This window comes from Salmo trutta, chromosome 1 (genome assembly GCF_901001165.1).
Source record: "Salmo trutta chromosome 1, fSalTru1.1, whole genome shotgun sequence".
In the NCBI taxonomy this organism is placed as follows: Eukaryota; Metazoa; Chordata; class Actinopteri; order Salmoniformes; family Salmonidae; genus Salmo; species Salmo trutta.
Genome location: NC_042957.1, coordinates 53684916 through 53826579, shown reverse-complemented (window position 1 = coordinate 53826579; position 141664 = coordinate 53684916). Strand labels below are relative to the sequence as shown.

General features: G+C 43.4%; 10 protein-coding genes and 1 long non-coding RNA gene across 19 annotated transcripts; 5 read left to right on the top strand and 6 right to left on the bottom strand.

The window, feature by feature from the left end:
- Positions 1–17162: 17162 nt before the first annotated feature.
- On the bottom strand, positions 17163–26286 carry mei1 (meiotic double-stranded break formation protein 1). Its single transcript, XM_029763131.1, has 17 exons — positions 26041–26286; positions 25800–25955; positions 25472–25595; positions 25248–25298; positions 24803–24876; positions 24013–24118; positions 20323–20526; positions 20025–20194; positions 19764–19878; positions 19563–19679; positions 19360–19459; positions 18247–18381; positions 18026–18134; positions 17830–17921; positions 17580–17727; positions 17377–17488; positions 17163–17227 (listed from the first exon to the last, which is right to left on the bottom strand). The coding sequence occupies exons 2-17, from the start codon at positions 25947–25949 to the stop codon at positions 17163–17165; spliced, it is 1872 nt and encodes a 623-aa protein (XP_029618991.1). The 5' UTR covers positions 25950–25955; positions 26041–26286.
- LOC115200218 (ankyrin repeat and fibronectin type-III domain-containing protein 1) lies at positions 19751–37529 on the top strand. Of its 4 annotated transcripts, none has more exons than XM_029763116.1 (18): positions 19751–19766; positions 29278–29651; positions 29862–30117; positions 30430–30630; positions 30773–30886; positions 30999–31096; positions 31274–31364; positions 31579–31686; positions 31919–32018; positions 32274–32403; positions 32516–32635; positions 32836–33057; positions 33162–33328; positions 33575–33740; positions 33946–34108; positions 35147–35313; positions 35419–35617; positions 35820–37529. In XM_029763116.1, the coding sequence occupies exons 2-18, from the start codon at positions 29490–29492 to the stop codon at positions 36584–36586; spliced, it is 3231 nt and encodes a 1076-aa protein (XP_029618976.1). In that variant the 5' UTR covers positions 19751–19766; positions 29278–29489; the 3' UTR covers positions 36587–37529. The 4 variants fall into 4 exon arrangements, with proteins under 4 accessions (XP_029618976.1, XP_029618952.1, XP_029618959.1 ...); XM_029763092.1 differs by lacking the exon at positions 19751–19766 and adding an exon at positions 27218–27420; XM_029763099.1 differs by lacking the exon at positions 19751–19766 and adding an exon at positions 27230–27271.
- Positions 37530–38730: 1201 nt separating this feature from the next.
- Positions 38731–41555, top strand: LOC115200241 (GTPase IMAP family member 7-like). The gene is made up of 2 exons (XM_029763144.1): positions 38731–39018; positions 39334–41555. Exons 1-2 carry the CDS (start codon positions 38958–38960, stop codon positions 40371–40373), a joined length of 1101 nt encoding a protein of 366 aa, XP_029619004.1. The 5' UTR covers positions 38731–38957; the 3' UTR covers positions 40374–41555.
- Positions 41556–42026: 471 nt separating this feature from the next.
- LOC115200263 (ER lumen protein-retaining receptor 3) lies at positions 42027–45049 on the bottom strand. The gene is made up of 5 exons (XM_029763184.1): positions 44659–45049; positions 43809–43909; positions 43559–43717; positions 42631–42883; positions 42027–42532 (listed from the first exon to the last, which is right to left on the bottom strand). Exons 1-5 carry the CDS (start codon positions 44747–44749, stop codon positions 42489–42491), a joined length of 648 nt encoding a protein of 215 aa, XP_029619044.1. The 5' UTR covers positions 44750–45049; the 3' UTR covers positions 42027–42488.
- Positions 45050–51784: 6735 nt separating this feature from the next.
- Positions 51785–62846, top strand: LOC115200194 (inward rectifier potassium channel 4-like). Its single transcript, XM_029763042.1, has 3 exons — positions 51785–52210; positions 58193–58362; positions 59745–62846. The coding sequence occupies exons 2-3, from the start codon at positions 58325–58327 to the stop codon at positions 61324–61326; spliced, it is 1620 nt and encodes a 539-aa protein (XP_029618902.1). The 5' UTR covers positions 51785–52210; positions 58193–58324; the 3' UTR covers positions 61327–62846.
- Positions 62847–69215: 6369 nt separating this feature from the next.
- On the bottom strand, positions 69216–83893 carry LOC115200213 (uncharacterized). Of its 2 annotated transcripts, none has more exons than XR_003879493.1 (2): positions 83807–83893; positions 69216–71037 (listed from the first exon to the last, which is right to left on the bottom strand). It is a non-coding gene; the product is annotated as an uncharacterized LOC115200213 (long non-coding RNA). The 2 variants fall into 2 exon arrangements; XR_003879492.1 differs by lacking the exon at positions 83807–83893 and adding an exon at positions 76545–77526.
- Positions 78895–87277, top strand: LOC115200198 (transcription factor Sox-10). Its single transcript, XM_029763056.1, has 4 exons — positions 78895–79081; positions 83426–84283; positions 86061–86326; positions 86448–87277. The coding sequence occupies exons 2-4, from the start codon at positions 83841–83843 to the stop codon at positions 87227–87229; spliced, it is 1491 nt and encodes a 496-aa protein (XP_029618916.1). The 5' UTR covers positions 78895–79081; positions 83426–83840; the 3' UTR covers positions 87230–87277.
- Positions 87278–91680: 4403 nt separating this feature from the next.
- On the bottom strand, positions 91681–94418 carry LOC115200205 (DNA-directed RNA polymerases I, II, and III subunit RPABC2). Its single transcript, XM_029763069.1, has 5 exons — positions 94259–94418; positions 93884–93953; positions 93462–93592; positions 92616–92687; positions 91681–92487 (listed from the first exon to the last, which is right to left on the bottom strand). Exons 1-5 carry the CDS (start codon positions 94276–94278, stop codon positions 92397–92399), a joined length of 384 nt encoding a protein of 127 aa, XP_029618929.1. The 5' UTR covers positions 94279–94418; the 3' UTR covers positions 91681–92396.
- Positions 94419–94881: 463 nt separating this feature from the next.
- On the bottom strand, positions 94882–102212 carry LOC115200163 (MICAL-like protein 1). 4 transcript variants are annotated; one of them, XM_029762989.1, is made up of 16 exons: positions 101640–102212; positions 99986–100034; positions 99705–99846; positions 99496–99590; positions 99218–99342; positions 98995–99110; positions 98563–98880; positions 98338–98380; positions 97099–98245; positions 96683–96784; positions 96462–96588; positions 96232–96322; positions 96009–96082; positions 95742–95856; positions 95588–95631; positions 94882–95425 (listed from the first exon to the last, which is right to left on the bottom strand). In XM_029762989.1, exons 1-16 carry the CDS (start codon positions 101780–101782, stop codon positions 95301–95303), a joined length of 2856 nt encoding a protein of 951 aa, XP_029618849.1. In that variant the 5' UTR covers positions 101783–102212; the 3' UTR covers positions 94882–95300. The 4 variants fall into 4 exon arrangements, 3 of the variants coding, with proteins under 3 accessions (XP_029618849.1, XP_029618832.1, XP_029618841.1); XM_029762972.1 differs by having other exon boundaries at positions 98563–99110; XM_029762981.1 differs by having other exon boundaries at positions 96683–96781; positions 98563–99110.
- Positions 102213–102331: 119 nt separating this feature from the next.
- On the top strand, positions 102332–108432 carry LOC115200182 (ADP-ribosylation factor-binding protein GGA1). Its single transcript, XM_029763007.1, has 17 exons — positions 102332–102601; positions 103215–103299; positions 103916–103991; positions 104129–104227; positions 104319–104442; positions 104538–104635; positions 104779–104859; positions 105208–105345; positions 105493–105574; positions 105738–105851; positions 105993–106133; positions 106231–106304; positions 106460–106650; positions 106940–107145; positions 107235–107404; positions 107489–107599; positions 107721–108432. The coding sequence occupies exons 1-17, from the start codon at positions 102436–102438 to the stop codon at positions 107829–107831; spliced, it is 2067 nt and encodes a 688-aa protein (XP_029618867.1). The 5' UTR covers positions 102332–102435; the 3' UTR covers positions 107832–108432.
- A 347-nt stretch (positions 108433–108779) lies between these two features.
- LOC115200185 (probable ATP-dependent RNA helicase DDX17) lies at positions 108780–126446 on the bottom strand. Of its 2 annotated transcripts, none has more exons than XM_029763021.1 (13): positions 125986–126446; positions 122850–123006; positions 122450–122546; positions 122136–122269; positions 121495–121560; positions 121223–121364; positions 120926–121086; positions 114471–114643; positions 114204–114314; positions 113994–114055; positions 113808–113867; positions 110526–110753; positions 108780–110324 (listed from the first exon to the last, which is right to left on the bottom strand). In XM_029763021.1, the coding sequence occupies exons 1-13, from the start codon at positions 126039–126041 to the stop codon at positions 109837–109839; spliced, it is 1935 nt and encodes a 644-aa protein (XP_029618881.1). In that variant the 5' UTR covers positions 126042–126446; the 3' UTR covers positions 108780–109836. The 2 variants fall into 2 exon arrangements, with proteins under 2 accessions (XP_029618881.1, XP_029618891.1); XM_029763031.1 differs by lacking the exon at positions 125986–126446 and adding an exon at positions 125461–125483.
- Positions 126447–141664: the final 15218 nt, after the last annotated feature.

Genomic DNA, 141664 nt, shown 5'->3' with positions numbered 1-141664 from the left:
CAGTCTTACCAGTGTGAGTGTGGCTGGTGCAGTCTTAACCAGTGTGAGTGTGGCTGGGGTGCAGTCTTACCAGTGTGAGTGTGGCTGGGTGCAGTCTTACCAGTGTGAGTGTGGCTGGGTGCAGTCTTACCAGTGTGAGTGTGGCTGGGTGCAGTCTTACCAGTGTGAGTGTGGCTGGGTGCAGTCTTACCAGTGTGAGTGTGGCTGGGTGCAGTCTTACCAGTGTGAGTGTGGCTGGGTGCAGTCTTACCAGTGTGAGTGTGGCTGGGTGCAGTCTTACCAGTGTGAGTGTGGCTGGGTGCAGTCTTACCAGTGTGAGTAGTGTGAGTGTGGCTGGGTGCAGTCTTACCAGTGTGAGTAGTGTGAGTGTGGCTGGGTGCAGTCTTACCAGTGTGAGTAGTGTGAGTGTGGCTGGGTGCAGTCTTACCAGTGTGAGTAGTGTGAGTGTGGCTGGGTGCAGCAGGCAGCTCTCTCCAGAGTTGAGCAGAGAGTAGAGCAGGAAGCGACTCCAGGGCTGACACACCACATGCTGGGCTGGTGAAAGAGGGGGAAAAGACAGGTCAGGATGATGGTGAGGCATGAATACACTGACATACACAGTGGTCAGATAACGCAGATGCTACGCTACAGGACTGTTTTGCTAGCACAGACTGGAATATGTTCCGGAATTCATCCAATGGCATTGAGGAGTATACCATCTCAGTCATCAACTTCATCAATAAGTGCATCGACGACGTCGTCCCCACAGTGACCGTACGTACTTGAGGTCGACCGATTAATCGGAATGGCCGATTAATTAGGGCCGATTTCAAGTTTTCATAACAATCGGTAATCAGTATTTTTGGACACCGATTTGCCAATTTTTTTGTTACACCTTTATTTAACTAGGCAAGTCAGTTAAGAACACATTCTTATTTTCAATGATGGCCTAGGAGCGGTGGGTTAACTGCCTTGTTCAGGGGCAGAACGACAGATTTTTACCTTGTCAGCTCGGGGATTCAATCTTGCAACCTTACGGTTAACTAGTCCAACGCTCTAACCACCTGCTTTACATTGCACTCCACGAGGAGCCTGCCTGTTACGCGAATGCAGTAAGAAGCCAAGGTAAGTTGCTAGCTAGTATTAAACTTATCTTAGAAAAAACAATCAATCAATCAATCATAATCACTAGTTAACTACACATGGTTGATGATATTACTAGTTTATCTAGCCTGTCCTGCGTTGCATATAATCGATGCGGTGCGCATTCGCGAAAAAGGACTGTCATTGCTCCAACATGTACCTAACCATAAACATCAATGTCTTTCTTAAAATCAATACACAAGTATATATTTTTAAACCTGCATATTTAGTTAATATTGCCTGCTAACATGAATTTCTTTTAACTAGGGAAAATGTGTCACCTCTTGCAACAGAGTCAGGGTATATGCAGCAGTTTGGGCCGCCTGGCTCGTTGCGAACTGTGAAGACTATTTCTTCCTAACAAAGACAGCCAACTTTGCCAAACGGGGGATGATTTAACAAAAGCGCATTTGCGAAAAAAGCACAATCGTTGCACGACTGTACCTATCTATAAACATCAATGCCTTTCTTAAAATCAATACACAGAAGTATATATTTTTAAACCTGCATATTTAGCTAAAAGAAATCCAGGTTAGCAGGCAATATTAACCAAGTAACATTGTGTCACTTCTCTTGCATTCATTGCACGCAGAGTCAGGGTATATGCAACAGTTTGGGCCGCCTGGCTCGTTGCGAACTAATTTGCCAGAATTTTACGTAATTATGACATAACATTGAAGGTTGTGCAATGTAACAGGAATATTTAGACTTAGGGATGCCACCCGTTACATAAAATACGGAACGGTTCCGTATTTCACTGAAAGAAAAAAACGTTGTTTTCGAGATGAGTTTCCTGATTCGACCATATTAATGACCTAAGGCTCATATTTCTGTGTGTTTATTATATTATAATTAAGTCTATGATTTGATAGAGCAGTCTGACTGAGCGGTGGTAGGCACCAGCAGGCTCGTAAGCATTCATTCAAACAGCACTTTTGTGCGTTTTGCCAGCAGCTCTTCGCAATGCTTCAAGCATTGCGCTGTTTATGACTTCAAGCCTATCAACTCCCAAGATTAGGCTGGTGTAACCGATGTGAAATGGCTAGCTAGTTAGCGGGGTGAACGCTAATAACGTTTCAAACGTCACTCGCTCTGAGACTTGGAGTAGTTGTTCCCCTTGCTCTGCATGGGTAACGCTGCTTCGAGGGTGGCTGTTGTCGATGTGTTCCTGGTTTGAGCCCAGGTAGGAGCGAGGAGAGGGACGGAAGCTATACTGTTACACTGGCAATACTAAAGTGCCTATAAGAACATCCAATAGTCAAAGGTATATGAAATACAAATCATATAGAGAGAAATAGTCCTATAATTCCTATAATAACTACAGACTAAAACTTCTTACCTGGGAATATTGAAGACTCATGTTAAAAGGAACCACCAGCTTTCATATGTTCTCATGTTCTGAGCAAGGAACTTAAACGTTAGCTTTCTTACATGGCACATATTGCACTTTTACTTTCTTCTCCAACACTGTTTTTGTATTATTTAAACCAAATTGAACATGTTTCATTATTTATTTGAGGCCAAATAGATTTTATTTATGTATTATATTAAGTTAAAATAAGTGTTCATTCAGTATTATTGTAATTATTACAAAAAAAAGTGTATATATATATATATAATTATTTAAATTCGGCCGATTAATCGGTATCGGGGTTTTTGGGCCCACAATAATCGGCATTGGGAAAAAAATCATAATCGGTTGACCTCTAGTACGTACATATCCCAACCAGAAGCCATGGATTACAGGTAACATCCGCATCGAGCTAAAGGCTAGAGCTGCCGCGTTCAAGGAGCGGGACACTAATCCGGACGCTTATAAGAAATCCCGCTATGCCCTCAGACGAACCATCAAACAAGCAAAGTGTCAATACAGGATTAAGATTGAATCCTACTACACCAGCGCTGACGCTCGTCGGATGTGGCAGGGCTTGAAAACTATTACGGACTATAAAGGGAAACCCAGACGCGAGCTGCCCAGTGACGCGAACCTAGCAGAGGAGTAAATGCCTTTTATGCTCTCTTCGAGGCAAGCAACACTGAAGCATGTACAAGAGCACCAGCTGTTCTGGACGACTGTGTGATAACGCTCTCGGTAGCCAATGTGAGCAAGACCTTTAAACAGGTCAACATTCACAAAGCCGCAGAGCCAGACGGTTTACCAGGACATGTACTCAGAGCATGCGCGGACCAACTGGCAAGTGTCTTCACTGACATTTTCAACCTCTCCCTGACCGAGTCAGTAATAGCTGCATGTTTCAAGCAGACCACTATAGTCCCTGTGTCCAAGGAAGCGAAGGTAACCTGCCTAAATGATTACCGCCCCGTAGCACTCACGTCAGTAGCCATGAAGTGCTTTGAAAGGCTGGTCATGGCTCACATCAACAGCATCCTCCTGGATACCCTTGACCCACTCCAATTTGCATACCGCCCCAACAGATCCACAGATGACACACAATCTCAATCGCACTCCACACTGCTCTTTCCCATCTGGACAAAAGGAAAACCTATGTGAGAATGCTGTTCATTGACTACAGCTCAGCGTTCAACACCATAGTGCCTATGAAGCTCATCACTAAGCTAAGGACCCTGGGACTAAACACCTCCCTCTGCAACTGGATCCTGGACTTCCAGACGGGCTGCCCCCAGGTGGTAAGGGTAGGCAACAACATGTCTGCCACGCTGATCCTCAACACTGGGGCCCCTCAAGGGTGTGTACTTAGTACCCTCCTGTACTCCCTGTTTACCCATGACTGTGTGGCCAAACACGACTCCAACACCATCATTAAATTTGCTGACGACACAACAGTGGTAGGCCTGATCCCAGACAACGATGAGAAAACCTATAGGGAGGTGGTCAGAACTGGCCGTTTGGTGCCACATCGACGGGGCTATAGTGGAGTGGGTCGCGAGTTTTAAGTTCCTTGGTGTCCACATCACCAATGAACTATCATGGTCCAAACACACCAAGATAGTCGTGAAGAGGGCACAACAAAACCTTTTCCCCCTCAGGAGACTGAAAAGATTTGGCACTGGTCCCCAGATCCTCAAAAAGTTCTACAGCTGCACCATCGAGAGCATCCTGACCTGTTATCACCGCCTGGTATAGCAACTGCTCGGCATCTGACCGTAAGGCGCTACAGAGGGTAGTATGTACAACCCAGTACATCACTGGGGCATGCTTCCTGCCATCCAGGACCTATATAATAGGCGGTGTCAGAGGAAAGCCCATAAAATTGTCTGCTACTGCACGGCAAGTGGTACTGGAGCGCCTAGTCTAGGATCAAAAGGCTCCTTATGGCTTGGGGCTGGAAGCTATTAAGACTGCTGAACAATGAATCAAATGGCCACCGGACTATTTACATTGACACCCCCCCCCCATTTGTTTTGTACACTGCTGCTACTCGCTGTTTATTATCTATGCATAGTCACTTCACCCCACCTACATGTACAAATTACCTCTACTAACCTGTACCCCCGCACACTGACTAGGTACCGGTACCCACTGTATATAGCCTCGTTATTGTTATTTTATTGTGTTACTTTTTATAATTTTTTACTTTAGTTTATTTGGTAAATATTTTCTTAACTCTTCTTGTACTGCACTGCTGGTTAATGGCTTGTAAGCAAGCATTTCACGGTAAGGTCTACACTTGTTGTATTCGGTGCATGTGACAAATAAAGTTTGATTTGATCTGATTTGAGACATGAAAAGACAACCAGACACTGGCCATACAATGACAAAATCACCAGCACACACTGTGGCAAAACTCTAGATCACCTTTACTCCACACACCTTCCTCACCCTCCCATTGGCAAATCAGACCATAACTCTATCCTCCTACAAGCAAAAACTCAAACAGGAAGTACCAGTGACAGACTCAATACGGAAGTGATCTGATGATGCGTATGCTAAGCTTCAGGACTGTTGTTTCGCTAGCACAGACTGGAATAGGTCCCGGGATTCATCCGCTAACATTCAGGAGTTTACCACTTCAGTCACCGGCTTCATTAATAAGTGCATCGATGACGTTGTCCCAACAGTGACCATACATATGTACATAACCCAACCAGAAGCCATAGATTACAGGCAACACCCACACTGTGCTAAAGGCAAGAGCTGCTGCTTTTCAAGGAGCGGGTCACTAATCTGGACGCTTATAAGAAATCACGCTGCGACTGCCAACGAGCCATCAAACAGGCAAAGTGTCAATAAAGGACTAAGATGGAATCTTACGCCGGCTCTGACGCTCATTGGATTTGGCAGGGCGTACAAACTTTCACGGATTACAAAGGGAAACCCAGCCACGAGATGCCCAACGACGCGAGCCTACCAGACAACCTAAATGCTTTCGATGCTCGCTTCGAGGCAAGCAACACTTAACCATGCATGACAGCGCCAGCTGTTCCGGGCGACTGTGTGATCTTGTTCTCCGTAGCCGATGTAAGACCTTTAAACAGGTTAACATTCGCAAGGCCACGGGGCCAGACGGAATACCAGGATGTGTACTCAGAGCATGTGCTGACCATCTAGCAAGTGTCTTCACTGACATTTTCAACCTATCCTTGACCCGGTCTGAAATACCAACTTGTTTGAAGCAGACCACCATAGTCCCGGTCCCCAAGAACGGCAAGGTAACCTGCCTAAATAACTATCGCCCCGTAGCACTAAGATATATAGCCAAAATATATAGCCATGTATCACATCAACACCATCATCCCAGACACCCTGAACCCACAGATGATGCAAACTCTATTGCACTCTACACTGCCCTCACCAACCAGGACAAAATTAATACATATATAAGAATGATGTTCAATGACTACAGCTCAGCAATCAACACCATCGACCAAATAAACAAATAATCACCAAGCTCAGGACCCTGGGACTGAACACCTCCCTCTGCAACTGGATCCCGGACTTCCTGACAGGCGGTGAGGGTAGGCAACAACAGATCCGCCTACGCTGATAGGACTGATCACCGACAACTATGAGAAAGCCTATAGGGAGGAGGTCAGAGACCTGGCTGTGTGGTGCCAGGGCAACAACCTTTCACTCAAAGTCAGCGACACAAAGGAGCTGATCGTGGACTACAGGAAATGGAGGGGCGAGCACGCCCCCATCCACATCAATGGGTCTGTAGTGTAGCTGGTCGAGAGCTTCAAGTTCCTCTGTGTCCACATCACCAAGGAATTAACATGGTAAACACACACCCACACAGTTGTGAAGAGGGCACGACATCGCCTCTTCCCCTCAGGAGGCTGAATAGATTTGGCATGGGCACTGAAATCCTCCAAAAGTTCAACAGCTGCACCTTTGAAAGCATCTTGAGTGACTGCATCACCGCTTGGTATGGCAACAGCAAGGCACCCGACCGCAAGGCGCTACAGAGGGTGGTGAGTACGGCCCAGTACATCACTGGGGCCGAGCTCCCTGACATCCAGGACCTCTATACAAGGCGGAGTCAGAGGAAGACTCCAGCAACCCAAGCCATAGACTGTTCTCTCTGTTCTATCTACTACCGCTCGGCAAGCGGTATCAGTGCACAGCTTTTAACCCCAAGCCACAAGGCTGCTAGATAGCTAATCAAATGGATACCCGGGTATACCTGCATTGAACTTTTTTTAAACTAAATCTCACAAACACTGGACTCTACCCACACCCCAACACACACTACATATGCTCACACACACAACGTGCGCATACAGGCATTCTGACGCCCCACACACACACCACATACGTTGCTGCTACTGTCTATCCTGTTGCCTCGTCACTTTAACCGTTACCTATATGTACATAGCTACCTCAATTACCTCGTAGCCCTGCACATCGACTCGGTTGTGGTACTCCCTGTGTGTATATATAAATAAGAGAGAAAAAGAAAGAGAGAGAGAAAGAGAGAAAGAGAGAGAGAGAGAGAGAGAGAGAGAGAGAGAGAAAGAGAGAAAGAGAGAGAGAGAGAGAGAGAGAGAGAGAGAGTGTGTAGGGGGGTTTGCGCTCATGCTAGAATGGAAGGCGGCCGGTGCGTGAAAGAGAAAACATCTGTAGAGTTCAAAAAGTACTTACACTCAAATCATAAAAAGGAGTAACCCAAGGAGGCTGAGATGCAAAAATAATATCATTCATTTAATCCATGCTCGAAAGAATACAAAAAGTGAAAGGTGCTATATAAAAAGGAATGGAGCGTTCCATTTTTTACATTTTATATAGCACCTTGCACTTTCACACAGATTGTAACGATGTACAGTAGCTATGCAGTCAATCAGCGATACTGGACACAGAAACCAGGCTAACCTTCCAAAGAATGCTGACTAAATCAGTTTGAGCTCTACAACTAACCACAATACCAATTATCTTTTTCTGTACAAAAATTCTAAATACTGTACCACATAGCAGTTATGTATATATTGTGGCTTAATTCCTCATTCAACTGTAAGATGTAAATATTGTGTTTTTTGTTGTTCCTGGAGGCTGTTGCTATAGTGATAACCAAAAGATACCCATGTTGTTATTTTTTACTCGTTATTGTTATTCATTATTCACTGTGTATTTATTCCGTGTGTCACCATTTCTATTGTTACCTTTAACTCTGCATTGTTGGAAAAGGACCCGTAAGGAAACATTTCACTGTTAGTCTACACCTGTTGATTTGATTTGTCTGAGTCAGGTACCTGTAGATGGGCTTCTCCTCTGCAGAAACCGCAGCAGAGACCCCAGGCAGTTCACTGACACACTGAGCAACAGCTCCTGCTTCTGCAAGAGGCGGAGGACAGAAAGACATTTAGCAAGATGGAGGGATGAATAGAAGAGGGAGAGAGAAGATATTAAGCCAAACAGAGGGATGGAGAAAAGAGAGAACCAGATAAATAGAGAGAAAGAGAGAGTGAGGGATTATTTAATAATGCATTATCCCTCCCACTCCACAGCCGCCCCTACTGAGGCAGTGACTAGTGATTAGTGGGCCTAAACAGTGACGTAGGGCAGATGGCTATAGAGGAGGTCCACAGAGAGTTCCAGTCTTATCCTGGAAGCCAGTGCAGCCTCACATCATCGGCTTAGCGCACCACAGCGCAGTGGACCGAGGAGCTACGCTCTACAGAGCAGCCACTGATATGGAACTACTGCCTTGACTGATACAGCGTGGTATTATTCAACACCAAATTGGTTATATAGGAAGAGGGACACATGAAGTGCATTCTTCACTATACATACACAGCATAGACTAAATGATGCTACAGAGACAGAGACGGGAGGAGTTGAAGATGCTTCATGTAGAGTTACTGTGAGCTCTGACCCAGTCATTAAGTGATGACAGTAATGATACCCAGTATTTATGAAGTGCGTTTGTCCCCATAACACTGCCATTAACACCAGTGTACTATACATAGACTATAAAAGGCTGCACTGTAGAGAAAGAGAAACAGAGGGTAGAAAGGAAGGACACATTTGAGTGCTTTACATCAGCCTTGTCGAACAACAATTGAAACATTGAATCAATGGAAAATGTAGGAATATAAACAGTATGGGGAAGAACTCTGGGGTGTTAACAGCTCTGTAGTGTGTGTGTGTGTGTGTGTGTGTGAGTATGTATGGTGTGTCTGACCTGCAGCAGGAGGCCGTAGAGAGCGGTGATGAGGCAGTGGGCCCCATAGGATCCCAGCGGGTGCAGAGAGCTGTCTGTGTCCCCCAGGGGCCTCTGTCCTGCCCCGGGGCCAACACTCACACACAGCATTGGAGACTCCAGGTCAACATCTAGAACAGCCTGCAGCAGCCTCAGGGAACTAGCTGTGGAGTGGAAGGCGAGGGAGGAGAGGCAGAATGAGGGTAGACAGAGGAACGAGAGGATGTGGAGGGGGAAGGGGTGGGATTCAAGGAGATTTGGAGTGAGGCGAGGGAGAACGTGGGCAGAGAAGAGAGGGGAGAGGTTGAAAGAGGATTGGCAGGAGATGGGGAGGAACGAGAAGACGACCAGAGAGAAAGAGTGTGGGTGGTAAGAGAGAGGAAGGGAGAGACAGGATTACAGGTCAGTGGGAGATCTGATTAAACACACTGAAGCACAGGCCGGGAGCTGGTGGCCATTTGCAGAACCCTTTTGTCAAACACTCATGTACACTGAGATATTAGACCCCTCTAAGGGAGAGAAGAGACAATTAGCGATAGCAGAAAGAGAGAGGGAGAGCGAGAGAGAAAACAGAGGGAGGAGCCGGCAGCAGAGGAGAGACCGTAGATCACCCTGACAGCACACTCATACTACAGGGAGACAGATTCAGAACCAGCTGGACATTTCTATCCCAACTCCTCTGTTGGAGGAAGGACACATAACGGAATTAAACCCTGTGTTAACAATTCTGCTTTGCTCTGCTTAGTGTGGCGGAGCGTTGTTACCCAGTAAGAGGCTGCCTGTCTTCCTCTTCCCAAAGACCAGGGTCTGCACCGTGCTGCCCACGTTCAACCTGATGCTTCTATGGACCTTGGGATACAGAAAGGGAAGAAAATGACAAGACATGATAAGGCAACAACCATAGAACTAGGAATGGAATTGAACAGGATCTCTATGTCAACAACACACTGTCCTACAGTACAAGAGAAATGTATTGTCTAACATCAAGGTCTCAGATACATTCTTCTGCTTTGAGTGCTGTATTCAATGTGTGTGTTCCACTGTCAGCTGTAGAGGACAGTGTGTCTCCCCTGGTAAGTCCCCTGCTCCTGTCCTCACTCGAGTGTGTTTTGTACTACATTGTGTAGCCTGTGTAAAGGTCTTCATAAGGGTTAGCGTGACAGAACAACCTGAGCTGAATGAGTGTGCTGCAGGGTGACGAGAGAGGACAGGAGCAGTTGAGAGCAGCACAGCAGGGCAGACGTAGGAGAGAGGGAAGAGGAGAGGTCCAGCGTAGCCTGCAGTTGATCCATCAGCCCGGCGTTACACAGCAGCATGGACACAGCTGGGGAGGAAAAAGACAAAAAGAGATCACACTCAAGATATTATCCAATATATAAAACATACTACCAATTTAATGTGTGAGTGTGTTGTGTGCCCTTGTGAATGGCACTGACTGGTTCTGTACAAGTGTGTGTCTCTCTTACAGGCCAGACGGCACAACCCAATCTGTGTCTCTGGGGGACTGTGTGTGTGAAAGAGAGAGGCAGGTGGCAGCGTGTATGAAGGCTGCACGCTGTGCTGCACTTAATGAGAAGGACAGGGTGGCAGACTGAGTTTGTCACCTCTGTCAGTGCAGTGAGGGGGGGACAGGCGCAGACAGCAGTACAGGTAGCTGAAGGCTGGCAGCAGACACTCCGTGTTGGAGGCTTGCAGTTTCCCTGCCAGGTTACTCACTGGAACGTGCCCATAATAAGACAGGAGACAAAATAAGACATCAGACAGAATACAAGATCATAACGTCTATAGTCAGAAGAAAGCCGACATGTTATTGATACTTAAATACTACTTTCATCTACAAATTCAGATTATGCTTATGTCATATGCTTTGTTGATGTGAGCAAAAACCCTAAGGCATTTAAATATCGATTGAACTGATACTGAATGTAGAGAGTGAGTACAGCGTGAGTACAGCGTGAGTACAGCGAAAACTAGTGGAGAAGTTATGACGTCGGACCAAAGCTATAGATCTGAGTGAATTATGCACGGCTGACTCCTTTTGACCCTGTGACCTCACCGTGGTAGAGCAGTTTGAAGTGGATGCCGTCCATCTCATTCTCAGTGGAGCAACTGGTCTGCATCAGGCACAGCAACCTCAGGACCAGAGGGAGAGAGCCCACGGCTAGAGAGATTGGGAGAGGGATAAGGGGGAGAAATAATTAACGAGAGAGAGATGAAAGAGCAAGAAAGAGGCCAAAACACTCATTTCCATACTCCCCTGCCTGCATTTTATTTACATTAGATAGTCACCCTACAGCATTATAGGTTAATATAAAGTATATAAACTCAGCAAAAAGAGAAACGTCCCTTTTTCAGTACCCTGTCTTTGAAAGATAATTCGTAAAAGTCCAAATCACTTCACAGCTCTTCATTGTAAAGGGTTTAAACACTGTTTCCCATGCTTCTTCAATGAACCATAAACAATTAATGAACATGCACCTGTGGAACAGTCGTTAAGACACTAACAGCTTTGAGACGGTAGGCAATTAAGGTCACAGTCATGACAACTTAGGACACTAAAGAGGCCTATCTACTGACTCTGAAAAACACCAAAAGAAAGATGCCCAGGGTCCCTGCTCATCTGCGTGAACGTGCCTTAGGCATGCTGCAAGGAGGAATGAGGACTACAGATGTGGCCAGGGCAATAAATTGCAATGTCCGTACTGTGAGACGCCTAAGACAGCGCTATAGGGAGACAGGACAGACAGCCGATCGTCTCAACGCTGTGCGTTACAGGGAAGACATCCTCCTCCCTGATGTGGTACCCTTCCTGCAGGCTCATCCTGACATGACCCTCCAGCATGAAAATGCCACCAGCCATACTGCTCGTTCTGTGCGTGATTTCCTGCAAGACAGGAATGTCAGTGTTCTGCCATGGCCAGCGAAGAGCCCGGATCTCAATTCCATTGAGCACGTCTGGGACCTGTTGGATCGGAGGGTGAGGGCTAGGCCCATTCCCCCCAGAAATGTCTGGGAACTTGCAGGTGCCTTGGTGGAAGAGTGGGGTAACATCTCACAGCAAGAACTGACAAATCTGGTGCAGTCCATGAGGAGGAGATGAACTGCAGTACTTAATGCAGCTGGTGGCCACACCAGATACTGACTGTTACTTTTGATTTAGACCCCCCTTTGTTCAGGGACACATTATTCCATTTCTGTTAGTCACATGTCTGTGGAACTTGTTCAGTTTATGTCTCAGTTGTTGAATCTTATGTTCATACAAATATTTACACATGTTAAGTTTGCTGAAAATAAACGCAGTTGACAGTGAGAGGACGTTTCTTTTTTGCTGAGTTTATTAATGCAAATGATATGGTGCAGCGTATTATAGTGGGACAGCTGATGGTAACTAGTTAGTTCAACCCCCCAGAGTGGACACAGTTGTGGTGTGCCCTTGCGCTACAGCAATTAACCTACACAACCTCAATAGGTATCCATCCGCCGGAATGGATGGCAGGAGAGTGTATGTATGCAGTGTAACCCAGCCTTGATAAAAGCTGTCTGGGACACTGTTGGGGGGTGGATGTGATGTCACTTTCGGCTGTTTGTGGAGCTGCTCTAGTTAAAGTCTCTCTGCCTGCTCCTATAGAAGAGGAACGTCAAAGCACATTTTCTTCTATTTGGACTTGATATCACGCCACAGAGTGAAGCCGCTTGTCACGCCCTGGCCATAGAGAGGGTTTTATTCTCTATTTTGGTTAGGCCAGGGTGTGACTAGGGTGGGCATTCTATGTCCTTTTTTCTATGTTTGGTATTTCTTTGTTTTGGCCTGGTATGGCTCTCAATCAGGGACAGCTGTACATCGTTGTCGCTGATTGGGAGCCATACTTAGGTGGCCTGTTTTCCTTTGGGTTTTGTGGGTGGTTAATTTCTGTTTTGTATTACTTACCTGACAGAACTGTTTGGCTGTCGTTATTGGTTTTTTTGTTTCAGTGTTCAGATCAAATAAATACATGATGAGCACTAACCACGCTGCGCCTTGGTCTACTCCTTCAGACGGCCGTTACACCGCTTTGTTCTCCCTGCAACTACACTGAACAAAAAATATCAACTGCAACATGTAAAGTGTTGATCCCATGTTTCATGAGCTGAATTTTTATTTATTTTTTATCCCAGAAATGGTCCATACACAGAAAAAGCTTATTATTCTCAAATGTGTTTACATCCGTGTTAGTGAGCATTTTTCCTTTTCCAAAATAATCCATCCACCTGAGAGGTGTGGCATATCAAGAAGCTGATTAAACAGCATGATCATTACACAGGTGCACCTTGTGCTGTGGACAGTAGAAGGTTACTTTTAAATGTGTTGTTTGTCACACAACACAATGCAACAGATGTCTCAAGTTTTGAGGGAGCTTGAAATTGGCATGCTGACTGCAGGAATGTCCACCAGAGCTGTTGCCAGACAATTGAATGTTCCTTTCTCTACATCGTTTTAAAGAATTTGGCAGTACGTCCAAATGGCTTCACAACCGCAGACCACATGTAACGACGCCAGCCCAGGACCTCCACATCCGGCTTCTCCACCTGCGGGATTGTCTGTGACCAGCCACACGGACAGCTGATGAAACTGAGGAGTATTTCTGTCTGTAATAAAGTCCTTTTGTGGAGACAGTCTGATTGGCTGGTCCTGGCTCCCCAGTGGGTGGGCATATGCCCTCCCAGGCCCACCCATGGCTGCGCCCCTGCCCAGTCATGTGAAATCCATAGATTAGGGCCTAATTAATTTATTTAAATTGACTGATTTCCCTATATGAATTGTTACTCAGTAAAATCGTTTAATGTTGCATTTATATTTTTGTTCAGTATACATGGATCTTCTTTACCAACTGTATTTGTAACATGAGGATATATGGCTATTTATATAGATAGACTATATATATAAATAATGGTATACTCTCGTTTTTCTCCTCACCTCCTGTGCCCTGGCTGCTCTCCAGGCCCAGTCTCTGGAGCAGCTGTAGCAGAGTGGGTCTGAGTAGGGTACACAGGCTGGCCTTACAGCCCCGCCGGCCCTGCAGGAAACTCCCCAGCACCTCTACAGCACGTTCTGCCAGGGGAGCCTCCCTGGTACACACCATGCCCTACAGACAGAGAGGCAGGGGTTCATGCAGAGAGCTAGGGTTGGCAAAGAAACAGGCTTGTGCCCAGTCTCTGGACAGTACATGGGGTCTCCCTCCCTCACCAGCAAGTTCAGTATGACAGTGGGGCTCTTCTCCAGCAGAGTCAGCAGGGCTGTGTTGTCTGGATCCTGGTTCTGCTCTGACGGGCCCTCTGTCTTCTTACTGTTTGTGTCTGACTGCGGTGTGGCCTGAGCACGGTGGGACAACCACAGCTCCAGGACCTGGGGCCCAAAGTGCTCGGCCAGCTCTGGGTAGCGGAAGAGGAAGTGTAGGAGTGGAGGGTGGTGGGTGTAGAGGGAGGCGAAACTGGGGCTGGAGGACAGGGCCTTGCTGATGCAGTTTAGAGGAGCCTGGACAGGAGAGAGGGGGGATGGGGACGACAGAGGACTAAAGAATGTTACTCATTAAATGTTTGACTCCCTGTACCTGCTTCTCGACTCCAACATCGGTCCTTACACTTAGTAATATTTCCTGCATCATATCCCCCCACGATACTTTCCCCCCATTTCTACCCCCATGGACTTGAAAACCCCCCATAAATGAAATTAACCCCCCTAAAATGTTTTCATCCCTATTTAGCTTTTGCGCTATGGTTAGGCTAGGCAGTAGGCTTGTATTTGGTGTGATGGTCTGTGAGGTGAAAACATTTTATTTGCTTTGTGATTTGTCAAAAACAGTAAACGGCTTGTCAAGTCATGTGCTCCGGTTCTTGTATATACTGTAACAAGTACATTGACGATTTGTAATATGCTGAAAAGTGGCTAAACTAAGTTCATATTTTTCAGGCAATGAGCGCAGCTATCTTTGACTTTGTTTATTTGCGTCTTATAGTGAATGGCATTCTGGGATTAGGGAGTTTTTGCCAAGTCAAACATAAAAAACATGGCTGCCATCATAAAGAATTGAGCTGCTGTTAGCTTAGCTGACACACATTTCTTTTCTAAAACAACATTACACTAGTCTCTCGTGCTCACCAGAGATGTGGTACATCAGCACAACCTGTCATTTAGACTGGTTTATGGAATGAGTTTGGCTGTGGATGTGTTCCGTGTGATGCTTGGATGACGAAGTTCGCATTCATCTTTCACAATAAAAATGTCAAATTGAGGAATAAAGTTTAAGACGTTTCTTTTTCCGTCAGTACCATAAAATATTTAGATGCTGTTCAGACAACAATGCTGTTTAGACGAGTTTGTTGCGTCATACGTCCTGTTGCTACTGTTCCAATCACATCTTTGAGATCGTACGCTGCAGGGACCACTCATCAACGTGTACGTGTACGTGTCAAAGGGAAGGACTAGAGTTGTGTTAGCACTGTTGTGGACATAAAAGGGAAAACTCTCTCTCTTTCGGTATCATTAATACCCAGCTTTTAAAAAGAAAGGTATATATCCTTGATGTAACTCCATAACCGAGTTTCAAGAATGAAGAGTGTTAGTTGGAGCCTTTCGCACCAAAGTGGAATTCTATTGTATTGACTACAACTTCAGTTAAATACTCCAAGAAATGAACAACCCTTCTGCAATTTATTACAATGTTGTTAGAGCGCCAGCAGCCCACTATTATCATGGTATTGAAATGAGTTGACTTACCCAGTCCAGGTCGGGGCTCTTGTCCTGTGTAACAGACAGCAGGTAGAGGGCAGACCTGAGCACACAGGGAGGCAGGGCCGAGTCTCCCTGCTCCTGCACCGAGCACAGCAGAGTCACCACACAGGAGAACACTGTGGAGTCAGGGAGCAGCCTGGTACACACACACACACACACACACACACACACACTTTTATGGTTAACGTGCACACACACAACGATTGATGGTGCGGTGATAGGTACAGGAAGTGTATTGTACACACACACACTGAGTGTACAAAACATTATGAACACCTTCCTAATATTGGGTTGCACCCTTTTTTCAGAACAGCCCTAATTAGTCGGGGCATGAACTCTACAAGGTGTTGAAAGCGTTCCACAAGGATGTTGGCACATGTTGTCTCCAATGCTTCCCACAGTTGTATCAAGTTGGCTGGATGTCCTTTGGGTGGTGGACCATCCTTGACAAACACGGGAAACTGTTGAGCATGAAAAACCCAGCAGCATTGCAGTTCTTGACACATTCAAACCAGGGCGCCTGGCACCTACTACCATACCCCGTTCAAAGGCACTTAAATATTTTGTCTTGCCCCTTGAACCTCTGAATGGCACACATACAAAGCAGTGCCGTGTCGTTAATAACCATACAACTGTGCCAGTGTCCCCAAGTACCTGTCTCCATGCTGCAGGGCCAGGTGCAGCAATGTGAGCAGACAATACTGAGTGGCCCTTGGGCCGGCAGGGTCACATTGGGGCCCTGGGGACTCACACAGCAGAGAGGGCCACTCACACACACGACAACACAGAGAGGGCAGGCTGGACCTCAACACAGCCTCTATCTCCTCACAGTCTGGGAACACAGAGAGAGAGAGAGACACTGACACCAGCTCTCAGTAGACCTGTTCATTACTGAATTGTATCACAGTCACAAACAGGACATCCACACCACACATTACCTTGCTTAACAGAGTCCAAAAGGCCTTCTCCACAGACTAAGTGCTACAAAGTGCTTCACTGTGACATGAAACCTTAATGCTACTGTGTTTTTTGTGGCTAATGTGTTGTGTCAGTACCTTGTGGGAGGATGCTGGCTGCAGGGTCTGGTTGGGACAGTAGAGACACACTGAGCCTCTGCAGAAAACCACAGCAGACTGCATTCAGAGCTAGGTTTCTACCGTGAGATGAGAAAGAGCGAGTGAGTGTGAAAGAAAGAGAGAGGGACAACTAACAAAGGTAGATGTTATCTTCTATACAATATATCTAATAATAGTATCAAACCTACTCCTGTGTGCATTAAATGTTCTGACTTAGCATTTCAATTGAGTTTAAAAAAATATCCAAATGCACTTAGGACTCAGTTTCATTACAGCTCATAGGGGAGAGTTACAGTTAGTGAACCTCAAGCACAACCACACAGCCAGCCTGGCCTGTGAGCTTCCTCTTCTTCTGCACACAGACAGACAAGACTGATAGACGGATGAGAGAAGAGCTTTCATGGCCAGACTGAAACAAAATGACGTGAAAGAAGCTTCTGTGTGTCAACTCTCACGTTCCTGGGCACTTTTACTGGGTCCACCCAATAACAAGTCCACACTATAACAGCGCCATTAGCAATGACCTGTCTGGGGGGGTGATAGTGGTCTGTGTGTGTGTGTCCTCAGGTTCTCCTGTTACCTGTTTCCTGCACAGAGGACAGCTTTGTGCTCCAGAACAAGCCTGAAGAAACCAGAGGATGCTGGAAAGAAGAGAGGAAGAAGAATGGAGGAAGAGGTGGATGAGTCAGAGGTATGGTGGGGGAACAGAGATATGGGTCATTTTACCTGGGGGTGAGAAAAACAATGATGGAAAGAAATTATCCCCCTACCCTCGGACAACATGCCTCACCTAGTTTGGCAGCGAAGAGGGGCATGAGGGAGGGTAGAAGGGAGAACTGGTACGACAGGATGGAGAGGAAGTGCTGGAGCACCTGGGCGCTGGGGGTGAGCTCACAATGCCTCTACACACACACACACACAAACACACGTGTGTGAGTGTGTACGTGTATACACATGGTGCATGAACGTGTGTGTGCTGGGGGCGGGGCTCACTGTGACGGTGGGGATGCAAACAGTGTCACAGCAGTGTAGCAGACACAGACACAGGGACTCCAGCGGGTCCTGACCCTGAACCTGCTTGGATGGAGCTGTGAACACATTCTCCTTCAGGCCAGGCTCAGACGAACACTGCTCCACTAACCTGGAACACACAGACACACAAACAAACATTAAACACACTGAAAATAGGGGGGAGGGTAAATGTTATTCTGTGACTGCAACAATTGCATTCTGCCTCACTGACCTGCAGGCAGCATGGAAACAGACCAGGGCCTGGAGTAGAAACCCTCCCTCTCTCGAGGCCTGGCTGCTGGGCTCAGCTCCTCTGAGGCTCACCTGGAAGAGAGTGAGCAGGAACACAGTCAAGAAACCTTTCCAATGATTCCTGAAGTGGAGTTGTCCCCTTGCTGACACACAAAGGTGGACAGAGACTGACTCACTCGGCACCGCGAGGAGGCAGGTAAGGGCAGCTCAGTGCACCGAGCAATAATGTCTTCCACCAGCTTCTCCAGCTCTTTGTACTGTACTGGGCTGGACTGGTGGTTCACCCTACAGACACACAGTAGAGAGAGGGAAATCAACATGTCTCTTTAGCTCATGTTTGTGGAGCTCACAGCCTGCGTCAGTCAGTCAGTCAGTCAGTCAGTGTGTGTGTGTGTACCTGAGGAGGGCGGTGGCAGCGTGGGCAGCCTGTGTTGCCACCTGCAGACAGGGGGAGCAGACTCCAGAGAGCACTGCCTCTGCCACAGCCACAAACCCTGGAGCGCTGGGGAACAGACGTACCCCCGCAGGCTGCCTGGAGAGAGACACAGATAATAAACAGCTGTGACCCGTCTCTGTCACAACGCTCCACAGTGTTCTGATGTCAGCCACATGGCACCATTAGAGATGTGGTCAGACAGCCCAGAGGAACCTGGAAGATCCTCGAAACAACCCACGGCTGTAGGCCGTCATTGTAAATAACAATTTGTTTTTAACTGACTTGCCAAGTTAAATAAAAATGTATTCAAAAATACAAGATGCTGTGAATGAGGTCAAATTACCCCTCTCTCTCTCACGGCTTTCTCTCGTGCTTGTTCAGCACTGAAACCAGTCTTGTCACTTTCACTGAACGTAAAGGACAACTTGCAATACATTCACAAAATGTCAAATAGACCAGCTGTTATGTACGAGGTAGACAGACCTGATGCCTCACCTCGCTACTGTTATGTACGAGGTAGACAGACCCGATGCCTCACCTCTCTACTGTTATGTACGAGGTAGACAGACCCGATGCCTCACCTCTCTACTGTTATGTACGAGGTAGACAGACCCGATGCCTCACCTCTCTACTGTTATGTACGAGGTAGACAGACCCGATGCCTCACCTCTCTACTGTTATGTACGAGGTAGACAGACCCCATGCCTCACCTCTCTACTGTTATGTACGAGGTAGACAGACCCGATGCCTCACCTCTCTACTGTTATGTACGAGGTAGACAGACCCCATGCCTCACCTCTCTACTGTTATGTACGAGGTAGACAGACCCCATGCCTCACCTCTCTACTGTTATGTACGAGGTAGACAGACCCCATGCCTCACCTCTCTACTGTTATGTACGAGGTAGACAGACCCGATGCCTCACCTCTCTACTGTTATGTACGAGGTAGACAGACCCGATGCCTCACCTCTCTACTGTTATGTACGAGGTAGACAGACCCGATGCCTCACCTCTCTACTGTTATGTACGAGGTAGACAGACCCGATGCCTCACCTCTCTACTGTATGCCTCACCTCTCCAGTATCTCTGTGAGCAGCAGCAGGCCCTGTCTCTGCACCTCCACGTTAGTCAGCCTCAGGGCCTCCTTCAGACTGCGTACCAGAGACTCAATACCTGACACACACACACACAGTGACTTTTACGTCTTGCTCAGTAATCCTAGGATGCTATACTGTGATTGTGTGTGTGTGTGTGTGCGTGTCCTCTTTTCTCTCACCGTAGACAGAGTGACACTGAGAGAAGAAGAGCGGGTCCTCAGTGAGCAGCAGCAGACAGCTGTAGACGGACCACAGCAACACCTCACTGCCACTGTTCAGACGCTCAAACAGAAACTCTGGGAGAGAGAGAATGCTGAGACACAGGAGAGAAAGACACACTAACAGAGAGGCATCTCAGACGCTCAAACAAGTTCTCTCACCAGGTACGTCTGCCTGGATGAAGGAAGCACAGTACTGGCTGGGGGAGTGGACCAGGATATCAGCCATACACTGAGCACTGGCCACCTGCAATGTCTCATCCCCACACAGCAACAGCTACAACACACACGTTAGTCGTCATGACAATGTCTTCAAACACTGCTGTTTTATAGACACTCAATGCAATCAGTCAAAGATAGCAGCAGTAGAGAGAGTAAAAGCTCTCACATTTTAACAAAAAATGGTGGTAGATTGGTGAAAACCTTTTTGAGTATGAGTGGCAGTGGGCAGCGCTCCAGGGAGAGCTGGGTGCTGGACTGGGCCTCTTGGTCCTGGTCCAGGCTCTGATCCAGATCAGACCGGATCTGCTCACAGGGGCTGTTCATCAGCACAGACACCACCTCACCCAGCTTCAGCAGCTGCTTCAGGAAGCCTGACGCACAAACAGAAAACACACCATATTCACTGATTCATACTAAATGGTAGGTTACATGCACATATGATACTACCCCTTATTATATGGTAATAAGCACCGTCCCCCTACAATATGATGGTTCTCACCCAGGCAGTTGATGGTGAGCTGAGAGGAGCAGGCGTGGGCCAGGGTCTGCATCAGCAGCACACACACCCTGTCTCTGAAGGGGGAGGGCAGGGACTGGGCCGCTCCCCCCGCCCCCCACACCCTCTGCCACACGTAGAAGACCGAGGCTTTCAGAGCCTCGTCTGGGTAGAGCAGAGTGGAGCACAACCGCTCCAACAGGGGCACTGGAGCGAGAGGGGAGCGAGGAGGGGAGAGAGGAAGAGAATGAAAAGGGGAGGTGGGGGGGGAGAGGAAATGAGATAGACACACACTAAGGCAGAGACAGACAGAACATAAGGGCGATGGGTGAGAAAACAAACGGTGAACAAAGCAGGAACTAAACCCCAGCTACACTCTTGGCTGAGAGTAGCGGTGAACAGACAGTTGTGTGTATAAAGCATGGCAGGCTGATACTACACACCAGACTCAGTCAGACACCCTGTTGAATTGAGTTTGTTTAACTTTGACGCAGCCAGCCTGAGAGTTAGAGGCCCGTCAGACTCCAGAAGCAGCCAGCCAGGAGAGACTCCCGGCTCCAACCAGGTCCGGTTACACCACAATACAAAACGGCAGGAGAGAAAGGAGGGAGAACACATCTGCCTGTGCATTTCAACACTATGCAAAGTAATGTAAAGGAAAATAATGAGGTCAATTCGACATTAGATGATTAAAAACAAGCGGTGGCTAATATTTGTGAGTTGAGTTCTCTGTACTGAATAGTTTCTCCCCCTCTACTGTACTCTCCCTCTGTATTCAGGGCCTCAGTGCCTGTGTATCAGCTGGGAGGCGTGAGCTCGCTGACAGGCAGGCACCGTCAATAGCGGCAGTCCACATGGACTCATGACACAGCGCTGCTTAGACAAAATAGTAAAACACTGATGATGTCCAGTCCACACACACAAAACTATTACGGAGAGGCTGCGGTTCCGGATTTTCTGGAACCCGAAAGTTCCGTGGCTAAATATAAAGACCTTCATGTCGGAAGTTTACATACACCTTAGCCAAACACATTTAACTCAGTTTTTCACAATTCTTGACATTTAATCCTAGTAAAAATTCCCTGTCTTAGGTCAGTTAGGATCACCACTTTATTTTAAGAATGTGAAATGTCAGAATAATAGTAGAGAGAATGATTTATTTCAGCTTTTATTTATTTCATCACATTCCCAGTGGGTCAGAAATGTACATCCACTCAGTTAGTTTTTGGTAGCATTGCCTTTAAATTGTTTAACTTGGATCAAACATTTTGGGTAGCCTTCCACAAGCTTCCCACAATAAGTTGGGTGAATTTTGGCCCATTCCTCCTGACAGAGCTGGTGTAACTGAGTCAGGTTTGTAGGCCTCCTTGCTCGCACACGCTTTTTCAGTTCAGCCCACAACTTTTCTATGGGATTGAGGTCAGGGCCTTGTGATGGCCACTCCAATACCTTGACAGTGATGTCCTTAAGCCATTTTTCCACAACTTTGGAAGTATGCTTGGGGTCATTGTCCATTTGGAAGGCCCATTTGCGACCAAGCTTTAACTTCCTGACTGATGTCTTGAGATGTTGCTTCAATATATCCACATAATTTTCTTTCCTCATGATGCCATCTATTTTGTGAAGTGCACCAGTCCCTCCTGCAGCAAAGCACCCCCACAACATGATGCTGCCACCCCCGTGCTTCACGGTTGGGATGGTGTTCTTCGGCTTGCAAGCATCCCCCTTTTCCCCCAAACATAATGATGGTCATTATGGCCAAACAGTTCTATTTTTGTTTCATCAGACCAGAGGACATTTCTCCAAAAAGTACGATCTTTGTCCCCATGTGCAGTTACAAACTGTAGTCTGGCTTTTTTAATGGCGGTTTTGGAGCAGTTGCTTCTTCCTTGCTGAGTGGCCTTTCAGGTTATATCTATATAGTACTCGTGTTACTGTGGATATAGATACTTTTGCACCTGTTTCCTCCAGCATCTTCACAAGGTCTGCTATTGTTCTGGGATTGATTTGCACTTCGCGCACCAAAGTACGTTCATCTCTAGGAGACAGAATGCGTCTCCTTCCTGAGCGGTATGACGGCTGCGTGGTCCTACGGTGTTTATACTTGCGTACTATTGTTTGTACAGATGAACGCGGTGCCTTCAGGCGTTTGGAAATTGCTCCCAAGGATGAACCAGACTTGTGGAGGTCTACAATTTTTTTTCTGAGGTCTTGGCTGATTTCTTTTGATTTTCCCATGATGACTCCAACCTAAGTGTATGTAAACTTCTGACTTCAACTGTATGTAGCTGCTGCCCACTCTGCTACCTATGTAGCTGTTGCTCAGTGCTCCGCTCACTGCCGCTCCCCCCTCCTTGATTGGCTGCTGCTCAGTGTTCCACTGCTGCTTCCCCCGCCCCCTTGATCTCCAATGAATGTTGTACACAAAAGTCATGGTCGACATGTTACAACTATTGCATTCCATACCCCAGTAGGTTATTAAGCATAAGAGCAAATTCATTTAATTGTTTCAGGATAAGAATTAGGCTACATACAGCTATTTACATGTTGCACAAAAAATACATGATCAACATGTTTGTACAAACTTGGTGTCTGTTCTCACAGTATTGCAAACATAAGCATCCGGGGCACTAGGCGATGCAAAATGAACTCGCCCATTTTCAGACTCTGGTTACCGGTCGGTCGGCAGCCTAGATCGTTCAGGTGCCCAGACGTGGAACAGCTGTAGGTAGCTTACTCATGCCGTGATCACTGAGAGACTAAATAGCAGTTATAGGGCCTTGTGTGTAGTTAAAATGCAGATTGTTTTTTGCCCCAATGCAAAACTCAAGTGGGGAGCTATACATGCAGCTATATAGGCAGCATATCAAATACAAGCAAGACACAGACACGCAGTCGTCCAATTAATGTTCCATTTTCATCATTATTGCAAACATTGGCTATAGCAGGAGGCAGACAGCAGTAGGCAGACAGCAGGAGGCAGACAGCAGGAGGCAGACAGCAGGAGGCAGACAGCAGGAGGCAGACAGCAGGAGGCAGACAGGCAGTTAAAGTAGTAGTGTTGTTTTTCAGCAACTCTGGCTGGTGGCTTCGATATGGCAGCAACTATAAAGATTAGCCTACATCATCACACAAAACGCAGACTGCTCCAATGCGATGTGTGGGGACTGCGTCCTGCTAGTGCAGCTGCGTGGTTTTTATTTCAGCTATTCAAAAACACGAGGCAGCGAGATCGGCTACATCTTGTTTCATAGGGTGAGTACAGAGAAACGTGAAGGGAGGTGGAGCGTGAGCAGCAGCTATGTAGAAAACGTGTGTGTAAAAAAACGTGCAGATCCTGATCTTTGATAAAGAGGTTTCCAGAGGGCCGGTGCAGGGGGTGAAAACTCAGTATTCGTAGCCACGGCCAAACTATAAAACCAGTACACGCAAATTCGCAATAACACACTCAGCTCACCACCAAACAGGCTAAAACCTCTCAATAATATGCCAGCACCACCTGACCTAAGTTAAGATACAAATGACTAATGGACCAAGTACCTGGTCATTACACAGGTAATGGTGGTAAAATCAATATGGCAGAGAACGCATTGAGGGTGAACGAAGGTAAACACTCAACTGGTAGCACAAAGGAGATGAGTATTTTAATGTGAGCTTAGTGAGAGATGGTGGTGGTGTGGTACACTGTCTCACCATGGCTGGAGGCCAGGCTCTGTGGCAGGGAAGGAACAGCATCTACCAGCTTCCCCAAGAAGGTGAAGGTGGGCAGGAAACCCCTCACACTGGACTGGTCACACAGCTAGACATGGGACAGAGAGGAGGCTCTACAATCATTTTCACACACTTTTGTGTCTAAATTCATACCAACCAAATCAATCTATTCCTAGAGTACAGCATGACTTCATTCCTGTCAGTCTGTCAATGACAGCTAGTCCACAACCCTTCCATTCCCACCAGTAACACAGGTGCACCAACTTCTTTATTCCATCGTGTGAATCTAATCAAGTTTCATCCTAGTAGTGTGAGAGGACTTGTCCACACCTCAGCCCGCTGTTATCATACCCAGTCAACCCTACAGACAGCCCTACCACCTGCTGCTTACACTAGACTTTCCACTGTATCCCAAGGTGACACAACAACACAAACTACAGAGCCAACCTTTCAATTGTTTACCAAACAAGCTGGCTTTACCCAACTGATGTTGGATTGTGTGTGTGTGGAGGGGGGGGGGGGGGGTCTAGTAGTAGACCCAGTCATCTGCTGGGGTAAAGGAGTGTTGGACTGAGAGAAACATGTTAATATTAACAGACAAAGCCAATAAAGTGATGACCAAAACAGTGGAAAATCCAAGTCTATCGACAAGCTTAGTGTCAAACAATAGGTAGGCATGAGATTCTATCTGGCATTTATTCCTGGCTCTTTGTTTCTGAGTGAATTTGGAACAGAGAGGCGGTGATAGACCTGTATGTGTGATATTACTCACTTGTGTGTGTATCTCATCCAAGATGTAGCGCACATACTGTTCACTCTGTAACTCCAAGAGCAGCTGAACCAGCACTGAACCAAGACACAGAGACTTATAGCATTATTCATGGAGCTCAATTGACACGGTTTTGAAAACTTGCAAATTGTGCATTTCACACTTTACCCTGGCACAGTGCGCACAGTGATTTTGTTAGTGCTTCAATACAGTGGTCCTGTGGGGTTCCATAACCAGCAACACTAACAATTCTGCTGAGGCACTCAACAACCCATATCTCTCTTCAACCCAGACTATGAGAGCCAATGAACCTGGTCATGCTATAGAATGTGGTGACATGAGGTACAAGTTGAGACAATAGTACAAAGATATTGTGATTTAGTCAGTAAAGAGTGAGCATTCTCAAGCAGCCGTGTGTATAATCAGGCCATTTAAGGTTTCCTGTTACCCTGTATGGCCTGCTCCAGAGTGGCTGGGTCCTCTACTGTGTGAAGCATCCCTGTACGGAAAACAGAGTCAAATAATGTTAGAGATAAAGCAAGGCTTTGTTTGATTGTGTGTGTGTGTGTGTGTGTGTGTGTGTGTGTGTGTGTGTGTGTGTGTGTGTGTGTGTGTGTGTGTGTGTGTGTGTGTGTGTGTGTATGTGTGTGTGTGTGTGTGTATCTTTCTTACCCAGTAAAGACGCTGTGAAATGCAGACAGACCCTGTGATCCTGTAGTAGCAGCTCCTTCAGAGCCCCAGGACAGCTCTTCAGGACCCCACTGATCCCTGACAGCGCCACAGACTTTCTCACAGACTATTGAAGGGCAAGAGATGTCATTATAATAATAATACATTTTATTCTCGCCTTTCAAGATACCCTGGACACTCAGAGTAAAACAAATGATGGAACCACGGTTGTAGCCAAGTGCATATAAGGGTTGATGGTAGCTCATGTCATGTTGTAGCAGAAATACCAATATGTGGTCAATAAAACATGTTCAATATTTAGATATCATACCGCAACGTTGTTGCTTTCCATCATCTCAATGACACAAGCGACGCAGATCATCAAGCCGCCCTGGTCCGGGTGGCCCATGCGAACACGAACAGACCATTTCGGATCGTGCCTGAAGTGAATTTTTTCATAAATCACGTCTACGCTCGTCATTTTACCCTGAAAATCAATTCAGACCAGAATGGTTTGTTTTATTGTGTAACTCATATTTCAATGTAGCTAAAGTAAATGTATTGTAACCTACCTTCTTGCCTTTCCTACCGCGGTTGCTAGCCAACTTTAGCTTAGCTAGCTAGCTGACTGTCACCAGAGATAATTTGCTCGTTTTATTCAAACTACCAGATAATGGGTTAAAATGAATAGGTTAACGTTGTCTTAAATAACTAACTGCCTAAAAATTATTTTATTACAAATAATGCGATTAAGTCTAGCCAAGTAGCTAGAGAAGTCAGAGATTGAACCTTCTCTAAAGAAAGTCATGTAGCTAACTAGCTACTGATGTTCGCGGCAAAACTGTCAATAGTGAATCATGTGACTGCAAGGCTCATTTCGGTCTCAACCAATGAAATCACGTCATTGATATTTGGACTGCCACAGAAATAGGTATCGTTATTTCAAGCCGAATTTGAACTTGCGATCAAAAACAAGTGCACTGCCTATGGCAGTCTTGAGGCCAGGAATAAAATACGTTTTTGTCCAACACAAGCCCACTGCACCGCTGGTGGCCTGTCATAATGACAGGCTCGGCCGCACGTAACGCCCTGGACCAGAGCGAGTTAGTGATCTGACTCCTGTCAAGGTGTTGGAAGAGGGGGGTTGGACCTAAAACAAAATCATAATATCTCATTTGCTTTGATCTGAGTGCTCTGATCTGCACAGGCCAAGGTTTCAGAAGCTGGGGTCTGCATTTCTTCAGATGTTCATATCATCATTCATCTTCATACATAGGGGCCGTGGTCTGTTGCTCTGAATCATGTCACAGTGTGTCTCTCAGTCTGTGTGATGCTCAGCTTCCTGTCGAAATGACAGACAAGACTGACGTTGCTTAGAGACACCATAGGTCTGTGACCACCAGCCAAAAAAGACTGACTGACTAATGTGGAGGCAGAAATAAGAGACTTCAGAATGTAATACATGGATAGTTCTGTAGGACAGGTGAACAAAAACATTGTATCATTGCATTAGCTACTTATTTCACATTTTGTAATAGGCTTACATTTGACAATTAGGTTATTGATACAAAGTAACTGAGGAATATTAACATTAGCCTATTGATATGGAGCCACTACTTTATCTACTTCATTCCATCTAGCTGTATAATAATGTGAATTCTGAATTGGTCTATGAATGTAAGCCTCAGCGTATGTGAAGCAGAGAGAGAAAGAGAGAGAGAGAGATGGGAGGGGCGTGAGGTACCACATTGTATGTTGAGCGTCCGGAGCAGGTTCTCTTGACCGTGAGAAGTGAAAATTCATGTAAGTGGAATAACCGCACTGAGAGGGATGAGTGAATTCTGATTGCTATCGTAACTTTAGAATTAATTTATTGACTTTTAATTGACGCTTTCGTGGTGATTGTGGTGTAATATGTGACAAGGGGAAGAAGAAGCTTACATCTACGGAAGGTATTGTCTTGTATACTTTTAATCTAACATATTTACCTGCCTAATAATTCATACTACAACACACAACCAGGGTATAAAATAGGGTATAAAATGTTTTTGATTTTTAAACTAATTTGTAATTTCCCACTGTTTGTAAATTCGTTTGTATGCTATGTGCATGCTGAATATTATGTTGTGCATTCCATTCTAATTGGATCATTTTCTAAACTTTCATTAACTCAAACAACTGTGTATTTATTACATTGGCATAACTGTTGCATTTGCGCTTTGGCTGCTGTCAGATGCTTGTGTAATGTTTCAGGAATGTTTTATTCATTATCTGTATGTATACAAAATCTTCCAACGTTCCCTTATTTGGTTCACGCAATTATTGCGTTTCTTTCAAGTAACAGCATCACTTCCTGGTGCCAGGTATGAGTCATAGGATATTTCTGTATAGACTTACTGTGAAACGTTGCTTTGTCTGTTATCAAGCAAATGCTTAGGCCTACAAAAAAGCCACAACAGAATGGAATACATTTATAATAGTGACAATCTGCATAGCAATATGTTAATGCTACTTCATAGAAGCTTCAATATCAACTCAAATGACTGAATGTCAATTCTTGTTTATATTAAGTCTTTTTGTCCTGTGATCGGTATCTGTTGGCACCTCCACACAGCATAGTCACTAATCCCTTCACTCAACCAGTTTCACAGATACAGATCAGCACTTTCCATAAGAGATGAAATGCACCATGAACAAACAATAGAACTGAATCTACCAATAACAGTGAGGAGGTCTCACCCTTATCTTTTCCCTGTGCATGAGAAGGCGGTGCAGGTGGTAAGAGGAGTGAAGGATTGTTAGGTCACAAGTGGGCATATAAAAGGTACAGAATGCCAGCTGGGGACACCAGGTGCCTTAAGGCCACAGGAAAGAGCCACAGTACCAGTACAAGCTAAGGGAGAATTCACTTTCTCTAGGAGACACAACGTAGTTAGTCAGAACATGACCAGACAGACATGAAGATTGAATGTGGCTTTCGTTTCCATTAGAATGAGGGATGAGGGGAAAAGGACCTTTGACAGGAGATGGAGTCAGGGCATCTCTTGCCAGGGAGGCATTTTGTGTCTGAATAACACTACGATGCAGGTGGAAAGCTGAGGAGTTGAAAAAAGGCAGAAGAGAGCGAGGGAGAGAGAAAGAGGATGGAAGAGAGTGTAGTGACTGAGGAGAGAAAATAAAAGTGAAATAAGCATTTTGGTCAAAGCAACAAAAAAGTGTCAGGGGGATTTTGGAAGGAAAGTGGGCAGCTGGATTATGAAGACAGTGAACGGTGCAGGATACAATGCTGCTGGTTTTTCCTGTCTGAAAAGAGGTGAAGAAGAATAGACAATTATCCATCACTAATGAAAGACACGATAAAGGCAAATGTGAGGGCAGATAAATGGTTCTATATGTATGACATGTTTGTTCTCAGGAGCACTCAGTGTAATAGCTTTCACTCTGTAGACTTCTATTCCTCAGTTAATTAGATTGATGGTGAGATTGCTTTGTGCAGAGACTCCATTGAGTAGGAAGAAAAGCCATAAGGCATTAGACTAGAAAGTGGGAATAAAGGGGAGAAGAGTGAGATATTCTAACTTTTGTGAGGCATTTTCCATCTGCTCTGCTCAGGCATTGTAACTTTTATCCACTTATCCACCCACACGCAGTGCTGCTCAGCTCAACCCAGGCCCCCCTAAGTAGTGATACATTTCTGCAACTGTTTTAACAGCTGGTAAGATGACAGTAAGACTGACTTTGTTCTGTTTTTTTTTTTTTATCTATTTTTCCCTCCCTCATCTTATTCCTACTGTATCACTCCATTCTAGTCCTCTAAAGACCTCTTCCTGTTTCACACCCCCTTCATCCTCCCTTCTTCCCCCTCTCCCTCCCCCGTGTACCATTCCTCTCTTCCTTCCGTCTTTCTGTGACCTCTCCATCATCCATCCACCATCTTCTCTTTTGTTCCAATCTCGTTCCCTGTAACTCCTGTATCCTGTTGTGCACACTCTCTACCAATTGTGTGTGTGCCATCTATTGTATGTCTGTGTCGGTGAGAAACCCACCACAGCGGCGGCGCTCTCTGGGTCCCGTTTCGCCGAAACGCATCTACAGAAACCTGTCGGTCAGGCTGAGGGGCGGAGAGTCCTCTTTTTCCGGGGAGACAGACATGCCGAAACATCCATGCAAGGCCACTCACACAGTAAGATATCCTGAGAGAAAGTGAATTTTGCATCCATTTGGGGGTGTTTTAACTTTGAGAATTGTCTTAAATTGTTGTTCCATACTATCATCTAAAGTAACATTTTCTTCCTGCATTTTTCTGCCATGTCCATGACGATGTACCCTCTTACCCTGTATCCCTCCATGTGCCTATTTATCACTCAATCCCCCTCTCCTACCCCTGTGTTAGTATAAGAACCTGTGGGAGGCAGTGGAGAATGAGGACACCCTGGCGGTGCAGAGCCTGCTATTCAGGGACAGAGTGTGTGGCGGAGGAGGAGGACGGGATAAAGAGAAGAAAGAGAAGGACTGGGAAAGAGAGAGGGAGAAAGGTGTAAACAGAGTGAGTGAGCAGGGCCTGGTACCTCTGGACGTGGCTGCTCTGACCCAGAACTCCCCTCTGCTGCACGTGTTGACAAAGGCAGGAGCCAGACACAACCCCGTCTGTGAGTCTTACACAGAGACGTAGATTGAATCAGTGCAATCAAGAGATGGTCAAGTAACAGTTGTACACATTTCATACAAACAATGGATCCTCCAGTACATTAAGACATTATTAGTTTTGGGGTAGTGACGACTAGTGAGTGATGTTTAAATGTAATGTTTACAGATATAATTCCTGTCACCCTTTCCCTCTATCTTGTTCCCACACTGTGTAAATAATGCAAAACCTTTTTATTATCTCTCCCTCCCACTCTCTATCCTCCCTCCCTCCCTCCCTCCCTCCCTCCCTCCCTCCCTCCCTCCCTTTCTCTCAGTGTGTCTTCCAGCGGAGTGGTTGTGCAAGCTGGATGCCCTGGTGATGTTGGCCGGCAGGCAGGTGGAGGACAGGAGGGAGGAGCTACTGGGTCGAGCAGGGGCGGGGCCACATGTGCAGGCCGACATACAGAGGCAGCTCCACCTCTGGACTCTGCGGCAGCAGCTGTACTGCAGGATGAGGGAGAGCTTCCACCACACAGGTCAGAGGCTAGGGGTCAGGGGTGATGAAGGACATGTATGATGCGCTCAAGCCAGTCTCATTGATTTGTTTATGTTATGTACTTTTTGCTCCAAGTCTGTGTTTACTGTCGGCGGGTCTCTCCGTCTCTCTGTGTCCTGTAGACCTCCCTGGCCCTCCCAGTAGTGTGTCACTGTTTGTGACCAGTGCCTCTTCCCTGTTTGTGTCCATTCGAGAGCCAACCGGTATCGCCACTGGATTGATCACACGCTACAGAGGTGGGGTTCTACTACTCCATCTCTAACATTGGCTCTAATCACTATTTCAATTACCACTCAGTCCTCAATATCATAGATACATCCGTGTCTGTCTTCCTGTCACCTCCTACAGTGGAATGGAGCACCTCTGCCAACTTCAAGAGCATACTTGGCTCAGCCCAGGTGATCGACACTAAGACCCCCGTCCACAGCATCACAGGACTCACGACAGTAAGACACACACGACCCCGGTCACATCTCCTGAACCAGAACACCCTGAGTCTAGGAGGCACTTACCCTCAACTCTCTCAGTTACCTGCATAAATGAACAACTACAATGTAAAGTTATTTGCCTTGGTCTGCCTGTTTGTAAGGTTAAGTCATGATGATAATGTATTGGTCTCTTAGGGAATGCACTACTTTGTGAGAGTGACCGCCTACAATGTGAAGGGATGGGGCCCGGCTCAGAGCTCCAGCCCAGTCAGTGCTGCCCCCTCCAGTGAGTAAATGGAACTGCAGACAGCCAGACAAAAGAGCTTTCTGATATTCTATGTTATCATCAATGCTCTGCGTAGAAGTTGCCCCTAATCACAGATCAAGAATCAGCTCCCCAAATACCAACCTCAGCCATTTGAAGAAAACAGCTGACCTTGGATCATATGACTCCACAATGAATATCAGTGAACACTGGTGGCCTGTGTCTCCCTCTGCAGGCTGGAGGGAGTGTATGGGAGTGAAAACTCCAAGCAGGAACAAGGAGGCTCTAGCCAGGAGACTGTTGGAGCAGACCAGAGAGCCACACTACAAGGGATACTGTATAGGTAGTGTACTTCTTGAACCATAACATAGATACAGCATCTCAGTTCTGGCTCTCATACAAGGGGAAAGAATATACTAATCAAATGATTTGTGTAAGATAAACATCCTTGTACATTCAATACCTGTATAATACATGAGAAAGTAAACAGTATCAGTCACTCAAAATAATACTCTGGCTCTTTCACATGGTCCTCCATGTCTGAATGTCTCATTCCTTTGTTCTGTGGCCCATAGAGAGCTCGAAGCCCCAGAGCCCCAGTAAGCGCCTGTCTATGTCTCGAAGCCTGAAGCTGCTCTTCCAGTCAGCCACCAAGTTTGTCCGTCTCCTACAGAGGTGAGATAGCAATGCTCCTCACCCAACAACTCTGTATCTCTGCCACTAACATCTCCCATGGTAACATTTAGAGAAAGATCCCACTCTGTTTCTGTTCCCTTAGTACATCCCCTACTCTTCAAAAAAGTGTTTCAGTCCCTTTCTGCTCTCCCTTTATTGCACCTACCTCTCTATTCAGTTTTTTTCTGTCTTCCCTCGTTAGGATGAAACTAATCTTATTCTCTCCTCTGTTCTTCCTCTTTGCCTCATTGTTAGGGGTGTATACCTGGCAACTGTGTTCTACAGAAAGGAAAACATCCTGGTCACAGCAGATGACCAGCTCCCATTGGTGGAGATCCAGTGCTGCTCCACCTCCATCACTCAGGACTTCCTTTGGTTTGCCAAGGTTAGCTGTCAATCTAATTGAATACATTGGTAGGTATACCTGTATGAAATATATGTTCCAAAGTTACATTGTCTATTTTCTATCTTTCTATCCCTCTCTCTTTTTCTTACAGTTGTCCTGTGCGTGGCAGCAGGTGCCCTGGCTCCAGCAGGCCCTCTCCTCCGCTCTCTCCTCCTCTTCATCACTACTTCAGAACAGGCACAATATCTTGCAGGCTGTAGCACAACTACAGGTGAAAAAATATATAATATACACTGATAGGTCACTGTACATGGCCTTCTCATCAATCAAGCACCTAGCAAAGATGAAGAGACAACATTTTCTGTGAGCTTTCTCTTTCACTGCCTGTTTCTCGTTGACTTTCCTTTTCACTATTTTTATTCTAATATTTCATACTTTTCTCCCTCTCTCCTTCCCTGCCTCTCTCTGCAGTCCTCTCTGGGGACAGTAGACTTGGGGCAGGTGTACTATGAGCCTCTGAAGGACAGGCAGGGTAACGTCCTGCTGGTGACAGTGAAGGATTGTGCGGCCCACACAAAACCCCCAGACCTCCCTCTCCACTGGGTCCCCCTGGCCTGGCTGGAGAAGAACCGGAGCAGGACCCCTCTACTCCCAGAGCCTACTGCCATGGACACCCTCACAGAGCAGCTCAAGGTGACCCTTCCTTGCTGGGCCACTGTGTGCTCGTGTTTTATATACAGTAGTAAGGCTTCTTATTGTGCTAATACAACAATGCCTTTCTCTGTGTCCCTCACCAGGAGAAGCTGTCCTTCCACAGACGCAGTGTCCAGTGGGCCCAGCCTGGCCTGTACGTGGGCATCTTGAAGCTGTGCAGCACAGTGGAGCAGATCAGGGTTCTAGTGCCCCAGAGGCTGCCCAACCTGCTATGCCACGCCAGAATGCGCCACAATCCCCATGTGTCCCGGTAACACAGCTAACATACTACCACTGAGCTTACCACTGAGTTCAGTATGCACTACCACGTACAGACTGACTTTTAAACTGTTCTTACCTGATATAGCTGATGATGAAATGGAATACTGTATAATACTTGAAGTGAAGTGTGTCCTCAATGTTTTTCTAGTGTTTTTAAGGATTACTGACTGGTCAGATGAGATCATTGCTAATGATAGTTCCTTGTGATGTGTTTTGGGCCGCATTTTTGTTTTAGTGATGAATGGGCGTGGTTACAAAGCCACAACATGTTAACAGCCAATGAGGACACAGAGGGTGAGGATGAGACCTCGATGGACAGCTCTGGGCTGGGGGAGTTTGTGAGGTCACTCAGGGCCGCTGTCACTCTCTTGTTGACAAAGCTCAACATCCCCCTCTACAGGGTAACCATGGTTTCACTCACTCTCCAACTCACATGCTTTTAGATCTCATTTAAATGTTATTCTGTATCATGTGATACACCTCTTTTACCTCCTCTTGTCTTCTCTCCGTATTCTTTTCTTTTTTCTTTTTCTCTCTCGATGTTCTTCACCTCTTGTCCTCATCCTCTGATCATCACTTCTTTCCCCCTGCTCTCCTCTCCTACAGGCATATCAGTATGGTGTGTACACTGGGGAGCTGCTGCAGTTTGGGGATAAGATGTCCATGCTGCTCCTGCTGCCCCCCAGTGAAGACTTCAGTTCTAGCTACTGGCCCCTAGTGGGCACCAAGGAGCCAGGCCTCACAATGCCACTGCAGATCTTTGAGCTGGGTATGTATTGGTGCCAGGGTTGGGTTTAAGTTTCAAGTATTTATTGTCACGTGCACAAGTACAGTGAAATGCCTTTCTTGTTTGTTCTTTCCCAACAATGCAGTAATCAATATCAGTAGTACTATAAAAAAAGTAATAAAAAGTAAAGTAGAACAAAAACACAGAAATAGAAATAAGAAGAATACAAGAAAGTAAGTAAGCTATATACAGGGTCAGTTCCAATACCGTATTTACAATGTGCAGGGATACTGGAGTGGGAGGGTTAGATATGTATAGGTGTAAAGTGACTAGGCATCGGGATATATGAAAAACAGAGTAGCAGCAGTGTATTTGATGATTGTATGTGAGTGTTTGTGCGTGTCTGTGGTGTTAGTATGAATGTATGTGCATGTTATGTGTGTGTGTGTGTGTGTGTGAGCAAATGAAGTGTGTGCGTGTGTGCTTGCCGTGCGGAAGTAGAGAGAACAGTCTATGGGGTGGCTGGAGTCTTTAACAATTTTCTGAGCCTTCCTTTCACACCGCCTGATATAGAGGTCCTGGTTGGCAGGGAGCTCAGCCCCAGTGATGTTCTGGGCTGTCCACACCACCATTTGTAGTGCCATGTGATCGAGGTCAGTGCAGTTGCCGTACCAAGCAGTGATGCAGCCAGTCAAGATGCTCTCAATGGTGCAGTTGTAGAACATTTTGATGATTTCAACCTTCCTGAGGGGCAAGAGGCTCTGTCATGCCTTCTTCGCGACTGTTTGTGTGTGTGTGGACCATTTTAAGTCCTTAGTGATTTGGACACCAAGGAACTTAAAGATCTCGACCCGCTACACTGCAGCCCTGTCTCGATGTGGATGAGGGCGTGCTCGCCCCCCGTTTCCTGTAGTCCACAATTAGCTCCTTGGTCTTATTGACGTTGAGGGAAAGGTTAATGGTCAACATAGAGAATATAAGACATGTCATGTCATTTATGTTTTTGCTCAGAGTAAACGGTCAGTGGTGGTGAGCTTAGATTTCTCTCTTTATTTTCTGTCTAATCCTCACGTCTCACAGTGCACTTCTGGACGTACGAGCAAGACTTCCTGTCTCAGTACTGTCAGGTCTGGGTTCGGTTGGAGCTGGACACCCATCTGTCCCAGCAGGCTTTGCGAGAAGCTCTGGACACGAAGGAGGTGCAGGAGGCCAGAGACCGCCTTGGTCACATCACTCAGCTCTCACAGGTAGACTACCCATAGAGAGTAATGAAATAGATATCAAAGGAGGACAGTATGTGTGTATGAGAGGGAATGAGCCCCCTTGCCTCTCTGTCCCTTTGCCCTGTTTAGAGTCTTGAGGTGGTGTGGCGTGAGGCCCGGTGGATCATGGATGTCCTGCAGTGTGTCCGCTCTAAACAGTGGGTGGGGGCGGTGCCTCTGGGCCTGGTCATGGGAGGAGACCCACCTGCCTGCCCAGACGATGAGGAGGATGACAGGCCTACCACCAGAGTCTGGCCCCAGCGCATACTCTCTCAAAAGAAAATATCAGGTGACTTGTTAATATAGTAGATGTAGTTAATTCATTATTCACTGTCTTTGATTGGAGCATTAGAGAGCAGGCAGGGGTGAGAAGAAAATAGTTTTATATTGTGATGTACTTAATTCCTTAGTTTGATATTCAGTCACTTCCTTTGTCTGTTTGATGTAACTAACTCTCCTTCCTGTCGGCCCTCTCCCCCCACTGCCTCTAGAGAGCATTACCTGTACTGTTACAGACATTGGTGTCAGCAGTGGGATCTCTGAGCCAATATGTATCCCGGGGGTCCATGAAATGGCTGTGGGTTTCATTGAGGGGGCTAGCAAAGGGGGGTACCCCGTGGACCTCAGTGCCCAACAGCCTATTGTGGCGTTCAACAGCCTGGACCAGTCAGGAGTTGGATTCGACAGTGTGGCCCAATCAGAAGTGGTATATCATAACATTATGGCCCAATCAGAAGTGGCAGATCATGACATTGTGAACCTGCCAGCTGCCTACAGTGGAGAACTGGAGTATCCTCACAGTTTTGTCAGTGATGTGATCCCGCCTCTACCAGAGCTGGACATCATCTTCCCCACACTGAGTCTGATAGATGAAGAGAGGGAAGAGGACCCTGTACCTGGGAGGATGGATATGTTTGACAGTTTAAGTCTTGGAGTCGGTGAAAGCGAGGCTTTCTTTGGACTAAACTCTGACTTGATGAGTGGACCTACGGGTTGCTCTCTCTCTGATGTGCATCATGATATGAACTCACTGACAGCAGGCCTTAGTTTAGGAGACAGAACCTGTGCAGATACACTGTTCTCAGGTCATTTAGATGGTCTGGCCACATCTGCCCCTCTTCCCATTGTGAAGACCACACCAACCCAGAGCTGGGATTTACCTACAGAGGACACTATGATACATGCTGGCAACAGGGGGGGCAGCATGCCAGCCAGGAGCCAGGTCGAGTGGGTGAACTCCTCTAACCAGGCATCCTGATGTATCCAGATATTATTATGACTGAACGTTACACCAAAATACATTGTACTTACTCATCGTGCCTCTCGAAGAATTTGACAACCAATTCTTAACAAATTCTTAATATGCTTTCAGTGCCTTTAAGCGAGTGTGGCAAACGGTGGGATATTCATGTTTGTTTTCTCATCACATTGTCTTACTCTCTGTAGTTGTTCCAGTGGTGATATAAAGGGCCTGTCTCCAAGAGGCCCGCTAGACATGTTCTGTGCTCCTGTACCCGAGATGTCTCCCTGTTGCAACTTGTATTAAACTGAATTGATGTATGATTGTCTATATCCACAACTGCTATTCTCTTTTGTTCAAAGTAAAATACTCTTTACCGTATTGTACTCTATTAACCTGTTGCACTTTTGTCCTTTTAACACACAACTAGCTAGTCTACAGTAAAATCAGTCGAATGGTTTATCTTTATGAAATTACCAAATAAAAATATTTTCAGCTGTATTTGTGTTGTTCCACATTTTATTTATAAGACAAAAGTTAGTTGTCTTTTTTTACATTATCCTTTTGAGAAACGTGTTTGTATTTGAGAAGGTTACACAGGACAACTGGGTATTAAGGTGAGGATATGTGTGAGGATATTGTCACTACTTCCGCCGGAGTCGGTCCCTCTCCTAGTTCGGGCGGCGTTCGGCGGTCGACGTCACCGGCCTTCTAGCCATCACCGATCCACCTTTCATTTTCCATTGGTTTTGTCTTGTCTTCCCTCACACCTGGTTCCAATTCCATCAATTACATGTTGTGTATTTAACCCTCTGTTCCCCCCCATGTCCTTGTCCGGAATTGTTTATTGTAAGAGTTTGTGCACATTATGTCTGGCGTGCGAAGGGTTTCATCCCATTGTATTTATTTATTGTTTTTGTTCATGGTGATTTTTATTATTAAACTGCACCGTTGTAACACAGTCTTTGCTCTCCTGCGCCTGACTTCTCTGCCGCCAGTACGCACGCATTTACAGATATTGTCACGTCCTGACCAGTAAAAGAGGTTGTTTGTTATTGTAGTTTGGTCAGGGCGTGGCAGGGGGTGTTTGTTGGGCTATGTTCTTGTTAGTCTATTTCTATGTTAGTTCTAGTATGTCTATTTCTATGTGGTGTTTATTGGGTTGACCTTCAATTGGAAGCAGCTGCTCCTCGTTGCTTCTAATTGATTTGTGGGCGTGCACCTGACGGGACTGTTTAGTGTTTGTATACGTGGTTCTTTTGGTTTCCTTCTTTAATAAAATAAGACGATGAGTTTACATGTTTCCGCTGCGTTTTGGTCCAATCCCTACGACACCCGTGACAGATATCAATTCAAAATGCCAATATTAAAGGTCCAATGCAGTTGTTTTTATCTCAATATCAAATCATTTCTGGGTAACAATTAAGTACCTTACTTTGATTTTTCTTCAATTAAAATAGTCAAAAAATAAACAAAAATAATCCCCAACCGCAGGACTATACACTGAGTGTACAAAACATTAAGAACAACTGCTCTTTCCATGACATAGACTGACCAGGTGAATCCAGGTGAAAGCTATGATCCATTATTGAGGTCACTTGTTAAATCCACTTCAATCAGTGTGGATGAAGGGGAGGAGACACGTTACAGAAGGATTTTTAAGCCTTGAGACAATTGAGACATGAATTGTGTATTTGTGCCATTCAGAGGGGAATGGGAAATTCAAAAAATGTAAGTGCCTTTGAACTGGGTAGGGTCATAGGTGCCAGGCCACCAGTTTGTGTCAACAACTGCAACCCTGCTGGTTTTTAATGCTCAGCAGTTTCCCTTGTGGTGAGCCGGGTTTAAGCAGGGTGAGCTTCCTGTTTAAAGCTTGCTCTGCCCCCCACTATGATCTCACATAAATTAAGTGATGTGATTTTGGTTTCTCTGCAAGTGCCAAGTAATAATAGTTTAGTAATAATAGTTTTGTCAGACCAAGAAATAAACACGTCAGGACAAAGCTGTCCCAGTTTATATGACGTCCCACACGAATTCACCCTTTATTGCGAATAACGAAATGTAAGCATGAATGGCAAGTTGACAGTGTAGGATCAAAATACTGATCACAGGTAGGCTTACAGTGTCAGTTAGTCAACGCAGAATGGTCGCGTGTGCGTGCGCATTTTCACAATGACATCATGGTCTGACTGCAGCATTGCATCGTAGATACCGCATGTAAACGGGTGAAAAAAGGACATGGATACAAATAGATTTAATTTCTCAATAAAAAAGACTATCATAAGAATGAGGAAGCGCTGGTAATATACGCAACCGAAGACAGGACCCTCTTATTTCAGTGCATATTAAGGTATTCCACGGATAATCCATAGTTGCAGCCGTGTTCGCCATGGCTAACTCATGTGGGACAGTGGAGATGGCGTCATTGGAATGTGCTGCCTCGAATCTGGGTGAGAGACTATTGAAACAATAATAGCCAACTGTCGTTGTTGCTAGCAGGTAGATTTTCCATTGCGCATCAAAAAAGATAGCATTTGTATTGAATTTTTTTTACAGCTTCCACTAAAAATGAACAGCAGCACTCAGAAATCTGTAATGTTGGCTAACTACATTTCTCAGCCCCCAACCATTATAAATATAATAGACCTACATATTATATGGGTGATAATAGGAAAACAGTAGGCCTATGTCAGATAGTAATTTCAAGGTAGGTTACACTTTTAGATTGGTTAGGTCAGTATAAATTACTGTAATTTGTGTCACAGCATGTGAAGCACCACCGGAGCCTGACAGTGGGGCACTGAGGATGGTACTGGTGGGGAAGACAGGCGCAGGGAGAAGCTCTTCTGGTAACACCATCCTAGGGAGGCAGGCATTCCGGGTGGACATCTCTTCATGTTCTGTAACTGGTCAGTGTGACAGACAGAGTGGAGCTGTGGCTGGGAGGAACCTCACTGTGGTCGACACCCCAGGGTTCTTCGACACGCGCCTCTCCCCTCAGGAGGTGACAGCTGAGGCAGGACGCTGTGTGGTGCTGTCCGCCCCTGGCCCCCACTCCTTCCTGGTGACCCTTCAGCCTGGCAGGTTCACTCAGGAGGAGCGGGATGCCCTGGAGTGGGTCAAGGCCACTTTTGGACCAGGAGCCCTCAGATACACAGTAGTACTGTTCACCTGGGGTGACCAGCTTCAGGGGAAAAGCATGGAAGACTTCCTGAAGGAGAGCCAAGAGCTCCAGGAGTTTGTGAGTAGATGTCAGGGGGGCTACCATGTCTTTAACAACAGCAACAAGATAACAGACTGCACTCAGGTCACAGAGCTCCTGGAGAAGATAGACAAGATGGTGACGCAGAACGGAGGTGGCTGTTACACCAACCTGATGTACCAGGAGGCAGAGAGAGCCATCAGAGAAGTGCAGGAAGGAATTCTGGGAGAGAGAAGGATGACTCCATTGAAGCAGGAGGAGGATGCGGTGAAGACAGGGCCAGAGCCTCAGGGACCGGAGGCAGAGAGAATGAAAAGGAGGGAAGAGGAGGAGAGGAGAAGAGAGGAAGAGGCAGCCAGAAAGAAGGCAGAGAAGTTGTTCTGGTGTGAGCTGGTGTCTGCCCTGGGGAAGGGGGCGGCAGAGGGAGCTGGAGTAACAAGCAAAGGGAAAGGGAAAGCAGTGAAAAAGGTTAAGGCGATAGAGAGGGCAGCAGCTTTGGCTACCACACCGCTGTCAATCACATCAGCTGCCAAAGCGGTGGGAGGAGCTGTGAGAGAGGGAAGTAAAGTGCTTTACAAACACCGCAAAACTCTCCTACACTGACGGGGACTTTTAATATCCACTATTATTCACTGTATGGTGCTGGGTTATCAGGTAGAAGATGAGGGTCTTAAATAACCAGTATATTTTTTTCTGTCTCTGAAGTGCAAATTAGTTTTACACACTTATTTATCACTCAACTGTGTTCTTTGAAAAATCATCACAATGACTTCATAAGGCGGGCTTGCTAAAGAGCACAGATGCACTTTCTTCCATTGTCAGTCATAGTTGATTAAGCTATTAATGCACAAACACATGGAGGTAAATGAACAGAAAGTTAATAACAGTTGATAGAACGCAATTGCAGTGTAATACCACTGTAATGGAACTGCAACCATCATCCTGAATAGAAACCCAGCCCTTACAGTTGAGGAAGTGATTCTATTTATCCAGATTGTCATAGTGCCACGGGAGTAAAAAGGCATTTATTATTGAATACTCAATGGAAAAGTAAAGTGTGCTGTGAATTTTTGAATGGTGTGAATCAATTGTGTGTGGTTTTGAATGGTGTGAATCAATTGTGTGTGGTTTTGAATGATGTGAATCAATTGTGTGTGGCTTTGAATGGTGTGAATCAATTGTGTGTGGTTTTGAATGGTGTGAATCAATTGTGTGTGGTTTTGAGTGGTGTGAATCAATTGTGTGTGGCTTTGAATGGTGTGAATCAATTGTGTGTGGTTTTGAGTGGTGTGAATCACTTGTGTGTGGTTTTAAATGGTGTGGATCGCTAGTGTGAGTATGCAGGGGTAAACATCCTGGTGTGATGAAACAATTTAAAGTAATTAACATGAAGAACCTGATGAAGCAGTAAAGATACCTTTAACTGACCTGATTTACAAATGATGAAGGTTCTTTGTATTCAAATGTTGATCATTACAACATGGGAACCACAGTTGTAAAAGTTTGGCACACATATACAAATCTAGTAGTACCAAGATACTTAGTGTAAGTAACTTTCCATTATGTTGAAGCATTAATCTGCCTTTGCCATTGTAATCCTGGTCCAAAAAAATTGTCAATAAATGTTGAAATATGAATGAACTCTAGTTAGTGAGAATTAACTGTTGATGCCTCATCAAATACAAAATATATTTTGTTTGAACTGTGACATCACAAAAATGTGTATCGTTTTGCTTAATGAAATGCATTAATATTAAAGGAATGGAAATGACTGGTAAAATCAAAGTACAGAATACAACGTATTTAAGAAGAACCTTGGCTCAGTCAAGAAGTGGACAGATATAAGAGTTACATACATGACAGTGTGTTCTGTATGGCATCTCCATGGACTTATTGTCAGAAAGGGAAGAACATAGCATAACTCTTGACAAGGATGGCAAATATTTTACCTTTATTTAACTAGGCAAGTCAGTTAAGAACAAATTCTTATTTTTAATGATGGCCTAGGAACAGTGGGTTAACTGCCTTCTTCAGGGGCAGAACGACAGATTTGTACCTTGTCAGCTCAGGGATTTGAACTTTTGGTTACTAGTCCAATGCTCTAACCACTAGGCTACGCTGCCACCCCATATCACCCAAAGCAGCCTAAATACAAGACTCTCAATGAAGTCTGCTTGGTGAAACAATGTAAGCCTTGAAGGTTGGTCACTGTTATATGTAGAAATTGTGAAAAGACAGGAAAGCAGAACAAATGTCTCACATATATACAACGTTTAAACCATTTTGATGTAATAAGACATTCAAAATATGCCATTCACTAGAAAAGGAAAATTAAGGCACAAACTCCATTGGACTAATTCAAGTGGGACAATATATGCCTCCATGAAAAAAAGTATAATAAAATAAAAATTCCCACAGTATTCAATTTACTCAATTCCCATTAACATTCAGTTCCACACACTCATGCACAAAAAAATAGGACAACGTTCTTTGGTCATTTTAGTCTAGGGAAAAGCACACATTCACTAAGGCTAAACAACAAACACACCAGGTACCAACAACACGACGGTTGCCCTCTGGGTACAGTATATACCCCCCGGGGTATACAGGGGGTACTGTGACACTGCAGACTGTAGTCCATTACTAAGTATGATTGGAGGGCAGAGGTGCTGTCAGTTACTGAACTGCTCAACTGTCGCTTAAAACAGCACTGACTCTTTAGATGGGCATGGGCAGGGACATCTTTCCACTTCCTCTGAGCACTGGAGAGGGACAAAGACAAAGAGGGAAAGGTAAATGGGATGAAATATGTACTAGAAATATAATACAAAGTCAAAATCCCTCCCTGGCTCATACTTACCCCTGGTAACGTAAAGGTAGAAGAAGTCACAGTAGAAAATCGTCTGCACTACACCGGACACCACAGCAATCTGGTCAAAGAAGCCCTCGGTGTGGTAGCGCCACACCCAGTTAGCCAGGTACAGGGCTCGGTAGAGACCCAGGAAGAACAGGTAGTGGGTGGTGATGGACTCTGCCTCGCCGGTCTTGGTGATCATGAAGAGCTGGGGCAAGATGGCCACTGACTCCAGGTAGATGGAGAAGGTCCACAGGATCTGTGCACCAAAGATATGCATTCAATCAAGTATGAGGTCTGACATGCACATGTACCAACACATCAAGTATGAGGTCTGACATGCACATGTACCAACACATCAAGTATGAGGTCTGACATGCAAATGTACCAACACATCAAGTATGATGTCTGACATGCACATGTACCAACACATCAAGTATGAGGTCTGACATGCAAATGTGCCAACACATCAAGTATGATGTCTGACATGCACATGTACCAACACATCAAATAGCTGGTGCTATTAAACTCATGCTTAGGGTCATGTATAAAAATGCCCAATTGGCCATTATTTTGGCAATCATGGCTAGAGGAGCTCAATGACTTGAAAAGAGGCTTCCCAAAGGGGGGTTTAAAGGGTGTGTGTGTGTGTGTCTCAGTCACCAGATCTCAACACAATTGAACACTTATGAGAGATTCTGAAGCGGCGCCTGAGAATCATTTTCCACCACCATCAACAAAACACCAAATGACAGAAATTCTTGTGGAAGAATGGCGTCGCATCCCTCCAATAGAGTTCCAGACACTTGTAGACTCTATGCCAAGGCGCATTTAAGCAGTTCTGGCGGCTCGTGGTAGCCCAATGTATGTTGGTTTTTGCTTTATTTTGGCAGTTACCTCTATGTTCAGTATGTATTGAACCTGGCACATTTACCTCCAGGGGGGCAAATGCATAGTTTTCCAGGAAGGAAAGCCCAGCCACAGGCACAAGCAGGAACTCAACACGGAATGAGTCACTCTCTGAGTCGAAGGTGCTCCTGAAGCGCATGTAGATCAGGTACACAGTGGCATATGCCAAAGCCAGGAACACCACCTGAGCACACAAGACAGCAGGAAGGAGTTTAGGTTAGAACACTAATCATTGATTGGTTGGCTTCTTTGTAGGATACTATTGTCTGCCTCACCTTCATAACTGTGTTGTAGATAGAGATTAAGCTAGTGAACAGGTCCAAGTATCTTGTAGTGAAGACTAATGCAAAAAGCATCTGAGACTTCCCAGAAATACCTGCAGAAACACACAACAGTCATTAATCTCACTTATGGGGCTGCAGGTAGCCTAGTGGTTAGAGTGTTGGGCTAGTAACTGAAAGGTTGCTGGATCGAATCCCTGAGCTGACAAGGTAAAGAAAATCTGTTGTTCTGCCCATGACCAAGGCAGTTAACCCACTGTTCCTAGAATTTGTTCTTAATTGACTTGCCTAGTTAAATACATTTTCATTAAAAAATATGCAACAATTTCATTTCATGACCTGGGAATGGCAAAACATCATCGATGCGGATATCTGAGGTAGAAAGCAGACCAGGGTGCGACCAATAAAGCAAATATGGTTAGACTGAACTCTTTGCCACGTAACATTCTTGTGCGTCGAAGTGGACTAGTCAAATTGATTTACTCTCTAACCACAAAATATTGCAAAATAACCAATTATAATCGAGGCGCGTTGTTACATTGTTGCAACAAAGTAACAAGTGAACTGTTGAGTGCTCCATGATGTGAGCGTTGCAGACCAGTACTGGGAGTGTGAGGTCAACTCCCCAATTGAGATTTACAGATGCATTCCTTTTCCCTGTGTTAGTTTCTTCTCAGAAATGAAGTAGGCCTATTTAGCGAACATAGAGCAGCGGGAGAATTCAGTTTGAGTCGTCAGGCAATGTGTCCCCAAGTTTTTTAATGAATGAGCAAGTCAATAAATCATGAACAGCAAGACTTCCCTGTAAACAACTGCATATCAAATAATCCCACTGTCAACATACCAGCACAGGATTTGGACCTCCATATCTTCATAAATAGAATGACGATAGCAACGAGATGTGACACGTCACCGGCTAAACGGAAGATATTCATAGTACAAATCTGTAAGAATGAGGCCTCCAAGTAGTCTTCAGGCGAAGTCAAAACAATAACGTATGTAAAATGAGACTCTTCTAAAAAAATTTAAAAAAAAATAAAAGCCCAAATAACTCCAATGTTCCCAAATGTTATGTCCTCTTGTTATTTGGAAATCACTACAAATGCTCTTAAATGTTCATTCTAGATATTCTGCATAGGGATTCCTCTGCAGCACTGTCCGCAAAGGGCTGGGAAAGTTTGTCAGACCTGTGGCGGTGACGTGGCTGCCAGTTTCTGCAAAATCCGTATTGCCTCTGGCGCTCAAATTACAGCCAGACTGGGGCGTGAAAGCATGAGCATGTCACTGAAGTGGGCTGTCACTAAGAAATAGTCCGTATGTGACCTTCTTCAACAGCAGATGGAGACAAATTGCAGTAAGTAAACATTTCATTTTACAGGACTATCTCTCGATATAAAACGATATTATTATGTAGTATTGGTTGTGGCCAATAACTCCATCATTATCCATCCCCATAGACTCATGATTGTAGGCCTAAATGCTTGGAAAATTCATGTTTATATAAGGTACCCCGTTTGCTTCAATGAAAGTAGTTCAGTCAATGAAAGTAGTTCATACTTTAAAGTGTTGGCTGCGGTTACCATTATGTTTTTGGCTTAATAGTCTTGTTCACCAGTTAAGAAGAAGCCTGGCATATAGTTTAGCCTTCTGTGTCCTAACCAGGGTTGCAAATGGTCGGAAACCTTCGGGTAAATTTCAGGAATTTTCCCCAAAATTTTCCATGGGAAGTTAAGCCCAGGAATTTTGCTTAAATTCATCCAAAAAAGTTAGCTTATAACAGTGAACCTTTTTTTGTGGGATACACAAGGCAATGCTAGGTCTTGTGGCATATTTTGGTTAAACTATCCCCAATTCAATGGAATTGCAACCCTCTGCATGTACAGTACATTCTTCCATCACATGTACAGTGCATTCTTCCATCACATGTACAGTGCATTCTTCCATCACATGTACAGTGCATTCTTCCATCACATGTACAGTGCATTCTTCCATCACATGTACAGTGCATTCTTCCATCACATGTACAGCTGATTCTCAAGATCTTGCACACTAATGAGATGCTGTTGAGCCCACACTACTACGCTGTCTGAGCCAAGGACTACATGCTTTCTGGTAAGTTTTCATTGCAATACTGGGTGGGGTGAATATATTTTATGACATGCATGATTTTTTGTTAACTAGTAAGTAGTAGCCTACAGAAAAGTGTGTTTAAATCATGTTTAACTTGTTAACAAGTTTTGCTAGTTCGTTTTTTCTTCCATGTGGGTTTTAGCTTGCTTGAGCCTGCTAACTGAGGAGTGTTAATTCACCTGTTTCCATACATGTTTCATTTTAAAACATTTATCTTAAAAATAAGTTGTTTAATCTAACTGCTTTTCTAATCTTTACAGGAAAATGCCACGGGCACTATCTGATGTGTGGAGACATTTCACTGCAGCTAATGTAGAAGGAAAAGTTGTGTACATTTGCAAATACTGTGCCAAATCATATGTGAAGAATGCAACAAAGATGCAGAATCCTCTGGCCAAGTGCATAAAGTTCCCTCAGCACTCACAACAAGCAACCTCTGACAAAAGTCCCTCTACTTCTATTTGAGGTGAAAATGATGAATCAGATACCTTATCGATAGCAACAGCTCATGGTCCTCCTGGAATCCAACGTTTTTTTGACTCTGTGGAAGAACGTAGTCAGAGAAATGCTGATGAATGTCTTGCACTAGCTGTGTATGCAATTGGTTCACCTCTGATGCTCACAAGCAATGTGAATTGGAAGAGATTTCTGAATGTTCTTCGCCCAGCATACACCCCTCCAACCAGACATGCTTTATCTACTCATTTTCTGGATGCAGAGTTCAACAGAGTTCAAGTGAAGGTCAAGCAAATCATAGAGAAAGCAGACTGTATTGCAATCATCTCTGATGGGTGGTCGAATGTTCTTGGGCAAGTTATAATTAACTACATCATCTCCACCTCTCAACCAGTATTCTACAAGAGCACAGACACAAGGGACAACAGACACCGGTCTCTACATTGCAGATGAGCTGAAGGCAGTCATCAATGACCTTGGACCACAGAAGGTATTTGCACTGGTGACAGACAATGCTGCGAACATGAAGGCTGCTTGTTCTAAAGTGGAGGAGTCCTACCCTCACATCACACCCATTGGCTGTGCTGCTCATGCATGGAATCTGCTCCTCAAGGACATCATGGCACTGAAAACAATGCATACACTCTACAAGAGAGCCAAGGAAATGGTTAGGTATGTGAAGGGTCATCAAGTTATAGCAGCAATCTACCTCACCAAGCAAAGTTAGAAGAATAAGAGCACCACATTGAAGCTGCCCAGCAACACCTGTTGGGGTGGTGTTGTCATCATGTTTGACAGTCTCCAGGAGGGTAAGGAGTCTCCAAGAAATGGCCATATCACAGTCTGCCGATACGGACAGCCCCATCAAGAGGATCATTCTGGATGATGTATTTTGGGAGAGAGTGGTAAGCAGCCTGAAACCTATAGCAGTAGCCATTGCACAGATTGAGGGAGACAATGCCATCCTGTCTGATGTTCAGACTCTGCTTGCAGATGTAAGAGAAGAAATCCGTATTGCCCTGCCCACTTCACTGTTGCTCCAAGCAGAGGAAACTGCAGTTCTGAAATACATCAAAAAACGTTAAGACTTCTGCCAGAAGCCCATACACGCCGCAGCGTACATGTTGGACCCCAATTATGCTGGCAAGAGCATCCTGTCTGGTGCAGAGATCAACAAGGCCTATGGTGTCATCACTACCGTGTCTCGTCACCTTGGCCTGGATGAGGGCAAGGTTCTTGGCAGTCTTGCGAAGTACACTTCCAAGCAAGGGCTTTGGGATGGAGATGCAATATGGCAGTCGTGCCAACATATCTCATCAGCCACCTGGTGGAAGGGACTTTGTGGATCTGAGGCTCTTTCCCCTGTTGCCTCCATCATCCTCCAAATCCTATCAATATCAGCCGCCTCAGAGCGCAACTGGTCCTTGTTTGGGAACACACACACCAAAGCACGCAACAGGCTGACCAATACAAGGGTTGAAAAATTGGTGGCCATCCGGGCAAATTGAAGGCTTTTTGAGCCTGACAATGAGCCATCCTCAACAAGGTGGGAAAGTGATAGTGAAGATGAGGCCTCAGAGTCTGATGTTCAAGAGGTGGACATTGAGGAGGTCCAGGGAGAAGACATGGAAGCCTGAGAGGAAGACAACGAAAGCTTTAGTTTCTAGACTATCAATGTTGACAACGTTTTTGGGAGATGCGATGGATCATTGGGGATCATTCAATATTCCCTTTCTTTTGTTGTTGAGTGAAATCATCCCATGTGAAGAGTCAACTCATTTAATTAAAGTTCAATTCGTAACAATTATTATAAAAAAATTATATTGGAAGGATTTAATAATTAGCAATTATGACTACTTATGATAAGGTTAAAGGTTTATGTTTCTGTTTCCATATGATATGGTAAATATATCCAATGCAAAAAACATCTACATTTAGATAGTATTAATATTAATTTGCATATATTTCCGTTAATTTCCATACATTCCAGTTAATTCCTACGGAAAGTTTACACCTCTGAATATTTCCCAAAATGTGCAACCCTAGTCCTAACCTATGCCACATACACTAAAGGTATGTGGACACCCCTTCAAATTAGTGGATTCGGCTATATCAGCTACAAATCAAATCACATTTTTGGATTCAACTATTTTAGCTACACCCGTTGCTGACGTGTGTATAAAATCAAGCACACAACCATGCAATGTCCATTGACAGATATTGGCAGTAGAGTGGCCTTACTGAATAGCTCAGTGACTTTCAACGTGGCACCAACATAGGAAGCCACCTTTCCAACAAGTCAGTTTGTTAAATTTCTGCCCTGCTAGAGCTGCCCCGGTCAACTGTAAGTGCTGTTATTGTGAAGTGGAAATTTCTAGGAGCAGAACAGGACCGCCAAGTGGTGAATCACGTAGTATGTAAAAATCGTCGGGCAGTCCGACGGACAAATCTGGGTTTGGCGGATGCCAGGAGAACGCTACCTGCCCCAATGCATAGTGACAACTGTAAAGTTTGGTGGAGGAGGAATAATGGTCTGGGGCTGTTTTTCATGGTTCGGGCTAGTCCTCTTAGTTCCAGTGAAGGGAAATATTACGTCTATAGCATACAGTAACATTCTAGATGTTTCTGTACTTCAAACTTTGTGGCAACAGTTTGGGGAAGGACCTTTCCTGTTTCAGCATGACTAAGCCCCCATGCACAAAGCGAGGTCCATACAGAAATGGTTTGTCATGAACGGTGTGGAAGAACTTGACTGGCCTGCACAGAGCCCTGACCTCAACCCCATCGAACACCTTTGGGATGAATTGGAGTGCCGACTGTGAGCCAGGCCTAATCGCCCAACATCAGTGCCAGACCTCACTAATGCTCTTGTGGCTGAATAGAAGCAAGTCCCCGCAGCAATGTTCCAACATCTAGTGGAAAGCCTTCCCAGAAGAGTGGAGGCTGTTATAGCAGCAAAGCGGGGAACAACTCCATATTAATGCCCATGATTTTGGAATGAGATGTTCAACTTTTTTGTTATATTTCTATACAAAACACACGGTTTGCAGAGTCCTGACAATGTTTAACCTTTTCTTTTTAGCTTCCAACTGTTTATGACACATAATGACAAGTGAGAGCTCATCATTTTGTTTCCATGTTTTGTGTAGTAATTTGAACTACTCACTATGTCCATCTCCCTGGTTCAACTCTTCATCCCTCTATATTTATCTCCTCCACCTCCCTGCCTACCCTACAATCCTCTTAAATATCTGAATCATCGTCAAAACTAATCACCACCCTCTTCTTGCTTGGCACCCCTCACCCTCCCTTCCTGGTCCCCTGCTCCTAAATTATTGTTCCTGTGTCCAGCAGTGTGATTATAATCCACTCCCTCTGTCTCTCCGTCTGTTGTAAGTCATTGCCCTCCATCATTCCCCTGTAGCAAATGGAAAAACTTCTCCTGAGGATCTAAATGCTAAGTCCTGAAGTAATAGCAGAGCAAAAACATGTCTGTTCGTTTCAAAGGGACAATTGTGAGTGTATAGTTAGTTGTGTGTTCTCGTGTCTATATCGTCATATAGGCAGTATTCTTCTCTGGTAATACTGAGTTATTACCTCATTATGTTTGTTGTAAAGATAGACATTGAGCATACAGTATATGACCTGTTCATAAACATGTCCAACTGTCCTGTTACAAGTATGAAGGGATCAACATTAGAGATAATATAAAGGTATATGAAAGGATCAACATTAGAGATAATATAAAGGTATATGAAAGGATCAACAGAGATAATATAAAGGTATATGAAAGGATCAACATTAGAGATAATATAAAGGTATATGAAAGGCTCAACATTAGAGATAATATAAAGGTATATGAAAGGATCAACAGAGATAATATAAAGGTATATGAAAGGATCAACATTAGAGATAATATAAAGGTATATGAAAGGATCAACAGAGATAATATAAAGGTATATGAAAGGCTCAACATTAGAGATAATATAAAGGTATATGAAGGGATCAACATTAGAGATAACATAAAGGTATATGAAGGCATCAACATTAGAGATAATATAAAGGTATATCTAATGTTAATCTAAAAAAAAATAGGAAAACCACTTAAAAATTGATTTAGATGTGACTTTTTTTCACCATTATACACCTGTCATGGTCTCTGGCTGCCAGGAGGACAGTATAAAGGGTCAGACAGACAGGCTACAGTAGGATCTGAGTAGAAGATGACCATAAGATGACTCCTCTGTGTGTGTATTATTAGCCAGTAATCAGCCCTGGGTGTCAGATTAGTCCCCATAACCTTTTGATAGGCACACCTTCCTTCATTACAGTGTACAGGTCAGCTGAGTCAGTGGCCAGCTACATATCATGAGGAATATTTTGTATCTGAAGCTCTGGATTTCATTAACACACCTCAAATGCTCATACAATAGTACCCTTTCTCCAAGCTCCTTTCGCCCCGCAACATCCATTCTCCATCTCTCCTCAGCCACTCGTCAGTCTCTTCTTGGTACCTATCTCAGTCCACCCCCTCACTACTCTTCTATGAGCCTGTCATATGGACAGATATACTCCCACCTTCCTATTGAGGAGGAGAGCGCATTGAAAAGAAGCCCCCTCTGCTCTATAATTTAGGAGCAGAGAAAAGGGAGAGAGAAGATTGTAACAGGAAATGGTTTCCATAGAAACAATTGTGCTCCATCCATACCCAAGATCAAGAATACTGCACTGGCATACGATTTTGGGTTGTTTCCATTTAGGTTAATTATCTGCAATTTATTTTCAATATTACAGCAAAAACCTGTCAAGTTATGATGAGAGTTCAGTGCAACTTCAGATTTCCACTGACCATTAGGTCATATCTATGGATGAAGTTCAGACAAATCCCATATACACTGTTCTCATAAATATCTGTTCTCATAAATAACGTGCAAAATCAAGAGAGAAAGAGGACAACTTTACAGTACTACACTTTATAAAGTGTCCTATTATGTAAAGGACTGAAGATGACCACTCCAAGTGCACTAGGTCTGGCAGGGTGCCTTAGGGGAGTGTATGACTGTGGTTGGAGACTAACATGCATTGACAGTGAGACTGACTGCACTGGCAGAGATAATGGGCTGGAAACCAGCCCGAGAGCCACTGTGAGTGGGTAAGGATTTCAAGGAACTGAAATGATGGTTTATTCTATACAGAGTTCAGTACGCAAAATTCAGTCCAAGTGACTTGGTAGTGTATTAACAAGGTTATAACAACTTTGATACCCATTCATACAACTACTTCATGTTCATCTCACCACAATTATTTCAATGAGACAGATTTGAGATGCAGTGAACCAGTAAAATGAGAAGGTGGCGCATCATTTAACGCCTACACATAGACATAAAGACGTGAGGGAGACATAATCAAACTGACAAGCACCCCCTCGAACCCACACACTTTGCACAAGGTAAATTGACACAGCATTTGGAGACTCCAGTGCACGAGTATGTGGAGGAGAGCGCGCACTGACCGGATTACAGGAGACAGTTAGAAGGTAGCAGAGGACAACAAAGGATTAAAAAACAAAAGGGAATAAAAACAATAAAGATATGCAAAAATGTGTGATTAATGTGAATGGAATAAGAGAGAGGAAACAGAACAGGATAGAACTATTGCGGAAAGGCAAGGCGTACAACAGAGACTCCTGGGGTAACACATCCTTCCTTCCAAAGACTGCGTGGACTATTCAGAATTGAGGTTACAATTGGATCAGAAGTGGATCTAAACAACAAGCAAGCTGCACAACAAAATAACGTGTTGTTTTTAAGGTAAGCCTGGCCTAATTGATCAATTATCCTAAATCATAACCTAAAATGCGTAAAGGTCCCCAGTGTCCAATACACATTAGAATGTCATGACGTTTGTGGTGGGAAACAGGATTCACAGACTTCACCAAGTGAAAATGTATTACTATTCATTTTCACAGTCTTTAAAAATGTATTTTCAAAAAGATAATCTACAAATAATGAAGGCTTGTTCTGAAACCAGTGAGAATCAAATGCCTCTTCTATTTCATGGTTACTGGAACAGCTGTCCTGTCTCACCTGGGTATGCTACTATTGATAACTGAGATTTAAAAAAACTGGGTTAATAATTATCAAAGATACATTTAAACTGGTCAGAGCAATAGTTGAATTTATAATAGTGAACTTGGTTATTTGGATATCTCCTACTAAGTATTTGATAATAATATCTGCTCAAGACATTTGCATGAGACACTTATACGCTACCATTCCCCATTAAAGTTAGTCCTTCCATCAATCTAGAGCTCAGTGAGGCACTGCGTCACCCAGTCCATAATCATACACGTCAAGGAAACTGCTGTGTAGGGGTAGAGCAAACAGGTGCTTTATTATACAGTTCAGTTTTATTGAACCTATAGGGCATCCAGGAATCGGTCAAAGAAATCTGCTGTTACCACAGTAAGACCTGCTCCTCTGTAGGTTCATTTAGTCTGTGTTTGAGGTAATCGCAATGTTTTGTTCACAAACTGAGAGTGAATTAACCCAGGGTTTACAGACCCATACACAATAATGGATGACATCCAAATGTCAAAGTTACAGTAAATGTGTACAGAGGAAAATGTCGATAAAGGATGGATCTGTAGAGTCGCCTACAGCACACCAGAGCAATAAACAGGAGACGGGGACAGGGGAGGGGGGGATATATAAATAAACACAGGGAGCAGAAGCTCATGAAAATTAGAGGAAAGTTGATGTTGTAATGAAACGGATAATCCTACAGTTAACTCTGTGTGGCCAGGCGATCCTTACTGGTAAAACCCGCTTGTGATTCTGCATCTGTGCTCTAAAAACTGGGATTTAGCAACGATGAAACAAGTTATTATCTTTTTCCAAGTACAAAGCCAACACCACCTTACATTTCCCATATAATTAGAATTTTCAGCACGTTTCTAAAACAACATTTATACAGGTTAAAATAATAGTACAATAAAAGTAGTAATAAAATGAACAAAGCAGAGAATTCACCCCATTTAGCTGCAAAAAGAATGACTTTGATCAACTTTGCCCTTCATTATGTAACACTTTCCTTGTTTAAACACACAGCCCTCATTTGAAGCCATGCATGCAATGGTTGAGCTGACTGGGGTTGATCAATCACTACTTAGTAGGGGGCTGTTGTTGACTGACCCTAATTAGGGTACTCCACCCTAGCTGTAAACAGACAGAGAAGGTTCCAGATCGTTCAACATGATTGACACGCAGGGAGACAGGAATAGATCTGTTACAAATAAAGGGTGATGGGAATTCCTAGACTGTCAGATGCCATTTGGTCATGTTTCTTTGACACAGTGGCTCATGGAAGAAAAAAATGTTTTCATTTGTTCCACTTGTTGAGTTGTTAAAATGATATCAGTAAACCTTCTTAGTGAAATCTCTGAGCCCAGAGTGGATTGATCAACTGAATATCTGGCTTGTTCGTGGAACTGACAAGATTAAAATAGTTTATTATGATCATAATCTAATTTGACCAGACAAAGTTTTGCATCTGAATGGATTCAGGAAATGTACCAAAGCCAGAGAAAATAAAGGTCAACATAGACAAACTCATTCCCTCTGTACCGCCAACATTAAGTACTGCTGTAACAGGCTTTTATTAGCCACTTCATGTTGTATAATTCAATGATACAATCCCAAACCCTGCGTCTGGTATTAGAATAGCGTTTTTTATTTTCACTTAGGATGGGGTATGGGCTTTAACTGTAGCGTTAGAGAAAACAAGGAACTTGTGGTTGGGTCCACCTTTATTCTTCTCTTTTTTTCAATTAGTTTCCTTGTAGGCCTACATCCCATTGTTTTCTCATCAACAAATACAACATTTTTCATAATGACAACAAGAAACACATTGCAAACGAACCCTACCCATTTTGAACAGCCATCGATAGGCTCATATGCAAACTGTTCCTTTTTATACATCTCAGAGAGGACTGCTTGGGCCCATCTTCCTATGTGTTTGAGATATGTCTTGATGTGCAGTAAGGACCCATATGCCAAATGGTATGTAATCCTGCTCCAGTGATTAACCTGGGACAAGTATGACGGGGTTTAGGAGATGTCCTCTTGGCGTCGTCATCCTTCCACAACACTGTCCGCCACCAGCACCGTCTCCCTCCTTTTCTTCTCTCTCCGTGAGGGATTAGTGGAAATCTGAACCAGGTCACCCTACTTAGATCTGCCTTTCATATCACTACTTTCAAACTAGAGATTAGGAGACTATTCATCTGCAATTTAAGAGATTATGGGTTAAGAATGGCCTTGCCAGATAAGTACACATAAAGATACAGTAAAGGAAGCCTCCCCTCCCCAGCCAACACACACACACCTCCTGCTCAAGGGGGATTAAGTATCGTTGTGTTGTGTAACAAAGATTCTTATTCACACGTTCTCTTCCCAAAGTTCAGTCTTTCTATGCACTCTTCATCTCCCTACACTGTGATGAGGGACTGTTAGATGTCATTTTGTTAAACCTCTGTGAATCAGTTTAAGATGTGTTCTGTTTACTCTTGAATCTTCCCCTCTCCGTGACTCATCCTGAAGAGCTCTTACTAGCCCCCTCCACCATGTCTCTAGTGGCCTTACCGTTCCGCTCCATCCCCCTCGATTCACCACACAGTCACCTTCCAAATTCCACACTAAAGGCTTCCTATGGAAAAGGCTCGCTGTTAGTCACCTGCAACACTGCATCTGTACCCGTCTCATTTCAACTCCTGTAACCAAAAAGTGATCAGCGTCATGATTACTCCAGCATTGACAGATAGGATCTTCAGTGTAATCATGTCCTCAGTTGATGTCGCCCTCCTGAACAAGGAGTACCTGTGGGAGAAAACAACATAAGACTACTAAGAAGTGTGAAAAACATTGATAACGATCCTAACGACGTCACTGTATTGTAAATTCAGTCATAGAGAGAAAAATATATATATGTCAATGTTCTTGCAGACAATTCCATTGGCAACCATGTTTGGCTTTGTGGACTGTCACATACATCCTCACATCTGGCGGTAGATCTGTCAGGAAAACTGGCCATGTCGTGCAAAGGTCTCAAATGATGTAGTTTCACAATGACACAAAACCTTTTGTCACGTTTGTCGTAATGAGTGGACCAAGGCACAGCGTGAGTATAGTTCCACATAATTTTAATCTCCGTGAAACAAACAAAACAATAAAGACACATCGAAACATGACAGGCAACTGCACACAAACAATATCCCACAAACACATGTGGGGAAAAATAGCTACTTAAATATGATCCCCAATTAGAGGCAACGATTACCAGCTGCCTCTAATTGGGAACCATACAAACCACCAACATAGAAATACACATTCTAGAACACCCCCCTAGTTACACCCTGACCTAAACCACTACAGAGAATCCAAGGGCTCTCTATGGTCAGGGCGTGACACCTTTGGATGTTTTCACAAAATAAAGCTACAACTATTACCTTGATCTTGGATTTATAAGTGTTTTGGATTTCTTTACATAGTTACGTAATGACAGAAACAACCCTGAGTGGTTTTCTAATATTGCGTGATGTTAGGAATTTGGAGATCATGGTGGAACCAAGTTGTTTAGTTTCGTTGAAGTCTTTATTTAGCGCCAAAATGAAGTAATGGCAGGTGTATTTTCAGTTGTGACATTGGCCTCTATAAAGAGACAAATAACACAATCAACCACAGAGATGTATTACCTCAGGACTGAACTCTTACTTGAAGATATACAGTACCAGTCAAAAGTTTGGACACACCTACTCATTTAAGGGTTTTTCTTTATTTGTACAATTTTCTACATTGAGAATAATAGTGAAGACATCAAAACTATGAAATAACACATATGGAATCATATAGTAAGCACAAAAGTGTTAAACAAATCAAAATATATTTTATATTTGAGATTCTTCAAAGTAGCCACACTTTGCCTTGATGACAGCTTTGCACACTCTTGGCATTCTCTCAACCAGCTTCATGAGGTAGTCCCCTGGAATGCATTTCAATTAACAGGTGTGCCTTGTTAAAAGTACATTTGTGGAATTTCTTTCCTTCTTAATGTGTTTGAGCCAATCAGTTGTGTTGTGACAAGGTAGGCATACAGAAGATAGCCCTATTTGGTAAAAGACCAAGTCCATATAATGGCAAGAACAGCTCAAATAACCAAAGAGAAACTACAGTCAATCATTACTTTAAGACATGAAGGTCAGCCAATGCAGAACATTTCAAGAACTTTGGAAGTTTCTTTAAGTGCAGTCACAAAAACCATCAGGCGCTATGATGAAACTGGCTCTCATGAGGACTGCTAAAACAGGAAAGGAAGACCCATAGTTACCTCTGCTGCAGAGGATATGTTCATTAGAGTTACCAGCCTCAGAAATTGCAGCCCAAATAAATGCTTCACAGAGTTCAAGTAACAGACACATCTCAACACCAACTGTTCAGAGGAGACTGTGTGAATCAGGCCTTCATGGTGGAATTGCTGCAAAGAAAACACTACTAAAGGACACCAATAAAAATAAGAGACTTGCTTGGGCCAAGAAACACGAGCAATGGACATTAAACCGGTGGAAATTTGTCCTTGGTCTGTTGAGTCCAAATTTGAGATTATTGGTTCTAACCGCTGTGTCTTTGTGAGACGCAGAGTAGGTGAATGGATTATCTCTGCATGTGTGGTTCCCACTGTGAAGTATGGAGGAGGTGTGATGGTGTGGCGGTGCATTGCTGGTGACACTGTCAGTGATTTATTTAGAATTCAAGGCACACTTAACCAGCATGGCTACCACAGCATTCTGCAGCAATACGCCATCCCATCTGGTTTGCGCTTAGTGGGACTATGATTTGTTTTTCAACAGGACATTGACCCAAAACACCTCCAGGCTGTGTAAAGGCTATTTGACCAAGAAGGAGAGTGATGGAGTGCTGGATCAGACCTGGCTTCCACAATCACCCGACCTCAACCCAATTGAGATGGTTTGGGATGAGTTGGACCGCAGAGTGAAGGAAAAGCAGTCAACAAGTGCTCAGCATATGTGGGAACTCCTTCAAGACTGTTGGAAAAGCATTCCAGGTGAAGCTGGTTGAGAGAATGCCAAGAGTGTGCAAAGCTGTCAGCAAGGCAAATGGTGGCTACTTTGAATACTCTAAAATCTAAACTCTATTTTGATTTGTTTAACACTTTTTTGGTTCCTACATGATTCCATATGTGTTATTTCATTGTTTTGATGTCTTCTCTATTATTCTACAATGTAGAAAATAGTAAAAATAAAGAAAACCCCTTGAATGAGTAGGTGTGTCCAAACTTTTGACTGGTAGTGTATGTTTGTAACCCAAAAACCAGGTCACATCAAATCATAGTTCTCTCAATAAAATATGCTCACACTAAATCAGTTATGAATGTTGAGGGATAGTTATCAAAATCTCTGCAAAATGATATGGTGATGCACAGGTACTTGTAGGATCTTCATTTGATCATTATTGTTTTGGCTGAGAATTTTCCTGAGAAGCAGGAAATGTAGATGAGCTTTGTGATTTCATACATTCACTGAAAACCTGCAGTTATATGAACAGTATTCCACTTTTAATGTAGTCTCATTTTGACCAGCTAATAGCCTAACCACCAATCAAGCAACATTATGGACTAAATGTTTGAATCATTTTGCTGTGACTATATAGGTCAAATTAAGATCCTACACCTGTACTGTGTAGGAATCTTGGCAAAATGTAAAATCTTTCTCCCTGTAGTGGTCTTCACCGGTGGATGCCGTCCATGCACACATTGACAGTTGCCATGCCGATACGAAATCTTTCGCAGTAGATTACTTGCCAGGGCGGAGTCCAGCCTCCCACCCCACTTACAGACCTACTGACCACCTGATGATCACTGGTGCCATGGGAACAGCACGAGGCAACAGGTGAGGACACCATGAATGGAAGCTGTCATACCTGTGTCATACCCAGTGGTGTAAAGTACTTAAGTAAAAATTAAAGTACTACTTAAGTAATTTGGGGGATATTACTATTTATATTTGTACTTATATTTTTACTTTTACTTCACTACATTCCTAATGAAAATAATGTACTTTTTACTCTATACATTTTCGCTGACACCCAAAAGTACTAGTTACATTTTGAATACTTAGCAGGACAGGAATTCAGACACTTATCAAGAGAACAATGCTGGTCATCCTACTGCCTCTGATCTGGCGGACTCACTAAACACACATGCTTTGTTTGTAAATTATGTCTGAGTGTTGGAGAGTGCCCCTGGCTATCCGTAAATAAATAAAAACAAGAAAATGGTGCCGTCTGGTTTGCTTAATATAAGAAATTTGAAATGATTTATACTTTTACTTTTGATACTTAAGTATATTTTAGCAACTACATTTACCTTTGATACCTAAGTATATTTAAAACCAAATACTTTTAGACTTTTTCTAAAGTAGTATTTTTCTGGGTGACTGTCACTTTTACTTGAGTCATTTTCTATTAAGGTATCTTGACTTTTACTCAAGTATGACAATCGGGTACTTTTTCCATCACTGGTCATACCTTATGTCCCCAAAGCTGACAATGCTTCTCCTTATTTGTGTTATTACAGGGAAATGGACAACCTTAGCTCGCCAATGTACTTCACTTGAATATCAAATGAATGGAACCAAAATAGTGCAACCATTAAAAATTCAATAAGTATATGGTTGAATACAGTTTCCTGATCAATGGAGCACTATAAATTGGTCAATATAATGTCTGTATGTCCCATTCAACATAGGCTGTCAAGAGACTTGGCTCATGTATAATCCCTAAACCCATGATGACCGCAATCCCTCTCACATAGCTAAACACAACTCACCTTCCCAGGTTATCCTCTCCAAAGGAGAGAGACAGGTCAGTCTGATCAATATTAAGAGGTTACCAGAGGTAGGTCAAATGGTCTTGAGGAAAGTGAGAAAGCATACTTTCATGCTACCTTTGTATTCAAGAAGGATACCCTTATAGGACTGTAATACATTTCTCATTCACAGCATATCCTTTCTAAGCGCGGTCTTAATGCATGAGAGAACGTGAGTCATACATTATGTCTCTCACACTGTGCAGAGTTGGCAAGCTATGCATAGTCACTGTGTCCTGTAGGGCACACTGGTAAGAACAGATAGCCCAATGAGATTACGGACACTGTATTATAACCTCAATTCTTCCTGTTCTACAACCTCTCTCAAACCACTCTCACATCTCTTGCATCACTCTGGTCAATTTTCTTATTTATCCATACTTTCCCCTTTTGTTAACCCGACAGGTACAGCTTCGCAGCACCAGATGAGGAGGGCCTGAAAATCTCCACACTTGGGCTCCACAACGGCCACAGCTCGCCAAATAGCCGGTTCCTCTCCCCTAGTGGCACATCCGGAGGAGATAGGATATCAGGAGCCACAGGTCATAGGATGAACAATTACAACGGAAAGATCTCTACTACAGGAACGAGCCAACTAAGAAGTCGCTTCGTCAAGAAAAATGGGCATTGCAACGTGGTATTCTCTAACATGGAGGAGAAATCCCAACGTTACCTGGCCGACATCTTTACCACCTGCGTGGACATTCGCTGGAGATACTTACTACTCCTCTTCTGCTCGACCTTCCTGTCCTCCTGGATGTTTTTTGGAATAATCTTCTATTCAGTTTCCAGAGCCCATGGGGATTTTGATGAGCACCCTGGAATGAGTTCCTCTTCAGGGTTGGAAGGGAATGGGCTTGGGGTTGGTGAAGTTGAAGGGGTGCAGAAAAAGTGGCAGCCATGCCTCCTTCATGTGGAGGGCTTGGTCGGAGCCTTCCTATTCTCCGTCGAGACCCAGACCACCATTGGTTATGGGTGGCGCTGTGTCACTGAGGAGTGCCCTGTGGCAGTGATCACAGTGGTGGTCCAGTCCATAGTGGGCTGCATCATTGACTCCTTCATGCTTGGCACAATCATGGTCAAAATGGCACGCCCTAAGAAGAGGAACCAGACCCTGCTGTTCTCGAAGAACGCCGTGATTTCCCAGCGCGATGGCAAGCTGTGCCTCATGTGGCGGGTGGGTAACCTGCGCAGGAGCCACATCGTGGAGGCCCATGTGCGGGCACAGCTCATTCGACCCTACGTCACGGCAGAGGGAGAGTTCATCCCTCTAGAGCAGAGGGATCTCAACGTAGGCTACGACGAAGGCATTGACCGACTCTTCCTGGTTTCTCCTCTGGTTATCGTCCATGAGATCGACGAGGACAGCCCCCTGTATACCGTGAGCCGGGCTGATCTGGAGTCTGATGACTTTGAGATCGTAGTGATCTTGGAGGGCATGGTGGAGGCCACCGCCATGACCACCCAGGCCCGCAGCTCCTATCTGGCCAAGGAGATCCTATGGGGGCACAGGTTTGAGCCTGTGATCTTTGAGGACCGAACCAAGTATCAGGTGGACTATGCTCGCTTCCACAAGACCTATGAGGTGCCCTCCACACCCCACTGCAGCGCCAAGGAGCTCAGTGAGACGGCCAGCCGGCCTGCCTCATCTGCCTCCTCCCACTCAGTATTCCCAACCAGCCCCAGAATCCCCCAGCACCTCGCAACCCCCCACTCCCCCAGCGCCTTCTGCTATGAGAATGAGGTAGCGCTGAGCTGTGGAGAGGACGAGGATGAACTGGATAGGCAAAAGGGAAAAGACAGGGAGGAGGAAAGGAGGAATTCAGTTTCTGTAGACTTTCATCATTTGTTTCAGGACACAGCCACAATGACATCCGGGAGCAACGTGCTGTGCGTTTTGGACATGGACAATCAGATGGATTTTGACATTCTACAGACTACCATTACTCGTGATCCACTGACATATAAAAGTGAGTCAGGAATCTGAGGCAAAGGGATGGCACCCTCAGACCCTTCCCAAACCCTCCATTCATATATACCTACCTGTAGGTCTTGAAAAGAGGTCTTCCTTCTGTATTTTGCACGTTTTGCTCTGGATTTAGTACTAGATCTACACCCCTTTCGCCTTGCCAGCATTATTTTGTACTTTAACCTGAGCCCATGTTTTTGTTTGTGGAGAGAACCAAATGGGAGGCTGAGGTATTGGTTCTACTCTGCACACCTCACCCATACGTGTTCCTCAGGGCTGTGGGACAGTCACCTAGAGAGGTAATTACATATGAGATTGTATGAACGAGTGACTTTTTTAATGAGGTAATAGGAAAGGAACACCAAGAGATGGACAGTTCCAGTAGAGAGCTGAGGATGAGACAAATATTGACTTGTTGAGACGTGTGTAATGAAGGATAAACAGACATTTGACCAAAGGAGGACTTCTGCTTCAGAAAGTGTCTCAGAAGGAAATGTGCAGGGAAGACACCCAGAATATTTGAGTGATATTCAAGTAGGTAGGTATGATGTTAATCTACACAGTCTTATTACAGAGTTTGTTTCATTTGGACACGATACATGATATTTTGATGTGTAATCAACCTCCAGTGTTCTGTAAAGATGACTGGTGATATGACATGTAATATGAATCATACTTGGGTTCAAATACGATATCAACTCTCAGTTCAGGTGTGGAATATAACAGACAGGATAGTTTGCTGATTTCTACTATTTGCACTATTTTCCTTCAGTCAAGGTTTCCTCTGAGCCTCTTTTCTCCCTAATTTACTACTGTACACACATTGTTTTCCTAGTGTCTTTAGCATAGATCAATGAATCATTTATCGGTTGTTACTGTGCATAATAACAGCAATTCAATGACCAACACAATCATTGAATAATCACAGGTAAGGGTCTTATTGTCTAAAATCCAGTTCTTCATTTGCTGGAGAAAAGAACTAGGTATTTTCATTCTCCAGAATTAGGATGGTATTTTGTCTCACTTTTTTATTAAAGGCCGGTTTTGTGTTGCAAAAGGAGCATGAATGTAACATAATGGAAAGTCCCTCTCTTCAGTGTATATCAGTAGAGAACTTATCATAAGTTACTTATCTGGTCTCTCATGTCCCCTTTAAGACATTCCCTCTCCCGATAGATACCTTTGGGGGAATCATCTGAAAGCAGTTCTCTTTAGAACGTGAGATCTCATTAAGATCATCTCTTTCCCACTAAGTCAAATATAAACAATGTTGTCTTGTTTGTTGGCATATGGTTTGTGTATGAAATTACTCAAATAGTTTTTCTGACCCTTCTCATGCACCGTAGCTCCTGTTGTGTGTAGTTGTCTGAAAGATGTACATGCACCTTGTCTGTTTCCTGCACTACACTGCACCTGTTTTTCTCTTCATCTATATCCAACAAAATCTGGTTCTTGAGTAACTTTTGCCATTTTTACATCTGCAAAATTGTTTGTGAAGATTATATAAACTTGAATGTGTGTGAGTGAGTGAGTGAGTGAGTGAGTGAGTGAGTGAGTGAGTGAGTGAGTGAGTGAGTGAGAGAGAGAGAGAGAGAGAGAGAGAGAGAGAGAGAGAGAGAGAGAGAGAGAGAGAGAGAGAGAGAGAGAGAGAGAGAGAGAGAGAGAGAGAGCACTGGGCATTCAGTATGACAGTAGGCTTTTCAAGTCAAAACTTGCACTTTTTGAAATAACCAGACCTTTGTGACAGTTGAGGCACACGGGAAACGTTGTTACCACAATGCAACTGCTACTTTATATTTTTACAATGACCGTACGGGTTGTGGGTACGTTTCGATATGCTAGCAGCAACATGGAGGAAATGCTGACAGATAACGGTGAGGAATCTTTACTACGCTACTATATCTGGTTTACAATGTATGTTTGTAAAACAAACCAATTGTCTAAGATTATTTCCTAAAATAACTGTGTTGATTTATCTCTGCCGCTCAGTCTTCCTGCTTGCACGTCTCTATTAACATGCCATGTGTGGAGAAACAGAACAGACATATTCCCTGACCAACACAAGCTTGAACAGCGAGTAAATCATAGAATGCACTTTATTCCTTGTGTATACCTTTGGATGTTGAAAATAAATATGAATAATGTATATTATTTGACTGTCTCTGTACATGTAGAATATGAACAATATTTGTGCGCTAACTAACAAACAGTTGAATCCAGATGAGAACATCCAGGAAGTGAGGAGATAATAAAGGAATAGAAGGATGGAGTTGTTGTTCTCGTGCTGTGCCACTAGGTGACTCTAACACCATCAGCGAGGTCTCCAGCAGAGAATACTGAGGCAAACGTTCCCTCTAGTGGTAGATTTGTTCCAGCGCGTTCACCACCCAGCTCCCTAAGATCAACTATCAGACTGAGGTAGTTATGTCTGATCTCTCATGCTGTGTTAAGCGACTTACGGGACTCTTCAAAACAAGAATATCCAAACGTAAAATGAAAAGCATAACATCGTACAATTCGTAGCGTATCAAGGGGATCTGAGGCCATTACTGATTACAAGGATTCTCTGGAGCAGGAAATCAAGGACAGGACAGAGTCGTCTCCGGGAGTCGTGGTCTGATGGTCTGATCTCCAGAAACAGATGCAGCCTCAACACAAGACAGAAGAAAAACGGACTCAATCGTCCAAAAGAAGAATGTGGTTTCTGTACCAGAGTCTGGCAATAAGGTTACAGAGAGCTGTTACGGAACCTTCAGAGATACGCTCAAGTAGTTCCCACCTGGTCTTGGTAGAACAGATAGGGAATCTGAATAGGGGTCACAGAGGTCAAATAGTGGTGCAGACAATCCTGGCACATTGCCAGGTTCTTTGAACCCTGCCTCACTGAACACACTGCATATCTGAAATGAGCTCCAATTTAGACGTGTCTTAGCCAGAGCAGGTGTGCAGAGGTACTTAATATAACTATAATAATACATGACATTTAGCAGAAACTTTTATCCTAAGCGACGTAAAATCATGCGTGCATACATTTTCCGTATGTACAACTACATTTTACTTCCCTTATCCAAAGTTCCTGTCCCAGTCTTTGTATCAGCATGGACAGTTCTTTTATTTATACATCTACATGAGTGTTCTTCTGTCTTAATGAGATTGTTCCTCTCTCCCGATTTTAATTAAGTTAAAATCACCCTCCTCTTCAGGCTAATGAGGCACTTCCCCTTTCAGCATTTTCTTCATTAGTCTCCCCATCCCCTCCTCGATCCTCTTCTCTATCTCCTGCTCTATCATCTTCTCTACTATCTTCTCTACTATCTTCTCTATCATCTTCTCTATCCTCTGCTCTATCATCTTCTCTACTATCTTCTCTATCCTCTGCTCTATCATCTTCTCTATCCTCTTCTCTATTATCTTCTCTATCCCCTGCTCTATCATCTTCTCTACTATCTTCTCTATCATCTTCTCTATCCCCTGCTCTATCATCTTCTCTACTATCTTCTCTATAATCTTCTCTATCCCCTGCTCTATCATCTTCTCTATCATCTTCTCTACTATGTTCTCTATCATCTTCTCTATCCTCTGCTCTATCATCTTCTCTATCCTCTTCTCTATCATCTTCTCTATCCCCTGCTCTATCATCTTCTCTACTATCTTCTCTATCATCTTCTCTATCCCCTGCTCTATCATCTTCTCTACTATCTTCTCTATCATCTTCTCTATCCCCTGCTCTATCATCTACTCTCTATTCTCTTCTCTATCATCTTCTCTACTATCTTCTCTATCCTCTTCTCTATCATCTTCTCTATCATCTTCTCTATTCTATTCTCTATCATCTTCTCTATAATCTTCTCTATCCCCTGCTCTATCATCTTCTCTATTCCCTGCTCTATCATCTTCTCTATTCCCTGCTCTATCATCTTCTCTATCCCCTGCTCTATCATCTTCTCTATTCCCTGCTCTATCATCTTCTCTATCCTCTTCTCTATAATCTTCTGTATCATCTTCTTTATCATCTTTATAATCTTCTCTATCATCTTCTCTATCATCATCGCTATCATCTTGTGTATCATCTGCTCTTCTCAGAATACACAGTCTATTTACAGTATCTATACAAATGTGCACAATTTGGACCTCATAACCTTTAGAGAAGTGGTCAGGCATTTTGCTCAGCAGATGAAAAGGTTCAGAGTGGGGAGGACTGGTTTGTAGCTTCAAGCCCTGAGGCAACACCACTTTATTAGTTAGAGAGTGTGTTCGCTGGGGTGGTAAAAGAGAGAGGGGTGGGCTACATTCTGGCTATTAGAGTGGTTTGGGGCTCATACCAACTCTATTGTGCATTGTCTCCAAATGGAAAAACGTGGACTCAACAGTGACCCATTGTGTGGCCTTAACTCTCCATTACTATGCTATTTATGGGATGTGTCTGCCTTCATCCTCCCCTTCCCCTCATTCTCCATCTCTCCTTCCTGACCGTCCTCATCTCTCCTTCCTGATCTCTTCTTCCTCTAACCTCCTTCATCCCTCACCCATCACCATGTGCCGTATTTTCATGACCCTATTCAAGCGCTTCCTGCTGTTCCTCTCTTTCTTTACTTCTTTCCGGTCGTTCTGTCTTTCCTCCTCTCTCCGTAAGAGTATTTATTGCATCTCTTCAGTCAGTATTTACATTGTATTTTCAAACACATTAGACTCCGTTTATCTCCCTCTTGCATCATTCACTTTTCATATTCCCTCCTTCTCTCTCCCATACATTCTCTTAAAATATCAAACTTAAGAAAATGTATGTTCAGGCAGGCCTTTCACTAATAACTATTTAGGCACATTTCCCATCTTTCTCAATTTTGCGATCCTCTTTCACTTGCCTTGTCCTTTCAGCTGAGGTGCTCGGTTAGAGGTGTAAGGTTACAGATTCCCCAAAGACTTCCTCCCAGGGTGAACTAGCTTCTTCCCCGGTGAAAAACGACAACTCTAAAGCTTCTCTTTTTCTTATAACTCAGTCACTAATACACTACTACTGAAGCTGCTGTTACAAAACATATTTCAAACAGAAAACATGAGCTGGAGCACACCCAGAGAAAATGATTTAGTGTAGAGGTGCTGACTAGCGGAGAATAAACTGGAAGATACAAAAACAAAGAGAGTCACACACTCCATATATATAATGTCACATTTGAAGACAGCCTGTGGTGTAAACATTACGACCCCAAGGGAATCCGTCTAATATTGATTGATGATGAACACATACAACCTGCTGTAGCAGCACATTTCTCCCTTTCCCTTGTACAAGGAGTCTTGTGTCCAGCATGCGTTCATCGAAATGGATTCACACTGATGTTATTTGACTCCGGCTCCTGTCTGTTTACATGTAATGGGATTACATCCAGTGTGTCACTAACGGAAGTTAAACTGACGAGACCTCAATCACACATGACTTCATCAATTAACACAACTCATCACCTGGGAAACTGAGTGTTGCTGTCTGTCAGCTGCTGATCAGTAGATCATCTGTATCTAGGTTACATCATATGGACACACGGTTTGGAGGGAGTCTAAGACTATGTCCGTCTGTGTCTGTGAGTATGTAGCTCTGCTGTGTGGTGTGTGTGTGTGTGTGTGTGTGTGTGTGTGTGTGTGTGTGTGTGTGTGTGTGTGTGTGTGTGTGGTTGGGTGTGTGTGTGGTTGGGTGTATGTGTGTGTGTGTGTGTGTGTGTGTGGTTGGGTGTGTGTGTGTGTGTGTGGTTGGATGTGTGTGTGTGTGTGTGTGTGTGTGTGTGTGTGTGTGTGTGTGTGTGTGTGTGTGTGTGTGTGTGTGTGTGTGTGTGGTTGGGTGTGTGTGTATGTGTGTGTGTGTGTGTGTGTGTGTGTGTGTGTGTGTGTGTGTGTTTCGTGTTTGAACCCTAGCTCACATGGGCAGAGTGAGGGAGGGCCGCAGGGTGAGGAGGCTGCTCCCCATCTCCCTCTCCTCTTTCATCTCTCTCTCCCGGCCTCCAACAACAAAGTCTTTCATTCGGGCATCTCTATGGCCGCCCTCAGACCTCCCCGAGGCCCCCACCCTTTCATGCTGCTTAATTCAATGTTCCGAGAAAAACTCATGATTGGAAAGTGACTCTCTTTTTTCTGTATCCACCCCACCACCCTCATCTCCCTGCTCTTCTACTTTCTGTGTTTTTGCCATCAAAACAACATCTGCCCTGATGCACAGGAAGGAATGGGACACATCATCACCGGTGGCAACAGTATTGTGATGTGGTCAGAATGTGTGAGAGCATGGAGTCAATGACACAAGGGTTAAGAATAGGCAGCCAAAACACAGGTCAGATATGTGTCTGAGGGGGAGAGGGCAGAAGGGGAGGGGGAGGGGGGAGAGGGCAGAAGGGAAAAGTGAGGGAGAGGGAGAGAGGGCAGAAGAGGAGGGTGAGGGAGAGAGGGCAGAAGGGGAAAGTGAGGGAGAGGGAGAGAGGGCAGAAGGGGAGGGTGAGGGGGGAGGTAGAGAGGGCAGAAGGGGAGGGTGAGGGGGGAGGTAGAGTGACATGCCGGGTGATTGATCAAAGGGATGGATAAAGACGACTCAAAACGAAAGATGAAGAGGGAAGACCCGAGGGAGGAAGGGGAGGGTGAGGGAGAGATTGGCATCTTCACTACCTGAGAGTCTTCCAACAAATCACGCAGTAGACCCAAGACCACTGCTGTTGGCACCACAGGCGATGCATGATCACATGAGCAAACAACCTGGCTTCTGTCTGTGGGTTCTACACGGGATACACATCAACACTCTTTGCAATTATTTTTATGGTATAATAACACATAACTTAAGACTGAAGAACACCGATGATTAAGTGAGGGGGCGCCTTTCCTCGTCCACCTCATGCACTCTGGGTGTCTTTCAGCGATGAAGCCCAAATAGATTTCTAACTACACATGTAGTGCGACCAAATAAGAGCAAAACAAGACCTTCAAAAGAAAAGTGACCAAGCCAATCGCTCCAGCTGACCAAGATGAACCTGCAGTAGTGGTGGCTGGGTAAAGTCACTGGGGAAGGACTGAGCTAAATATCATGTGGCTGTCCGTGGTACTGATTTCTGTGTGTGCGCGTAAGGACAAAAAAACATGTTGACACCACCCTACTTGTTGAGAAACGCCAATGCCATCCTCCTCTCTTTCATGTTGCCGAAACAATCCATGACTCTGTCATACAGTACACGCTTTCATTTTTTTGTTGTCCTAGGCTACCTGGCTAAAATGCTTGCTCGCTAACCTAACTTCCTTTCATGGGCAACATTAGCTAGTTAACATTAACATACTACGTCTCGCTACATGTTCAACTTCCATCCTCTCAGGCCAGGGGCACAATGTATGACTTTATGGTTGGATCAGAATCTCCATTATAATCATTGTCCAGGAAGGAGAATGAAGTAAAACCACAAGTCCAAATCACTATCCTTGTCCATGGCTAATTTAGGAAAGGGACAATTTTAGCTAGCTAGCCACCGGAGGACAACAACACAAGGAGATGCAACAATATTGAGGGAGAGGGATGTTTTCTGTCAATGACATTTGACTTGATGTGATTGGTGTGAAGCCAAATCCAAACTGGCTTCCCTTGACACTTTGTTTTGGTGCGCCAGGACCATTCACAGTTGAGCTCACTCAGATTAACTCAACGCTGATTGGCTATTATTGTATATTTTTTTAATCATTGGAGGTCAAATGCTCTCTGGCTTCTCTTGCATCCAATGCTCCGGGGGAGCGGCAACAATATCATATCCTTTTTGACCAGACAGCATCAGATAGATGGGCTACACATACAGAGACAGAGGGGCGCTGTTTCATTCGCTCGGATGCCTTCTCTCCGATGAGATACATTCAGCCTCTTGCGAATTAAAGGAAAATGATGAAACACAGAGAGATGAAAGATAAATTATTTTTTATTTTTTTATCAGTACATTTTTTGGGGAAGCCTGGCTTCCCTTGGCAACCATGAATACACAGCTCTATGAACATGAGCACATCTTAGGCCATAATAGATGTTGCTTTTCTACTGCCGTGATTGATCGACTATTAACTACACGAACTTCAACGAATTGGGAATAAACGACTGCTTGAATGTCCTATTGCCAGAGCCTTCACCTTAATTATCGTGTTAGAGGCTTCCTTGAAAGAGGTGGTTTCATCCCCACAATGTCAGAACAGTAGTCGTTCAAGGCAGAGACAGACGCAACCCCTGCTACTTGGGCATGGGCCACGGCAATCAAAGTTTCATTCCCTGCTCGAGGCGTGTTAATTATGCGAGGTCGCGAGGATCACAGCGGGCGGGTAATTACCAAAATGGATGTGAAGCTTGTAGTTTAGGCAGAGGATGAGTCAAACACACAGACTCCTTCTCACACAGTTTACACTGTTATTAAGCGGCCCCTCCAGACCCTCTCTGTTCACCTCTGTCTCTCGCCCCTCTTCGTCTCCCTGGAGTCACAGTCACTTCAAAGCTGTAGTCGTGCTTGATGACTTTTGATTGACTTTTGACTTTGACTTTTGAGAATGGGAATCATGGGGCTGAGCAGCCTTACTAACCGCTGCCTCACAGCATGAGAATATGATCAGAGTTGTATTGTCATTAGTTTAACATTCGCCTTAAAATCAAGTGTCAACTTCCTCCACCCAGGACATACAGCAAATCAAACACACCTTTAAAAGAACAATCCAGGACATACAGCAAATCAAACACACCTTTAAAAGAACAATCCAGGACATACAGCAAATCAAACACACCTTTAAAAGAACAATCCAGGACATACAGCAAATCAAACACACCTTCAAAAGCACAATCCACAAATCCACCATCTGCTATTGATTAAATACAGGCCCCAATACCTCCAAAGGTAATTGCTCATTAACAGCAATAACTTCTGTAACAATATGACAGCTCAGAGATGAGAAATTGCAGATTGATAATCACTTGTCTGTACACCAGCTTGTGAAACACATAGTAGTCTTTTACACATGTAAATATGTTGTGTATGGTTTGTGATTTTCAGGCACACGCAACAATTCAGCAAAACTACAAACATTTCCCCTGATTACTCTCCTAGTTGGCTGGAAGATATGTGGTAGGAATATTGATCTTGTATAGGGACCAAATGGCCGCGCCTGAGAGGGAAGCCAAGACCATACACAACAGAATATTTTCAGTGATGCAAATGACTCCGACCCCGTTCCAGCCAGCACCCAGACAGCAACATGGCGACAAAGGACACTTTTGTTCTCTTCCAAATTCTTGTGCATCATTTTCTGCAAATGACTGAATCTCCTCATCCCTCGCCTCTCATTCCACTCAATTAGCATGTTTGCGTCTTACCCCCCTCACTCAGGGATGGATAAAAATGTCCAAATGTTATCACATAATACACACCCACTATGTTATGTGGCACTGAGATGACGCAGAGAGATGGAGAGAGTGGTGACAGGAGGTAAAGAATAGGTGATTGGTTTTGCTCCAGGAGACAGGGGGGAATGGTTAGGAGGGACACAAGGCTCCATTGAACGCTTTCTCACTTACTCCTCATGCGTCTCCCCCAGTTCTCTTCCATCTCCTCCTTTCTCCCACAGCTGCAGCAGTCCTCATGCTTTTGTATTAGAGGAGGGGAGGGAGAGCATAGTGACAGAGAGAGGGAGTGAGACTGAAAAGAAAGAGCGAGCGAGAGATGTGGAATGGGACAGCGGCCGTGGAGTGAACTGAAATTCAAGGAATAAAGAAAGTAACAATTAATATCAAGTCTGTTGTTTGTAAATATGTGTATAAAGATGTCAGAATTTAGATACGATGTCATTGTTTTAGCACTACCCACTGAGTTTGGAAACTACGGCACGTGACATGGTTCAATGTGCCAATAAATCAGCACAATCAACCTTTTTCGGTTTTTCAAATTGCTGGGATCTTGAAGCTAAAATTGCGATCATGTATACGGTGGTAATTACCAAAAATTGTAGTGGAGAGCAATGAACAATACGTTGAATTGTACGGCGAACTTAGCAAAACAAGGAATTTGTGGTAAGTGCGTGGGGGCCACCATCTTTATGCACCTCTGCTGTTGATCAATCTTTGCCCAATTACACCTGTTTCATGGTAAATACTGGGACTTTCAAAGGGTGCCTGATTTTTGGAGGAGGTCAATGTGGTGGAAAACAATGGCTCCATTCATACTGATATATGGAAAGTCTTTATTGATAACAAATCATCTCAGCATGATTGTACTTGGCTCATTCTGAATCCATTGTCACTTCATGGTCATTATTGCCTACAATTGACCCTTGGTCTGGCAAGACCGACTTTACATCAATATATAGATAATAAAAGACTGACTTTACATCAATATATAGATAATAAAAGACTGACTTTACATCCATATATAGAAAATAAAAGACTGACTTTACATCCATATATAGATAATAAAAGACTGACTTTACATCCATATATAGATAATAAAAGACTGACTTTACATCAATATATAGATAATACATAACTGACTTTACATCTATATATAGATAATAAATGACTGACTTTACATCCATATATAGATAATAAAAGACTGACTTTACATCCATATATAGATAGTAAAAGACTGACTTTACATCTATATATAGATAATAAAAGACTGACTTTACATCAATATATAGATAATAAAAGACTGACTTTACATCAATATATAGATAATAAAAGACTGACTTTACATCAATATATAGATAATAAATGACTGACTTAACATCCATATATAGATAATAAAAGACTGACTTTACATCCATATATAGATAATAAAAGACTGACTTTACATCCATATATAGATAATAAAAGACTGACTTTACATCAATATATAGATAATAAAAGCACACCTGTGCGTTACTGTTTAGTTAGTTGCCTGGAAAACAAGGATAGCAAAACATAGATGCATGCACATTATCATCAAAACTTTACAAGCAATCTGCAAAATATTATAATAAAGTATTTGTTTATGGTTGAAATGCTATTGATGACGTCAGGATTCTCAAAATGGCATGCAATGGCAAATGAAAGGTTATAAAATGCCACCGAAGATCAGGCAGGTAACTAAACTCTCGCTATTTTTACCTCAGACTCTAACTCCACAACCCCCTATCAATTTCCTTTAGATGTCCCCTCACACAATTGAAGTAACTAGATTCTTCCCTTTGGCTAGCTAGTGTAGATATGAACCAGGACATACAATGGGCCATTCATGGTGCTTGCAATACATTGACCCACATCCCATCCCTTCCCAGCACCACCACACCCCATCCCCTCTTGCCTCCTCGCCCCATCTCTCTCTAGCATTTTCTCCTGCTAACCCCCGCCCCACCCCCACCCCACCCCGCTCCCCAGCTGCATTGAAAGCCAGTCCAAGTTCTATCCCCCTCCACTATTACCACCCAACCAACCTACTCCTCCCCCCATCACCACCAGCAACATCGGAAAAAAAGAACACAAAAGAATAGGAAATTCAGTGATAGGAACACAAAGACAGGATTCATGGCAAGCCACAGAAACTCAAGAAGGGGACCTATTTAAGCGCCGCGCAGCTGCATCGATTTATTAAAAAGATGGTTGAAAAGAAAGGTCAGAAGGTCTCATGGAATGCTGAATTATTTTTATTAACCCTTTGAAGATTGCCTGACATTTTAATGGGCTTTAATCATTATTTATCACAATCAGTGAGGCATTTCTGTGAAGGATTCCATTCAGTCATTGTGATAGGGTAAATGTAAGGAATCTTAAAGAGTTCAACTCTAGGAGTGCTGAGTGTCTGTGAACTTTGGTTCTATGACGCATAAGTGTTAATGTGAAGTAGTGGACAACAGATACACTGGGAGTCTACGTTCGAAGTGAAGAGGGACTGTGTGATATCCTTGTGCTCACCTGTCAATGACTACATACAAGAATGGTGGTTCCATTTGTCATCAAAATGGACTTGGGGGGGATCTCCAGCTCTTCAAATGATCACAGCCCACAGGATGATTGCAGCAGCTTTAACTGACCTGCTGCAATGGGAAATATTTGTGCACCTGTTTGATTTTGTACAGGTGCAAAATCTGTTACCGCCTAACAGCTTAGAGCAGATTCCATATTTAAGAGTGGGTAAGCTGAATGTCTGGTCTGTGGGCCATATCAGAAATGAAAAGCAAACCCCAAGAAGGGTATGGTAAAGTTTGCAGTCTGTAACTTTTCAAGTGGATTCCAAAATCTCCATAACAAAGCCAGACACCAAACAACCTAGTTAAAAGTGAGAGCTACATTTAAATTAAAGTAAATTACTTAATGTCCTGTAATGGACCTCTGCATTGTTTTGCCTAGTCCATCTTCTCCACTGCAATCCATCTCAGCTGCCATTGCTCAGTGCCAAAATGAGGATTATGAGGAGGAAGGGTTTGGGTGTTTACTGGGCACCTAATTCAAGTGATGGATGGCAGCAAAATTCTCCCCATCCCACCAGAAATATGAGATCATTACACTAAGTGCAGTCATTTTTACCAGTGACCTCTCTCTCCCTCTCCAGCTCTTTCTCTCCCCCTATCAGATTCTCTCCTTTTGTGAGAACGCAGGAATTCCCCCAGGAATTTTCTCTGCCAGCACACAGACAAAAGGTCAACCCTTCCCTCACAGACACAAAATAATAAATACATTTGCTCTAGAAAATTCTGTTCTTTCTCTCTTCTTCTTGTTGTTCTTCTTCTATCCTTTAAGTGTTGCTGAAATAAATGTAATCCAGTCTAGTGTGGCACTGGATGTTGTTGATATCTGTCCCTGTTGTGACCAGGTTAATAGAAGAGCCCCCTCAGGTAGTGTCACAGTCACAGAACCATGAGGCCCACATTAGCAGTCTGCTTTGAGGGTGACCCCCTTACCCCCCTGGTCACGAGGCCTGAGTTCTAACTGTTAACGGTCACAACTGTCTATGGCTGCACAGCAAACGGCATCATCAGCGTCACATGTCAGGTCCATGCCACCACAGCGGATTTATGGGAAACTCAGACACTAAAGAGACAGTTTCAACATTAACCACATTTCTATGTTGGAGGAAACAATTAGCAACATAAGTCACAGTAAAAAACACTTAGTTCAACGTTTGTAGTTTCCATTTTTTTCTACTTTCAGATAGTGATTTAAAATGATATGATGAAGGTTTGTGACTGGAAAATGTCCCAATAGCGCTACATATTCCATTCTAAATGAACAAAGCTAAACAGATAGCAAATGAATCATCATTATTAATCTACATATAATAAATGAATATTCAATAAGTAAGAGAAGTCTCATTCTACTAAGTGTTCTTATTCCTTTGTCTCTTAATTTTTATTTCAATCAATACCATAATGTTAATGATTTGTTATATTGATAATTATATAATTTGACCCTATTTTTACTTCTCTACATCTGTAAACGTCAAGACAATACATACAGTTTAGCGCAATATTCAAATATTGGTTCTAAAGACACAAAAACAAAACAGAGAAAATATATTCACCATTTTACATTTTTAAAAGGTTTACCACAAAGTTGGACGCTGTTTTATCATATAGAAAAAGCATATTTATTAATTAACAAGCGGAGTCAGAGGGTGAAGGAGTTAGGCTTCTGTTATAAAATATATATTTAAAAATGTGTCTGACATTTAGTTCTGTTATTTTGACAAAACAATATCCAGAATATTTTATTTAATAATGATCTGATACTAATTTGGCCTTTCGACATAAATGACATGTCAGTCGTTGTATGCAACCAAAATTGAAAAGACAAATTTGCATGACTTTATAAATATTTTCGTTACATCAATGCTTCCTCTAATCTTCTGATAAATTAGTCCTAATGTAAAATTGAGGAAAATGTATCGTCTTATTCTGTCACGTTTGCTGCCTTTAACAAAAACAATAGTCTGACAATTTTGTCCTACAACAAACTCAGTAAATGTAGACTACAATTAGAAAGTATAAAATACCATATCGCTGAACAAATTTAAAGCTAGAATCCTTAGTTGATACATCCATTTGTGGATGTAAATGCATTATATATACCCATTGATTCTTGAAGCATAGAACTTATAATATATAAGCTTGTTTTACTCCAATGTTTGTAATAATAATAATAATTGATTGGATTCATATAGTGCTTTTCTACCAACTGAAGTACTCAACGTGCTTTACATAGTATGGGAGAAACTCACCTCATCCACCACCAATGTGCGGCACCAACCTGGGTGATGCACAGCGACCATTTTTTTTGTGGCAAAATGCTCTCCACACATCAGGTGGATCAGGTGGAGTTCAGGTGGAGAGGTTAGGAGTGATGAATGCCAATTAGGAATGAGGTTGATGATTAGGTGGCCATGATGGAATGGGGCCAGGTTGGTAGATGGATTAGACGCGGAGTTTTCATAAGAGTTTATCTAATAGTGAAATTACTTATTGTTAGGCCTAAAAGCAAACCACCTAAAAAAAAGTTTTTAAATTGCATTGATAATAGTTAACATGATGTTATAAGCGAATCGATTATAACGATATAATCAAGTCTAACTGTTGAGTTATTTTGAACTACGACCTTCTATTAACCTACACCAATCGCCTAATCTACTAAATGTTTACACAATTGAGAAACTGGCTAAATTAAACTTTAATATTAGGCTAATCAACCAAATTGCATGGAAGCATATTCTTTGTTAAATACCTAATTGAATAAATGTTTCCTTTCGATAAAAGAGTATAATTTGCCTAGAGGAGAACATAAAATGTAATGTCATGACGGTGCTGTTAAAAAAAAAAATTTAAACAACAACGATTCGACACATGCGACCACAGATATGTTCATCTGGCTTTTCTCTCCCTCTTAATTAACTTCAATAAATCACAACACAATCACACACAAATGCCGGGTCCTTACAGGATATTGATTTCGATAAAGAAACACTAACCACGTACATGAAGTGTATCTTTCTGAAATTTTTTCATTACAATATCCTTAGCTTATAACAAAAAACGTGTAATATATAATAGACATCCCAAACACTGAGGCTCAGAAATGATATGAATCACACTTATTTCTCAAATATTCGCGCCTTACAAAATGTAGGCTAAATATTGACATGAAAAGATCATTAATAGGCTTGTCTTTCCCCCCAAACACCACTAATTCCTGATGTTCTCCCAACCTTCTTTACTGCACACTCACAAAAACTCACTTCAATGTTGCGGCCAGGCCACAAATCCTGAAGGACCAGCCAGTCCACCGGAGTTGCATTTTAAGTTTCCCCCTCTCAAGAGCTGGACAGTGCGACAGAGATCCATAAGCAAAGTAGAGGTCTTGGAGCATTTTCCCCTATATGTGAGCGTTTGCTGAGACCCAGACAAAGAGACGCACTAAACGGAGACATGTCTTTTTCTCTTTTTCTTTTTTTATATACAAGGAACTGTTTTTTGTTCTCATTTTTTCATTTAACGGGATAATGGAAGGGGGTGTTCGTTTGATCACATGATTACAATTCACCTGAGATAAAACAAAGGGCGCAAAGAGAAGAGGAGAGAGGGAATGAAAGGGCGAGAGAGGGAGAGAGAACCAGACAGAGAGATTCACTCATGGTTAGGATTCCCTTATCACAGTCAACATTCATGGATAATGAACAAATAAGTGATTTTTTGGGATGAGGGGGTAGTGTCGGGAGAAGGAAATACAAGGGGTCATTGTTGAAAAGAACAGCGCATGTATTTGTGTGCGTTCGACCCATGATATTCCCCCCATCTCTACTTTCTATATTTTCTCCAAATGCTGTTTGGTTTTAAATGTGTGCTCTGTGTATCTAAGTGACTGAGCACTGATGCAATTATAAAACTCACACATAGGATGAAGTAGCGCAGTGTTCGCCTTGGAATTATATTTAATTCCGACAGTCAGTGTCCTGCACTGGATAGTCTACTGTAGGTCTACGTTGATGCTCTATCCAACAAACCAGTGTCAGTGCAATTTAAATTAATCTACTACAAAATATCGAGAGATAAATGCCTATAGGCCAACTGTTCACTTAGCCTAGTTTTGTGCGTAAAACGTGCGTAAAATCTTTATCTAAAATTAGATTAATATTTAAAAATATATATATAACAAATGTAATAAACTTGGACTGTATTGAAAGAGACAAGAACTATGTCTGGTAGTTGCTCAAGGCAGGTGCAGTAATATACCCAAGAATATAGGGGATATCTAAGAATGTGCAGTGCGTGACCCCCCCCAGTTCTACGACCTCTCGTCTCCAAGTGACAGAGAGGGACTCTGATATGAGCGTGTAAAAACAAAGCATCAGTGTGTTCTCCTGAGACCCCGCTGCTAATTTAGATGATGTCCCCGGACATCACTTCAGACAGGATAAAAAGAGACACATCAAAGTCAGTTGTTGACGCGTGTATCCAGTGATGTGAGTGACGGGGTGCTGGACAAGCTCCTGTGGGCCACACTACATCAAGTAGCCTATCATTCAAATCAAATACAAATTCACACCACCAACAGGAAATGCAGAAACAGGCAAATAAATTCAATTTGATAACATCAGAGAATAGGCCTACGCTTCTTCTATTATATTTTATAAAAAGATATGGCTTAAAATAATAATAATAACAATAAGACGAAAACATTTCTCCATTGGAACGCGTTCAAGGATATTGTGGAGTATAGGTAAATATCAATGTTGTGATTGCGTTCACATTACCCAATGTTTACCTCATGCGTAAAAGCACATAAGGCTAGCCGGTAGACCTATTTATAATGCAGGCCTTATGAATTATTCAGAAACTCAAATATTTTTTTGAATTTGAAATTGAGTGATGGCTTATGCTTTTAAGGTCTCTTTTTGTGGTGGCCCTATAAGCTTTTGCATATGAAAATCTCCCAGTAAAGGATTGCGCATGCCGCTAATATCCCTCTCTAATACATTTAACATGACAAATATCATAGTCAACATTGCTCTTTTATGATTTGAGCATTATATAGATATTTAGTCTATGCCTACATTTAGAGATGGAATCCCTAATTCTAAATCAATAATATAAAAGATCCAGCACATTAAATCATTAAATCAAAATCTGCTACCCAATCTGTAATGGCTATAATGACCTATGAGAATAACATGGATCTGAAAAATCACAACGTTGACAAAATTATATTTTTTACTGAATTATAATTATAGAGGGTCAAAAAGTAGCACACCCCAAATATGGATGATATCACACATTTTCCCAACAGAAAGGGTTTTCCATAGGCTAGATATTGTTTTTGACAAGTCTGAAATACCCAGACCCAAATGCAGCATCTCATTCCACAGAATCTGATGGCACTGCAGCCTAGAAAAAGATCAGTAGCCTACCTAACCAAATCAATCGAGGCGTCTCCACATTATTCAGGTAGGCATAATATTGGCATAATATGGATGTTCATTTTGACAGTGAGATCCTGCCCTGCAGGAAACTGAGCAAAATAATCATCGACCAATCACATTGATTGCCGGTGTTGCATGCGTGTAAGTTTGCTGCTCCTTTAAGACTTTTTTCCCCACTTTTTTCTCTTTCCTCACACAACGGAGCTCTTTAAGCCCCGGCGCGCGACACAGAGCAGGCATTCATAGCAGGGCAGCGCGAGCGAGGGGGCTAGGGAGTGAGCGCGAGCGTCACTTTGGAAACTCGGGAACACACGGACTCTCGTGCTAAACGGGCGACCTCATTTTTCATTACTGAAGTAAGGCGCTTAGCATTTGAAATACTTTCCTGTCTCTGCTGTTCTCTCTCTCTCTCTTTCTTTCATTTGTCAAATAATCAAGCCATAAAGTTCATCTAAATTGTGCAGTTAGAAATTATGTATTACACCTGCATCTTTTCTAAACCATTGTTTTATTTAAATTATTAGACTATTATTATTAGGCTATTATCATTATAAGTATTGTCATATTATTATTGTTACATTTAAACTGTCTCTTCGGATAATCCTGCTGTGTAAAGTGGGCATCGCCTGCTCTGTTATAGCAGGAGATGATTATCGTAACAGGCTGCAGAAATACATGTTTAATACGCATCCCAGCAAGATATTATATATATTTGTTGCAACTGTATGCTACAGGCTATATAGGTTAATACAAATAGGCCCACTGACATACAATTTCAATTATGAACCAGCTTCAAAGTGATGTATTCCGTTTAGGTTTGCCTTGTCGTAGACGGTCCTTTCGAAGTTATACAATCATTTCTAGACCAGTGAAAAATATAGTTTTAGATATAACGTCAGGGATTGATCGAGTTCAAGTTGAACTCAACGAAACTTTTCCCATTAACAGCAAACTTTGACTCCGTAATTACATCTACTGACTATCCCAACATTCATGACGCATGGAACTATTTTCAACGAGATGAGGCATTTGACGGTATTAGGCTTATTTATTTGTGAGTATTTACAGGTTGACTAATATACTCATTCATTGAGAGAAAGTTAGTCAACAAGATCATCCATTTCATAATTTAAAAGCTGGACGTGTTCTCGTCCTCTCTGATCAGTGGTTAGTGCCAACAACCTGTTCAATGCATACAATATTCTAGACCTGCATCAGAACTCAAACTCAAAGGCCAAATTCACAAATAGGTCATAGAATTGTCACGTTTTATTCAATTGTTTTGGAATTGAAAAAAAACTCAGTTTCAGATAGGCTATGCCACATTTCTGGATATGTTAAAGTTTTTAAAATTGTATTACAATAAAAGAACACGTTACAACTAACTAAGGGAAAGAGACTACAGCATCAATCATGGGAAAATATTTTCGTAAATCTAGGGCAATTTATTGTTAGGTCAAGCGATAAGAAGGGCTTTGGAGTCCACTTCTTTCATGTAAATTAATGACGGTTGCTATAGAAAAAGCCTCATTGATGGAAAGTTAGACATCATAAACACAATTTAAGAAGAATGTAGAGAACAATCAATATACTGTTTGCTACGCAATATATATATATATATATAGAGAGAGTAGAGCCTATACTGACAATAAATTAGATACCAGTTTTCAATGTGGACGAGCATAAATTGGCATTTAACTCCCGCTTTAATAATCACAGGACAGACAAACCGTGTGTCTTTCATAGTTCTGAACTAATCTGAAGGACAACCTGGTGAAAATACTTTCTTTCTAAAGAAATTTGCTAATTGAAAAAAAAAACTGTCGAGATTGAATCACATATGAACTCTGTTCTGGCTGCAACTCGAATGACCAAATTTGTCATCAATTATTGTCACCCCTTATATGTCCATTACAAGCCCGTTATTAGCCTATACATACACTACATGACCAAAAGTATGTGGACACCTGCTCTTCGAACATCTCATTTCAAAATCATGGGCATTAATATGGAGTTCGCCCCCCTTTGCTGCTATAAAAGCCTCCACTCTTCTGGGAAGGCTTTCCACTAGATGTTAGAACATTGCTGCAGGGACTTTCTTCCATTCAGCCTGGCTTGCAGTCGTAGTTCCAATTCCTCCCAAATGTGTTCGATGGGGTTGAGGTCAGGGTTCTGTGTAGGCCAGTCAAGTTCTTCCACACTGATCTCAACAAACCATTTCTGTATGGACCTCACTTTTTGCACAGGGGCATTGTCATGCTGAAACAGGAAAGGGACTTCCCCAAACTGTTGCCACAATGTTGGAAGCATAGAATCGTCTAGAATGTCATTGTATTCTGTAGCGTTAAGATTTCCCTTCACTGTAATTAAGGGGCCTAGCCCGAACCATGAAAAACAGCCCCAGACCATTATTCCTTCTCCACCAAACTTTACAGTTGTCACTATGAATTTGGGCATCTTCCAAACCCAGGCCATCAGACTGACAGATGGTGAAGCGTGATTCATCACTCCAGAGAACACGTTTCCACTGCTCCAGAGTCCAATGGCGGCGATCTTTACACCACTCAAGCATATGCTTGGCATTGTGCATGGTGATCTTAGGCTTGTGTGTGGCTGCTCGGACATGGAAACCCATTTCATGAAGCTCCCAACAAACAGTCCTTAAGCTGACATTGCTTCATGAGGCAGTTTAGAACTCCGTAGTGAGTGTTGCAACTAAGGACAAACTATTTTTACGTGCTTTGTGCTTCAGTACTTCGGGGGTCCTGTTCTGTGAGCTTGTGTGGCCTACGACTTCCCGAATGAGCCGTTGTTGCTCCTATATGTTTCAATTTTACAATAACAGCACTTACAGTTGAACGAGCTGGCAGAGCAGACATTTGAGGAACTGACTTGTTAGAAAGGTGGCATCCTATGACGGTGCCACGTTGAAAGTCACTGTGAACTTCAGTAAGGCCATTCTACTGCCAATGTTTACTATGGAGATTGCATGGCAGTGTGCTCGATTGTATACACCTGTCAGCAACAGGTGTGGCTAAAATAGCGAATCCACTAAATTGATGGGGTGTCCTCATACTTTTGTATATATAGTGTATAAAGTTTCAAGATGTTATTCTAAGTAGCCGGAGTGAGTGTCCTGTCATATAAAAAGTAGGCCCATAGCGGACGCGCAATTGGAGATCGTTTGTTGCGAGCGCAGTTGTTAATAAGCTTCAACATAACAGACATATGGTCCAGCTATTCGAGAAAATACTAGGAGGCGCGCTATTGCTGGATGAGAGCCACGAAAGCCAACGTCTAACCTGCATTTTGGTATTAATCAAAACCGTATTGACTAAAACGTATCAGTCAAATCTCTTTGCAAGATCACGTCGTTGCAATGCGATCCATTAGCTCTAATACGGTTGTAATTAAACACTGTTGGGCCGTGGCAAAGGAAGCATCATCAACCCACCCCACGCTGTTCTCCCTACTGACCAATGTAACACTATCATGGGGGCCACAGCTATGTGCGTGGACAGGATAACAAATCGGCGTACAGAAAGGAGAGGGGGGGGGGGGGATTAATTGTGACCACCAGGTGCACAACAGGACGTGGTTGAGGTACAAGATGAGATGGCTCAGTCCCGCCAATGCTCTGATAATTCACCACCATTGCAGTGCGCATGTCAGTAGCATCCAAATGTTACAAAGGATCAACTGGGCACTAGAGAGACAAGCATTATGAATTTAACTTCTACAATATGACTGATTCAACGATTAAATCAATTCCAAAACAAAAAGCCTATAGTTTGTTATTACAGTTCACAAGTTCGCTTAATCAAAACGATAAGATCGTGTTGGCCTACACAGGCGGGCGTTGATTATATGGACAAAACTACACATTTGACCCCAATAGGCGGCATACAGACCCATAGCCTATACTTTTCCAAACAGACAGTGACCAATTCACACACGCGCATACACACGTACCCACGCGTTTTATATTTCCAGCGCCAGCCCATGTTTATCTAAGAGCTCCGAGGTATAAATCGAAGCCCTGTGCTGGTGCGGGCTCGTATTATTCCAACACTTTCTCTCTGGGGAGCTTGCAATAAGTGCCAAACCTTAAACAGTAGCTTGTTAGCAGGAGTCGAGGCCTGGGCTAGAATAACAGACCGTCTGCACTAATTGTATGGGCTTCAGATTCGCTTCTATATGATTGCAATTTTGCATTTTTCCTAATAATTTCTATTACGTCCTTTATATGCTAATTCAATGAAGGTATTCTGAACAAACAAACTACAGCCTAGCCCTATAGCCCTATTAGCTACCTGCCTGTTCATAGCCCAGCCTACACAGGCTTAGCAGCCTACAGGCTATAATTAAGTAATATCTTATGAGGGGCTGTGGTATATGGTGAATATACCACAGCTAAGGGTTGTTCTTGCGCATAACGCAACGAGGAGTGCCTGGATACAGCCCCGAGGTGCCTTGTTGCTATTATAAACTGGTTGCCAATGTAATTAGAGCAGTACAAATACATGTTTAGTCATACCTGTGGTGGTCATACCTGTGGTGGTATATGGTCTGATATACCAAGGCTGTCAGCCAATCAGCATTCAGGGCTCGAACCACCCAGTTTAATAATATGTTCTATATTTCACTCACTCACTAGGGTATTGTTTTCTAATACATACTCTACTTTATGTCATTTGCAGTATTTAGCTAAAGGACTACAATTTCAAAGACTGCAAGGGCGAAACCACTGTCCTACTGGAGCAAGAGGTGGGAATCAACAGGTAAACTGGGATCCACAATACGCGCTCAGCGGACGATACCAGCAACACGGATGGAAAGAACTTTGATGAGGAATCCTAACAGAATTTTAGAACGTAGACTGAGAGTTGAGACTGACTGGGAGTTTATATAAAGGAGACCTCGAGTGACAGAAGCAATCCTTTAGTTTTAAACAGGTATAGTTTATATTCCTGAAAAAGGGTGAACTTCTTCATTAGGTCAGATATAGGGATAGGCCTAGGCTTAGTAGTTGAACACCCATAGGCCAAGAAACTATACCCTGTACACTTTCTGTTACTCACCTGAGGGAAGAAGCTTTCTTGGAAGAGGGGAAAGATGTCGGGAGAGGAGCAGAGTTTATCTGAGTTAGAAATGAGTCCGGGGGTCTCGGACGACGGTCACTCCTTGTCACCGGGTCACTCATCCAGTGCCGCAGGCGGAGGAGACTCACCCCTGTCCGGCCCGCAGCCCCAGCTGACAGGGCTCGGCGACGACGCCCTATCCGATGTAGCTGGCGGGATTTCCATCAAGTCCGATGAAGACGACGATCGCTTTCCCATTGGTATCCGCGAGGCAGTGAGCCAGGTGCTGAACGGCTACGACTGGACGCTCGTGCCTATGCCTGTGCGCGTCAACTCCGGCAGCAAAAGCAAGCCGCACGTGAAAAGGCCTATGAACGCCTTCATGGTCTGGGCACAGGCCGCACGGAGAAAACTGGCAGACCAGTATCCCCACCTCCACAACGCTGAGCTCAGCAAAACCCTCGGGAAACTATGGAGGTAAGGGAAAGCGTTTATTACAGCGTCGGTCCGCTTTGATAAACAACAATAAACATCCGGGGTTACACAAGTTCAAATGCGTTCTTAGTCACAACCTTCTGGGTCAAAAGTTCAAAGCACACTTCATGCTACAGTAGCCTTGAATTATGGACCCGTAAAACATAAAAACAACTTAAAAGTCATAGATCTTAGATTTTTCAAGGCAGGTTCCCTTCTTTACAGCAATGAGTTTCTCAATCAAATTAGCTGAGATATGTTAAAATAATATTCTACCAGCTCAGAATAAAGCTTGTTAGAGAGTTGCCCCACCAAGAATGTTGATTAAAGCCCTACAACCTAAAACAAATGAAATAATTATGTTGATTATGTAGCCTACAGAAAACCAAAAACATGTAGTTATGCGTTTTTTTGTAATCACATTATAGTGACTGGATATGCCCAATTTCATAACCCACTTAATTCATGGTGGTTTAGGAGGGAGATGGCTGCAGTGGGAATTACTGAGGTTTTTGTTATCCCCACGTCTATATGTTTTAAAGCACAGCCCATTATGGCAAATATACACTTTTACAGCCCTCTCATTTGTAATTGAGAGTGCCATATTAAAGAGCCTACTATGCCTTCCCTGTAGCTCAGTTGGTAGAGCATGGTGTTTGCAACACCAGGGTTGTGGGTTCGATTCCCACGGGGGGCCAGCACAGAAAAAAAATGTATGAAATTGTATGAAATGTATGCGTTCACTACTGTAAGTCGCTCTGGATAAGAGCGTCTGCTAAATGACTAAAATGTAAAAAATGTAAATGTAAAAAGATATCCAAGATTGTACTGGTCAACAGGTTGAATGACTAGTTCGGTCAGCCTTTAAAACACAGATATGGAGGACTGTTGTTAGGTCAGACGAGTGCGTGCTGATTGGAAGGCCCAGAGAGGCTAATTCATTAACCTTATAAGGAGCCAACATTAATTAGATAAAGACTTGCCCTTGAGCCCGTGCATGATTGTATAATTGGCCAAGAAACATGCTGATCTGGGAGTCTCAAAGGTCAGTGTTTTCTCATGCCAGTCCCCCTGACTCCACCATCAGTAATATGGATTTATGTTACGTGCACAGGAGGCATCTTTAGCCTGTGTCTTAATTTCATTACAGTCCAGCTGAAAATCCCCTAGTGTGGGCAAGTTTTCTGATGCAGCTGTGCTGATGGTGGATCCGATTTAGAACGAGATGAAAATCCAGTGAATGGTTCAGAGGCAAAACTGACAGCTAGAAATAATCTCCACAGTAGAAATATTGTCAATTGTTCTTTTCTAAAAATGCTTTAATGCTCAACAAGGGGAATAGCAGCATTTCCTATGAGCGTGTTGCCATTACACCAGTTAGACGTTTTTAAAAAAGTCAAATACTAGAATACTTAGTAGATTGAATATAAAAGGTGATATGTCCCAGTTGACACAGACCACCTGGTAAATACAATTTTATTATTCTTCTATTGGAGTTGGACAAGGTTATTGACCTCTGGGATGTGGAGGTGTCAAAGGAATCAGCACTGTGTCACTGTTATCTTAACACACATATTATGGTCATCATGTTAACAAAATACATGCTGTAAAATGTTCTCAGACTACTGTAATTTCCTCATTTAAACAGAATGGCTGACTGCATTAGAGTTTGACACATGCATCAAATCAGCAGCACAAAACATCTCTACTTTCAGTTCCTCCTGGCTGAAATTAAAATGTTCTATCATTGTTATTTCAAAAACGATTTTCTCCCTCATAGGCTCTTGAATGAGAGTGATAAGAAGCCTTTCATCGAGGAGGCGGAGAGGCTGAGGAAGCAGCACAAGAAGGACTACCCGGAGTACAAGTACCAACCACGCCGCCGCAAGAACGGCAAACCCGGCTCGGGCTCTGAAGCGGACGGCCACTCGGAGGGTGAGGTCAGCCATAGCCAAACGCATTACAAGAGCCTCCACCTGGACGTGGCGGCCCACGTCGGGGGGGCGGGGTCTCCTCTGGCTGATGGACACCATCCACATACTGCAGGTATGCCACAGGGTCTGACCAGCCCTATCGATGCAGTTTGTCACACATCCCCATTCTAAATAATATACCACAAGCCACGCCGACAATAACTCTGACATCTCTGCTTTGTGTCTCCCCACAGGCCAGAGCCACAGCCCTCCTACACCACCCACCACCCCCAAGACGGAGCTCCAGTCTGGGAAGCCGGGCGATGGGAAGCGGGAGGGCGGTGGAGTAGGGGGCTCCCGTGGGGGAATGGGAGTAGGAGTGGAGGGTGGCTCTGGATCAGGGTCAGGCAAACCACACATTGATTTCGGCAACGTGGACATCGGTGAGATCAGCCACGAGGTGATGGCCAACATGGAGCCCTTTGATGTGAACGAGTTTGACCAGTACCTGCCCCCCAATGGGCACCCGGGGATTGGACAGAGTGCTGGGTCAGCGGCAGCAGCAGGGTCCTCTGTTTCTCCCTATGCCTACGGTATCTCCTCTGCCCTGGCCGCGGCCAGTGGACACTCTGCGGTGTGGCTATCCAAGCAGCACCAGCAGCATCATGCCTCACCTCTGGGCTCCGACCCCTCCAAGGCCCAGATTAAGAGTGAGGCCGACTCGGGGGGACACTTTGCCGAAGCATCCTCAGGGGGTTCCCATGTCACCTACACTCCCCTCAGCCTGCCCCACTACAGCTCTGCTTTCCCCTCGCTGGCCTCCAGGGCCCAGTTTGCAGAGTATGCTGACCACCAGGCCTCGGGGTCCTACTACGCCCACTCCAGCCAGGCCTCAGGGCTGTACTCTGCCTTCTCCTACATGGGGCCCTCGCAGAGGCCCCTGTACACAGCCATCACTGACCCGTCCAGCGTGCCACAGTCACACAGCCCCACGCATTGGGAGCAGCCTGTCTACACCACCCTGTCGCGGCCCTGACAAAGACCGGGAGCAGAGGGCTCTGGTGCAGATTTGGCCCCAACGGCAGACCCACAGAGCGGAGGAGACCTGGTTTGGAGGCAGTGGGGAGATGGAATCCCCTTCTGGTCTGGCCCAGATGCAGGAAGGCCAGTAGGGTCCAAGGAGGAATGGAGATCAGATGATTTTATGGGGTAACGTGTGGTGTATAACTTCAATGTTGAATACTCAGAGGGTTGGATCCTAGTTTTTAGGGTCAGGAAGCGAGAATAAATCAAATCCGTATTTAAATCTAGAGGCTTATCTTTGAAATGGTTTTATGATGTAAAGATGTCAACAGTACAGAGTGCCAAACTGTTTGGCTAGCCCGTCCATCCACATCTCAGGCATCTTGAAAACAGATTAATTACATAATGTAACACAATATCCGATATATAATCAATGACATATTCTCTGATTGGCCCAGAGGCATATTTCTTACGATTTCTTGTATGTACAGAACCGCGTGCATACGTAAAATGTATGCTCACATGACTGTAAGTCGCTTTGGATACATTTGTCTGCTAAATGACATACAGAATGCGCTTATAAGTTGCCTATGTTGTAATTGGAATATACTGTATATCTATAACAAAGGGCATACAGTCCAGAAAATCTGTTTCTACAAATGTTTTATAAATCAAAATGACCAAAGTTTTGAAACCAAAACTTTAAAGACAGAGAAAAATATTATTTCGTTGTTTCTCTCCGTATGACACTGTATTACAGTACTACATTGAAGTTAAATTAAGTACAACACATTTTTTCTGACCTGATTACAGCTCTTTGGTGACATACCCTCAACACTATATTGATTTATCAACCTCAATATATTTTTTCCATGGCACTGACTATTATGTTGATACAGCATTGTCTCTTTAACACAGAACATTTCAAAACTGTATCGCGAATAAGAAGACAATACTACATAATGATTTTATATAGTAATCTTTTATTAACCAAAATTGAGGTCATTAAGTATGTATCTTCAGTAGACATAATACATTATTTTCATTGTTATAATCTTTACTTTTAATGTCATTATATTGTCAATGTTTTGCCATTACTACACTGAAAAGTCTGCACCACTGCCCTCACATGTTTCTTAATTGTTTGACATAAAAAATGTGTCTATACACTCAGTGTACAAAACATTAGGAACACCTGCTCGTTCCATGATATAGACTGACTAGGTGAATCCAGGTGAAGTTATGATTCCTTATTGATGTCACCTGTTAAATACACATAAATCAGTATAGATAAATTAAGGAGACAGGTTTAAGAAGGATTTTTAAACCTTGAGACAATTGAGACATGGATTGTGTATGTGTACCATTCAGAGGGTGAATGGGCAAGACAAAATATTTAAGTGCCTTTAAACGGGGTATGGTAGTAGGTGCCTGGTTTGAATGTGTCAAGAACTGCAACGCTGCTGGGTTTTTCATGCTCAACAGTTTCAGTTTCCCGTGTATCATGAATGGTCCACCATCTGAAGGACATCCAGCCAACTTGACACAACTGCGGGAAGCATTGGAGTCAACATGGGCCAGCATCCCTGTGGAATGCGTTCGACACCTTGTAGTCCATGCCCCGAAGGACTGAGGTTGTTCTGAGGGCAAAAGGGGCTCCAACTTAATATTAGGAAGGTGTTCCTACTGTTTTGTACACTCAGTGTACAGTATTCAGTGTAAAATGTAAGATTTTCTACCTGTTTATGGCTTTTCTGAAATGCCATCATAGAAACACAGTTGCCTGAGATTGAGTGAGTAATAGCATGCATGAATGAGTTGTCGAGTCTACAGGGGGTAAGTTCTCAAACTGGCCTTTCTGTAATGAAATACCAACCCCTTTTTGCAACAGAATAGCAACAATCCAAGAGGTACCAAGAGACAACTCCAAAATAACAGTACCTGTTGTTAAAGTTGGATGCCCCTTCATCTTGTAATGTGAAATAATACCTTATATGTTTATTTTATTCTAATATATGTTATTTCAATATTATTATTTTAAATAATGGTAGTGCTTCCTTTTGGCCCAGAACTACTTTTGGGCCGTTTTTGTACATTATGCCTTGAGTGTAAGAAGCACATGACATTTCATTTTAAATCCTACGTCTTGCTTTAGGAATTGCTTGTTCTTATGAATATTACAATTATTATTTATATTTGCTGGTATTATGTTTTTATGCGCTGTTAACAGGTTTTCTTCACCGTGTTGAAAACTCTTGACTGTTATTGTTGTTTTGGTGCTTTGTGTTTTCTCAGTAAGTGTTGCCAGCAGAACAAAACAACTTGTAAATACTAGCGGAAACAAGACCTTAGCGACGTGATGACTAATGAATTTCTCTCACACTAAATAAAACTGTATTCTTTCTGCTTTTGTAAAAGTCTGTCTCCACTAATGTTTTTATACCGTCTGGCTGGAGAAAGGTAAGATGACATTGGACAACAAACAGTAAATTCCAATTTACCATAAATGCTACTTGACAACGTGAATTATTTTCTTATTTTCCTCACATTACATAATTAGGCTAGGGTCAGGGCTTGGGCTAGGCAATGCAACAACAGCAGTTATGCACAGCTTGCAGTGACTCATTCATTGTTTCATACACTTAACAAAATACATTTCAGCGAATGGATCATGGCTAATTCAGTTAGGCTGAGTATGATTACAGAATATTGAAAACCATGGCAGCCCTCATCCATGAGCTCTAGGCACAGAACCCTTTTTATGGATATTGCTGTTCTTTGCACAGGCTACACAGGACCATACAGACAACACTGAACCCCACTATGGTCCACTGCTCTGACTGGTCCCACTACATGCACTCCAGCAGTTTAAATCATGTGTGTATATGCCTATGTCCATGATTTTGTGTTGCGGGTTAAGCCTGACTCTAATTCCCTCTATTTAATCGGCTGTGTGATACTTTGGTAAGACAAAGAGAGCCATTGAGAGGGAGCAGGGGGTGGAGGGAAACGGGGCAATGAGGGAGCCATACCCATAACTGCCTGGCCTGTAGCTTCGCTGGGATACAAAGGGACTCTCATACTGGCTGCACAGTCTCTGCACCCCCACCCATCCCCAAACTCCCCTCCCTGCTCAGGTTGGGACTGTAATGGGATTAAAACATTCCAAAACTGGAGATAGAGATGTGGGCAAAATACTTGTATGATGGAGGTAAAGAGGGAGGCTGCAGGAGATTCAAATGGTGTCGTTTCGTGCAATGGGTATAAAAATGGACAGAAGTTTCCAAGCTGAGGTGAATGGGGGGACAAGAGAACACAGAAGGAGGGTGTTAGGTAAGTGTAGGCCCAGGGCAGAGGACAGACATTATGCACGTACGCCATCATCAGAGTGGATCTACCCTAGCGATGCCCCCTTTTCTGTGGTTGAGGAAATGGTCATGTGAAGATCTTGTGCCCCATATGAAAGGAATGCCATGTCATCCTCAGGCAGGGAGTCTTCCAAATTTGTTGCAACCCAAAAAAACAAGCAAAAAAAAGATACCGCCAATGTCATTCCTCAATGTGGACCCGTTAAATCACACAAAATATAGCTAAGAAATTAAATGTGGATGGTTGAACGAGGCTAAAATAAAAATGGTTTCCCATTAAAAGCGTCACAGGCCAGAAACTGCACGGCGCTGCTTGACAAAGGCAGAGATCTATTTTCTTCCTGCTTGACCTGGGCATATCCCTCATCCTCTTTCCAACAGCTTTCTTTCTACTACTTCGGCCCGTAGGAGAATGTCAGCCCACTGTAAGGACTAGAGTAAAACTAGACTGGGGTGTCATGGCCCCTTACACCAAATCTACTAATTGGGCAAGGGTCCCTCTTGAGCCCTCTCTCCCAACCGTGGGTAGTGCTTGTTGCCTCAGTAACAACCCATTTCCACTAAAACAATGAACTGACTGTGCTTGTCTGTTTGAGTGTTTGTAGATAGAACAAGTGAGGGTGAGAGCTATGTCAGCTTCAGTATCTGTCCATCATTGGGAGGTATGGGTAGAACTTTCACGATAATATAAAAAAAGAGCTGTTTGACTGTGGAACTCAAACTGGAGCTAAAAACATTGACTCTGTTGTGAAAACATTTCCATGTGATTTGGGGTGTTGGGTTGGATAGGTGTTTTATCTGTACTAAGTGTAAAATTCAGAGGAACTAGGTGCAAGAGCTTTGTACAATAAAGGACACACAACTGATACAGTAAAATCCAGCGCAAAACACATTCCTTCAGTCTATAATTGTGCTTGGGTCATGTCAGTGTGACTCAGTACTTCAGCCAGCTCCGAGAAAAACATATGATGTTGAGATCTAAGAAATATGACACAGAACTCTTAGAAATCTTAGTTCTTGGGAGGATTATTTAAAGACATTTTGCTCAGAGCATAGTTGAAACTGTTTCAGCAAGTTATTCACTCAAATTAATTTGTGAGTTGCACCATTTGTAACAGATATTTAATTACAGATGTTTTGCAATTAACTCTGCATGAAAAAAATATTTCTGCTCTAAACCTTATAAAAACTGTCACATATTGAGACCTGCATGCAAAAAGCCAATTGTGTTGGTAAGAAAAATAATAGAAAAGTACTTTCTTACAAAAATATTTAATCACAACAATAAAACAAAGAGCTCTTCCACAGCAACTGCTCTTCCCCGTCATAAAACTATTCATAAACACTGACATTTTTACCTAACAATGTAAAATGTAGACATGAGTTACAATTCTCCCTTGTGAATGACAGCTGTAATAAAAGTACATAGCTCTTAGAAGCCCTACTTTTACTTCATAGATTGTATATGCTTCAATGCTTTCAAAATAAATGGAGATACAGTGGGAAAAGTCACAGGCCTAAAATGTAAAAAGTCTTATTAATTGATGAGTTCACTCTGCAGGTTGCCTGTAGAGCTGGTTCACCCAGTGCAGGGGTAGGTGATGTTATAGCAAAGGACTAGTATGTATGCAGGCTTTTGTTCCAGCCAAGCAGTAACACACAAGATTTGACTAATCAATTATTCATAGTCTTAAATAGATGCCGATTAGTTGAATAAGGTGTATTAATGCTTTGCTGGAACAAAAGCTTGCACTCACACCAGTCTAGTGGGATGCGAGGTGGTCTGGCCCTGCCAGTCCGGTTTGGTCTGGCTCAGTCTGTGATGATGAGCTCGTCACAGCCCCAATCTTCATAACTGCCATCAGGAAGGTACCGCCGGATGATGATGGGGATCTTCCTGCACCTGTAACGGTCACAGAAAAAACACACTCAATCATATACTGAAGAGTAACAGGCACCCTCCAAGTATCAAACTGTATAGACTCCTTCCATCAGAAACTAGGTAAAACTATGAGATTAAGCATAGCTTACTTTAGTTCTTTCATGGCAATTTGCAGAGGGTCTGTCTCTCCCTCCAACTCCACCATGACTGGGGCACACATGCTGTATCACAGAGAAAGTTATGAATAGTGACAGAGACAACATGACAGATATCAGACTATACAGTCCTCCACATACTCAGCAGATCACCTGTCACCAACTAAAGCAGCAGTTGACACCTGAGGTAGAGAATATGGCAAGAGCACAAGGTGAGTGGTACCTGTAGTAGTGGCAAAAATAAACATCTGTTGTAATACGCTGGGAACGTGGCATCCACGTGGGAGGAGATTCATCTTCCGTGTCCACTGCTGTCATTTTTCCCCCTTTGTTGTACATCTTGTCAGAGATGCTGTAGGCACCAAGCTCCTTCAAACATTACGGTGTAATGTGATTCACGTTGGCTTTGGAATGTTTTGTTGTAATTCTTTACCAAAACAGCTAGCTCTATCTTCGTATTTGATCGTTTAGAATGCAGTCAGTTGTCATGTCTGTTATGGTTGTCTTTTTAGCTAGTTGAGTCCTAGTTTCTCTGTTTCTATATTGATATTCACCTTTAGACAAATTATTGTCTTGAGTAAAGGCAAGACATGGGTGGACTCATACATATGCATTACAGCCATGTAGGCGATAAAGGGCATCTCTGTATCGTATTTTAATTAACTTCCGAAAAGCTCATTTGAGAAACCCATAGATGGTTACTAGCTCTCAGCTGAGGCTTGACACGGGCTCTTTTTAATAGACCATATTCACAGGGACTCAAGGGCAGAAAGACATTTCTGAAAAGAAGCGGGAGTTTCACTTTCCTAGCATATTGCAACACTGCTGAGGTGTACTCACGCTATCTGGAGGGCGCGTGTCCCCAGCACCCTGGCCCTTTCATATTTGGTCATGTATTGGGTTGTGATCCTTTTCTGGTTGGCCTGTGACCCCTCCCCTGCAGGCAGGATCTTCACATTCTCTTGGTCCTCCTAGTAACAGGCCAGGACAACAAGAAACAGACAGAGAGAGCAAAGAGGAAGCAGGTGGGAGAATTTTTATAAATTGAGTTTGAATTTGTGATGAAATTGTTGAACATTGAATAGGTGACAGACAGTAATGGATTGATTGTAGTGAAATAAAAAGCATCAGACAAATATGACAGATCACAAGAGATTACTAAAACACTATAAATCTGTCCAGATACAATGAGGCTTCCTATAGATAACGTTAAAGCGTTAATACCTTGCTAACCAGGAAGAACAAATAGGTGGAAAACTCACATCTTCAACGTTTTCCAGGTCATCCAATCCCTCATCCTCTTCAGCGTCATCAAAGTCTCCATCATCATAACTGCAGAGGTCACAAGAGGAGTAAAGTGTAAATAATAATACACAAAAAGGTGAACAGTGGAGTGTGGCGGCAACGTGAGCTAATGTAGCCAGTTTTATTGTTCTTAACCAATCTATGTGTGTCGTATGTCTTTTTAGGCTCTCAACGTGGGAACATTTCATGTTCTCCCAGTGATTTCATGTTCACACAGGAATTTCATTTTCTCCCAGTAAGAACATGAAAGGTCACTACGTTGAGTCTAAAAAGACATGCGACACACATCGTTGTACTTCCTTTTTTATGGTAACAATATCCTATATACTTACTCTCCTTCGTTGTCGGACATGTTCCCTTACTTTAGTTTGGTAAAAAAACGAGTGTTTTCAAAAACAAAGATAGCGAACTTCAAAACGATGTTGTTAACAGTTGGATATAATCCGTTTAACCGACTTCCGGTCGCGTGGTGCGTCGGTTTGATTGATCGACTAACAACTGCACCATAGTATATGGTTCCGCAAAGCGACTCAACACATGAACGATATTAAAATATATATATATATATATAGTTAAAAAAATATATTTAGGTTTATTTTTTCCAAATGTATTATACTAACTAAACATGTATTTTTAGATCGTATAATGTAGTTTTGAGAATGATAAAATACCTATCATCAAGAAGTGGTTAATTCCCACATTGGCGAGACATAAATAACAAATATCTGAATACAGTGTGAATCTCAATCTCACAAAGACCTTGCCCAATATACCAGAATGTACAGGCAATGGAAAGCATCGCCACAACCTGGAGTAGCAAAGACCCTGTTTAGCCTGTACTATTTCTTTTAAATATACATTAGGCATGTGTATGAGGTACATTTAAAAAAACAACAACATTAAAATGACATTTAAAATTGAAACATTATCAAAAGATTATGATCATACAAATCCATTCTGTTCATACAAAGTACACTGTTTTATTAAATATAATTTAACAAAGTTGAACTGCAAAAATACATGTTTAAAGGAGTTATTTTTCATCCCATTAGTGAATTATTCTTTGCAGCAATTCATTTTAGGCTGACTAAGGCTTTAAGGATTGCCGGAGCAATCACATCTAGTGCAAAAAGTGCAGTGTAATGGGGATAGTTTTTTTTCTTCACCTGGGAATAAAATTCATATACTCTGCATCAGAGGCTTCTCTTAATTCTTATCCACTCTCATCCACAGTCCAAGAGTCTCCATCTCTTACCCGTAATCTTCATTAATTTATTTGTACAATTAAGAGACATTCCATTGTGGCTCAATGTGTATTTGTTAACAAATATAGACCTATTTGTTCCTTCCTTACAGGGTGACCCCGAGTCCAACTCAGTTATTCTTCTTTAGAGAGCCTTTGCTCTTAGAATCTTTATGACTCAGCATCTTCAGCATCTTCATGGGCTTGAACTTTGCCCTTAACGTCTTCAGGTCCTTCCCAGACTCTTTTTTTAAATCTGAGGAGGGAGAAATAGTGATACCATGATCAAATTCTGAGAAATTAAGGAGTCTGAGGTGTAGTATTGAGGGAATAGGAATGAAAGAGAGTGTGAACAGACACGAGAAAACAGGAAAGACAACAACAAAATAAACACTCTAGGAAAATACTTTCCCCTCACCTTTCTTCTTGATCATGGAAAACAGAGCATCTTCTTCTTTTTCCCTGAAAAAGACAAACCATTGGTAGGTATGAGCAAGAGCATCAAATATCTGCTTTATGAAATTTGTCTGAGTCAATGGCCCTTGGTATTCATCTATGAGTTTTTCATGCACCTTTGCCTGTCCTGATCCAAGCTGTTGATGATATGGTTCCTCTGTTCAATGATGGTGACAAGCTCCTCCATCAACTGCTGGTCCCTATAACGGTCATCCTTAGTCCACTTACACTCTGGGGGGGATGATGATTGAGGAGGAGATGAGGAGAGACAAACAATTAGATTAGTCAAATAACAACACGTAACACATAATTAATAGCAGACTGATAATTGCTGAGGAGTAGTAGATAATTGAGGGACGGTCGTGTGAAGACTGGCCACTCACCTGGTTTGTTGAGGAGACATCTCAGTTCATATTCCACGTCTGCCTGTCTCTCCTCTAAATTCTGTTGCTTGGCCCTTGGAGTGCACATACAAATACATCAGGTCCATAAATATTTCATTTACAACACCGCCCATATGTTGGGAATGATAAAAGAAGCAGAGATAATAAAGGTGTTATGAAGGTGCTGTCTTGCTTTGATATCATTTCAGGTCAGTGCACTTACATGTATACCAGCTCTGCGTCCCTGCGCACAAGCATGTGTTTCTCATGTATTAGAGTGAACCAGTCCACCAACATGTCCTCCTCTTCCTGGTCTGAAACAAACAGGTGGATGACACTAGTCTTATCAATAACAATTAATCTCTCACAACAACAATTTATATGATAACCGGAAAAATTACTTGGATGTTAATAATAAGCAGACTACAGACACGTACAACTACAGACACTCACCATTCTGGCAGTCTCTCAAGCTTCTCTCCATCTCCACCCCTCTCAGCTCCAGCCTGTCCATTCGTTTCTCCAGCTCCCCCAGCTCCACCTGCAGCTCCTCCACTGGGACATAGTTGTCTGTCTGCACCTGAGGAGACATGCATGTGTACTAGGGGACTGTTCTGATTTGGAGAAAACACTGGACAATGGGTTCATTTCATTACACTGAGATATCCTCTCACCTTCCTCTTGATGAGGGGGAAGCCATGTCCAGGGGCGGCCTTGGATTTGGGGAACTCAGAGGGGGAGACTTTACGATTGAAAGGGTTCTCCTTACACACCTGCTAAATTGGAGATTGAAGACATTTCTGTGAAATGCACAATTGTAATATTCAAGCACACACAGTCCAAGCAGCTATCTCGAGTAGGCTATAACCTACAGTATAGGGACGATGTTGTTATGCAGGAATCTTAGAAAAACATGTTGTCTTTTATGTTAACATGTTGGAAAATAGTTTCAGTCTGAAACTCACTTAACCTGATATCTTTGCATAATATTTATGTGTTGTGTAATACAAGCTTATAAGTTCTGTATTTTGGGCAGGTTGAGCTGTGACATAGATATCAGTGGAGACTAAAGAGCAGCATTATACCGTACCTTACTGTGAGAGGGGGTGGGCACCTGGCCAGAGTCACTCACTTCAGACACACTAGGGAGCGATGGGGGTCTGAGCAGGGAGGGACTGGCTGCTGCTCCATTGGTTGACAAGGTTGGTGGGGGGTGGCTTCGAGTACAGGCTGAACTAGTGGAGATTGCTGGCACAGACACACTTTTGGGCAAAGAGAGGCTCTGGGCTATATCTGATTTGCCAAGAGCACTTGGTGCTCCAGTTACCCTGCATATGCTATCAGCTCCAGCTAAATTAGACACACTAAGTGAACCGGCAGAAGCTTCAGAAACATCATATGAACTAGCTTCTCCAGTTAAAATAGATATGTTAGGTGCACTAACTGCTCCAACTAAACCTCCAAACCCACTAGCTCCAGCTAGACTAGATACACCAAGTGATCTGGCTACTTCAGCTAGATTAGATACATCAAGGGAACTAGCAGCCTCAGCCAAGTAAGATGAACTTCTGGTTTTAGCTTCAGTCAAATTAGACAAACCAAGTGAACTAGCTGCTTTGGACAAGTTGGTTGATTCTCCAACTCCAACATCTGCTAAATTACATACATCAAGTGCGCAAGCTGCTTCAGCCATGTTAGCTATCCCACCAACATCAGCTGACTCAGATATACCAATTGAACAAGGTTCTTCAGCTAAATTAGATACAGGAAGTGAGCATCCTGCTTCAGCTAAACTTTCTTTCTTTGGTGCATTAGCAATTTCAGGTAAATTTACTGTGTCATCCGCTCCAGCAATACTAAACTTGTCAACTACTCTGGATGTGTCCTCTAAATTAGCTTGGCAATGTGAGCTGGCTGCTTCAGCTAACTGACAGGTACCACACCATGTCTGGCTGGTTACCATTGAGGGCTGTGCTTGGCCTTCAGCACCACTCATTGTGTTATCTTCCCCTGTGTAATCATCATCAGCCTCCTCATCCTCAAACTCCCCAAAGGGGTTGGGAGGGGGTTCTCTCGTTCTGTACCAACTCCCTCTGAGGGAGGGTATAGAGCCTGAGCGTGGGGGCTTGGGCATACTAGGGGGCGGGGCAGGGGGCAGCTTTGGCCAGGGCCCTGGCTGGACAAGCTCCAGCCACGGTGGGTCTTTGGGTTTACGGGGCCCACTGGGTTGGCCAAACCTGATGTCAAAAGTTAAAAGAAATAAATAGGCATTAATTGGACAATTCTACTCAAAGTTACATAATGTGCTATGTCTGATGAACAAACTTACCTGCGAGAAGGATTGGGTAAAGTTTTATTATCAACTGGGTAACCTGCAGAGAGAGGGAGATGGACAGAGAAACATTTAGTGGATATGTTTCAAATGAGGAGAAGATGGGGAGTCTACACAGAATTGAGTGTACTGAAATATTCTGATAACAATGACATACTCTTCATACAGTCGTAAAGTGAGGTCAGAATTGAGAAGTTGGAGTCGGTAGTTAGTCTTACTCACCAGAAACAAGGGGGCTGTCCATGGCTTTAGGTGGACGGGTTCTGGGTGCAGGACGAGGAGGGGTGGAGTCTAATACCCGTCTGGGTGCAGGAACTGGCCGTCCAGGGCTTGCAGAAGCCGAATTGCTGTCTGGTGTTACAGTGAGTCTTTCTGTTGTCTGAATGGGCCGTGTCCCTGCTTCTTCAAGCTTTCCCTCTTCTACAGTGGGCTTTGGAGGACGGGGTGGCCTTGGCTTCTTGAGTGTGTCGTGCCTTGTCTTTCTCTCACCTCCCTCCATCTCTGTCTCTCCTCTTCCAAAAATAACTGTCTCATCTGAGTCTGTTTTTCCAATAAAATCAGAGAGATCGGGGTTGTCTGTTAATCCACCCTGACATAGTGTCACCTCCTGCTCATCTAATTTGGGCAGATTCTCTATTGATCCAGTTTGTTTACTGTAGTCGGGGCGGGCATTTTGACTGGCTGTCAAGTGGTGGGTGCAGACCAAGGAGCCAACTTCACTCCCCTCTTTGTAAGACCCTGGTAAGAGAGTGCTGCTGCACACACTGCATCTGAAAGAGAAACACAGGATGACATGAGAGGGACACAAATCACAGATTATATTTCACTGTCTGCAGATAAGGATAAACTAGCGTTGCCTTCTGAGCAGTGGTGTTACCTGAAGCAGCTGCGGTGGTAGAGTTTCCCCTCAGTGACATGTCTCTGCACCAGGTGGACGTGCTCCGTGCAGGACGCACAAATGCTGCATGGCCTGCCACTGTTGGATCGCTCCTCTGTCCTTGACTGTTGAGCAGGGGAGGTCAGCCAATGGCAACAGTAAAGAAGAAGAAATGTGAGAATTTGGGAAGAGGAGATTCAGATAAATAACTTTGTGGACAGAGTTGAGATTAAGTAATAAAAAATAAATAAAAAATAAAAATAGCTTTATTACATTACCTTGGCTGGCTGCAAACCTCCAAGAGAGTCAGGTTGTGTCTTGGAGTGACTGGAGCACTCTGCGACATATGGCGTCTTCAAACTGGCTGGACCGGCTGCTTAGTAAAGACGCACACTTTGAATACACACACATTTGACAAACAAAAGACAGGTGGAACCAACCATGTGCTGTTTTCCCAATTTGACTATGACACAATTTAACCACACACCATGAGACTTCTTGTTGAAGCAGTGGTAGTAATGGGAGAGGTAAGTGATGATGCTTAGCCGGTCTGGCACCTCTGTGGACACCATGTCCTTAGCATCCAGCAATGCAGGGATGCCCAGCTTTGACTGTGCAACCTCAAATGCCTGGTAGGAGACAGGGATCAATAATTAAATGCCAGACAAATAGGACAATATAAACAGATGTAGTGCAATGTATGAACATAAACATGCATTGAGACAGTTAAGCATGCATGCAGGTAAAACATAATTACGTAAAACTCACCAGATGGTTGTTTTCATAAACATTATCTTTGGAGAGGGAGTTGAAGTCTCTGGTGCAAAAGCAGAATAGAACTACGTGATACAAATGATGGGCCATCACAGACCCTTAATAATAATTTGACCAACAACATTGGGATGTAATGAAGAGGAGGGAGGGATTGGGTATTTTATTAGGATCCCAATTCACAGCAGCTACTCTTCCTGGGGTCCACACAAAACACGAAATATTACATAATACAGAACATTAATAGACAAATACAGCTGAAGGACAGAACTACATAAATGTGAAACGTCACACACAGCCTACATAACAATACATACACAATATCTAAGTCAAATAGAGGAGAGGCGTTGTGTCGTGAGGTGTTGTTTTATCTGTTGTTGTTTTTTTAAAATAGGTTTGCTGTTCACTTGAACAATCTGTGATGGAAGGGAGTTCCATGCAATAAGGGCTCTATATAATACTGTACATATTCTTGAATTTGTTCTGGATTTGGGGACTGTGAAAAGACCCCTGGTGGCATGTCTGGTTGGGTAAGTGTGTGTGTCAGTGCTGTGTGTAAGTCGACTATGTAAACAATTTGTAATTTTCAACACGTTTCTTATGAAAACAAGAAAGTGTCTCTCCTCTTCTTTTAGCCAAGAGAGACTGCCATGCATAGTATTGCTATTAGCCCTCTGATTACAGTTTAGAGCAAGACGTGCTGCTCTGTTCTGGGCCAGCTGCAGTTTTTCTAGGTCCTTCTTTGCAGAACCTGACCATATGACTGGGCAATAATCAAGATAAGATAACACTAGAGCCTGCAGGACTTGCTATGTGGAGTGTGGTGTAAAAAGCAGAACATCTCTTTATCACGGACAGACCTCTCCCCATCTTCACAACCATTGAATCAATATGTTTTGACCATGACAGTTTACAATCCAAGGTAACACCAAGTAATTGAGTCCCCTCAACTTGCTCAACAACCACATTATTCATTATCAGATTCAGCTGAGGTCTAGAATTTATGGAGTGATTTGTACCAGATACAAAGCTCTTAGTTTTAGAGATGTTCGGGACTAGTTTATTACTGGCCAACCATTCTAAAACGGACTGCAAATCTCTGTTCAGGGTTCCAGTGATTTCACTAGCTGCAGTTGCTGACGCATGAAGGGTTCAATCATCCCCATACATAGACACACAGGCTTTGTTTAATGCCAGTGACAGGTCATTAGTAAAAATAGAAAAAAGTAGAGGGCCAAGAGAGCTGCCCTGCGGCACACCACACTTTACATGTTTAACATTAGAGACGTTTCCATTGAAGAATGGAGGGGGGAGAGGAAAGGATAGAGGAAGATTAAGGAGAGTTAATTTGGAGCTTAGGCCATGCTGTGGTTCCGTGTATCAGGGCAGACAAATCCACTGTGACAGGATTCAGGTCCCTGCTACAGCTACAGATTAGAGTTGGCCAGCCGCTCTGGATCAGCCTAAGGACAGGCAGGAACTGAGTCCTATAGGCCTACTGTCAACAATGTACTCACATACAACACACTGACTGGGGCAGAGCTACAGGGGTAGGATTGTGTGGGTCTCCCACACAGTAGTAGAGAGGATGGGGAAGCTCACAGGAGAGTTCACGTTCACATTCCTATTCTAATTTATTTTCTATACTTACATCAAATCAGGTCGGTGTTTGTGGATAATGGCACAAAACGCCAATCCATCTCTGAATGAAGAAGACATGTTCCTTATCTCCACATTGGGGTAATTTTCGCATTTTATGCGACACCATTCTTGTAAAGCTTTCAATGACCCCATGATAGAATTTCATCCTCCCATGTTAAATTGAGAAAGTCAACAACCACTTCAACCTCAACCTGTCAGATTCTGGATATTCAACCCTGTGTAGCACACCCACTAGCTACGTTAGCTTGTTGGCTATATTTGTCGACCAAGTCAAACCAAGTTCAACATTGTTTTTACTGAGAAAACCTATGTGACTTCACTGTAACTTGCTTCCAATGTGTTGTTCCCCCAAAGTCTCTAATCTCAGCGAAGTAGATCCTTGAAGTAAAAAAATAGCGAGCAACGTCCACTTTCGCGGGTTGATTTGCTGTAAAATGTTGACACAACAATAAATCTCTTCACTCAAGTATTTTTTTCATTCGAATCACTTTTGGGTTACATTTTCATAAATGTGTTACGTTGTTTAGCGATCGTGGCTTTCCGAGATAATGTACTATCCCGAAGAGTTGATCACACAGAATAAACACCAAAACAAACCCGTTACTGTACCACACCGTAACTGTACTGACTACACATGTACAGCAGTACACCTTTGTGCCGATAGAGGGTAGAGAAAACCGGTAGAAATCTGAAACTGGTTGCACAGGTTTGCAATAAACAACTACAGTATGATCGAAAAGGTTCATTAGAAAGTATGATAACCGTCTTTCGGTGTTATATATTCTATGCGCCAGTGCCAGCTGCCATTGTGTCCATCATCCACCCATCACTGTTGGAGAGGTGAGAAGAGGAGCTCTCAAATTTGTTCCTCGCGAGACACTTTCATGGTAAAGAGAATTCCCGTAGTGATGGCGGCGCCGCCTGACACTGACAGTTTGGAGTCACGTATCAGTAAGTCTTTTTTAAAGTTATTTTGGTTGTATAGAGGGTTATTGGAGCATGCATCCTTGGGAAAATAACCGTGTCGCAGTCGACCGAGATGACAGTTTAAGCAAAATCAAGGTGCAAACTGAGAGGGACTGTAACGTTAGACCTCTCATAAACAGCAAGCAAGCAAGCTAGCTAGCTGTTTGGCTAGCCAGCTGTAAAGCTAACGTGAGCTAGCTAGCCAGATAGATTCCCAGAACCACCTAGACTAGAGAGAATGCATCAAACTCTTGCTAGATACGGGAACCAGCAAGCCACCTATCGTGAATTCATATCCTGCCAGTGACTATACGCTTAGCTATGTGACAGTGTGCTGTCAAATGCAGGAAGCCTAGCTCACTCGGTCAGTGGGAGAACTGGAGTTGAAGTCCCTTGCAAAGTCGTGTCCAAAGTACTGTTGGAAAGCTAAAGTACTTGCTATTATCTGTTTTTAAAACAGTTGTGCAACAGAGTTGATTGATGTTCATCTCCATTTTTGACAGTTCCCTGAATTAAACATGGACATGTGTCACTATCGAAAAATATTCAGATTAACCTTTACTTCCCCTTTCCCCAATTTCCTTAATTCTCCCATTAGACAAGGCCACAAACCCACTGAACAGAGACACAGATTGGGACAGCATCCAGGCCTTCTGTGACCAGCTCAACAATGATTTGGAGGGGTATGTGAATGTCAGTGTCTCATAACATGTACATGTCTTAGCAATATTGTTTTCACCTCTCAGGAGTAGCTGTACTGAGTACATGCTTGTTATTTAAAGCCGCAATATGAAACTTTTTGGGCTATGTCCAAATTCACATAGGAATGTGAGTTATTGATCTGTCATTCTCATTGAAAGCAAGTCTAAGAAGTGGTAGATTTGTTCTATGTGTGCTATTTCTATGCGTCCCATTCCGAAGTTTCGTTTTTTGCATCTTATTTTCGGTTTTGTACACCAGCTTCATACAATATACAATATTTGTCGTTATTGAAAATATATTTCACAGATGTTTAGATGGTACAATGATTCTCTACACTATACATCGCTTGTTTTGCCACATAAACTGAATTTAGGTAAACTTAGAATTTTTGGTAACCAGGAAATGGCAGAGCGATTTCTTTATATTCCACCTTTTAAGATTTCTGACACTGACCCTGTGCTGACATCTGTCATTCAATAAAAACATGGTGTTTTCTAGAGTAGAGGGAGAGGTACAATTGCATGTCATACAATAGTCAGTGGTAGATAGATTTGCTGCCAAATTCAGCCACATCAAACTCTTTATTTTCCATTACAGACCCCAGCTGGCCACCAGGCTACTGGCTCACAAGATCCAATCACCTCAGGAGTGGGAGGCCATGCAGGCACTCGTGGTGAGTTGAGTGATGGCATTGTGTTGTAAAAGGAATCTGAGCCAATACAATTGACAGCCTTGTGTGTGTGTGTGTGCGCCTACATTCATATTGAAGAAATGAATTGTGTGACTCATTTGTGATGTGTGTACAACCAGGTGCTGGAGACGTGCATGAAGAGCTGTGGGGAAAGGTTCCACAGTGAGGTGGGCAAGTTTCGCTTCCTCAATGAGCTCATCAAAGTGGTCTCTCCAAAGGTAATGATTGGCTCTGTCTGTGCCTTTCACTGAGCAAGTCTGTTAAAATTGGATAAGCTCTCACTCAGCATGCTCCTGCTCTCTCCCTCAGTACCTCGGCACCCGGGCTCCAGAGCCAGTGAAGAAGAAGGTGTTGGAGCTCATCTATAGTTGGACACTGGGGCTGCCTGACGAGGCAAAGATCGCTGATGCCTACCAGATGCTTAAAAAACAGGGTGAGCTGTTCTATACTTAGTGACTGCAGTGTAGCTATGATAGTGATGGACGCACAGTTGTTGTTAATGTTATGTTTGTTGTTTTTTTTAACCAGGCATTGTCAAACAGGACCCAGTTCTTCCAGCTGACAAACTCCTACTTCCACCTCCCAGACCAAAAAATGCCATATTTGAGGATGAGGAGAAGTCAAAGGTAAGGCATTGTTAAACAAAAGAAACATAAAACAATTTTTTTCAAATTTTGCATTACAAATGTGATTCACCATGCATTCTCCACTCCATTTACTACCCCTCTCCCTAACTTTAAATTCTTCCTCCTCCCTGGTGTCTTGGTAGACACTGACTCGCCTGTTGAACAGCACTCACCCTGAGGACCTGAAAGCAGCCAACAAACTGATCCAGGAAATGGTGCAGGAGGTACAGTCTCTTTTGTCAAGCTCACCTAAATGTATGAATAAAGTAGATATATAGGCTGTTACATTACAGTAATACAGAGATGTACATCGCACAGTGTGAACTGTATTATCTGGTCTGTGTGTGTTAGTATGGGAGAGAAAGTGAATGCCTAAGTGCTTTAGTACTATACTGTCATGTAAGGGGACTGAGTGAGAAAGTGGGCGCTCTGCCCTGAGGGTTGTCTCCTTGTCAGAATCATTCAGTGCTTTCATGACTCCTTTAGTTTAGGGACAAAGGATACTTTTCTTCCCCCTCCTCCCTCCCTGGTTTCTTCTTCCTGACGTGTGTGTGTGTGTGTGTGTGTCTCAGGACCAGAAGCGGGCAGAGAAGTTGTCCAAGCGTGTGAACGCCATCCAGGATGTGAACGAGAGTGTCAGCCTACTGACTCAGCTGCTGGAGGTCTATGACAGGACCACCAACCCACAGAGCAATGCACAGCTCATCCAGGTCTGTGGCACCTTTACACAAGCAACACCATGCTATGACAAACCAGAGACACCTCCCACAGTGCCATAACCGCATCACCTATATATGATGTATACAAAGCACTACATACAGATACAGACATTTGATAGTGTGTATTTGTGTGTTTAGGACTTGTACCAGCGCTGTGAGAAGATGAGACCCACATTGTTCAGACTGGCCAGTGATACAGAGGACAATGATGAGGCTCTGGGTGAGGTTTCTGACACTCCTCAATGTGTTTAAGTGTATGGTACACAGAGAGAGAAGAATATGTGGGTGACGATATACAGTATATTACAATTGTTTCTCTCTCTGTGTGTGTGTGTGTGTGTGTGTGTGTGTGTGTGTGTGTGTGTGTGTGTGTGTGCGCGCAGCGGAGATCCTCCAGGCCAACGACAGCCTGACTCAGGTCATCAACCTGTACAGGCAGCAGGTGAAGGGAGAGGTGGTGAACGGGAACAACTCAGCTAATACACGAAGGATCACAGGTGAGCAACAATGGGTCAATGACACATGCATCCATGGGAACGATAGGGTCACTTGACACAAGCTTGGTAGGAGGGGGCTAGAGTATATGATTACATGCATGGGCTACAGATTTCCTCTCACTGTACACTTATCTCTTCCAGGAAGTAGTGTGGCGCTACTTGATCTATCGGGATTGGACACGTTACCTCCTTACCCAGAATTCCCCACTCCAACAGACAGCCTAAATGCTCCCTCTCAGGAGATGGGCATCAGTCTCCTTGACGATGAGCTAATGTCACTGGGTAAGGGCAGACAGCATATTACATCAAGTCTTCCAGGACCTCTGCTACTTCCATGTTGTGTGTGTTAATTGTTGGTGACTTTGACCATCTTTCCCAGGTTTGAGTGAGGGGACCCACACATCTGACCCGGCCTCCCAGCCTGAGGACTGTACTGCCTGGGACTCTTTCCAGGTGAGGTGGGAACTGAGGACTTCACACAGGGAGACATGATGCATAATATTCCGTTAACACCAAATCCATTGAGTCCCTTTTAGCTTGATAGATTGCCATTACTTAACAAGTGTAACATCTGTGTCTTACACATGGTGTCGCTTTCTTTGCAACAGTCTTCCGACAGTGTGGATATTACTGATATCCCAGCAGCGCCTAGTGTACTACTGAGTCCAGATCCGCTCCCCTACACCCAGCCTCTTTCTACTGGAGCCACGTCTGGAAGCTCAGCCTTAGATGAGTTGGATCTGCTGGGGAAGACGCTGCTGCAGCAGTCCCTACCTCCAGAGGGCCTGCAGGTCAAATGGTAACTAACCCTTCACTATGGGATGGTTTTACAGCGCAGGAGATGTTTGTGTCAAGTATCTGTGTTAGTCTGCCAGTTATGTTGCTGCTTAGTACAGTATTGATGGACCACTGTATTCATTATGATTTTGAAGTCACTTCAAGTGCTGTAGAAGCAAAACAATATTTGAAGAAGCAAAACCATATATGAAGGACCATGAGGCGCTGACCATGCCAACTTGTTATAACAACATGACAGACACTCAGCAACATTGTTCAACCTTTTATGTTGTACCTTTATCTATTTTCAGGGACAAGCAACCGTTCAAACCTACTCTACGAGATCTCCAGAACAAATCTGGATCCAATCCAAGTCCTACCTCGGCCTTCTCCCCTGAGCACCCGGTGGCTCTCCTAGGTGATAGGTTGTTGGACACCTCTCCGGTTCACACAGTCATTCCCCCTATAGAAATGACCCTGACAGATGTTTTTGTGCCACTTGAGTCCATTAAGCCCAGTAAGTATCTATAATATTTTTAATATCTACTTGCTATGCTAATAGTGCATCACATTTGAACAGTCTTTTAAGGTCTTTGTTGTATCCAGGCAGCCTGTTGCCTGTGACGGTGTTTGATAGCCACAGTTTGCGGGTGCTCTTCCACTTTGCACGTGACTCTCCGCCCTCTCTTGCTGATGTGCTGGTGGTGATCATCTCCATGCTCTCCTCCGCCCCGGTTCCAGTCAGCAACATCCTCTTCCAGGCCTCTGTCCCTGACGTAAGACCTCTTCTCTCTTCATCTGCCTTTTTCACCTTCAGTTCCATTGTCAGTGTAGGGTTGACATCATGACCTCTGTTGTAGACAATGCGAGTGAAGCTACAGCCCCCATCAGGAACGGAGCTTCCAGCCTTCAACCCAATCCTCCCACCTGCTGCCATCACACAGATCCTGCTGCTGGCCAACCCTCACAAGGTACTAGACTGTGTAGACACTCATTGAAGGCCTGTTATATACCCAACATGAACATTTTCTTGTAATTATAAACTATGAAGCCAAATAGGTTTCTGCAACCCTCAATTCTCTTATTTTCCAGGAGAAGGTGCAGTTGCAATACAAGCTAACCTTCACGCTAGGAGAGGAAGACCATGATGAAAGAGGAGTTGTAGCACAGTTTCCACCTTCAGACACATGGGGCCATCTTTAACATTCAACAGATTGACAAGATGTGGCATCTCACTCAGACACTGCATAAACCTTGCTTTTTAAAAATGCTTCTATTGATTACCTTGCTTAGCCAATCTCAACTGTGTGTTTGCTTTATGCTTTGGAGTAATGTCCTCTGTGCAGCTTTACAGAACTTTATTTGGCTGCTTTCAAACATACACTGTCTGCTGTGCAATAGTGTAACAGCCTTGTCTTCTTTAACAAATATGATACATTTTATGAATGAAGGACAACCTATTTGTTTACTTTCATGCTCCGGGAGACATGCAATGGACCTTTTGGGGAAGGCTCATCTTTATCTTTGTCTCATTCTTTTTATATAGCTGTAGACTATCCTGCTGAATTACTGTTGAGGTTGTATGCTCCCAGGGTTGCTTACTGTGATAATGAAGCACTCTTCCTCTCCTTCTGCATGATATCCTTGTCATGTAGAATTAGACATTCTAACACTGAAGTCATATTTAATCTGCCATTTGTGCCTATTTAAGGTTTGTTTTCACTATCATGTCCATTTGGATGGTTTGTCGGTTTTAACTGTTACTCGTTTATCCATAAATCTTTTCAGACATTGCATATGTGAATTTGGGTATGTGTCTTACTCCTCGCTGCTTCATAGATTACCTGTTCTGGGAAGAAATCTGCGTTAAAAAAGATGAATGTTTGTCAAGTTGTCTTGCTGAATCGCTTGAGTCTTCCAAGCACATTCCACCAGGCATCTCCAATACAACTCTGTAAATATTGGAAATTATGTACATTTGCAAAGAGAACATTATTGAAAATGTGTATTAAGTTATTTTTCTTAGTTTAAACTGTTGTCATTAAGATGTAGGAGTCTGACAATCTTAACCAAGCTCATTCACACAATGGTAGTTTTTGGAGCACCAATACTTCACCTAGTGGAGTACAGAAACAAAATGTTAAGACACACTTTAAACATTCAAAAGCTTTATTGAAACCTGAAACAAAACCAGACAGTAAAAAAGTGATTTTACAGGTTGGTCTTGTCTACATACTAGAATGATTCAACTACAGATGGAAAGGACAGAGAAGCACAAACCTATACATCTCTACACTAGGAAGAAACAAGCATGTGTGACAGGTTCAATAGAGAAACGATATCCAAAAAATGTAATTATATGCTCCAGCTACCGAGGGGTTGAATGATCCCACAAAATAAACAATTAAAATAACATAACCTACATAAGTGTATATAAAGGTTTGAATGAACAAACTGAAGTCAAATAACTACCTCATGACAGGAAATGTCTATCCATATTTCAAAAGACTGTCCTGGAACTGAATCACCTTTATCAGAGAAATTCTAAATGGGAAAATAATCACTTATGTACAAACTAACTAAAGCTGAAGAACCAAAAGCACAACATCTGAATGAGCTGAGAAAAAAAAGTTGTCGAGAAACGGTAGCACCTGCCTCGTACACCGAAAGGCAAAATAACATTCGTAGCTCACTATAGTAAGAAAGCCGGTTTGTACAATAATGAAATAACCTTTACGTTTGAGGACAATATGCTGAAAAAGTTACTTAACTGTTGACAGCACTGAATATGTATTTTGTGGGAAAAGCAACATGAAACAAATTAGACGGCACTTCAATGGAAATGCTTTCATCACCTACAAATATATAAGTATTACATTTCAGCACAAGTGTATTCCACTTCAATTGTGGTCTAACTACTCAAAGGACAATCTGCATTTGTACAGCTATTTTAATGCTTAAACAAATCCTTTCAAAACACTGATGTCAGGCAAGTTCATTATTGGAATGTTGAATGTCCACAACAAATCGGCTGACTTTGTAATTTTAACGCTCACCAATCTAACAAAACACTTCTGGATTTATGTCAGCTAAGGCCAAGATTTCAAGCACACTACTCCAGAATCTCAAATCCTGACAAACTAAATCCTAACAACTGACTTTTCTGGTTGATGTTGGGGATTGTATGCATGTGTGGTGAGGGCTAGCTTTACTTCCTCTGTGAGGTTGGAGGGGGTGGGGGAGCAAACTGGAAGGGCGAGTGCCCCATTAATCCCATCATGGGCTGGGCTGGGGTAAACTTCTGGGCCATAAGGGGCTGCGGCCCTGAGGGGGGTGGAGGGGGCTTACTGGACCTGCTGACTGAACCAAACTGCCCCGCTGACTGATCTTGCCCCCCATTGCTGCTCCCAGACTTGTACTGGCTGCTCCCGCTCTGGTACTGGCTGTAGGAGGAGCTGGAGCCATAGCTGCGGCTGTCCCTGCTGCTCCTGTAGGAAGAGGACGACCTGTCCCCGGCACGGCTGCTCCCTCCATCTCGGCTGTCGCGGCTGATGCTGCTGCTGCTCCCCGTGCCGCTGCTGCTCCCCCGGCTGTCCTTGCTGCCCACGGTGCGCATGCGCCGGTTGCACTCATCCTGATACATCAGGTTGGGGTTGTTGGCGTTGGAGCCGTTGCCACGGAAACGTGACCTGCCTCCTGTATTCCAAAGAGAGAAGATGAAGTCAGTTATAAAATGCTGCAAATACCTGGACACACACTGTAAAAAAACTAGCTTGTTCAACGTACAATGAAGAAACCTCAAGTCAACAGCCCACTGTCAATCACTTAAAAAAAATCTAGAGGGGCAACTCTTTCCCCCCAGACATTTCCCTTGAAGGCTCTCCCTCATTCTCTCACCTCCTCCACGGCCAGTGTTGACCAGTTGCAGCAGCTTGGGGTTTATGGCCTGCCGGGCCTCCTCTAGGACACGTATGAGCTCACGGGCCTGACGAAGGTTGCCCGGGGTGAAGAATGTGTAGGCTGTACCCTTGTTGGTGCTACGGGCAGTACGGCCGATACGGTGGATGTAGTCCTCAGAGGAGTTTGGGTAGTCATAATTGATGACAAATTTGACATCCTCCACATCTTGGGTTAGGAGTTGGGTAGGGAGGGTTAGTCAATGGGGAGGGAGAAGAGACAAGGACAAGTTAGGAAAAGCAGCATTGATTGATAGAAACATTTCACAACAATATGCCACCTGTGGAAAGGTCAGGGAGAGGAATGGAGAGTTCATTTATTCCTATTTTAAGATGTTTGCTTTGTGCACCAAGCAAAACTAGAAATGTACTTGGTACAGACAATACCTATAAGACACAGATCAAACTCTGAAACCTCACTTACCTGTCTAGTGAACAATGTAATCGGTACATAATGCAGAAACACTTAAATCCTACTTACCCCAACATAACTACAATACTGTCAATATTATTTGTTAACCAATACACTATGTTCCTCGAAAAATACAATGGGCTCCTCAGTATTCCAGCCACTATACATTTCAAATGCTTTCGGTCAAGCACTGAATATACCGCTTCTTCGTGACCAAAACGTTACAATAACAGCCAATCAATACCAGATAGACTAAATAATTACAAATAGGGTTTGAACATCCCCATTTTGAGTGGGGCTGAAACTCCAAATAAATAAATGGGGTATATCTGTATCCATTGACAAAACGGGCAAAGGGTAAGATTTCTTTAAAGGGTGGAATTTAACATTTTTTAAAGTCTGTTTCTCATTACAGTTGACATAGGGCTCTGAAAACACTGCTGTGGGTTAAAAATGTCTCCTTTTTCTTACGGACCGATGAGGTGGATGGGAACAGGGAAGGTGGGGTGAGGTACTTACCCCGTATTAGAGATGACTTACAAGGTTAGTGCCCTCTGTCCCCCGACCAGTCCTGGGAGGTCTGTAGGGGTAGGAGAGTGAGGAGGACAACATGGGTCCTCCCCCCTCCCATCACTCCTCCACACATCCCTCCCAACTGGAGTGGCAGAGCCAGAACCCAGGCTGGACTGGGTCTGACACCACACCCTTGCTCTGCCTCTTCACGTCATCAGGGGCATGAATAGGGGAAATTGGGCTACTGTTTCTGTACTGTTGGGTACTTCAATGTGACTTCAGGGGTCTAAATATGGACTTACTGTAACTACCTGTATGGTAAGCATCCTCTCCTGTTTCTAGCGAAAACCTGATGTTTAATTCTAGTTTGGGGGATATTTTCTGGGGTTGTTGTTGAGATTATCCAAGGTCTTTGGTAGAAATCTGTTCAGAGGAGACAAATGGAAGAGACCCAGGGAAGTCCCCCCGGGTCCTTCCCAGACTGACAGCGTGTCCAGGAGCCCAGGGGTTCAAGTGCAGTAACAAGAAACAGACACTGGGGTGGCGATGTGGAGGTTTTGGGGAGCTAAAATACTCAACATTAAGGGGCTTTGCCAGGGAACATGAGCATTTGTAAAGGGGTGAATATACAGATGTCAGGACATGATTCTGACTGGGGTTTGCTGAGTGCAGGTAGAACGTTTCCATTTTTCTGAATCTACAGGTCTGGGTTGTCTTTGCATGATGCACACGGAGAGTCATTAGATATTTGAAGTAAAGAGATGAACGCATGAAAGATTTGGGAAGAAGGCCAAGGGATCACATGACCAGGGTCAGAATAAGCATAGGGCAAGGTAGAAAGAGAATATATCTCTAAACAGTGGACTATGAACAAGTAAATGGACTAAAGTGTGATAGATTAAGCGGTGGGCAGAGAGAAGGAGGGATAGAGAGACAGAGAGAGGGGGGGATATATAGAGAGGCTCCTTCAGGCCAGGACTCCTGCCAGCCAGGACCAGACATGACGCCCGCAGAGGGAGAGGCCGGCACAGCCAGTGGTGGGGGTGTCAGGCTGCATAGGGGGCTGCAGGGGCAGTTTAGAGGGGAGCCTCCAGCAAAGCGACAAATGCTTGGCCTGCCGCCTTTTCCTGTCTTCTTGTAACGCACCACTTTATCTATTAACCTCTGGGGAAATTATTTGTCTACATTTAAGACTAGCTATACTGTAAGCTAGAATTACTTTAAGAATGTTTCTGGCAAACTACTTATCAATCAATTGATCTCCAATGATGCCAAGCCTCATTTAGTATCTTCAAAGATGTCTAACTAGGGCTTTTTGAAAACGCTCCATATTAGCAAAGGGAACGGAGAAATCCTCTGAAAACTTTAGTGAAACAAACCTGCTTAGCATTGGGTAGCTATATTAGTGTCATTTATGAAAGGAACTACATATGGTGCGTTACTGTTGCAGGCTGATGGCATAGCTTGTGGGAGGCCGCCCCCCTCTTGGCCCTCTGAGCTGACCGCCCCGCCCCAGTTTAAAATTTGGAATCCCAGCAGAACCCTTCCCTCCCCCCCCCTCTGTCGTCCAGGCAGTCAGTTTGCTGGAAGGGGGAGAGTTTTTTTGAGGGCTCTGTTCTGGGTTTTCGGAGAGATGTCTGTGTCTGTGATTGATAAATCAGGCCTCCTCTCCCCTGTGTTTCTCTCCGCAACTCAGGCTCGATTAGTCATGCCTAGGTCCGGCTGCAGGCTCCAGTGGGCCTGTGCGCTTCTAGTGCCGGAAGAGAGACTTGGAAACAAACAAAAACAAAATGAAAGAAAATAAATGAACACAGAAACAAAACAAAATTTGGTTATAAAAATTGATTGCCATAAGGGGGTGCATCACTCTCCATACCCGTTATTTTAAGTTCATACTTCACACACACTGACAAAAGGTAGCTTTTGTACTATATGTTTTTTCAATGGTTGGATTTTTCTAGCCCTGTTATTCAAGGGACCTGGCATTCCACAAAGAAAAATTAGTTACAGAAATAAGGCATACTTGTTAAATACATACTCTGTATCTAAAAAGTACTACTGACAAGAAAGCCACACTTCACATTAAACAAAGTGGCAACAGTACTCACAGAAATCTGCTTCAATGTGTTTTGTAGAGGCCATTTCATGAATTCAATAAATCTATATATTTCTTGGGTTTCTTACATGCAATGAGGCTAGTATACTGTACATCTAAGCAAAATGTCCTACTCATAGCCCATTGAGGGTTTGTATTCATGCCGAGGGACTGTGCTTTTATTCTGAGCACACAGTACATACCCAAACCACGTGAGGCCACATCAGTAGCAATAAGAATAGGAGCCTTGCCACTACGGAACTCTATAGAAGGAGAGAGGAAATGCCAAGAGATCAGCTGAGGGTCACAAAGGAAGGCGTCACGACAACAACCAATACCAATTAGCACTATACTAGCCCATATAATACTCCTAATAAACCACGTCTTACCTGTCAGCACCCAGTCTCTCTCTGGCTGAGTCTTGTCACCATGGATACACATCGCTGGCCACCTGAGGAGCAAACCAACCTGTCAGCTTGATGATCCGAAAACTGGGAATTGTTATGAAGTAGTACAACCCCATGACCAGAAGTATTTTATATTCAATGGAATCAATTAATTACTCCCAGAGTGTGTGTGTGTTCCTTTCCCTCGCTCACCCATCGCGTCTCATTCTGCGGGTCAGATCGTCGCAGCGTTTCTTGGTCTCCACAAAGATGATGGTCTTGTTCTCCTTCTCAGCCATGATCTCCTCCATCAGCTGGAGCAGCCTGGGGAGAAGGAGAGCGAACATGTTAGCCAATGAAAGCTCTTTGGAGAGTTAGTTACGTCGGTCTATGACCAAGCCTCATCAGTCTACATCAACACAGTCCCATTCACTAACGCTAATGTTTCAGTGGAGTAGAGTGAACAAGTATTAGCCTCACTTGTTGTCCTTCTCCCTCTCCGTGCACACGTCCACAATCTGCAGGATGTTGTGGTTGGCGCTCAGCTCCAGGGCTCCCACGTTGATCTGGACATAGTCCTTCAGGAAGTCCTCTGCTAGCTGCCGCACGTCCTTGGGCCAGGTGGCACTCCACATCAGGGTCTGCCTGTCAGGCTGGGATGAGAGCGGCATTAAAAACTCTTGACAAAAAACGGAAGCGCATTTTGCAGTAGCTAGCAGCAGTATCAGATGTTTTATTACAGTATAGCAGCAGTTTGGGGACATAGACTAGAAACCACTAGCCATTTGGAATGAAGAATTTGTAGTAGTCTATCTACAGAAATATACACTGAGTGTACAAAACATTAGGAACATCCTAATATTGAGTGGCAACCCTTTTTGCCCTCAGAACAGCCACAATTCATCGGGGCATGGACTACAAGGTGCTCCAGCATGGACTACAAGGTGTCGAGAACGTTCCACAGGGACTCTAATGTGTTAAGTTGACTGGATGTCCTTTGGGTGGTGGATCATTCTTGATAGACATGGGAAACGGTTGAGCGTGAAAAACTCAGCAGCGTTGCAGTTCTTGACACACTCAAACCGGTGCGCCTGGCACCTACTACCATACCCCGTTCAAAGGCACTTAAATATTTTGTCTTGCCCATTCATCCTCTGAATGGTATACATACACAATCCATGTCGCAATTGTCCCAAGGCTTAAAAATCCTTCTTAAACCTGTCGCCTCCCCTTCATCTGCACTGATTATAGTGGATGACATCAATAAGGGGTCATAGACTGACCCATGGAAAGAGCACAGTCCATCACTGTAAGACGTGATACTGAAATTGTATATGGTTATATTATGTAAAAGATAATGGTGCAACACTAATAAATCTAATATTATAACAAACGCGCTTTCTCCCGCGTTGGATACAGTCCCTGTCCGCGGTTCTGAAACAATCTTCAGTGCTGTAGAATCGGCACCTTCCCCTATGTTGCTATGTGCATAATAGCAAATTAACCAGCATATTGGGATTGAGAACAATGCGGCTGAGGCAGCAGCAACGACGAGGAAACAGCCTTAACCTGATTGTCTAAGAAAATTGAGGAGAGGAAACCCCAACTTAATTAATTCTATAATCAATAGCCTAACTGTTAAATGTGCCGGGCTTTATAAATCATCCATACATATCTACAGAAATAAGACCGATCTTGCGTCTGTTGCCTTTGGAGTGTTTGTTTTATAGCCTAATGATTCCATGAGCACCAAGCCTCACGCAATGGCAAAATGCCGGATAAAGCAATTTCACAGATTCGGCTGTTTTTATTCTTTGCCATGCTATAATAAAGGCGTTACAATTTTTTTCCTGTTAGAACAGACTGGTATTACTTATTTAGTTTTGTTTACACTGTTCCAAACGGACAGAAAAATGTGATTGTAATCTCACAGCACCTGTTTGTCACACATAATATGCACGCAGCTCTCGCTCCTATACCCTCCTTTTTATTGATCTCCTCCTTATTGATATTACAATTATTAGTAATGTCGTTATCATTAGTCGGCTTTGTATAACCACTATCGAGCTGTAGGCCTAAGAGCACATCCTGTTTAGTCTTAATACCGTAACTTACTTAGGACTCTATTTCAATATATAGGCTCCTGTATCAATCAATCATTCATTCATTCATGTCATCACACAGCATACAATACATTCGTGTTTTGAAATGCAATCAAGCATTTTAGCTTTCAAATTAAATAACAAAGGGAGCTTTGAATAATTAGCCTAAACAATAAATAAAATGCAATTTACGAATGCATGAAACTGGTTTTAGTCTGCTGTAATAAAGGCTTTATATATTTTTTCCCCCGTTAGAACAGTTTCTGTTTACACTGTTCCAAATGGTCAGAAAAGGTAATAATATTGTAATAACCAATTTATTGATGTGATTATAATAGGCTATAAGTCATCTGCATGTGATGCCTCCTTGTTTCACTTAAACTTCTTAGGGATCGGCGTCCCGTCAACAGGACAGTTGTAAATCATGCAGCGCCTTGTGTCACCATCGCAGATTTTAGAGAAAAACAACAAATGTCGGTACATATAAGTGTCTAATATCGGCTGAAAGCTTAAATTCTTGTTAATATAACTGCACTTTCCAATTTACAGTAGCTATTACTACGAAAAAATTGCCATGCTATTGTTTGAGGAGAGCTCCTAACAACAAAACACTTTTTTTCACCGCGATAGGTTTGGTAAATTCACCTCTGAAGGTGAAATGTGTACTTAGAGTTGAAGTCCGAAGTTTACATACAACTTAGCCAAATACATTTAAACTCAGTTTTTCACAATTCCTGACATTTAATCCTAGTAAAAATTCACGGTTGGGATGGTGTTCTTCGGCTTGCAAGCTCCCCCTTTTTCCTCCAAACATAACGATGGTCATTATGGCCAAACAGTTCTATTTTTATTTCATCAGACCAGAGGACATTTCTCCAAAAAGTATGATATTTGTCCCCATGTGCAGTTGCAAACCGTAGTCTGGCTTTTTTTATGGCGGTTTTGGAGCAGTGGCTTCTTCCGGCCTTTCAGGTTATGTCGATATAGGACTCGTTTTACTGTGGATATAGATACCTTTGTACCTGTTTCCTCCAGCATCTTCACAAGGTCCTTTGCTGTTGTTCTGGGATTGATTTGCACTTTTCACACCAAAGTACGTTAATCTCTAGGAGACAGAACGCGTCTCCTTCCTGAGTGGTATGACGGCTGCGTGGTCCCATGGTGTTTATACTTGCGTACTATTGTTTGTACAGATGAACGTGGTACCTTCAGGCATTTGGAAATTGCTCCCAAGGATGAACCAGACTTGTGGAGGTCTATGCTGATTTATTTTGATTTTCCCATGATGTCAAGCAAAGAGGCACTGAGTTTGAAGGTAGGCCTTGAAATACATCCACAGGTACAATTGACTCAAATGATGTCAATTAGCCCATCAGAAGCTTCTAAAGCCATGGCATAATTTTCTGGAATTTTCCAAGCTGTTTAAAGGCACAGTCAATTTAGTGTATGTAAACTTCAGACCCACTGGAATTGTGATACAGCGAATGATAAGTGAAATAATCTGTCTGTAAACAATTGTTGGAAAAATTACTTGTGTCATGCAGAAAGTAGATGTCCTAACCGACTTGCCAAAACTATAGTTTATTAACAAGAAATTTGTGGAGTGGTTGAAAAACGAGTTTTAATGACTCCAACTTAAGTGTATGTAAACTTCCGACTTCAACTGTACATTCTGAAATCTTGCTCTGGTTTATCATACAAAGGGTCCCAGAGATAACATGAAGTGTCGTTTTGTTAGATAAAATAATTTTTCATATGCTAAAAAGGTCCATATAGCATGATCGATTTTGTATTTCCACTCGTTCAATTTGCAAAGAAAGGAATCTGTGAAAATCTCACCCTAAACGTTGTTTCAACCAGTCAAATCGCGTTCGTATGTATTCCTCAGAGATTCTAGAACGTAACGAGACTTCACTATATCATTAGGGGTGTAGTATATCCTATTAGACACCATATTTGGTCAGAGAGCGACGCCTTCATGGCACGCAGATGACACGGGCGGTCTTCACTTGAACAACTCTAACTTTGTCAAATAAGCACCAATCGGGATCAAACAAAGCTAGCTAGATAGCCAATGAGCTGGGCTTTACGGGAGTATCTGGAAACCATGTATCTGTCGTAAAATGTAGCTACTAACCTTGTACGACAGCATGCCTTTTCATTTTGGACAAAAATTATAAGAATATTCAGAGTTATGAAAACTGGTTGTTTTGCAAATGTTGAACTGATAATATGGCTACTAATACTGGAAAAGCTAAATCAAGTCCAAGTATATAGATTTGACGATATTCTTGCAGAAAAACGTAATATGAATGCAAATGTCTCCTTCACGATTTGCCCAAATGTACCTGGGTGACTTCACACTAAATGTTATGTAGCTCACGCATACTTCAAGTTATCCGTCTGAAACTTTGCACATACACTGCTGCCATCTTGTGGACACCATCGGAATTACAACCAGAGTGATGGCTGGAAGTGCGACCTTTCTGTTGCATTTCAAAGATGATGGTAGAAAAAAAATTGTTTTTTTTCTTTGTATTTTCTTCTACCAGATCTATTGTGTTAATATTCTCCTACATTCAATTCACATTTCCACAAACTTCAAAGTGTTTCCTTTCAAATGTTACCAAAAATATGCATATCCTTGCTTCAGAGCCTGAGCTACAGGCAGTTAGATTTGGGTATGTAATTTAGGCAAAAATTGAAAAAAAGGGGGGCTATCCCTAAGAGAACGAGGGTTGAGGGAATATTTTTCCTAAACAAATTAGGGATTTTGGTAACAGAACTTTTCGGTCAGAAACAAGTATGAAACTAAAAGGCTGAAATTACATTACAGCTTCAGCACGGACAGCGCAATTAACACTTGCTGTGGTGCCTTTTTGCTACAATAGGGAGGAGAGTGAGACAACGTGCGCCAGTCGTGTCTTAATTATTTAATCAAACAGTGTGCTTAAAGCATCAGACAAGCTCAGTGCACACAGTGCCTTGCAAAAGTATTCATCCCCTTGGCGTTTTCCCTATTTTGTTGCATTACAACCTGTAATTAAAATTGATTTTTATTTGGATTTCATGTAATGGACATACACAAAATAGTCCAAATTGGTGAAGTTAAATGAAAAACATTACTTGTTTAAAAAAAAAAAAAAAAAAAAACACAAAACAGAAAAGTGGTGTGTGCATATGCATTCACCCCCTTTGCTATGAAGCCCCTAAATAAGATTTGGTGCAACCAATTACCTTCAGAAGTCACATAATTGGTTAAATAAAGTACACCTGTGGGCAATCTAAGTGTCACATGATCTCTTTATAAATACACCTGTTCTGAAAGACTCCAGAGTCTACAACACCACTAAGCAATGGGCACCACCAAGCAAGCGGCGCCATGAAGACAAAGAAGCTCTCTAAACAGGTCAGGGACAAAGTTGTGGAGAAGTACAGATCAGGGTTGGGTTATAAAAAAACATCAGAAACTTTGAACATCCTACGTAGCACCATTAAATTCGTTATTAAAAAAGGGAAAGAATATGGCACCACAACACACCTGCCAAGAGAGGGCCACCCACCAAAACTCATAGACCATGCAAGGAGGGCATTACTCAGAGGCAAAAAAGAGACCAAAGATAACCCTGAAGGAGCTGCAAAGCTCCACAGCGGAGATTGGAGTATCTGTCCATAGGACCACTTTAAGCCGTACACTCCACAGAGCTGGGCTTTACGGAAGAGTGGCCAGAAAAAAGCCATTACTTAAAGAAAAAAATAAGCAAACACATTTGGTGTTCGCCAAAAGGCATGTGGGAGACTCCCCAAACATAGAAGAAGGTACTCTGGTCAAATGAGACTAAAATGTAGCTTTTTGGCCATCAAGGAAAACACTATGTCTGGCGCAAACCCAACACCTCCATCACCCCGGGAACACCATACCCACAGTGAAGCATGGTGGTGGCAGCATCATGCTGTGGGGATGTTTTCATCGACAGGGACTGGGAAACTGGTCAGAATTGAAGGAATGATGGATGGCGCTAAATACAGGGAAATTCTTGAGGGAAACCTGTTTCAGTCTTCAAGAGATTTGAGACTGGGACGGAGGTTCACCTTCCAGCAGGACAATGACCTTAAGCATACTGCTAAAGCAACACTCGAGTGGTTTAAGGGGAAACATTTAAATGTCTTGGAATGGCCTAGTCAAAGCCCAGATCTCAATCCAATTGAGAATCTGTGGTATGACTTAAAGATTGCTGTACACCAGCGGAACCCATCCAACTTGAAGGAGCTGGGGCAGTTTTGCCTTGAAGAAAAGGAAAAACTCCCAGTGGCTAGATGTGCCAAGCTTATAGAGACATACCCCAAGAGACTTGCAGCTATAATTGCTGCAAAAGGTGGTTCTACAAAGTACTGACTTTGTGAATAGTTATGCAAACTCAAGTTCAGTTTTTTTGTCTTATTTCTTGTTTGTTTCACAATAAAAAATATTTTGCATCTCCATAGTGGTAGACATGTTGTGTAAATCAAATGATACAAACCCCCCCAAAATCCATTTTAATTCCAGGTTGTAAGACAACAAAATAGGAAAAATGCCAAAGGGGTGAATACTTTTGCAAGCCACTGTATGTAGTTTATTTTATTGAAACACATAGTGTGTGTCTATATATGGAAAAATAAGTTTCAACAGTCAACCAATATTTTTTTGTAGTGAGGGACAGCCCTACTCAGTGTATATGGTCTAGGCAGGCCTGAAATGCGTCAATGTGTAGCTAATGCATTGGAAAGAGACAAGGTAATCACATCTGTAAAATGAGGGTCACTTTGCTTGAGCGACTAGAGAACCCTGCTCACCCTAATCTGGTCAACAATCTTGCGGATCTGTGGCTCAAAGCCCATGTCCAGCATTCTGTCAGCCTCGTCCAGCACCAAGTAGGTGCAGCGCCGTAGGTTGGTCTTCCCTGCCTCCAGGAAGTCAATGAGACGACCCGGGGTGGCGATGCAGATCTCAACACCTGGGAGGGAGACAGAGAGCAGGGTAGGTTTCTCTGGTTTAGACAGACATGCGTAATGGAAAAGAGTATGGATTTTCTTCAGCGTATAGGTTATAGTTACTAGTGTGTAGGCCTTTTTCCAGAGGAGCCTCCTTACCTCTCTCCAGGTCACGGATCTGGGGTCCCTTGGGCGCTCCCCCGTAGACACAGGTGCTCTTGATGCGTGATGACTTGCCGTATTCATGTGCCACTTGCTGAACCTGCTGGGCCAGCTCTCGAGTTGGTGCCAGAACCAAACACTGCACAGGGACAGGACAGGGATAGAAAAAAACACTCCCTGAATATAATACATTTTGGAAGTGGCTGATCCATACATATGAACAATTATAGGAAACATGCTGTCAGATTCATCCAAAATGGATTACTTACGATTGGTCCGTCTCCTCTTTCTAGGTAGGGCTGGTGGTTAATGTGCACAATGGCAGGCAGGAGATACTGAGGAGACACAACAAGGGGATAAATGCCCCACATCAAGCAGGAGAGATTAATAATAGAAGGAAGTAGAGTCCAATCAATTCCACTATAACCCATATTCAATGAATAGGATGAAAAAAGGGACACTTGTGGACATTCTCATGATGTGCCATTACTGTCACAATGTAAGAAATCAACATTTGCAGCATATTTCTTAGACAATTACTCTTTTGGATGGCCAATTCTAAAAAGTCAGTGTGGAAAATGTTCACATAGATTTGTCCACTGTAAAACAGTATTTCTGCAGGTAAATCATATTGGTACGTTTTGTCCCCCTCAAAAAATGTGAATCTGTATCGGACCCCCAAAAACACATATCGGTCAGGCTCTAGAAGGAAGACAAGATAACTGAGGATATTGTATGGCAGTAAACACAGGGGTATGTGTAAAAATGGGCAGAAAGACAAATTAATAAAAATGTCTACAGATGTGAACAGTGTGCATGCTGCTATTGTTCCTAAGTGTTGCTGTAACTTTTTGTTCATCCTGTTCGGTTCTTGTGAATGTATGATGACGGAGCTACAGCTGCATCTCACCGATAAGGTTTTCCCAGAACCTGTCTGTGCGATGCCCACCATGTCCCTGCCACTCAGGGCCAGAGGGAAGCCTTGTGCCTGGATAGCTGTGGGCTCCTTAAAGTTCTGCTGTATCAGCACATCCATCACATACTCTGGGTGAAGTGGATAAGAACATCTTATAAGCATAACTATGAATTGCAATGGTTAACAAAACTAAGGTTCAGTTGGCCACATCACCTGCCAGAATAGATGTTTCCCAGAGGTGAAAACGATATGCATATTCACAATGACGCCAGGGCAGTTCAGTTGTACTGAAAAGTGTTTGTACTTACGGGGAAAATGGGCCTGGGAGAAGCTACTGACAGGTTTCGGGCAGCCTGACCCCCTGATAGTGATCTCCTTCTTCCTGCGAAACTCCTCCAAGTCATACTGAAAGACAGAAAACAATATCTGAGACAATAGGAAAGAAAAACTGTCCACCAATAGTGTCAAGGGTGACACATCTGGCAACAACTGCAGACTAAGTCAATAAGAGTGTAGGGCAGCGCTGTTCAATCTTAGTGTGGACCAAGAGTGTGCAGACTGCCCAGCACAAATAAACCAGATTCACTAAACATCAAACCCTTGATTAGTTGAATCAGATGTCATAGTAGGTCTACTGGACTGTGCAGTAAGAAATGCACACACACCTGTGGTTCTCCATGACTGAAGCACACTGGTGTGGTGAAATACCTGGCTCATGCGCTGGACATCTGGATGTTCATTGTAAAAGTTCTTCTCAAACTTTGGAAGCTCGTTTAGGTCCCATTTCTTCTTGCGCAAACGCTCCCCTGGGTTCCCAAACTTCTTGTTGGGAGGGGGACCTCTGCTAGACCCAAAACGAGGACTCCTAACAAGATGACATGCACATAGATTAGTATTTGATTACCTCATGCTAGACTCACTGTACACAACATTTGCCAAGGACAGAAAGAATTGGAGGAATCACATTTTGTCCATTGGTCCCAAAGGGTATGAAGAGGATTACATAGCAAGCTAGCTAAGTAGCTGGTCTTTATAGATTCATTGTAGCTATCCATCTTTGGTTAGATATTCTTATTAGCTAAAGTGAATAGAGATATAGCTATCTTGACTGGAAACACGATGTTGAATTGTATTGAATTCTACATCGGGCAGAAATGTGTGTTTGGATCAGGAAAGTTTCCACTCACAACCTCTACAAACCAGCATGTTGAATAAAATGACATTGAAACATACTCTACCGGTTACCACTGTTGGTCCTTTTTACAGCGGGAATGCAAGACAATGGAAAGTATTCAGACCCCTTCATTTTGTTACGTTACAGCATTATTCTAAAATCTACACACAATCTACACACAACACCCCATAATGACAAAGAGAAAACTGGTTTTTAGAAATGTTTGCTAATTTAGAAAAAAGAAAAAACAGAAATACCTTATTTATATAAGTATTTAGACCCTTTGCTATGAGACTCGAAACTGAGCTCAGGTCAAATCAAATCAAATGTTATTTGTAACATGCACCGAATACAACAGGTGTAGACCTTATAGTGAAATGCTTACTTACAAGCCCTAAACCAACAATGCAGTTTTAAGAATACACCCAAAAATAGTAAGAGATAGGAATAACTAATAATTAAAGAGCAGCAGTAAATAACAATAGCTGAGCTATATACGGGGGTACTGGTAGAGTCAACGTACGGGGGCACTGGTGTCGAGGTAATTGAGGTAATATGTACATGTAGGTAGAGTTATTAAGGTGACTATGCATAGATAACAGAGAGTAGCAGTAGCGTAGAAGGAGGGGGGGGGGGGCAATGCAAATAGACTGGGTCTCCATTTGCATCCTGTTTCCATTGATCATCCTTGAGATGTTTCTACAACTTGATTGGAGTCCACCTGTGGTAAATTAAATTGATTGGACATGATCTGTAAAAGGCACACACCTGTCTATATAGGCTCCCACAGTTAACAGTGCATGTCAGAGTAAAAAAACAATCCATGAGGTTGAAGGAAATGTCCGTAGAGCTCTGAGACAGGATTGTGTTGGGGCAGAGATCTGGGGAAGGGTACCAAAACATTCCTGAAGCATTGAAGGTCCCCAAGAACACAGTGGCCTCCATCATTCTTAAATGGAATAAGTTTGGAACCACCAAGACTGTTCCTTGAGCTGGGCGCCCAGGCCAAACTGAGCAATTGGGGGAGAAGGGCCTTGGTCAGGGAGGTGACCAAGAACCCAATGGTCACTCTGACAGAGCTCTAGAGTTCCTCTGTGGAGATGGGAGAACCTTCCAGAACGACAACCATCTCTGCAGCACTCCACCAATCAGGCATTTATGGTAGAGTGGCTGGACAGAAGCCACTCCTCAGTAAAAGGCACATGACAGCCCGCTTAGTTTGCCAAAAGGCACCTAAAGGACGCAGACCATGAGAAACAAGATTCTCTGGTCTGATGAATCCAACATCGAACTCTTTGGCCTGAAGTCAAGCGTCGGGTCTGGATGAAACCTGGCACCATCCCTTCGGTGAAGCATGGTGGTGGCAGCATCCTGCTGCGGGAATGTTTTTCAGTGGCAGGGACTCGGACACTAGTCAGGATCAAGGGAAAGATGAACGGAGCAAAGTACAGAGAGATCCTTGATTTAAACCTGCTCCAGAGCGCTCAGGACCTCAGACTGGGTGAAGGTTCACCTTCCAACAAGATATCGACCCTAAGCACACAGTCAAGACAACACAAGAGTGGCTTCGGGACAAGTCTCAATGTCCTTGAGTGGCCCAGCCAGAGCCCGGACTTGAACCCGATCGAACATCTCTGGAGAGACCTGAAAATAGCTGTGCAGCGACGATCCCCATCCAACCCGACAGAGCTTGAGAGGATCTGCAGAGAAGAATGGGACAAACTCCCCAAATACAGGTGTGCCACACTTGTTGCGTCATACCCAAGAAGACTTGAGGTTGTAATCACTGCCAAAGGTGCTTTACCAAAGTACTGAGTAAAGGGTCTGAATACTTATGTAAATGTAATATCTTTTTTTTATACATTTGCAATAAATTCAAAACCTGTTTTTGCTTTGTCATTATGGGGTATTGTGTGTAGATTGATAAGGGGAAACAACCAATTTAATCAATTTTAGAACAAGAATAACAAAACGTGGAGAAGGTCAAGGGGTCTGAATACTTCCCAAATGCACTGTACCCACAGTAAAGTATAATAAAAATCACATAATCAAAACGCATGCAGATTTATATCACCTGTAACGTGCCCAGAACCATGTATGCTTGCGTGGCGTGCATGTGTAACCGGTGTGAAATGGCTAGCTTACATTGGTGCCGTGACCCGGATCACTGGTTGATGCGGAAAAGGAGGTCAAAAGGGGGGGGGTGAGTGTAACCGGTGTGAAATGGCTAGTTAGTTTGAGGGGTACGCGCTAATATCTGAGACCTTGAAGTAGTTGTTTCCCTTGATCTCAACGCTTCGTGGGAGGCAGTTGTTGATGTGTGCAGAGGGTCCCTGGTTCGAGCCCAGGCAGGGGCGAGGAAGGAAGCAACACTGTTACACATGTATTTTCATCTTGTGCCCATGCTTCAGGTGATAGAAATCTGAACGCACTACCAACGCTTTGAAAAGTTAGCGTATGCTTTCCTGTGGATATATTGTCGACTCTCACATTCCTACCTGCAAAAGAATCAACCGGTAAAGTAAGTTAAAATATCATTTCATTCAACATTCTGGCTTGCAGAGGTCGTATGAGGAAACTTTCCTGATTCAAACGCAAATTTATGCCGACGTGAAAATCAATGCAATTAATCTCTGGGTTTCCAGGTAAATAGCTAACTGCCTGACTTACCCCCTGTCGCGACCACGGTCCCTGTCCCGATCTCCATACGACGAACCGCCCCTCATTTTTAAAACCACTTGACTTCTACCTAGCTAGTTAGTTGGCTAAATATATATATATATAATATATTTCTCCGCTGGAACAGGGGCAAGTTTTTGCAGGCAAGCCTTAGATTCTCGCGTTCAAAATGTCAAGTGATCAACTCTAGCTAGTTAAGGCCCTTATTGTGTTAACATTAGCTGGCTAGCTATACAAAAATGTGAAACAGACGACATTTGTTTAAATATTATTGAACGAACGTGTATAAAGTGTTATTTTTTACAAAATAACAAGTATCTAGTTTTTGTTTTTACTACAAACCAACGCAAACAGGTGGTAGCTAAACGTCTCGGAAACTTCAGCCAAATATTTATATACGCTGCAGCGAGTGTTGTTATTAGCTTGAGCTAGCTAGAGTTCTTCTTCTATGGTATTACGGCGGTCCACAAACAACATTAGAGGTGCATGCCGCCACCTACTGGATGGGGTGAAAACTGATAAGCTTTAACGCAAAAATAATATGGAGAAGGGAAGGGTGAAAAAATATACTTATAATATTCAAATGCAAATAAAACAAACTGTACTCCTTCAGTCTGATTCGAATGTATATTCAAATCCCTACAAAGGTTCAGTATATTCATTCAGTATTCCCTGTAAACATTTTGGCTGTAAAGTCCTGGAGATCCAGAAATATGTTTGCCGTTGTCACAATGAGGTCTAGTTTCTTCAAATTGTTTAAAAAATATAAAAATTGTTTGTCCAGTGCAATTATTTTTTTTGTAATATATTTTATTTTTGCATTTTCCAATTAAGCACATTCAAAACAAAACTGAAAAGATATTAGACAACAATAGGACAAAGTGACAGTAACAGACGAGCGTAACAAATCAAATAAAAATAATTATATATACAACCATACATAATACATAAAAGTCAGAATAAAGAGTAAAATAAAAATAATAATAATGAGACATTGGATCATATGGTCACCTGCCGTAAGCTACATATTATACATTACGTGTGAAACATTATATAAGGATTATCTAGAGATTCAATCAATCAATGTGATGTGGGGGGAGATTGTCCATATAGTCAATAAAAGGTTGCCAAATTCTGTAAAATGTGTTTAACTTATTCCTCAAGCAGTAAGTGATTTTCTCCAGTGGGATACAACTATTAACTTCCGATAGTCACATTGCAACTGGCAGGGAGGAATCCGATTTCCATTTCAAGGCAATACATTTCTTGGCAATCTCTAGCAATATTTCTGTTAGCTTTATAGTATGGCTTTGCCTAAGATTGGTGTTAGTAAAGTTACCCAGTAGACAGACCTCCGGGTCTAAAGGGAATGCAACCCCGTGAATTGAGGATATGGTATCGCATACCCCCTGCCAGAAACCGTGTAGCTTTGAACACTGCCAAGTGGAATGGAGGAATGTTCCTTCATCTGAGCCACATCTAAAACATAGGGAGGAGATATCAGGGTTGAACTTGTGCAGGATGGAGGAAATTAAACTGGATCAGTCTGTATCTGGAGTTCAATGTGGATGTAACACCATCCCTGCATAGGTCACTCCATAGACCCTCATCAAGATCAATACCCAGATCTTTTTCCCATCTAAGTCGGGGTTTATCTAGCTCAGGCAGCGTTAGTCCTGACATAAGAGCATCGTAAACACGGGAAATGGTCTTGAATAGTGGTTGGTTGCATGGCAGAGTTGTTCAATAGGTGACATCTTCCATTGTCCCTTGAGAGTCACCCTAATAAAGTTTCGTAGTTGTAGGTAGCTAAAGAAGTCCCTGTTAGACAAGTGGTATTTCTGTTTCAGCTGATCAAAAGACAAGAACTCCCTCCTCATAACAGTGTTCCAGAAGAGTGATCCCCTTATCAGACCATGGTCTAAAGTTACTATTCTGGAAAAACATAGGGATCAGTCTGTTGTTCCATAAAGGGGTTTTAGGGGATAAAAATCCCTCTCGTCTGAACAGCTCATGCAATTTACACCATGCCAGGACAGAATGTATGATTAAAGGGTTGTCTGTGATGGTTTTTATAGATTTTCTGTCCCATTTGTAAAACAATTCTGCCCCTGTGTCATCATTTACCTCAAGCTTTTCAATGTTCAACCATGAGGGAGAGGGACCATTGTCAAACCTCTGAGCCAGAAACCTAGACTGTGCAGCCCAGTAGTACATTCTAAAATTAGGGAGGTTTAAGCCCCCTTGACCGTAATCAAGGGTCAGTTTGTCCGGGCTAACCCTCGGGGTTTTGCCATGCCAGATAAACCGTCTGGTCAGCTTGTCGAGAGAGGAAAAGAATGCTGCGGGCACAGGGATAGGGAGAGATTGAAACAAATATAGAAATCTGGGCAGGACATTCATTTTTCATCAGGACATTCAATTTATCACTTGCGCAATAAACGCAACAAAGTCCACCTTCTTCACTGTTAGTGTTTCGGGATCCTTCTCCTAAACTGCATTCACTGCAGGCTGTGGGGCATCCACTGCCATCTCATCTCCACTCGCTCTTTCAGCTATTTTCACTGCCTCCACATAGGAGACCTCCTGGATAGCCCTGATCCTAGCTACCGCGACCTCTTTCGTCCTTACAGGGCACTCCAGGAACTTGGGAATGTGATTCCCATCACAATTACAGCAATGTGCTTCATCTGACTCTTCAACTACAACATATTTATTCCTTCGACAAACACTTGTCATGTGTCCAATTGTTTTTTTTACAATTGTAACACTGTAGCAGCTTCTGTAGATACAGTCTCACCGCATGTTTCACATACACAAGTTTTACATGAGTCGGGAGAAACGCTTGATCAAAAGACAATAACAATTGGCTTTCCTTTTTTTCGATCTATCATTTGGGTCAGACGTTGATAGTTTGTAGAGCCACAGCGCTTCCTCCCTTTGTTCTTGTGACACACACAAAATCAACAACATACCTCTTCTGGTCACTCTGACCGACTCCACTTTTTCCAATGCGTCCTTTACTATCTTTGAGACCCCAAACGGGTTACCCAAAAAACATCCTTGTTGGTGAAACACACTCCAACAATAAATGTATCTTCATTTCCAACTAGCCCTTTTAGCTCCATTCTTCTTTCTCACCGTTGTCCACCTATCATTCTCACCAACTCCACTCGCGCCAACAAAATCAAACACTGCATCCGCTTCTGGCGTCACACAACCTGCCACCACTAGGATAGATTCTAATTCATCCATCCACCTTCCATATTCCTCCACTCCGGAAGCCTTTGTCCTTTTCGTCCTCTCATTATAGCTAGCTAACATCGCCATTCCCTCAAGCCCTTGTCCTTGTTCTTCCAGCTCGCCATCCAGATCCATTGGAAACAAATTACCCCTCATTGACTCTGCTTCCCCTGTGCTAGCTAGAGTTCTTCTTCTTTAAATTTGTATTGGCGGATCGCAACCAACTGAAAGGTAAATACACCGCCATCTACGGTACTGGATTGTGAGGCCGGTCACGGCCTCCCTATTCATCTATTTCTCTTATCTAGTCCTGTGTTTCCGCCTACTGTTCTGGAATGTGAGTTCATTACACTTTGTGACACAAAAAGGGATGGGGAAAAGGGAAGAGAAATTGCCCTACTAACTAACCCTACTCCCATTAAAACTTCGCCACTATTCCACTACTTGGCCCTATCTGATCCTACACTAGGCCGGCAGCCTGTGTGGACGGGACACTTCTGCAGTAAAATCTCGTACACTGAAGTACTTCTCTGCAGCTGCCACCACAACATCTATTTTCTGTGATTTACATTCCATTTCTGTGGTACAGTTGATTGGCTATGAACGCTAAGAAACCAACCGTACTGAAGCACGTTATTCCTATCACTCGCCCCGATCTCTTTACCTGCCTTTCTCTCCCCAGACACTTCTGATCTCCAGCACCATGTGTACCCTTACAGGTAACACACAGCTCTTTTCACCAATACTACACATTCCTTTGTTTCATGCCCTCCTGCACACTTCTCACATCTAGGAATCTCCATCCTACAAACTGCTGCAATATGACTATGAGCTTGGCACCTAAAACTCCATAATGGGTTTGGGAGAAAAGCTCTCACGGGATAACTGACACATCCTAACTTGACTTTGTTGGGTAAAGACACTGCTTTAAAACTCAGCAGGACAGACAGTGTCTTCTCTGTTTCACCATGCTCTCCACCGGGGGCTGCGTTGCTCAAAACGGCGGCCGTTACAGACACCAGGAATCTTCCATTTCAGTTGATCCTCCTAAACACTTAACGCCACCCCAGTTATCACTCTTTTCAACAGCGCCCTGCTCCGGAGAGCAAAGCAAGTCACCGTTCTTATCCCGAGGAGCGTGGTGTGGAACGCCCCATCCCTCTGAGCGGAAGACACACAATCATCACGAGTCCACTTTGAGTTACTTTCACCGATTTCAAGTCCCCAACCTCTTCTCCACCCAACTAGACATTTACATTACATTTACATTTAAGTCATTTAGCAGACGCTCTTATCCAGAGCGACTTACAAATTGGTGCATTCACCTTATGATATCCAGTGGAACAACCACTTTACAATAGTGCATCTAAATCTTTTAGGGGGGGGGGGGGGGTTAGAAGGATTACTTTATCCTATCCCAGGTATTCCTTAAAGAGGTGGGGTTTCAGGTGTCTCCGGAAGGTGGTGATTGACTCCGCTGTCCTGGCGTCGTGAGGGAGCTTGTTCCACCATTGGGGTGCCAGAGCAGCGAACAGTTTTGACTGGGCTGAGCGGGAACTGTGCTTCCTCAGAGGTAGGGAGGCGAGCAGGCCAGAGGTGGATGAACGCAGTGCCCTTGTTTGGGTGTAGGGCCTGATCAGAGCCTGAAGGTACGGAGGTGCCGTTCCCCTCACAGCTCCGTAGGCAAGCACCATGGACTTGTAGCGGATGCGAGCTTCAACTGGAAGCCAGTGGAGAGAGCGGAGGAGCGGGGTGACGTGAGAGAACTTGAACACCAGACGGGCTGCGGCGTTCTGGATGAGTTGTAGGGGTTTAATGGCACAGGCAGGGAGCCCAGCCAACAGCGAGTTGCAGTAATCCAGACGGGAGATGACAAGTGCCTGGACTAGGACCTGCGCCGCTTCCTGTGTGAGGCAGGGTCGTACTCTGCGAATGTTGTAGAGCATGAACCTACAGGATCGGGTCACCGCCTTGATGTTAGTGGAGAACGACAGGGTGTTGTCCAGGGTCACGCCAAGGTAGACACCACATATGGATCAGCCAGAAGGCAAGGATCCATTCTGTCAAGATCTCACTTCCACTAGGCCAGAATACCCTTTACCATCATCGGTCTTCACTGCACCTGCCACCGCAGGTAATTCATCCTCATTTTAGTCAGGTTCAATGTCTTAGCTACCGGAGTATGTTTTTAGTTTTTATACTTGACGCCAATCTTCCTCACCACACCGCTTCCCTCTTCACTCAGCTCTTTTCCATCTTCCTCGCTGTCCACTTCCACATCTCCACGCTCTTTCCTCTCCTTCATCCGCTGTAGTAGCAAACTGTTCAAATGATTCTTAAACTCCATCCTGGGGTTTTTCTGAAGAGGACTATAGACTACAACATTTTGGGGTTTCATACTGGGGTTTTTTCAACAACCTTCCTTGCTGGTGATCATACTAGACCAGCTCCATCTCTGCTTGATGTGCTGGGCACCTCCTTGGCCAGGGAGGTGACCAAGAACCCAATGACCATTCTGACATAACTAGTTCCTTGGCTGAGATAGGAGAACCTGCCAGGACAACTGTCTCTACAGCACTTCACCAATCTGGACTTTATGGGAGAGTGGCCAGATGGAAGCCACTCCTGAGAAAAAGGCAAATTACAGCATACCTGGAGTTTGCAAAAAGGTACGTGAAAGACTGACAGCATCAGGAAAAAGATTCTGTGGTCTGACGAGACAAAACATTTACTTTTTGGTCTGAATGCAAAGCGGGAAGCCCAGCCAGAGAATTGCAGTAGTCTAGATGGGAGATTACAAGATTCCTGGATTAGGACCTGCGCTGCTTCCTGTGTGAGGATAGGTTGTACTCTACAGATGTTGTAGAGCATGAACCTGCAGGAGCGAGTCAATGTTTGCAGAGAATGACAGGGTGTTGTCCAGGGTCACGCCAATGTTCTTTGCACTCTGAGAGAGGGACACTGTGGAGTTGTCAACGTGATGGAGAGGTCTTGGAGTGGGCAGGCCTTCCCTGGGAGAAAGAGAAGCTCAGTTTTGTCGAGGTTGAAATCAGCTGTAAAATTGATTTAGATTAATTTAGCTATTTTAAAAGATTGGCTTGCATGTTCTTGTTTGCTTGTACAAATAGTCAAATACAGTGTTACAAGATGGCCTATTCTCAACCACAAGGGCCTTGGACTGTACAAAATGCAATAGCCCTCTGCTATCTCTGCCATTCCTCATGCCCTGCCTTATTACCCTCTTCATACTTTTCCCTTTAACCCTCATGACTCCAATCACAGCAGATTTTGCAAAATATGTACGCTCTTTTGCATCACTACCCAACTCAACTGCTGTCTTTCCCATTAGTTTGGATATTGCATATTTTTTCCTTCATCATATCCCTCCTGTTCCCCTTCCCATAGCCTACCTTATCATCCCTCTTAAATCCCTCTAGTTTCCCGTCCTTCTCTCCTTTCTGATACTCTTCTTATATCCCAACATTTTACCCTCCTCCTCTCCCTTCATAAACCCTTCCTTCTCCCCATCTTAATTCCCTGCCCTGCCTCGTCCCATTCTTTCCTCCCTTCTTATACACCTCCCCCATCTCTTCTCTAGCTTTTGCAATCTCTTTCTCCAGTGGAGCACAACATATTTTTTTTGCTTTCTTTCTTGCTTCTCTCTCACTCTCCATATTCAGGTCTTTTATCTAATTTTTCATGCATTTATTTTATAGGCAAAACTTTGCTATTTCTCCTCTTTCTTTGTTTTCCTCATCAAACATCTGTTCTTTGAGCTCCTCTTCAAACTTTATTTTCTTCTCATTCTGTCTCTTAGCTTCAGTATCTCCTGTTCTGTCTTTTTGAATTCCGCCCCCCTTTTCTCTCTCTCTCTTTGATTTCTCTCACTTTACCTCCTTCTGAATGGTTTCTTTCAACTTAGCAATTTCTGCCTCTTGTTTTTGTCTCAACTCCTTCTCTTTTTATATTTTCCTTCCTCTCCTTCAGTATTTTCGCTTGCTCCTCCCTTAGGGCTGCCTGTACTTTATGGAACATCTTATTGGTGTAGCAACTCCCTCCATTCACTTTCACCATGATGTTTATCTTACCCAGGAGCTCTGTGACCTGAGCGTGGTGTCTATCATTGTTGTTAAGTAAATGGTACACTACATGACCAAAAGTATGTAGACACCTGCTCGTCGAAAATCTCATTCCAAAATCATGGGCATTAAATGGAGTTGGTCCCCCCTTTGCTGCTATAACAGCCTCCACTCTTCTTGGAAAGCTTTCCACTAGATGTTGGAACATTGCTGTGGGGACTTGCGTCCATTCAGCCACAAGAGCATTGGTGAAGTTGGGCACTGATGTTGGGCGATTAGGCCTGGCTCGCAGTCGGCATTCTAATTCATCCCAAAAGTGTTCGATGGGGTTGAGGTGAGGGCTCTGTGCAGGCCAGTCAAGTTCTTCCACACCGATGTCGACAAACCATTTCTGTATGGACCTCGCTTTGTGTACGGGGCCATTGTCATACTGAAACAGGAAAGGGTTCATACAAGCTGAATATTATGAGATAGCTGTGGCAGAAATATTGGTAATGTTATGTCTCTTTATGTAGCAATTTGTCAACTGAATTATAATAAGATGAGCCATTATTAGGGGAGTCATGCAAGCTTATGACAAGTCTTACAGTCCATTTTAACCACATCATAATGATACAATATGGTTAATTAAATGTTTGCCTCTTATACAGTATATACACAGCAATGTATTTTTGACAAACTAAGTTGATAATGATGCTGATCAATATTATCAATCAATGTATTGCCATGTATTGATAGACTTCCTTCATAGGTCCCAGATGCGCGCGACTTTTGTCTGCAGTAAGAAATCCATCGCTATCTGTGCCCATTCAACAAAGCCTGATACAAAATTGTATTACTTCTAAACAAAATATATTTTGGCGGTGTCTCATACGCTTACAAGTTGGTTGTGATCTTTGAAAAATAACTATTTTGGATCCAACATTTGTTATCTAGAATAGTAACGCTCATTTACATAATAGGCTGTAGCAAATGCTATCAAAAAATACATTTTACTGTTTGAAGTTGAAGTGTTTTTGAAGTATAATGCAGTTGATTTGCGATGATGGCACACACAATATATTAAGCAGGACATTCATACGAGCCTTAAAATCCAATTATAATCCAAAATTAGTGTGAAACGCACTCATAAACAACATGTAAATTGAGGCGTTTTTTTCTGGCGTTCTATAAGAACTTCCCCGTCTTTTGACACCAACTTGCATCGCCCTCGTGCGGCAATGTTTGCTAACACATAAAGGGGTCTATTGTATCAGTATGATCAAAATGTATCAGTGCTTGTAGCCCCGTACTTTGTGCTTGCCATTCCATATAGACATTAAAATACTTACGAAAATAAATAAAAGGTTCAAATTAATGTATTTTTGACATCTATTTACCTGTTGTTTTGAACTTCTCCAGAGATCTGATAGTCACCCTCATGTTCTCAATCTCTGTGTTACAGTAATGGGATAGATGTACAGATGTAGGATCTTCATTTTAAAAGGTTTAAAAAGGCTTCTAAAGTTTGTAATTTCCACTTTGCAATGTCAGATTTGATTTTCCTCTTATGAAAAATGTATCGACTCTTAGAAAAATCATTCACATTTCCTGTTGCTTAAGGATTATTTTCCTGCTGTAGCAAACTGGCTAAAATTTAAGATCCTACATCTGTACATGCAAGTATGTACTAGTCCTATAGCATCTATCTGTGTTCCCTATCGTTTTCTCTACAGTCTGAAGCAGAACTGGCACCTCTGAGCTATGGTTTAACTCATGATATCGCCCTCTGCATTTTTGGATTGTCTCTTGACTGCTCTCTTCTTCATATTTTCTCTTGGCTCTCTGTTTGGATTTGTGCTTCAACACAACCATAAAGTCATTGACCTTTGAACTCAGTATATTCTGGATAGTCTCTTACTTTCTTTCATCTTCATCAGTGAGTTGAGCCTGTTGAGGTGCTCCATACAGAGCAGGCAGCTCCACCAGAGTGACTACGCGTCTATCTACCTTTCCCTGTCTCTTCATACAAACTGAGCAGGAGGTTCACTCTGGGCTGGACTTTGTCTGACCCAGTTGGCTGTGTAGAAGTCTTCCAAGCTCCTCTTTTCCCACACAGCACCAAGTTCACTATTGCAGACATTGGGAGGAGAAGATAATCAGATCATATTTCTAATTTACACGCTTCATTTGGATTACTTTATAAGCTACTGAAACATAACTAAGGGTACCGAATACATATTGCTCAGACAGTCTTAGAGATTAGATTGTAGGCCCTTTTGAATAAATTGTTGGTAACCACTATTGAAGTAAATTTCCACTGAGCGAATCTGCTGGGTTTGAATGGTAAACTTCTTAAGTTAGCTGCTCTCTAGAATGCAGATGTCATAGGAGTCGTTGAATGGAGACCAAGGCGCAGCGTGGATAGTGCTCATTCTTTGTATTTAATGAAATCACTTTAACAACAAAAACGACAAACAGTCCCGTCAGGTACTCTAGACTAAACGGAAACAACTACCCACAAAAACAAAGGAAAAACAGGCTGCCTAAGTATGGCTTCCGATCAGAGACAACGATAGACACCTGCCTCTGATTGGAATCCATACCCGGCCAAATCATAGAAAACAAAACATAGAATGCCCACCCACCTATCACACCCTGGCCTAGCTAAACAGAGAAAACACAGCTCTCCTAGGTCAGAGCGTGACAGTAGCCCCCCCCAAAGGTGCGGACTCCCGGCCGCAAACCTGAACCTATAGGGGAGGGTCCAGGTGGGCATCTATAATTGTCGGCGGCTCTGGTTCGGGGCGTAGCCCCCACACCGCCCACTGATCCCCCTGCTTCTGTGTCTCCGGAGGAACCAGACCGTGGATCAGCGCCGGAGCTCTGAACTGTCGACCGCCGCTGAAGACTCCGGGCTGCGGGCCGCCGCTGGAGACTCCGGGCTGCGGGCCGCCGCTGGAGACTCCGGGCTGCGGGCCGCCGCTGGAGACTCCGGGCTGCGGGCCGCCGCTGGAGACTCCGGCCTGCGGGCCGCCGCTGGAGACTCCGGGCTGCGGGCCGCCGCTGGAGACTCCGGGCTGCGGGCCGCCGCTATGAGACTCCGGGCTGCGGGCCGCCGCTATGAGACTCCGGGCTGCGGGCCGCCGCTGGAGACTCCGGGCTGCGGAACGCCGCTGGAGGCCCCGGGCTGGGGAGCGTCGCTGGAGGCCCGGGCTGGGGAGCGTCGCTGGAGGCCCCGGGCTGAGGAGCGTCGCTGGAGGCCCCGGGCTGCCTGGGAGAGTGGGGCGCATTGGAGGAAGAGTGCGCGGAGCAGGCACCGGACGTACTGGGCCATGGAGGCTCACTGGAGGTCTGGCGCTTACGGCTAGCACAACCCGCCCTGGCTCGATGCTAACTTTAGCCCGGCAAGGGCGGAGCGCTGGCACAGGACGAACTGGGCTGTGCTGGGAAATGCGGTGTACCGTGCGTAGAGCAGGTGCAGGATAACCTGGGCCGAAGAGACGCACTGGAGACCAGATACGTTGAGCCGGTGCACTTCTCCCTGGCTGCCGGCCAACTCTAGCACGGCAACGGTGAGGAGCTTGCACCGGGCTGTGAGTACGCACTGGCGACACAGTGCGTATCACCGCATAACACAGTGCTTGCTCGGTCACTCGCTCCCCACGGTAAGCATGGGGAGTTGGCTCAGATCTTAACCTCGCCTTCGCCAATCTACCCGTGTGCCCCCCCAAAGAACATTTTTGGGGCCGCTGTATCTCGGCCTCCTGTTGCTTGCCTCGCCGTTCCTCCCAGTATCGCCGTTCCGCCTTCGCTGCCTCTATCTCCCATTGCGGACGGCGATACTCCCCAGGCCTTGTCCAGGGTCCTGCCCCATCTAGGATCTCCTCCCAGGTCCACTCCTCTGAGCCATACTGCTTGGTCCCGCTCCTCCTCCTGGAGAGTGCACGCTGCTTGGTCTTCTTGTGGTGGGTAGTTCTGTCACAGGAGTCGTTGAATGGATTCCAAGGCGCAGCGTGGATAGTGCTCATTCTTTGTATTTAATGAAATCACTTTAACACCAAAACAACAAAAATGACCAACAACAGTCCCATCAGGTACTCTAGACTAAACGGAAACAACTACCCACAAAAACAAAGGAAAAACAGGCTGCCTAAGTATGGCTTCCAATCAGAGACAACGATAGACACCTGCCTCTGATTGGAAACTATACCCGGCCAAATCATAGAAAACAAAACATACCCACCTATCACACCCTGGCCTAGCTAAACAGAGAAAACACAGCTCTCCTAGGTGAGAGCGTGACAGAAGATCTAGTTATGATAATACCAAAGACTTGTGCTGCAGTAAATTAGGTCATCTACATTGTACTGAATGTACTGTATAAATACTTTAAAATGTATCTGTATAGCCTACTTACTGCTGGGGGGATCCAATTCCATGCTCTTGGATTGCTTGTGTATTTTCAAAGTTCCCTCTGTTAACAAAAGGCATGAGTTAAATAAATCATATTTTTTAAATACAATATGAACAATCAAGACACCATAGCAATCACAGGAGGTTGGTGGCACCTTCATTGGGGAGGACAGCTCATAATAATGGCTAGAATGGAGTGAATGGAATGTCATCAAACACATGGAAACCACGTATTTGATACTATTCCGCTATTCTGCTATGGCTGACTCATGCCTGATGTCCACTGCATATGAATGCATAATGATTGTACAACTTCATCTATAAATAGTGCTGCTCAGTCCTTTGGCCCAAAAGTCAGTAAATATTCCACTATCAAATTTTCTAAGTATTTTTCCAAGATTTGAATCAACACAGCGGACATGCTTATCTTAGATCAGTGGCATTCTTTCCTGTCATTACATTCTTTGTCTTCCCCTTTTGATTCTCAGTAACAACTTTTTTAGTATCATCTTCTCTGCCTGGTGTATTGGTACAGTATCTTATGTGTTTTCGTTGTAGGTAAGATATCCTCATTTGTTGTCAGTCACCATCTTTGCTAAGTTCTACACTCTTTAGTGAGACAGTGCTTCACAAAGTAGGTGCGGCCATAGGATCCTTTTATCTCTCTATTGGTATGTTTTATAAAATGTCACTTGCTGCTTTTTGGAGACTTACTGACGATGTCCCCTCTTGTGGGGTGTATATGACACATTTAAAAGGTTTGGTTAGTGTTTTTCCAACAAGGATATAATAGTCATAGCTATGAAGAATAGTTTCATAGCAGCCCTACTCTAGTCCAGGGGTTATGCGGATGAGGTACTGCAGGCCAGATCAAAAATAAAAAAAATATATATTAAATAAATATTACTAGCAGAAACAGATTAAACGAATTTGGCCAAGGGTTCTGTGGAACAAGTTTAGAGGATACAATACAATAGTATTAATCTACAATATAGGCTACCCTGAGATGCACAGCGTGGCCTGTGAGGCTCACCAGGATCCACAGTACTCCATCAATGATAGTGTTCAACTCAATACTTCTTGTATTCACTAAAAATGCTGTTTTTCATTGTAATTTAAGCTTTAAAACTGTTCAAATGTTTCTCTGCCCCATGGGAAAATGTGTAGAGTTGCAGGAAATTAGCTTTAAACCTGCAAGATGTTCTGATTTTGAGGGGGTCCCTGATGAATTTGCTTTCGCAAAGGGGGTCCCCAGCCCCAAAATTTTGGGAATCCCTGCTCTAGTCTACTCAATAGATTTCTTCTGCACCGATAAGTCGAAAACAGAACTGAAATACAATATCTTAACGACACATCAAAGCATTGGCATGGTTGACTGAATAAGTTCTGTATGAAATACACTCACCATGTAAAGGGCTTCGGGAGGCCATATCTTAATGTCCCCAAACTGCTATTCAGCTTCTTTGCTAAAACTGAACTTGAACTTCAGTTCTCAGTTGTTTTTTTTGTTGATACATCAATCCTTCATTTCATGATAGCCAGCTATAAATGCTAACTGTTACACAGACAAGTTTCTTTTCAAATCAAAGTTACCAGGACCATAGGGAGAATATTTATTTCTAGCTTCCTACAGCCTTTTTTTCTGAAAAAGGAAGATATTCATAATTCAAACCACTGTTACTACTACTGTTACTTTTTAAAATAAAATACCATAGGAGACGAGACTTCCCTCAGGTGTTAATTTACAGTATTTTCTCTATTTTCTCTGAGGCTTCATGTCACAATGACTACCGCCCTGTAGTACTCGCATATGTAATCATAAGGTGCTTTGAGAGGCTGGTTATGGCATACATCAACTCCATCATTCCAGAAACCCTAGACACACTCCAATTTGCATTCTGCCCCAACAGATCCATAGACAACGCAATCTCAATTGCATTCCACACTGCCCTCACCCACCTAGATAAGAGGAATACCTATGTGAGAATGCTGTTCATACAGCTCAGCGGGCCCGAGCACGCCCCCATCCTCAAAATCAGAACATTTTGCAGTGGAGCAGGTCGATGGCTTTTAAGTTCTTCGGGATTCAAATCGCTAAGGACTTAAAATGGTCCATACACACGTGCACAGTCGTGAAGAAGGATCGTCAGCACCTCTTCCCCCTTAGGAGGTTGAAAAAGTTTAGCATGGGCCCTCAAATCCTCAAAACGTTCTACAGCTGCTCCATTGAAAGCATCTTGCATGGCTGCATCACTGCTTGGTATGGCAAGCAGTGAACAGCTTCTATCCCCCAAGCCATAAGACTGCTAAATAGCTAACAAAATGGCTGGTCAGACACAGATCTGAATTGACCATTGTATTTATTAAACATTTTGCACTGTCTCTATGCACACTCACGCACCAAAACACAGAACATGCACACACTTTTATACTGAGTCTACACACACTTACATACAATCTTCATTTACGCTTGCTACTCTGTTTATCATAGATACTGATGCCTAGTCACGGTATCCCTGTGCATACAATATCTACCTCTCACTACAGTATCCCTGTACATTGTAAATATGGTAATGGCACTGACCCTGTATATAGTTTCTTACTTTCTCGTGTTCTTATTTCTATTTCTCGTGTTTTTGTTCTACCCTGTTATTTTTAGTACTACATTGATACTGATTACTGCATTGTTGGGTTTAGAGCTTGCAAGAAAGGCATTTCACTGTACTTGTGCACATGACAAAACTTGAAACTTGGCGTCTAAACAGAACAACTACATTTCCTGGTAGCATCATACATCTCTGAACCAGAGGACTGTAGCTTTTCTGTATAGGGAAGTGACCAGCTCCTAAAAGTGGCACTTTAAGCTTTTTATGCAGCCAACCTAAAAATGAACAAATGCAATATCAATCAATCCCACTGACTCTCCTCTCACTCTGTAGTCACTCAACACACACTAAAGGACCAAATGAAAATATTCTATTTTATCTGTCTTTTTATTTTGCGGTTGTTTAAACACCACAAAGACAAGAAATTGCATCAGAATCTATAAAGCAGAATAATACCAATATACAAATGAACACAAAAGTATGAAACAAAATAATATAAGGAATATGGAGCAAAGATGATACAGAAGTAAGCATTCTGTGCTTTATCATTATTATACCCACCAATAAACATATTCCATTATCTAGTTCAACTTTATATACAATATCCTGTCTTTTCAGAAATAATATACTCATTTCAATCAAAAGACACAGCATAGGGCACATCATTAAAACAATCACTTAAGTGTATGTAGCCTATACTTAACATTCAAACCTATGAAATATACAGTACCAGTCAAAAGTTTGGACACACCTACTCATTCCAGGGTTTTTCATTATTTTTACTATTTTCTACATTGTATAATAATAGAGAAGACATCAAAACAAATGAAATAACACATACGGAATCATGTAGTAACCAGAAAAGTGTTAAACAAATCAAAATATAGCCACCCTTTGTCTTGACAGCTTTGCACACTCTTGGCATTCTCTCAACCAGCTTCATGAGGTAGTCACCTGGAATGCATTTCAATTAACAGGTGTGCCTTGTTAAGTTAATTTGTGGAATTTATTTCCTTCTTTAATGTGTTTGAGCCAATCAGTTGTGTTGTGACAAGGTAGGGGTGGTATACAGAAGATATTTGGTAAAAGACCAAGTCCATATTATGGCAAGAACAGCTCGAATAAGCAAAGAGAAATGACAGTCCATCATTACTTTAAGACATGGTCAGCCTATCCAGAAAATGTCAAGAACTTTGAAAGTTTCTTCAAGTGCAGTCGCAAAAACCATCAAACGCTATGATGAAACTGGCTCTCATGAGGACCGCCACAGGAAAGGAAAACCAAGAGTTATCTCTGCTGCAGAAGATACATTCATTGGAGTTACCAGTCTTAGAAATTGCAGCCCAA

Excerpts from the sequence above, each read along its gene's own strand:
- LOC115200218 (XM_029763116.1), top strand. The coding sequence starts at position 29,490 with ATGTCTGTGTCGGTGAGAAACCCACCACAGCGGCGGCGCTCTCTGGGT. Across the intron at positions 32,404-32,515 it reads ACTTCCTTTGGTTTGCCAAG|TTGTCCTGTGCGTGGCAGCA; the intron begins GTTAGCTGTCAA and ends TTTTTCTTACAG. Across the intron at positions 32,636-32,835 it reads AGGCTGTAGCACAACTACAG|TCCTCTCTGGGGACAGTAGA; the intron begins GTGAAAAAATAT and ends CTCTCTCTGCAG.
- mei1 (XM_029763131.1), bottom strand. The coding sequence starts at position 25,949 with ATGACGAGCGTAGACGTGATTTATGAAAAAATTCACTTCAGGCACGAT. Across the intron at positions 20,195-20,322 it reads GCTCACCATCAACTGCCTGG|GCTTCCTGAAGCAGCTGCTG; the intron begins GTGAGAACCATC and ends TTTGTGCGTCAG. Across the intron at positions 18,135-18,246 it reads GCTGCCACCGCCCTCCTCAG|GGTGAACCACCAGTCCAGCC; the intron begins GTACACACACAC and ends GTGTGTCTGTAG.
- LOC115200182 (XM_029763007.1), top strand. The coding sequence starts at position 102,436 with ATGCGCCAGTGCCAGCTGCCATTGTGTCCATCATCCACCCATCACTGT. Across the intron at positions 103,300-103,915 it reads CTCAACAATGATTTGGAGGG|ACCCCAGCTGGCCACCAGGC; the intron begins GTATGTGAATGT and ends TTTCCATTACAG. Across the intron at positions 104,860-105,207 it reads TCCAGGAAATGGTGCAGGAG|GACCAGAAGCGGGCAGAGAA; the intron begins GTACAGTCTCTT and ends TGTGTGTCTCAG.
- LOC115200241 (XM_029763144.1), top strand. The coding sequence starts at position 38,958 with ATGGCTAACTCATGTGGGACAGTGGAGATGGCGTCATTGGAATGTGCT. Across the intron at positions 39,019-39,333 it reads ATGTGCTGCCTCGAATCTGG|CATGTGAAGCACCACCGGAG; the intron begins GTGAGAGACTAT and ends TTTGTGTCACAG.
- LOC115200163 (XM_029762972.1), bottom strand. The coding sequence starts at position 101,782 with ATGGGGTCATTGAAAGCTTTACAAGAATGGTGTCGCATAAAATGCGAA. Across the intron at positions 99,847-99,985 it reads TTTATGAAAACAACCATCTG|GCATTTGAGGTTGCACAGTC; the intron begins GTGAGTTTTACG and ends GTCTCCTACCAG. Across the intron at positions 99,111-99,217 it reads TACCACCGCAGCTGCTTCAG|ATGCAGTGTGTGCAGCAGCA; the intron begins GTAACACCACTG and ends TTTCTCTTTCAG.
- LOC115200194 (XM_029763042.1), top strand. The coding sequence starts at position 58,325 with ATGATCACTGGTGCCATGGGAACAGCACGAGGCAACAG. Across the intron at positions 58,363-59,744 it reads GGAACAGCACGAGGCAACAG|GTACAGCTTCGCAGCACCAG; the intron begins GTGAGGACACCA and ends TTAACCCGACAG.
- LOC115200263 (XM_029763184.1), bottom strand. The coding sequence starts at position 44,749 with ATGAATATCTTCCGTTTAGCCGGTGACGTGTCACATCTCGTTGCTATC. Across the intron at positions 43,910-44,658 it reads GAGGTCCAAATCCTGTGCTG|GTATTTCTGGGAAGTCTCAG; the intron begins GTATGTTGACAG and ends GTGTTTCTGCAG. Across the intron at positions 42,884-43,558 it reads ATGCATTTGCCCCCCTGGAG|ATCCTGTGGACCTTCTCCAT; the intron begins GTAAATGTGCCA and ends TTTGGTGCACAG.
- LOC115200205 (XM_029763069.1), bottom strand. The coding sequence starts at position 94,278 with ATGTCCGACAACGAAGGAGA. Across the intron at positions 93,954-94,258 it reads ATGTCCGACAACGAAGGAGA|TTATGATGATGGAGACTTTG; the intron begins GTAAGTATATAG and ends TGACCTCTGCAG. Across the intron at positions 92,488-92,615 it reads ATTGCCATGAAAGAACTAAA|GTGCAGGAAGATCCCCATCA; the intron begins GTAAGCTATGCT and ends TGACCGTTACAG.
- LOC115200198 (XM_029763056.1), top strand. The coding sequence starts at position 83,841 with ATGTCGGGAGAGGAGCAGAGTTTATCTGAGTTAGAAATGAGTCCGGGG. Across the intron at positions 84,284-86,060 it reads ACCCTCGGGAAACTATGGAG|GCTCTTGAATGAGAGTGATA; the intron begins GTAAGGGAAAGC and ends TCTCCCTCATAG. Across the intron at positions 86,327-86,447 it reads ACACCATCCACATACTGCAG|GCCAGAGCCACAGCCCTCCT; the intron begins GTATGCCACAGG and ends GTCTCCCCACAG.
- LOC115200185 (XM_029763021.1), bottom strand. The coding sequence starts at position 126,041 with ATGAGGGGCGGTTCGTCGTATGGAGATCGGGACAGGGACCGTGGTCGC. Across the intron at positions 121,561-122,135 it reads GTTCTGGGAAAACCTTATCG|TATCTCCTGCCTGCCATTGT; the intron begins GTGAGATGCAGC and ends GTGTCTCCTCAG. Across the intron at positions 121,365-121,494 it reads AAAGAGGAGACGGACCAATC|TGTTTGGTTCTGGCACCAAC; the intron begins GTAAGTAATCCA and ends GTCCCTGTGCAG.